This window comes from Cynocephalus volans, chromosome 17, assembly GCF_027409185.1.
Source record: "Cynocephalus volans isolate mCynVol1 chromosome 17, mCynVol1.pri, whole genome shotgun sequence".
Lineage (NCBI taxonomy): Eukaryota > Metazoa > Chordata > Mammalia > Dermoptera > Cynocephalidae > Cynocephalus > Cynocephalus volans.
Window position 1 is genome coordinate 15,919,001 of NC_084476.1, and position 144,179 is coordinate 16,063,179.

At 44.9% G+C, this 144,179-nt stretch overlaps 2 protein-coding genes across 6 annotated transcripts; one reads left to right on the top strand and one right to left on the bottom strand.

Annotated features, from left to right (window-relative positions):
* Positions 1-18,451: 18,451 nt before the first annotated feature.
* STOM (stomatin) lies at positions 18,452-45,931 on the top strand. Of its 2 annotated transcripts, none has more exons than XM_063082078.1 (7): positions 18,452-18,551; positions 30,363-30,469; positions 31,340-31,412; positions 32,517-32,599; positions 36,505-36,708; positions 37,732-37,866; positions 43,890-45,931. In XM_063082078.1, exons 1-7 carry the CDS (start codon positions 18,491-18,493, stop codon positions 44,091-44,093), a joined length of 867 nt encoding a protein of 288 aa, XP_062938148.1. In that variant the 5' UTR covers positions 18,452-18,490; the 3' UTR covers positions 44,094-45,931. The 2 variants fall into 2 exon arrangements, with proteins under 2 accessions (XP_062938148.1, XP_062938149.1); XM_063082079.1 differs by having other exon boundaries at positions 30,366-30,469.
* A 6,787-nt stretch (positions 45,932-52,718) lies between these two features.
* Positions 52,719-109,083, bottom strand: GSN (gelsolin). 4 transcript variants are annotated; one of them, XM_063081827.1, is made up of 18 exons: positions 109,042-109,083; positions 98,121-98,211; positions 78,986-79,190; positions 78,109-78,263; positions 71,267-71,428; positions 69,553-69,702; positions 68,295-68,384; positions 65,989-66,121; positions 64,706-64,794; positions 64,350-64,565; positions 62,409-62,542; positions 60,126-60,216; positions 58,070-58,240; positions 57,234-57,408; positions 56,031-56,155; positions 55,723-55,800; positions 53,744-53,804; positions 52,719-53,110 (listed from the first exon to the last, which is right to left on the bottom strand). In XM_063081827.1, exons 3-18 carry the CDS (start codon positions 79,179-79,181, stop codon positions 52,941-52,943), a joined length of 2,196 nt encoding a protein of 731 aa, XP_062937897.1. In that variant the 5' UTR covers positions 79,182-79,190; positions 98,121-98,211; positions 109,042-109,083; the 3' UTR covers positions 52,719-52,940. The 4 variants fall into 4 exon arrangements, with proteins under 4 accessions (XP_062937897.1, XP_062937895.1, XP_062937894.1 ...); XM_063081825.1 differs by lacking the exons at positions 98,121-98,211; positions 109,042-109,083 and adding an exon at positions 93,801-93,900; XM_063081824.1 differs by lacking the exons at positions 98,121-98,211; positions 109,042-109,083 and adding an exon at positions 80,625-80,803.
* Positions 109,084-144,179: the final 35,096 nt, after the last annotated feature.

The window sequence follows — 144,179 nt, forward strand, 5'->3', positions numbered from 1 at the left end:
TTATTACCCAAAGTCCTTAGTTTACGTTAGGATTCATCTTTGGTGTTGTACATTCTATGGGTTTGGACAAATATATAATGACGTGTATTCACCATTATCACATCATACAGAATAGTTTCACTGCTCTAAAAATTCTCTGTGCTCTGCCTACTTATCCTTCTCTCCCCGCAACCCTTCACAACCACTAATCTTTTTACTGTCTCCATAGTTTTACCTTTTCCAGAATGTCAGAGAGTTGAACTCGTATAGTATTTTAGCCTTTTCAGACTGGCTTTATTTCATTTAATAATATGTATTTAAGGTTCCTCTATGTCCTTTCTAGTTTCATAGCTCATTTCTTTTTAGCACTGAAAAATATTCTACTGAATAGATGCAGTGGTTTATTTTTCCATTCACCCACTGAGGGACGTCTTGGTTGTTTCCAAGTTTTAGCAGTTATGAATAAAGCTGCTATAAAAATTCATGCACAGGTATTTGTATAGACATAACTTTTCAGCTCATTTGGGAAAATACCAAGGAGGATGATTGCTGGATCATACGGTAAGAATATGTATAGTTTTATAAGAAATTGCCAAACTGTCTTCTACAGTGGCCATACCATTTTGCATCCCCACCAGCAATGAGTGAGAGATCCTCTCGCTCCACATTCTCACTCGCATTTGGTGACGTTAGCATTTTGGATTTTGGCCATTGTGATAGGTGTATAGTGGTATGTCATCATTGTTTTAATTTGCAATTCCCTAATAACATATAAAGTTGAAAATCTTCTCATGTGCTTATTTGCCACCCGTATGTCTTCTTTGGTGAAGTATCTGTTCAGATCTTTTGACCATTTTTTTAATCATGTCATTTGTTTTCTTATTGTTGAGTTTTAAGTTCTTTGTATATTTTAGAAAATAGTCCTTTCTCAGATATGTCTTTTACAAACATTTTCTCCCAATCTTTTCATTCTCTTGACAGTGTTTTTCGCAGAGTAAAAGTTTTTAATTTAATGAAATACAACTTATCAGTGATTTTTTAAAATAAATCATGCCTTAGCATTGGATCTAAAAGATTCAACCCAAATTTAAAATCATCTAGATTTTATCTTATGTTATCTTCTAGGAGTTTTATAGTTTATCATTTTACATTTAGGTCTAAGATCCATTTTGAGTTAATTCACATGCAAATAAAGATTCCTTTATTTGCATGTGAATATCCAGCTGTTCAGCCCCGTTTGTTGAAAAACCTACTTTTCTCCATTGTATTGCCTTTGCTCGTTTATCAAAGATCAGTTGGCTATATTTGTGTGGGTCTATCTTTAGGTTCCCTATTCTGTTCCATTGATCTATTTGTCTATTCTTTTGCAAATACCACACTGTTTTTAATTACTGTAGCTTTATAGTAAGTCTTAAAATCGGATAGTGTCAGTTCTCCAACTTTGTTCTTCCTTAAAATTATGTTTACTATACTGGGTCTTTTGCCTCTCCACATAAACTTAAGAATTAGTTTGTCGATATGCTGAAAACTATTTGCTGGGATTTTGATTGGGATTGCATTAAATCTACAGTCAAATTTGGGAAGAACTGACATCTTGACAAGATTGAGTCTTCCTGTTCATGAATATGGGCTATCTTTCCATTTATTTAGTATTTTTTATTTTTTTAACAGAGTTGTGTAATTTTCATCATAAAAGATCTTGTATACTTTTTGTTAGCTTTATGCCAAAGTATTTAATTTTGGGGTTGCTAAGGTTAATGATATTTCATTTTTAATTTCAAATTCCATTTGTTCATTGCTGTATATAAGAAAGCAATTGACTTTTGTATATTAACCTATTCCTGCCACCTTGCTATAACTTTTTATTAGTTCTAGAGGGTTGTTTGGTCAATTCTTCTAGATTTTCTACATAAACAACCATGTCATCTGCAAACAAGACAGTTTTATTTTCTTCTTTCCCAATTTGTACACCTTTTACTTCCTTTTTTTGTCTTATTACATTAGCTAGGACTTCCAATATGATGTTGAAAAGGGGTGGTGAGATATCCTTTCCTTCATCCTGGGAAAGCTTCAATTTCTTATGACTAATTATGATGTTAGCTGTAAGATTTTTGTAGATGTTCTTTATCAAATTGAGTAAGTTCCTTTCTATTCCTTGTTTCCTGAGAGTTTTTATCATGAATGAATGTTAGATTTCGTCAAATGCTTTTTCTACATCTATTGACATGATTATGTGGCTTTTCTTCATTAGCTTATACCTATATGAATTATATGAATTGATTTCCAAATGTTAGCCAGCCTTGCATGCATGGAATAAGCTGCACTTGGTCATGATGTATAACTCTTTTTATACTTTGTTGGATTCAATTTGCTAACCTTTCGTTGAGGATTTTTGCATCTATATGCATGAGAGATATTGGTCTGTTATTTTCTTTTCTAGGGTTGTCTTTGTCTGATTTTGGTATTAATATTTAATGTTGACCTTATAGAATGAGTTAGGAAGTATTCCCTCTGCTTCTGTCTTCTAGAAGAGATTGTAGAGAATTGGTACAATTTCTTTCTTAAATATTTGGTAGAATTTACCAGTGAACCCATCTGGGCCTGGTGCTTTCTGTTTTAGAAGGTTATTACTTATTGACTCAATTTCTTCAACAGATATAGGCCTATTCTGTTGGCCTATTACCACTCTGATAAGTCTAATATGTACATTCCATTCCTCTTAAGATATTTCAGCAGTTTCATAACTGCTTTCTAAGTTTGGCATATGCTTTTTAGTCCATTATCATCTCTTATCACCACTCCTTGCATGTTATTTCTCACATTTCCCCCCAAATATCAAACTCTAATATACTCCTATGTGTTTACAAGTTCTTTTCTGTATTCCTAAAGCATCCTTTTCTAACTCATATTTTTCCTACAAAACTCAACTTTCCCCCAGAAGCCTTTCCTGATGTCTTCTGGCCATTAAGCTGCCCCATTCAATTTGTACAATAAAATGATGAAAATCGTTCTTTGAAATTACAGAGAGAAGGAAGGGGGTTAATGAGAAATTAATGAGAAATTGGTTACTGGACACAAAGAATGATTGTTCATTGTAATGATGAATAATTTATAAATCATGAATATCCTGATTTGACCATCACACATTGTACACAACTATTGATAGTCAACTTTGTACCCCACAAATATATATAATAAATTATCTTTCAATTAAAAATAAATAAATAAAGAGAAAATATTCAGAGATGGGTACAGAAATTAATATATAGAAAAGTTTATCATAGGAAAATACAGAAATATGAGTTCATTAAAATCCTAAAGGTCTAACAAAAGAAGAATAACTAAATAAATATTTCAGCCACATGATGCAATAATGCAATAGTGAAAGACTCATGTTCTCAAAAAATATTAATGACAGGGCAGTATAAATTTTAAGAAATAAAAATTTTTAAATAAAATTACAGAGAAAAAAATCCAGACTTTTTAACAGTTATTTAAAATTTTTGATTTATTCAATATGTACAATGAAATAAACTATAAAATGCTGATCTGGTTGTGAATTACATCCTGTCCTTTATAAATTCAGTATCTAAGATGGACAGACACATTTTGACACAGCATACCAATAATGATACAAACACTGAGCAATAAAGTATTATTTCAATATAAGATAAGGTTAAGTATATAAGGCAAACTTGAGTACTGTAAGAAAATAATCTAAGTGATTCATTTTCAGAAATAATTCAGGCCCAGCCCGACAGTTGTCAGACTGGTCCAGCCCATTCCTGGGGGGTCGCTGAATAGAAAGAGTTCTCTTTGAGGTGGTAATGAGTTAACAGCCCTCTATCATTCTCTTCATTTCCTAATGTTTCTCCTTTCACAGGGTTTCTGTGGGCCTCTTTTGCGGGCTTGTCCTGAGCCCTCAGACAAAGAAATTTCTTACAAGGGGGTGATAAATCAGGGTAATCTTAGACATCATCCAGGAAGATTGTGCATCCTGACCAATGAGGGGGCAAGGGCAGGGACTTGCACACTAGGGAATAAATTGCTTTCTACAGCCCTTTCCCGTGTGCCTGCCCGTCAGACACCTGAACCTTGCAAGGCCGTAATTAAAGTCTTGCTTTGCTGTACCTCTTGTCTCCGTGTCCATCCTTTGGCCTTGGATGGGTAAGGACATTTCTCATAATTTGGGGGCTCATCCGGGATCTCTGCAACTGCAGGACTGGGACACTGATAGAGGGGGAAATGCGTCCCACATGATTTCAGGTGGCCTGCTCTGCTTGGGTGGCCGGCTTCTTGCAGGACTGCAGATATACCCAAGACTGTTATCTGAGGATGGCAGAAGAGACACTGGGGGAAAAGGAAGCAGGCACCATGGCAACCAGACAACCTTGTGCATGAGCCAAGGTAGGAAAATTGGACAATTAAGTACTGCTTTGGTGACTAGGCATTTTCGGAGGTCTAGTGTATGGCTGAGACCTTTCCTAGATATGAAACGAGTGTGGAGTCTCAATCCATGGTTCTGTTTTCCCACAAGGGACATGGCCAGAGAAAGACGAAACAGGTCCTGATACAAGAAACCTCCAGTAAGGGGGGTTGAGTACTTCAGGGAGTCCCGATGTGTACAAGAAACTTGCAGTAAAGAGAGCTTGAGTACTTCACGGAAAACTCAGACTCAGGAAACACTGAGCTGAAATGAAAATGGGAAACAAAAATTCTAGACCTAGGGAAATAAGGAAGGGAGGAATTAAGGAGATTTTTCCCAACATTCCCTCAGATAGTCCCTTTGGGGGATGTTAAAGGACTGGGAGAGGAGTTCCCAGACAAGGAGCAAGAAGAAACAAAATGATTAAGTACTGTTGTTTTGTTTGGACCAAGGAACCAATTCGTAAACCTTCAGTCTTCTGGCCACAACTTGGCTCAGAGGAAGACTGGATCTGCTGGTCCTTTTCCTCTGTGTTAATGATAAATCCTCATCCTCCCAGGAGGAGAAGGATTATGCTCTATGCTGGCTGTCAGGAGAGACTCCCATGTCTCCTCTTAAAATCAAGGGAGAAGACCATAAAAAAGAATCCTGGGATCCTTTGTCCTGTCTTCCTCCTCTTTATTACTCACAAATGGGAGGCTGAATGTTCACACCCCTATGCAGAGTCTGAATCCTCGGCCCCTGCAGAGTCTGAGCCCTCAGCCCCTGTGGATCCACATCTGAGTCGAAGGAGGGAATTAGAACAATGTAAGAAGGATCTTGAGACTTTCCCCCTCACTTTGGGGGCTCCTAGGGAAATCCCTAAAATGTTTCCCCTTAGGGAAGTCCCCATGGGGCAAGGAGAGATTGCATTCATGGATGTCCCCCTCATGGGTACCAAAGTTAGAAATTTTAAAAAGGAAATAAAATCATTATTAGAGGATCCCCCTGGTCTAGTGGAACAACTCAACCAATTCTTAGGGCCCAGCTCTCACACTTGGGTTGAAGTGATGTCTATAATGAGCATCCTCTTTACAGGAGAAGAAAGAGGAATGATTAGGAGAGCAGCTAAGTCCGTCTCAGAGAGAAAACACCCTCCCGGACAGGGAGTCCTGTATGCCGGACCAAAGTTCCCAAAGCTGGATCTCAAATGGGATAATAATGATGCCAGGGATAGGGCCCAAATGCAAGACCTCATCAAAGGAATTAAAGAATCCACCCTGAGGTCACAAAATGTTTCCAAGGCCTTTGATATTCAACAAGAAAAAGAGGAAACTCCCTCTGCCTTTTTGCAGAGGCTCAGAGACCAAATGAGGAAATACTCTGGGTTAGATCTGGAAGACCCAATAGGACAGGGTCTCTTAAAAGTTAATTTTGTAATGAAAAGCTGGCCTGATATTACTAAAAAGTTACAGAAATTAGGTGGTTGGAATGAAAAACCAACTGAGGAAATACTCAGGGAGGCGCAAAAAGGTGTTTGTGAGGAGGAAAGATGAAAAACAAAAACAAAACACAAAAATCATGGTATCCACAGTAGAAAAAGTAGTTAGAAAGACTCTGGAATCAAACCCTCCTCACTGGGGATGAAAGAACCCTAGATTCCAGCCAAGAGATCAAAGGGACCCTCACAGAGAAAAACCTCAAGCAAGCAATGGGTGCTATAAATGTGCAAAACATGGTCATTTTAAAAGAGATTGTCCCAAATGGGAAAAGGAAGAACAGGTGATACCTCTCATGACTTTTGACGAGGATTAGGGGGGTCAGGGGTTCCCTTTGGTAAGGTCCCACCAGGAACTCTTAAACTTAAGGGTGAAACCTAAGGAAGAAGAGGCAACATTTTGACACAGGAAAAACCAAAGATCAATTTCCTAAAAACTGTATATCGGCCATATCCTCTACTTTGTCTTACCTCAGATTAAAAGGGCTTCTTGCTCAGTCCCTGTCTCTTAAATTCACTGACCATCATTTCCATCCCGGTGACCTGGTGAAGGAAGACTAAGGAAGACCCAAGAGAAGGACTAATAGATCTGCAACAAAACCAGCACCGTTTTAGACAAGCCCAAGTACAAAACGACACTGTCTACCTCCTCCCCTCCCCTCCCCCATTCTCTTTTATAAGAAGCCTCACGGTTTTGGAGAAAATAAAACTTTCAGCATTTCCGCATGCGCAGAACTCTCCATTCCCATGAGCTAACTCAATCCCCACCCCAGAATTACATCACCCAGCTCTTGCTGCCAACATACCTATATAAGCTCCCACTACCCTATGTTGGGGTTGTCCCCCATTTTCAGGGCAGCCCCGGGCTCTCCTCCATTTTGAGCAGAGCCCAACAGATTTCTTTCTTTAATAAAGCTTGAATGGTACCTGGCATCTCAGCTCACTTTCTTTCATTATGGTGCCGAAACACGAGTGGAGTTTTGGCCGATGTAGTGGACAATCCCCTCTCTCTTGTGGTGATTGGCCCTCGGCCACCCTTCCTGGACCTGCTGAAACCAGATGCCTCCCTGACTCTCTACTTTTGCCATTTCAGACCAACACATCCAACACTGGCCTCAATTCAGGGTGAGTCAGTGGGTCTGTCCTGCCTACTTCTATGGGTTCCCCTGACTACTCTCTATGACTTTGGTCTCTATAAAGCCCAGGCACCTGGCTGAGGGAACTTTTCTTGTGCCCCCCAGCTATTGGAGGATGCTCCTCTAGCCAGTCGGTGGCTTTTCTCTCGAAAAGAAGGTGGACAGCAGAGAGGACACTCTCTGTTGGCATGCTTCTTCTACCAGGACTGACTGCCCTTTCTCATCCTGTACATGGGATCCCCACAATCCAAACCTCCATGGTCTATGCCCTTGGGCTGTCTCCTGACCAATTTCTTGGCCTCCAGGGAGACATTAAACCTAAACATCTCGTGTTCTACTGTACTCAGCGCTCTACACCTCTAGGCCATCTTCTGGCCAATTTCTCGGCCTCCAGGGAGACATTAAAACTCAAACACCTCATTACAATGGATCCCAGTGGCCACAAGATGGCACTCAATTTAGACACTCACCAAAATGGCAAAAGCTGTAGAGATTCCTTGTTCAAGCCTTCTCCTGTCTCTGAACACATTCTTTTCTCTGTCAAAACTGTCCTTTGTCTCAAATTCTCCTAGCTCATGCTTGACCTCTCCTTCCAGACTTGGATCAATCTTCTGATCCATCAGCCCTCCACATTTCTCTCTATTCCCCACACCTGGCCTCAAGATGCTCATCCTCAGCCCAACTCCTCCCCTTCTTCCCCTTCATCAGGTAACAACCCCACCTCAGCTCCAGCTTTTTATAACCTTTCCATGAAGTGGCTGGGACAGAAGGAATTGTCTGAGTTCATGAACAGGGAGCAGGTCTGGATGGAGGCTCAGGTACATGCTCAAAATAATAGGTGGTCTGTGGGAGCCACTGCTGTTCCTTGAACAAACCCAAATTGGAACTACCATGGGGATTGGGATCTCCAGGATAACATGATCACACACCTACTTCATGATCTCCAAAAGGCTACTCACAAGTCAGTAGATTATGACAAGCTTAGAGAAATCACACAGAGATCCAGTGAAAATCACAGTGAGTTCCTAACCCCCCCTCTCTGAGGCTTTACATGAATACACATGTATAGATCCAAACTCCCCTGCAGGCATGGCCCTCTTACACTCTCATTTCATTACTCAATCAGCCCCTGATATTCAAAAAACTGTAAAAGAGATCAGGCCAAATACCAGCACCTGGCTAATGCCATCCATGGCTCACATACTCCAAAACTGCCTGCCTCTAGGGGCAAGCCATCCAGGAACTGCTTCAAATGCAGTCAACCGGGCCACTCAGCATGGGCCTGTCGTAACCTGTCCTCACTGCAAACGGCCGGGTCACTGGGAGATTGACTCTGCCTTCATCAGAGAGGGAGTGGCCCAGTCCCCAACCTACAGCCTTTGGCTTCACAGCCATCCCTACCCATCCCTACTGGAGCATCTTGGCTTTGCCCAGGAGGAGGAATGATGATGCCCAGGGCCTGAGGCCCTCAGGGAGATCACCTCATAGAAGGTAAGCTGATCTCTTTTATCATGAATACAGGGGCCATTTACTCTACCCTTCCTGAATATGCAGGACCAACAACCCCATCTTCTATCATGATAGTAGGGGTCATAGGATCAGAATACCACCCATGGATCACTCAACCCCTTTCCTGCACCCTACATCACACCCAATTCACACACATATTCTTAATAATGCATCAATGACCAGCCCCCTTGCTGGGACGTGACATCCTTTCCAAATTCAAAGCTACCCTTACCCTAAACACTTTAACTCCAGCTACAATACTCCTGTTACAGGCTGCCCCAGACCTGGCCCCTAAGGCTTCCACCTTCCTCTTCCCCTCGGACAAGAGTAATCCCTAGTATGGGACACTTCTTCTCCCTCCATTGCTATGCACCATTCCCCTATCCTTGTTAAATTGTGGAACCCCTCTTTGTTCCCTGATGTCCCATAGTACCCCATCACTAACAAACACCTAATAGGCTTAAAACCCATCGTACACAAACTCCTTTCTTCTCATCTCTCACAGCTTACCCATTCGCCTTTCAATATACCCATCCTTCTGGTTATAAAGCCTAATGGCTCATACCATTTAGTACAGGACTAATTCTGACACATGCCATTCCTAACAACTTACTTGGGCAGTACTACCTCAGAGGTTTTGGAATAACCCTCACTTTTCTGGCCAGGCCTTAGCTCAAGACTTATCTGAATTTCCCCTAACCTCTAGCACTTTAATACAACATGTGGATGACCTCCTCCTCTGTAGCCCCTCCTATGAGGATTCACAGGCCCACACTGTTGCTCTCCTTAATTTCCTGGCCTCCAGGGGATATTGAGTGTCCCCCAGTAAGTCTCAAATTTCTTCTCCTTCAGTTCAAGAGTCTAAGTTCTGAACCCCCTACTCCTACCACAAAGGGTGAAATCCTTTCTTTCTTGGGGCTTGCAGGGTGTCTTCACCTATGGATTCCTAACTTTGGCTGCTGACAAAGCCACTCTATGGGGTGGCCAAAGGGGGTCCTGCCATTCCCTTAGATCCCACAAAGCCCATTCATTCTCCCTTCCAGTGATTAAAAGCCACTCTCCTCTCAGCCCCAGCTCCATCTTTCCCAAACCTATTTCATCCTTTTATCCTATATGTCACCAAAACCCAAGGACAGGCAGTAGGGATTTTGGGATAAGAGGCAGGAGAAATTTTCTCTCTGGTTGCATACCACTCTAAACAACTAGACACCACCTCTCGAGAATGGGCCCCTGTTTATGGGACTTGGCAGCAGCCACCCTTTTAGCATAAGAAAGCTCTAAACTAACTTTTAAACAGCAAACAGTCAAGACCTTCACAGCCATAAGGCCAAGTCAATTCTCTCTTTCCCACCTACAACTTATTCACCTTACTTTCATTGAAAACTCCCAGTTCTCCTTTAAACCTTGCCCTTCTCTTAAATCCAGCCACTCTCATGCCAAAACACTCACGACCCTTAAAACATAACTGCATGGAGGCTTTAGACCTCTTTCTCAATCCCTTTCCACACATCTCCCTGCATCCCATTACACGGTTCATAGATGGGAGTGCCACCTCCAACCCACACCCCGGGTGGGTTATACTGTAGTAAATCTAACACAAGCTATTGAGGCTGCACAACTCTCAAAGCAGGTTGGGTTTATACACTGCAGAGGACACCAAACCTCCAACAGCCCCATAGCCCAGGGAAACAAACTGGCAGATCTAACCACAAAACAGGCTGCTCAATCACCAGGCCCCCACTCTTCCTCTCCTGCTCAGGTCCTTCTCAGGCCCCTGTGCCCTTATCCCAATACACACCCCAAGAAATACAACACCTCTAACAGTAAGGAGCACAGAGAAAGGACACCTGGTATACTCTCTCCAGTCGCTATGTCCTCCCTACTACACAAGCTGAGCAAATCCTTTTAGATTTCCATAATTCAGTTCATATGGGCTAGGAAGTCCTACTACACCTTCTTCAGCCCTTATATTACTCTCCCCACAAAAGGACGCACTATTTTCTAAACTTAGTAGATACCTTTTCAGTTTGGGTTGAAGCTTTTCCCTGCACTTCAGAGGATGCTACAGCAGTAACACATGCTCTCACCTCAGAAATCATCCCTCATTTTGGCTTACCCACCAGTAACTCACTCGCCTACGGGCTGCCCCCCCACAAGCCTACAGGCCTCAGCCCCTTTGAGCTTATATATGGCAGACCCTTCACTCTCACACCTCTCCCTTCCAGCTCATCGCCTTTAGGCTACTATTTCCCTACTCTTTCACTCATTAGGAATCTTCTTTGGGAACAGACTAACTTAATATTACCTCATCCTTTCCCCACCACCCCCTCAGACTTTAAACTGAGCCCAGGACAGCAAGTGTATATTAAAACCTGAATCCCAAAGCTCCCCTCACCATGCCTTATACAGTACTTCTCACCACCCCCACATCAGTAAAAGTACTAAGAAAGTCCCCTTGGTATCACTTATCCTTGGTAGAACTAGTACCCGAGACTTTGCCCAAAAATCCGTTAACACCAAGCCAGAGGGGTCCCTCTGCTCAACCCCCAGCCCAACACCTCCTCACACTTCATCCATTTTAGGACCCACAAAACTAAAAATCTCCAGGACCTTCACTCTTCCCCCAGTCCCCAAAGAAGGATGATCTTTCCGCTGGTGATTATCCTCTCACTCTTGCAGGCCAGCTCCACATCCTTCACACAAGAGCTACTATTATACTTCTGTTCTAGTACTTGCTACAGGATTGGCAGCAGCTGCCCCAAAAGATTGTAACATTATAGGAAAATTTCTTCTGGCACTTCTTTACCTACTATCAGTAGGATGCTTCTTAGCAATGTCATTGTGACAGTGTGCCCTTTAAATTCTTTGGGCTCCCTAACCCTTTGCATCTTTCCTGTGTTTTTCCTCCTATCTCAATGCTCCCCCTTACATGGAACATGGAGGCTCCAGGTCCGCAGGGACGATGCAGTCCTCAGCAAATCAGACTGGTCCCCGTGCAACTCATCTGTCTCCCACTTTGAGAGAAACTTTATGTGGTGCTGCAGTCTGCAATGTTTCCACAAATGTCTCTTCACTTTCCTCTAATCTCACCTCAGTGGGGACTGTCAGCCTTCTGCAGGGCCTGCCCACACTCTGCCTTACTAACAACACCAAATGCTACCACTCACTTACCCGCTCCTCATCCACACCCTAAAATTGGACTATATTTCCTTTGTAAAACTACGTAATCCTGATGCGAGCCCCCCCCACATGATTTCTTGCATATTCTTTTGGCTCGTCCCTGATATCACCCTCCAGACAGATGGAGAGATGGAGACGGGGCTGAGACTAACTTTGCCCCTCCCTCAGGAAGGGCCCCGGCTCCTGTAGGGCACTAATCGTACCCTTTTAATTGGGAAGGGATCCTTCCTGCAACTGGAACTGGCATAGCAGGCCCTGCTACTGCCTCTCAATTCTATCAAAAACTCTCAGAAGAACTAAGCATAGACTGCATCTCCTCCCTCCAGTGACAGGTTACCTCACTCATGACAATCGACAGTCACTTTACAGAATCGTCGGGCCCTTTACTTCCTTACAGCTGAGAAGGAAGTCACCTGCGTCTTCTTGGGGGAGGAATGCTGTTATTACGTAAATGAGTCCAGGGTGATCCAAAACAACTTAAGCCATTTCACTGAACCCTGGATGCCCTGGCTTATGCCCCTACTAGGACCTCTAACTGTGCTGGAACTCATCCTGCTTTTTGGTCCCTGTCTCTTTTGGTGTTTCTCTAATTTCTTGCAGGAACGTATACAGGCTTTCACCAACCAAAACTTAGCCAAGTTGTTCCTGTGAGGAGGATATCAGCCCCTCAGAATCAGCGACTGTTCCCCAGAGGAATACAGCCTCCCCACACAAAACCAGTACCCTGCCACCTAATTGCTTTACCCACCAACATAAATCTTTTATTTTTTCCATATCTTCGCCCATATCCAGCAGGAAGTAGCTTCAGAAGAATGAGACCTCCACCCTTTTCCCCTTTTTCCTATACTTAAAAGGCAGGACTAATAGATCTGCAAGATAACCAGCGCCACTTTAGACAAGCCCAAGTACAAAATGGCGCTGTCCACCTCCTCCTCTCCCCTCCTCCATTCTCTTTTACAGGAATCTTCGTGGTTTTGGAGAAAATGAAACTTTCCACGTTTCCACATGCGCAGAACTCTCCATTCCCATGACCTAACTCAATCCCCACCCTGGAATTACATCACCCAGCTCCTGGCGCCAACATATATAAGCTCTACCACCCCCACACCTGGGGCTGTCCCCCATTTTCAGGGCAGCCCTAGGCTCTCCTACATTTTGAGTACAGCCCGGCAGATTTCTTTCTTTAATAAAGCTTGAATTGTACCTGGCATCTCGGCTCACTTTCTTTCAAGAACAAACTTCAGCCAAGCTGGGAAGGTCCCTACCAGGTGTTGTTCACTACTGAGACTGCTATGCTAACTGCTGAAAAAGTGTGGACTTACTATACCAGGGTCAAGGGACTAGAGACCTCACAAACAATAACTAAAGATCAGTGGGAAATGCGTGGCTCCCCAATGGAGCCTTTAAGGGTAACTTTAAGAACAGTTCTTTAGATTATGTCGGTCCAAATCTGGTGGATTTTAACATAGTAAGCTTGGGGCAATCTTTCCAGGTGATTCGTAATAGGAGATAATTACTACCTGAGGCAACTAAGTTAATTATCAACATAACAGAGACTTGGATGCCTCAAACCATCCAATTTGATGAATATCAGTTCCTCTCCTGTGGTGACTTAGAAAATCAGAGGCAGACTCTGGAGATTGAAACAGGATATGGGAATATAAATGCCTGGGTAGAATGGGTTAGATTTTCTATGCATGCATTGAACAGGAGCGATTGCTACACATACGCTGCAGGACAGCCACAGGTGCAGGTAATTCTGTTTCCTCTTGGTTGGGGTACAGACCCAATGGGAATGCACTGTATGATGGCTCTATACCAAGACAAGGACTCATGGGGAAAAGGAACTTGCAGAAGCCTGTCATTGCTTTTCCCTGCACTACAAAGGTCAGATCCAAGGGCGATCCCTTCCTTCTCCATAGGGGCAATAAATCACTCCTCTTGCCTCTCCACGTAGAGAGGAAAAATTCAATAAACACATAGGAGATCTATTGACTTGTATCCACGTCCTAAATGTCTCTAGTGAGTCAAGTTACAACTATTCCAACCTCCACATACCCCGAGCAGATGTTTGGTGGTTATCTGAGAATGCACTATGACAAGTTTGTGGGGGTTTTTGTTTCTTTTTATTTATTCTGAATGATTAAGATTTTAAACTTAGGAGTTATGCAGACTTGGGGCAAACAGTATCTCCTCCACTCACAATCTGTGAGATCTTGGGCAGGTGACTAAAACCAGTCTCAACCTCCTCATGGGATAAAAATAAACAGTAATTGGTGGTGATGGTAAATGATGATAATGATATTACTTGAATTATTAACTATAATGTCATTATATAGGCCCCTCTTTCCTTCCACATACAGTATTTGAAATTATATTTTTTTACCATGAATCCTTAGTGCTCTGAGAACAATCTGTTGAATAGAGAACTCTTCTCCAACATAGTCTCCTTTTATTCATTTTTATAACTTTGACAATAGTAGAATATGATGGACACTAGATGGAGCAACATTCCAAGTTGAGTAATCCTTCCTAAACAAGAACTTTGTTTTTAGTATGATTTAAAAGTAAATCATGTCTAGAAAAGTAATCACTCATAATTTACAGGTTACCTGGACACATTTTGCAGGTAAATGTAAACAGCTTTGCATATCTCAGAGATATAGATTGGAGAAAACAAGACAAAGATTTGGATACACTGTAGTCATATGTGATCTTATGGGCTGAATTGTGTCTTTCCCAAAATTCATATGTTGAAGTCCTAACCCCCAGTACCTCCGCATGTGACTGTATTTGGAGATAAGGTCTTTAAAGACGTAATTAAGTTAAAATTAGGTCATTCAGATGCATTCTAACCCAATACAACTAGTGTCCTAAAAAGAAAAAGAAATAGTTGTTTTTTTTTTTTTAAAGATGACTGGTAAGGGGATCTCAACCCTTGGCTTGGTGTTGTCAGCACCAAGCTCAGCCAGTGAGCTAACTGGCCATCCCTATATAGGATCTGAACCCATGGCCTTGGTGTTATCAGCACAGCACTCTCCCAAGTGAGCCACGGGCCGGCCCTAAAAGAAAAGGAAATTTGGACATAGACATGCACAGAGGGAGGACAATGTGAAGACACAGGAAGAAGGCAGCCATCTTCAAGTCAAAGAGGGAGGCCTGGAACAGATCCTTCCCTCATGGCCCTTAGGAGAAAGCAAGGGCCATGAGGGAAGGATGCTGACACCTTGGTCTTGCACTTCTAGATTCTAGAATTGTAAGAAAAATAAACCTCTGTTGTTTAAGCCATCCAGTCTGTTGTAAACTGTAATGGAAACCCTAGCAAACTAATACATGTGGAAAGGAATACTAGAATGTAAGATCCATAGGGACAGGATATTTTTTGTCTCTTTGTTCACTGATGTATCCTAAATGCCTAGAACAATGCCTGGCAGATAGTTGGTTTTCAATAAACATTTGCTAAGTGAACTAATAAATAGAGCAGATTAATAAGATTCTTCCCATAAATAACTAATAAATAACACCAATGTTACAGCAATGCTTTTTATTTTCATAATATCTGAGGACCTGGACTCCCAGTGTCTTACCATGTACTGTGCTGTATGTAGTTGGTCTGCTGCCATAGCCCAAATGTATAAAATTTTCTGGTGAAACTCTTGTGATGATTCGAATCCTGGAATAATTTCCTGATGAAGAGCTAAGAAGACAAAAACCTTGCTGTAATGCAATAAATGTGAATTAATCCATATAGAGTAACAGATCAAATGCGTTAATCCCATCCTGGGGAATATGACATACATTTGTTTGTTACAAAGAGATAATTTACTGTATTGCTGTTCCCTCAAGGCATCTGGTCAGCTGACTTCACTAAGGGCATTGGGGGCTCACCAGTTACTCAGCTGGTTAGAGCGCCACGTTGTAACTCCAAAGCCAAGGGCTCAGATCTCTGTACCTGCCAGCTGCCAAATAAATAAATAAATAAAGGCATTGGGAACACAACCTGTATTAACGATTTAAAGGAAAAAAACTAAATAAGGGTTTTCCTACTTGTATTATTCTTTTCAAAGCGTTTCTTGTGGACACAGAAAAAAGTCTAATTAAATTTCCTCCTGACATTCAATTGTGGATTCATCGTGCATATATGTCTCCATCCTGATCTCCATGTCTTAATGTCATCACTATCACTATTAATCAATGCTTAATTTGGTACCCTGAATATGTTAGGCAAATAAAAGCAAAATAAAACAAATATGGTATATATACTCTGATTTTAACTACATACAAATATCCTTTAAATAATAACTAGAGAAAAAATTCACCAAAATTATAATAGTTTTGTTAGAGGTGATAAGATTGTAAGTAGTTCTCTCTTCATATTATCCATAATTTTATACAATGTCTCCATTTTTAAAGCATACATTTCTTTTTTTAAAAAATTCTAACTTCTAATCACTACTGGGAGAAAAATTAGCATTGAAAATCCCCCAAAGGAAGAAAGCGATGTGTTAACATTTATTTTAAAATTACATCTAGTCAATACGTTTATACAGAATATGTGTGAGAAAGCCAGAATGCACCAGTTTCACGGGCACGTGAAAGTCAGCATATTTAAATCAAAATTTAAAACTCTCATCGATTCTGAAAGTAATTTAAAAATCAAGTCAAAGCTTGTTCTTAGTTTCAGGCCCGGAATTAGCTCTAGAACTGATGCAATCTGAAACCAGAGCCAACAAGTGTTTACCAAAGTCTTTGTCCCAAAGGGACTGGCTTCTTTTCTAATTCTCCAGAAGTGACGTTGTTTGGGATGCCTTGAGATTTTAGCTATGGTAGCAAGTACAAGGACAGACGTTAAATTCATTTTGACATATTTTTCCTTTCCAGCAAAAATGAAACCTAAGTACTTTTTCACAATAGAGCAATTTGTAATGAAGCCCTCTTCTACTGAAGGGTTTAATTAGCTTCTCCTGCGTTTGCTCCTCTTTCCTGGGAACCACAACATAAGCAGGAAGTTCATGCCTCTGGGGCTTATTCATTGCAGAATGGAAAAAATTAAGCTGTGGATATTCTCAAGAATGATTTAGAGAGAAAAGATCATTGATTTATTATACTCCCCTCCTCATCTTCTCCAGAAAGCTAATAATAAATAGAGTGATTGCACAAGCTATACTCCACCCCAGCAATATAAACATTTCTTTGCCCATGTTTGACTGGAAGTCTGCTTGTGAGCTCTGAATTGGCTTTTACCACACACTAGAGCCAGCACCCAGAAGCAAAGATCGATCACCTTAAACCTCTCAGCACCTGCTGATTTTGTGCTCGTTTCCTTATAGCCACAAAGCTCCAGACCTACAAAATCAGAGAGAAAGTCTACCATTTCATATTACCTAAGCATCACAAGGTATTGGCTATTACATAGCCCAATACTGAGCATATTCAAAAAAGATGAAGAAAGCGCTCCTCACGAGGGATGCCTTTGTGGTGACGGAGTAGTTCTGTATCTCCATTGCCGTGGTTATGCGAATCTTACACATACATATCGTGCCACAGTCAGTTTCCTGGTTTTGACACTTACAGTTAAGAGAGATGTTGGGGGAAATTGGGTAGAGGGTAACTCTGTACTGTCTTTGCAACTTCCTGTGAATCTGTACTTATTTCGAAATAAAATGTTTTTTTAAGTGCACTTTCTTGTGTCTATTCACATACTTTGAACATTTTGCATTAGGACAAGTCGTGGAGAACAAAAAACATGGCGTGGTTTTCAAATGTGAGGTTTTCAAACGCAACCCAAGAGAAAACTTGAGGCTGGGACCACCCTCGGCCTGGGATACCTTTCCGACCTATTGCACCTCCTGTCCCCCATCTCCAGGGGTGGCTCCTTCTCATCTTTCAAGTGCCATCTCAAGGCCACCTCCTACAGAGGCCGTCCCCCCCCGTTCCCTCTGCTACCCTCCGAATGCTCCGCTCTATACAGCGCCCTTCCCCATGAGCAATGACTTATTTACGTGTTTGTCGCCTGTCTCCCCGTTATACTTTATATTTATACATACACTTTAACCTCCACGGGGGCAGGCACCGGTTCTGCCCTTTGTCCGTGAGCACACCGCCCGCCAGATGGCAGGTGTTCCGAGTGAAGAATTTTGTTTGAATAAATGCACGTCCCTCGAATGTGTCTACCGCGGCTCGGGGGAGCTCGGTCGGTCCCCTCCCCTCACACCGTCATCGGCCTTCTCAGTTCAGGCTGGCCTGGGCGCCCTCACCTTGCCCACGTCGGGGCTCCGCGGCCCCTTCCCCACAACTCGGACCCCACCCCGTCACGAGGGGACACCACTTGCTGCCCTCTAGGTCGCAGCCCAGAGCGGGCTTCCTGCTCCGGTCCGCTTCCCAGCACGGCGCCTTTCCCTTTCCGCAACTTTGCCTCAGGCCAAGCCTCCTGCCGCCTCCCCAACGCCCGCAGCCTCCGCCCCACGCCCTGGGGCCAGCGCCCCTCCCTTCCGGTGCGGGCCCTAGGGCCGGACTCCGGCTTCGGGGGCCCCTGCCCCTCATGCCAGGCGGAAAGAGCGGCAAGCGGTAGTGAGGCTGCAGCGCCCGAGGGGCCCGCGAAGGGCTGGGTGGGGTGGGCGTGTCCTCCTCCACCCCGGGCGTCGATTGGTCGGGTCTCGGGGAGGGGCGGGGCCGCGGAAGGAGGCGGGGCCGTAGCCTGAGTCTCGCGGCCAGCGGCTCCTCCGGGCATTGTCCGTGGCTCGGTCACCGGCGACGGGAGAGGAAGGCTGCGGGTCGGGCAGCATGGCTGAGAAGCGACACGAAGGAGACACCCAAGCCCGGCGACTCCCCAACTCCTTCAATGGTGAGCACACCCGCCGCCCCTTAGGCCTCCCCCGAGGACTCAGCCCCAGCCTGCGGCGTAAGCTCCGCGCTCTGACAGCCCGGATCCGCTGCTTCGGGCTGTGCGAGCGCTTCTCAGAGCCGCCGTCTCCTCACTTGTAAACGGAACGAGCGGCGTTTCGAAGGCGGGGGTCACGATCCAGGGGTGGTAGGGGGCAAAGGGCACAGCTCGTGCCGGCCCACCGTGGACGCGCCAACGGCAGGGGGCGTTTCCAGTACTCAGAGCCCCGTGTCTGGGGTTTCCGTTATCCCGCGGTCGCCGGGAGCCAGGCCTATGCCAGCGCTTCCTTATCTCGTGTCATCCACGCGGACGAGGACACTCAGAAGTACTGGCAGCCAGCCAGCGGGGGATCCTGGACCCGATCGTCCTCCCCCCTGTCTTTCCCGCCCCATCGCCAGGGAGGCCGTCCAGTTCACCCAACCTTTGCCCACCCCTAGTGAGAGCCTCCCTCCTCCGGAACGGGAAAGAACTCCCGCCCCCCCAGCCCCAGCTTCAGGACCCTGACCCATTTCATAAGCAGCAGCGAGCCCCCAGCTCCCGACACCTAGGAGGCAGACTTGCAGAAGAAAGGGAGGAAGTCTCCCTTTGGCACTCTTCCCACCTCTCTTTCCAGCTCCACTTTCTGCACCCATTCTGCCCCCTCCACCTTACTCTCCTTGTCTTAGGGAATCCTCCTTGCAGGCTTCTGTCCTTCATAAAGAACTCAGTTCCCCTACCCTCACTCCCACCCTACCAGGGCCTTCCCATCTTGAAGGCAAGAATTGTGAGTGGTTCAGTCTTGTTCCCCTGGGAAGGAGCTAGAACCCCTGAGAGGGCTACCACGTTGAGCTTTTATTGGTTAACTCTTTGGGGGGGAGTGGTGGGAGCGAGAGGTCCAATAAAGAGAGTTGATAAACCTCTCAGGGGTATTGGTATCCTCTCCGGAACTGTTAGTGATCCAAAGGTATTATTTCTAACGATGGAATTTCAGACAGGATGATAGAGTGGAAGAAATTTATGGGGCTGGGTGGGCTTTTCCAGCACCCAGCAAAGAACACTGCATTGGAGTCATCTATTCTGATTATTCGTAAAGCCAGTTTTGTCCACCCATCTAATATAAATCTCATGTCCCTTGCCCAGGTATCCCTATCTATAGTTTCTTACCAGGAGCATCAAAAGAATTACAGAAATATTTACCCTGCACTTTTCTAAGCACCTGGGAGAGTTATCTTCCCAAATTGGGAGTATAACACCGAGGAGTTGATGAGAATAATAGCAAAAAACAAAACAAAACAAAAAAACCCCACAAAATTTGAACACTAAATAGGCCAGGCTCTGTTTCAAATATTTTATATACATTATTTTATTGAATCCTCACAACAGATAATGTGGTAGGTACTGTTCTTATTCCGACTTTAGACTCAAAGAAACTGATACTCAAAGAAGTTAAATTGCTCAAAGTCAAACAATATATAAGTAATGGAGCCATATTTTAAATCTCAATTTGACTGATTCTAAAACTTGAACAGGAAAATTATGCAGTACTGCCTCTTCGGTAGTTAGTTGTCTCTTCCTAGATAAGAAGGTGGGTAGATGCTTTCCTCTGTAACTTGACCTCTTGGTGGGAAACTGAAGTGAGAAGTCTGTTTGGAGTTCTTTGGGAATAAATATGATCTTTGAACTTAATGTTCATTTAGTTGTTTCTCATGATCACAGACCAGTTTTTATGTCTAAGTTCTTTTTGGTTCTAAACAAGTATTTTTCAGACAAATCTTTTAAGAATCTGCTGGAAACTAATGCATCCTCTCAGAAAATTATACATTCTGTACAAACAAAATTTTGCTTGGTCTATGTCACCTTTTCTTTCTAATTTTTTTTTTTTAATGTAAACTTTAGAGATTTGACACTGGCAGGAAAGCTATTACTAGAATTTATTACGTAGAATTTATTGAATGCTTGCCATATGCCAAACACAGCCTAAGTGCTTTACAGACATTATCTAATTGCCATTCTGTGAAAGTTCCACAAGGAAAAACATCGTTATTCACCATTTTACAATCAGGAGACTGAGGCTCAGAGTGGTAGAATCACACATAGCTCATAAGATTCAGAGCCATGTTTCAAACCTGGGCTAACTGATTTTCCAAACTATTTTCCCTATTCTAGAGCTATCTCCAAAATGCAAACCAAAATGTAGGACCTTCTCTAACGTCAGTACTTCGCTGAAGGTTAGAGGCAGTAAACAAAGAAAGCCCAAAGGAATCCAGCTTCAGTTAAAACTTCTTGGATAAGGCAGCTCTAGAGGGCTGCTTCTGAGGGAAGCAGTGGAATTATAAAAGCCTACACCCTCTTTTTATGTTTTTACTGAGAATTAGACCTAGGTAAGTAAATATGACCAAACCTAGGGCAAGACTAGTTTTTCTTAAATCCTGTGCAGTCACATAGTAATGAAATAATGCAGATGGATTGCAAAGAAATGTATCTTTATAATTAAGGGTCATGTCAACAGAATAAATCCCTTTGGGAGAATATCTGAAAATAAGCAGAATCATGGGACTGATTTGTTTATTTCAGTTGTTACAGCTGATCAGATTGGGGAGAACTTTGTAACTTCTTCAATTATTAATCTGAGTGAAAGCATCACTGGTCATAAATTAACTCAAACCAAAGACCAAGTCTACAAAAGCTAGCATTTATGCATTTATTTTTATTTTTTTATGATTAAGTAGGTTCTTGGTACCACTTGATGGTGTAAATTTTACACTATAAAAGACAGTCAGGGACTGGCTGGTTCACTCAGTTGTTTAGAGAGCAGTGATGTAACAGCAAGGTCAGGGGTTCAGATCCCCTCACCAGCCAGCTGTCCCCCCCTAAAAATGTCAGAGTCACTGTCACCTAGAGTCACTTAGTCGGCTTTGAAGAAAAAAGATTTAAAAGGTGTTGATAAATGATACAGATGGGATTCAAAATCAGTTTTTTAAGAAGGCATAGAAAAGAATTTTCCTGAAAACTATTGTAACCACAAAAAAGTGAATGCCTAGCATCCTATGCATACCTTTATCATAATGTTTATTACACATTATTATAATTATCAGTTTGACTTATCTGTTACCCCCTACCATGAGAACTTTTGAAAGCAGAGATTGTGTCCTTCCTTGCTGTGATAGCTCAGTATCATGTACATAGTAGGTGTACAGAAATGTTTGTTGAAAGAAGAAGGGAAGCAAGAGGGAGATAAAGATCCCCATGGAGTAAATCACATGGTTAAATGATTGGCTTTGGCCAGCCCCCCAAAAAATGTTTGGCTTCTGTTGGTGAAACAATTTTTCTTCTTACAGTTTATCTTATTAAGTTTGTCATAACCCAAACTGTTGACTTTAGGGTGTGACTATCATGTTCTTTATTTATTACATATTCTTATCACAGGTAGACTATTTGTCTGGGTTTGTATGATCAATAAAGGGATCATAATTGCCAAAATAATATATTGTACCTAATAAGGAATATCCTTTTATTTCTGAAAGCATGGAAAAAGAGAAATTAAAGATCACAGCAGGTAGAAAGAAGGAAGTGTGTCAATTCTCCAATAAGACACCCTTGTTCTTCCTTTTGTTTTTTTAATCTTTGTCTATTCTTCTGGAACTAACAAAGACATTTGAACCCCAGGCTTTTTACCTGACATTTCAATAAATCAGCCTTGAAGGTACAACCAATAAAGGGTCTATCCTAAGGTATCAGACAATGAAAATTATTCCAAACTTGTTGTCCAGTAGAATGAGCACTTATGGTTAGATAGTATCATGGAGTGGAATTTAGAATTAAAAGATCCGGGTTGTGGTCTCAGTACTATTATTTACTACCTGGGTCACCTTGGGCAAATATCTCAACCTCCCGAGAGTCAGTTCCTCATCTATATGTTGGGCATAATCTTATTGCCCTACCTAGCTCCCAGGGTTTTGAGTATCAAATGAGAAAATATGTGTGAATGTAATTTTGAAACTTTAAAATGTAAATTATTAAGGTATTATTTATTGGGGAAAACAAAGAATAAAAAATTAACAGTGACTAGGACCTTTAAGCTAAAATGCCATACTTAGGGTACTATTCAGAAAGCTTGGTTATTTTCCAGTGATTCAAATTTAGGGGGAAAAGTTTTGTGAAAGATGGTCCAAGAAAGTTTAGAACTCTGACTTAATTGCTGCAAATGTGGTCTGTTTCTCCTCCAGAGATAGAGTCCCCAAGCAGATTGTTAGTCTTGATATTTTCTCCAGGGTGTGCAGGTCCCAGAGGTGATTCACATAATGAAAAGTTTATTCCTATAAACTATCTCAATAGTCCTCTAAAATTGTGATAACAATGGCTGCAATTTATTGAACACTTCCTAAGTGTCAAGTACTTTACATATTTTCTCATTTAATCTTCATAACAACTGCGAAATAAGTACTGTTTTTCCCCTCTATTTTACAGATGAAAAAATTTAGTGGTAGAATTGGAATCTGACACCAGAACCTTAACCTCTTAGCCACTGCTTAGCTATTTGGCCTCAGTTGAAGAATTGGGAACCTCATGATCTAGTTTCCTTATTTATGCTTCCATTTCCCATTTTTAAATGAAAGTGATATTATCCTCCAAAGACTTACACTTTTAAGATGTCCAAGTAAAAGAGCTGAAACAAAACAAAGAGTATAGGAGGGTTTTGTTCTATTTTAACATATTTCAGGCCTACTCTAAATGTAATTAACTTATTACCCACTATGACATTGTTTTTCTCTCTGATGTTTCTGAACATAAGTGTTTTTATCTTTCCAGACATGGGCCATGTTCATATCCTTCTATCTTCCTGAATTCTCTAACCTCCCATGATTGGAAAAGGTCTGATTTTTTAAAAAAGAAAGAAAAACATTTGAGGAAAGCAGTATGACAGCTACTTTGCAACAGAGGATGATTCTGAACTGTATTCCTGGATTCTGTCTGCTGACTTATAGTTTCGGTTTGACTTATATAATAGGCAGTCTTTTCTTTCCCCCCAAGCGGCAGAATCATTCAACTCATTCAATAACTACTTATTTAGCAAATATTTTTTGAGTACCTGTTATGCACTATGTGCATTCTATATTAGCTCATTTACTTACCACACTAACCCTCTGAAGAGGCACTCTCATTACAGCCCATTTTTAGATGATAGACAGGCACAGAGGGGTAAGGTACTTTCCCAAGATCACACAGCTAGTAAGTGGCAGAGCCAACTCTGAACCCATTATGCTATTACTGTTTTAATAAGACCAAAATATCATGAAGAGGACAGATATTGAATAAGATAATTACAAGTGTGATAAATGTTGTTTAAAGAGGGTAAAGTGCTATAGCAGCTTAGGAGAGGCAGGGGTCCTCCTAAGGGGTCCAGGCCAGCCCATGGCTAACTCAGGAGAGTGTGGTGCTGATAACACCAAGTCCATGTGTTCGGATTCCATATAGGGATGGCCGGTGCTGACAACACCAAGTCAAGGGTTAAGATCCTCTTACCAGTCATCTTAAAAAAAAAAGACTAAGGGATCCAAATTTAAAATTGTTGATGTTCTCACCTATTTTTTTTCCTCCTGTTTTATGCTGTGAAACATTTGAATGAAAGAAAGCTATAGAAAATCCTCAAAATGCTTGGGAAATAAAGTATTTATGCTTATTTAATTTCCTTATTCTTTTTGAGCTAAGCATAGGATTCCCTTTATTTCAACTTTAATTGAAAATCTTTCTTAAAAGGATTAGTCTACTTCCTTTCCTTAATTTTTCATAATAAACACATTATAAGCTTTGTGATTCAAATCACATAATGCTTCATCAGTATCAATTCTTTTGGTCTAGTATTTATAACTATAGAGGAAAATTTACAGTCTTCAGTCATGGGTCCTAACTTGATACCCTCTAGCCTGTAGCCACTCTAGCCCAGAGAATAGTTTTGTCCCTAGAGGTTTAAGGATAAGGGCATTCAAAGAACTATAAAATATGCCTAATTAAAATCATCATTTGAAAGACGAGCGATAGTGTGTGTTTGTTTGCTTTGAAATCCTCTGCCTGGATCATTTTCAGGTTGTGATCTCCAATTAAATACCGTCATTTTTTCAACATATATTTATTGAAACCCTACCATGTGCTAAATTCTGCCCCTTTCTGACCTCTAGCTCTTTTAATCTTTCTCTCTTTGCAGTATACTATTATTTTTATGATTCTTTCCTCATTACTCCTTTTCTCCCTTTCATTTCTCTTATTTTCCTTCTCTTCTGATGTTTTCTTCACTTTGTCTCTTTTGCCTATAATTTGTCATTTGAAAAACTCAGTTATAGTAAAAATCTGATTAATTGGTGATGTATTTGCCTTCACGTATTTTACCTGCCCTTTTGCCTGTTTTTACCCTTATTTATCACGTCTTATAAAGATCTTATTTCAAAACAAGCAAAGAAAAGAGAAACTGGGAAGCTAGGAAACACACCTCTATTTGAATTCCTAGAAGGAAAATTAAATACATTACTTAATTTATGAAAGTCATGACATAGAACAGGAACATGGGTTGTAACAGGCCATGCACCAAATTTGGCCATGTTTTGTATGGCTCACAAGCTATGAATAGTTTTTACATTTTTAATGGTTTTAGAAAAACAAAAGATTTTATTACACATGAAAATTACGCGAAATTCAGACTTAAGTGTCTATAAATTAAGTTTTATGGGAACACAGTCATGCTGATTCACATATGTATTGTCCATGGCTGCTTGTGCACTACAACAGCACGGTTGGGTAGTTACGACAGACTTCATGGCCTACAAAGCATAAAATGTTTTACTCTCTGGCCCTTTACAGGAAAAGTTTGCCAAATCCTGACAGAATCTCTGATGAGGAATAATAGTGGCCAAAAAGAACATATATCCTGAATATATTTGATTTAAGAAGAAAATTCAAAAATCACCAAGACCTTTCATTTTGACCCCTTAAAAAGTGCTGTTAGAACTGATAGCATGTGTTTCTGAGACTAGACTCCCAGCCATCCTATCTTTCCCCACCCAGACAACAGTGTTCTTGGCAGGTAACAACGTTAAGTGTTCCACCTGCACTCTGAAATGGGAAGGCGAAAATTGTCCTTTAAATGTTGCAACTTAGGTATTTCAATAATTCTTTAGCCCATCCTTTTCTTTTTGTGTGCAATAATACATATGATTCTGAGTCAGATTTTGCCTAAGACATGGTTTTTTTTTTCTGACCGGTAAGGGGATCACAACCCCCGCACAGTGTGGTCAGCACCACGCTCAGCCAGTGAGCTCACAGGCCATCCCTATATAGGATCCGAACCCGTGGCCTCAGCGCTATCAGTGCCGTGCTCTCCCAAATGAGCCACGGGGCCGGTCCACGTAAGACATGTTTCGGGCCTCTCTCAGCAGAAAAAATCCAGTATCTCAACGATGAATGGAATTTATGACTAAACGTGATTTCCAGTAGTGCCAAATTCAATAGATCTTCAAGTAAATCAGCTGATACAGGATCAGGAACAATATACAGTGCTCTGGACATAGCCTGTGTTGTTATCTTGGAAAGAATGTTTTACAGCTTTTCCAGAAGCTGACCCAACAAAAATTATTGCACAACTTGTCTTTTTTTGTATACTGCTTTGGTTTTGTTTTGTTTCTTCCTGGAAGGTCTTTTACTTTATTACTTTGGGACTCCAAAAGGAATATTTTACACCTACTTTACGAATTGTTGTAAACATGAGAAACAGTGTATATAAGGACCTAGCTGTGACTAACATGTGATAGGCATTCAGTTACGGTAGTTATTACTGTTAGTAATAAAAGATAACTCTTTTGCCCAGAAGTGGTAGACGACTTAAGGGTTTATCTATAAGCCAGGTGGATTTTTTTTTTTTTTTTTTTTAGCCAGGTGGAGTTTAAGCCTCGCCTCCCTGAGGAATGTGGTTTTTGTACCTTTTTGAGCTGTAACCAGATGAGGAAGAATTTTGAGGGTTCAGAATTGATATAGTTTCATTTTAAAGGCATTAGAAAAATACAAAAGTGTCATTTTCCCAGTGTATACACTGATTCTTTCTAGCTGAGTATTTGATTTGTGAAAGAACAGGACCAGTTTTAAGAATATCCACTTAATTTCTTGTTCCTCTTGATTTGTCATCCCATGTTCTCATTTGGGGTTTTCAAAAACAATGTGACAATGGGAACTGAGCACAAAAAAATTGGGCTGAACCTTCTGGCTAGTTCTCATGCAGATGTCTTCATAAATGAGCTTCTTGAGGGTCTTTGAATGTCCAAGCTTATCCTGGTTGGGGAGGCATGCAGCAAAGGACAAATTAAGTCATTTAAGAGGCTTTTATGAGGAAGTGCTACCTATTTTCCTATTTTTCATCATGAAGATTTGAATGCTTGAGTAAAATAGAAAAATTATAGAAAACTATCATCTGTATTTACTGAGTGCTATCTCAGCTCTGTAAGACCAGTCTAATAATCATTTTTTACAGGTGAGGAAACTTAAGGTTTAAAGAGCAATACAACTACGAAGTATCTGAACTGAAATTCAAACCTAGACACTCCTCATTCACAGGAAATCTAACAAGGGATATAAATGCACAAGAAATTAAAGTATCAGGCAAAATATAAGTGCCATAAGAGAGGTAAAAAAGTTGCTATCAAGATTCAGAGGAAGGAAAAAACACATCTAGCTGGAAAGCTTGGTAAGAAGTAATTTATTTTAAACCCGTTCTATGCAGGATACTGTGCTCGACATTGGGAATATAAAAACAAATAAGAAACATCCCTGCTTTCAAGGAGTTTGTGGTCTAGTATTTTCAGGACACAGAGCTATGTACTTTGCCTGGAATAACGGAGACATGGGCCAATATTTTAGAAAGCATCAGATGCTGTCACATAGGTATTTGTGGTGATTCTGTTCCCTGTTTGGAATTTGTTTGACTCTGGAAACCTAGACCTGAGCCTGGCACAGAATCGTGAGACTGTCTTTTGCTATAAACAGGCACAGTTGGAGTTAAGAGGGCTTCCTCTGTAAGAATATTGGATTTCATTCCCCAAACCCCTACCCTCCTTTCCCAGTCTGGATGCTGTCTTGAGAAAACGCTCCAAACGTGAAAATATCTTTAATGAGGGTTTGTTTATTCAGAGGTAACAAGTCAAAGAGGAATTGATTTAGAACATGGGCTTTGTAGTAAAATTACCGATATTTGAATCCCAGGTCCTTCGTTGTGTGACCTTGGGAAAGTTATGTTGCTTCAGTTAACCTGATTTGTAAAATGGAGTTAAAAATACTTAGCCTCACAGGGCTGTTGTAAGAGTTAAATGAGATACATGTCAAAAATAATTAACACAGTGATTGGGGTATAGAAAACCATCTAGCAGCCACTGTTAATTACTATCAGTTATGATAATACTTATAGAGCTTTCTCCACACGCAGCACTTGGCCCTGCTTTGAATATTCTCTCAGTGAATATGTCTGTACCCCAAAAATTAGAATTTAGAAAGCTCCCAGATAAACTTAGATCACTTTTACTTAAGTGTGTATAAGAACATTTACCTCACACTGTGACACAGGATGAGAAAATTACAAAGTCAAATATAACCAGGATACTGTATTTCTGGTTTTTCATCCTGTTTAGAGCACTTGACCTGGGTGCCAACATGTGTCTCTCTTCCCATGCTCCCAGCCTGAACCCTCTGCTTATTTCTTGACCTCCTACTTATTCAAAGTCCCTGTCTCACTGACATTTTGCCCTTTCTTCTGAACCATAACACATGCCTGGCATATCTCTTCTTCCCTTGCCAAACTCCCTCCCATCATTAGAAAACAGCTCTTGAAAACAGAGCAGAAGCGTTCTGTGGTTGATAAAATCGGTATATCTCTGTGCCTTCTCAGTCCCTATGTCCTCCGCAAAAAGGAAAAACAAACTAAAAATGAGAGAGACACTGGATACAGAAAATAGGAAACACAACACAGAAGGTGACAGGAATTTCCAGAATGACAGTGAAAGAATGAAAGAATGGTAGCTGTGCAAACTAGGTGAGAGAAATCCAGGCAAGCCTCCAGGAGAGACTTCCTCCAGGTCAGCCTCCCTGACCCTTTTGAGAGGAGATTTAGACAACTGATGAAGTTTGAGGTTGGAATAATGACTACATTGAAAACTCAGCAAGGGGAAAAAACAAGACGTTAACTTCAGAAAAAACAAAAAGTTGTGCAGGAAAGGAAAACTAATGATACTTCACTACATGGCTTACCTTTGAATAGTATCTACATATTGATGATAATATAAAATTTGATATTGATCTGACTGAAATGATGTAATTATGTTGAAAGGATGGGTATATGTCTGTGGGGGGATGGGGGGAGGAGGAAAAGAATGACATCTTCTTCCATAGTGGACAGTCAGTGGATAATGTTCAAAACTGAAAAAGCAAGAAGTGACAAAACAAGCATACTATTTAGAAACGTGGTGGTAAATACCAAACTACTCAGCCAAAAGTCTGATTGCTTTTGAGGAGTTAGAAAATAGAAGAGGTTAAGCTGGGGACCACCCTTTTTGGGTACTGTTCTTATAGAACCGCTTGACTTTTTAAACTTTATGCAAGTGTAATTTTGATTTGAAAAATTAAAACAAAAACAGAAAAAGCACAAATGAATAGCTGCACAGGCTAAAAAATAAGGCAAAAGAACAACAGCTAGAGGGGAGAAAAAATCGGTTACAAATTTTATGTATTTATTTTTTTTAAATATGGTTTGTGTGCAAGGGAAAAGTTTGAAAGAATGTACCAAAATATTTATTATCTCTGGATGAGGAGTAATTTTTCCCTCCTTTTTTATACTCTTCTGAATTTTTTTGCAGTGGGTCATGTGTTACCTTTATAATCAGACAGAAAAGCCATTTCATATTATAGAAAAAGGAAACAATTAGAAATGTGGAAGGAAAACTGCATACAAAGATGTTCATTATAACATTGTTTATAAGAGTGAAAAATCAGAAACAACCTGTCCGATAATGAGGAAATGGATAATAAATGATGGTGCATAAACCCAGTGAAATATTTTATAGGTGTAATTTTTAAAGAGAGACTCTAAATGACTTTCTACTCGTATATCATATGGTTTTCACCTTTAGTGATGCTGTACCCTCAGCTAAAATGCCCTTTTTCTTCCCTCCACTTCTCTTTTCACTGGTATTTTTCTTATCATTGCATCCCTCAAGAAGCTCTCTGACAACAACAGCCATCACCTACCCACCCTACCCTACTCTTGCCTCCATCCCAACTGTGTGTTACCCTCTTCTGAGCAGATCTGTGTCTGTACTCACCACCTCATATTATAATCCTCTGTCTGTCTTCCCCACTAAACTGTAACCTTCCTGAAAGCTGGGATTAGGTCTTATTCATTTTTATCGTTTCAGTACAAAGCACAAGACGTAATAAACAGTAGGTGCTTAATAAATGTTTGCTGAATAAATAACAAGTAATATGGAAAAATATTTGTGTTATCATGTTAAGTAGATCAGGGAAAGTAGTCCCTATACTTCAGGGTTGTGTAAGCATTCTTCAAAATGTTCATGAAAAAATAGAATTAAAAGAAAATACAAATATTTTCATAACTTTTTGAAGTATCCTTATATGGAGATTGGATGGGAAAACTCATGTAAAGCATCTAGCATAATGCCAAGCACATAGGTCTTCAGTAAATAGTAATGATGAAGATGGTGGTAATCCTGCTAGCAATGATATGAGCTGTGTATTTTTTGTTTTCAGCAGATAGCTCCGTTACGGGCCTTGGACCTTGTGGATGGATTTTGGTGGCTGTCTCATTCTTATTCACAGTTATAACTTTCCCGTTTTCAATATGGATGTGCATAAAGGTAAAGGACATTTCATTCACATTCAGAAAGTGGTCAACTGCTACTACATAAACCCACTTTGTGTGCGTGTGTGTGTGCAAGAGACATAGCAAGACCATACTGGCCTGTAATTGTTTTTCCTTCATCTCTCTTCTGGAAAATTTATTCTACTCACCTATTATAATGGAATCTTAAAACTTCTTTTCAGCTATTGTCCAATCAATCCTTTTCTGTGGGTTAAAGTAAGAATCACCATCAAAAATTTTCTGGGGTCAGGGATGTGAGGTGGTCTTCTGAGAATAAGCTCTCCAAAGTTAGTTTGGTGAGTTTTGACTGCTGGCTCTGTGGTTTATTGCGTGATCTTTGCCATGTTTCCTCACCTGTACAATGAGAGAAAATAACAATACCTACCCCATAGGACTGTTGTGGGGATTAAATGAATTAGTTTGTTCAGATGTACTTATCACAATGCCTGGCACATAGTAAGTGCCCGCAAATGCCGGTTATTTTTTCTACAAAGTGATTAATACTCAGATACATGACAATAATTTACATATTCCTAAAAAGATAAAATATGCTTCAAGCATTTTGAGATAAATTTATTGTTATTAAAGGAATCAGAAGAAAAACTATAAGGATGTCAGCTTTTTTTTTCCAAATTAACAATGCATGAATAATTGAATAATAATGTTAACAGCTAAAAAATGGGGCTATGGATTTATTTCTGTATACTGTACTATTCTGTACTTTCCATATTTATACAATGAATATCTATTGCTTTTATAATCAGTAAAAAAAAAAAGTAAATAATTATGTTTCTAGAAGGTAAACATTGGACATGTAAATATTTGTACTCCTCATGTTAAATCATGATTTGTGTTTTTATTCTAGATCATAAAAGAGTATGAAAGAGCTATCATCTTTAGATTGGGTCGCATTTTACAAGGAGGAGCCAAAGGACCAGGTTGGTACTAGGATTCTGGATTGTTTAGAGACTGGAAATTCTTTTTATTGATGTGATTTTTCTTATGAGGACCTCTACTCTGTTGACTTATGAAAGAGTTTATGTAGCAGACAGAAGTTGTATAGCAATAGCAGTGGCCCTAGCCAGTCTTAACTATTTTCACCCTTTCCTTCCTACCCTTCCCTTCCCCTTCCCATTTGAGCTGATAAGATTATCTTACGCCAGGAATAGCCACAGCTATAGAAGTTTGAGCATGGGACTTCCTACAAAAGAAAGTCTTTCAGTCATTCATTTGGCAGACTTCAATCAGGCACCTACTATGTTCCAGGCTCTGGGAATTTAAGGGAGACTAAAACACAGTTCCTGTTCTCAAGGAACCTATTATCTAATGGTGGGATACCAACAAGGGAACAGATAGCTAAAATCCCATGTGATAAATATTATGAAGTAGTAACTACAGAGAGCTGTGAGAAGAGGGGAACCCAGAGAAGAGTGACTGACATGAACTCTTAGTAGGATGAGACAAGTCTTTCTGGAGGTGACATCTTGGCTGAGTCTTGAGGCATGATAAGGGGTTAGCCGGTGGGAGGTGTTCCCACCAGAAAAGTACCAGGTACAAAGCAATGTAGAGGAGAGAGTATTGTGGATTCAGAGAGCTGCAGGTGGCTCAGGCCAGCGATAGCGCAGGATGTGAAGGGAGGGCAAGTGGCTGAAGAGGTGAGCTGAAGTGGGCCACGCAGGACCGTGTATGGGGCAGGGTTTGTATTGCAGGGAACATTGCTCTATTTATAGCTTAGGAAGTCGAAAAACTACAAGAAATAGAAAGTTGGCTTGGGAAGCAATTGCGTTGGTCCAAGTGAAAAAAAAAAAAGAGTGATAGTCACAGTGGAGTAAGGAAATGAACTCCACAGGTCTCAGTGGGGATAGATAGATGTGGGAGGTAAGCAAGAAGAGTCAAGGATAACTTGCCTGGCTTCTGGCTCATTCACTAAGATGAATTGGTGACTTTCAGTTGATTAGGTCGATTCTATTAGAATTGAATGGAGAAGTGTACTGATTGGGGGCTGGTTTCTCTCTACAATCTTCCGCATGTCTTTGTTGCAGGTTTGTTTTTTATTCTACCATGCACTGACAGCTTCATCAAAGTGGACATGAGAACAATTTCATTTGATATTCCTCCTCAGGAGGTAAGGTTTTCTTTGGTATGAATAACTGAGGATTGTGTGTGAAAGCGCTTTACGATGAGAGGCAGCATAGTTAGAGCGTAGGCTTTGGATCCTGACAGCCTTCACCATTTCCAACTCGGTGACCTTGAGCAAGCTTTTTGTTGTTGTTGTTCTTTTTAAATTATAGCACTTTGTTTATTCTTAAATATTTTAGGGAAAAACATTAGATACTGCTTTAATGCAAATCACCAGTTCGAATAACTTGTTACAGATCATAATTATTTGTAACAGACATAGATTCATACTTCAAATTCACAATCTTGTTAGTATTCGTGCATTTAAAAATATAAGTGGTTTTACAGAGAAAAGCTTATTTTATGTCGAGTGTTACAATTTAATCCAGATTGCTTTTGTTCATTTGTTTTTAACTCCATTTTTTTCCCAATTTTATTTATATTTCTTTCTGTGGGGTACAGTGTGTTGTTTCAATACATGCATATACCGCACAATGATTCACTTAGGGTAGACAGCATCGAGCAGCTTCTTTAACTTCTCTATTCCTCAGTTTCCTCATCTGTAAAATAGATGTTGTAAGAGTAGGACATACTATATAGGGTTGTTGTGAGGAGTAAATATATATATTATATATAAAGTGCTTAGAACAGTGCCTGACAATAGTAAGTGCAATGTTAAGTGCTTGCTATTATTATTATTATTACAGAACATAGTGTAACGTTAATGTGAGTATAACGTTAACATCATCATTGTGGTCATCAGCACCATTTTTACTACCATAGTTCTCCTCTATGGGTTTCTAACCGAAAATCCTATTTAGTACAATATTTTCTTCTTAGGGTTCTTGATTTAATTCTAGATAAACTGGTTAGGAGCCAAAGAGTTAGAAGCTGCTCATTTGGCATTTTAATAAAACTTTCTGAAACAACTTCACAAATACTCTCACAGTTCAAGTTCACAGTAGAATCCCTAGAAAGTATATAGTTACAGTGAGACAAAGGAATTCCTCCAGACTATAGTGGCAGAGCCAGGATTAAAATCCAGCTCTTCAGATTCCCTGTCCAGTGCTTTTTCCACATCCATTCTACATTAGCTCAATCGTAGCCCCTGAAGAAATGATGGTCAACCTGGTACCCGGGTCTTAGGAGGCATAATAATCATTGCAGACAGAAAACCTGAAAACATGACAAAGGGGGGAGTGACAGAAGAATGCTGTCAGTGTTTCCTGGCCAAAGGCCAGGAACTCAGCATGATGGGACCTGGCCATGTTGCCTCTCTTATCAAAAATACAGAAACAAGCTTAGGAATTTCCTTGCTGGTACTGATCCAAGTAGGTAGTGTGGTCAGACTTTATGATACACATCAACGTCAGGATGCCAGAAATCATTTTTACCCACATTCCACTCACAGCAAGACCCAAAACATCACTCTATTCTCTGCATGTTTTCCCATCTTTCAGGGAAGACTGACTCTCAGAAGGAGGCCCTTTCAGGGTAGCTGGGAATTCTGGCCTTTTCCTCAATAAACGTTGCTGGCAGGTTTGCTGTAAGCTTCTGCCTTCCAGCTGCTCTATCTCCTCCTGCAAGCTGCTGAATGCAGCATGGATTGGAACTTGGCAAGCAATCCTTTTTCCGATCCCCTGCGAACTTAATGTGAAGGAAGATAAACACTCTGCCTACAATAAACAGTAGACAGAGAAGCTGTAGCTTTAGAAAGCAGCTGTGGAAAAGTCAAAGTGGCAAGAATGTGTTCAGGAATAACATACATTTTCCCATCACATCATGGGAAATTATTAATTTTCACACAAGATAGTAATTCTTTTCATGTTCAAACCCCCACTTCTCTTCCAAGTTAGGAGAATTTTTAGATTACTAAGAAAAGAAGGATTACTGCTTTGATGCCTGGCAGGGCTAAACAGCTATGTAACAACATTATTGTTAGTACTTTCCATCTACACAGCTCCTTACACTTTCAAAAGGGCTTCCTTTACAAACATCTTCTTAATTGATCTTCCCAGAAATTTAGGTAGAATTGGGCAGTGTTATTAGCTCCACCTCACCAATGAGGAATCTCTGGGTGAAATGGTTTAAAAGCCTTGCTCAAGGCCACCAAGGGAGGTTAAAGCCTCCTGACTCTCACTCCTGAGCCCTTCACAGAACACTGTTCCCAGAACCACATTTCAATTCAATTCATCTCTCGCTTTTTGACTACCTGCCAGTGCTAGAGATGCAAAGAAAAACTGCACTTAAACTACCTGCCAGTGCTAGAGATGCAAAGAAAAATCCACTTAAGAAATTCGTAGTTGAATAAAGAGAGATGTAAACAAATAATGTCACTGCAGTGACACACAATGGATGTGTGAGGGGAGAGTGCTGCTCTCTGCCACATGAGTCAGGAAAGTTTCACAGACAACAGGACACTCGAGTCATGGTGGAAATGTGCCAGTCTAATGTTGTGAGGGAGAGACAGGAGAGGGCATCCAAACAGAAGCAGAATGTGTGTAAAGGCCTGAGGACATGGAACACGGTGCATGCAGGGACCCGCGTGCATGCGGCCTGATGTAGAGTGTGTGCCCGAGGAAGTGGGAAGAAGTGAGGCCAGAGAGGTATTGCAGGGCCAGATGTCAAAGGACTTTGTCTTAGAGGTGGTAGGAAGCCACTGAAACATCCTAAACCAGAGATTACTGTAATCAGGACGGAGGTTTTGAAAGATCACTGTTGTGTAAGTATAGAGGATGAAGTGGAAACAAAGTGAAATAGCTTCTTTCTTATTGTCTAAATTATCTTATGGGGGTACTTCAAAAAGTCTGTGGAAAGATTCATATTATCTTTTAATTCCATTTTTCTGCAAGCTTTTTGAAGTACCCTCCTATCACAGTTAACAAAGTCAATGTTTTAATCAATAAAGTTAACACCATTATCTAAGACAAAAGAAAAGAAAAACAAAGATAGCTCTTATCATGTGTCAGCCCTATTCTGAGCATTTAAATGTATTAACTCGTTAATTTTAGCAACAGTCTTGTGAAATAGGTAGTGTTATTAATCTCTACTTTACAAATAAGACAACTGAGTCCCAGAGACGAAATAATTTGCATTACTGTCTTCCTGGAGCCTCTCACTCAGATAACTTTTTAGTTCAAAATAAAATTATGTCATGTTAAGCATTTTTATGTAGCATGCTATAAATATATTTTTACCCTGATGTCTCCCTGTAAAAACATTCCCCATGTACTTTTTGTTCCAGTAATACTTTGCTACTTGTGGCTTATCAATCCCAGGCTCTCTCATGCCTCTGTGCCTTTTGACCCACTACTCTCTCTGACTTGAATATTCTTGCACTCCACCCCCAACCCTTGGAAAACTTTTATTCCTTTCTTTAAGATTTAGTTCACCCATAGCTGCCCATCCGTCAAAGCCCTTTAAGTTTTTTAAAGCCTCCCTTGATTCCCCAACCTCCTTGAAAGTACGAACTAAGTTTCTTCATACCTTATCCCTGGTACCTAGCACAGTGCCTGCCACTGAGTGATGTCTCAATGTTTGTTGAAAGATTGAATGAATTAATGGACTTAATGAATAAATGAATGTACCATCTAATTTTTTTTAATTAACACAAAATAGTACATGTTCATGGTTATAAATCAATTCATTTTATTAAAATTTTAAAGATATAATTGACTTTCTGATGCCTTACTAAAGAAAATCAGCTAGTGTTATAAGATATTCTATAGAATAACATTTTGTACACTTACGTTAAAGATATAGTTTAGGGCTGGTCACTTAGCTCAGTTGATTAGAGCGCTGTAATAACACCTAGGTGAAGGGTTCGGATCTCCTTACTGGCCAGCCGCCAAAAAAAAAAAAAAAAAGATTTAGTTGGTTAACAGATGTAAAATTGCTTCCTTCATCTTGTAGATCCTCACTAAGGATTCAGTGACAATTAGTGTGGACGGTGTGGTCTATTACCGTGTTCAGAATGCAACCTTGGCTGTGGCAAATATCACCAATGCTGACTCAGCAACCCGTCTTCTGGCACAAACTACTCTGAGGAATGTTCTGGGCACCAAGAACCTTTCTCAGATCCTCTCTGACAGAGAAGAAATTGCACACAACATGCAGGTGAGGAACGCAGAAATTGAGAAGACTCAATGGTTGTTTGAGAACCTTTTATTACTCAAGTTGGGGGATCTCTGGCCTTTTTTATCTTTGTACCGAGATATTCCAAGCTTGATGGAAGGGGATGTTTTCACACTAACAGCTCGTAGGTCACTAACACGCAGATGTGTGCATTGTTTTTTATTCCCTCCAGTATGTATTTTTTCCCCAGAATCAGTATTAACCTTTTTGCCTAGTTTCATGGTTCAGAGTCTGTTCTGCAAGATAATGCAGATATTGTTAAAGCTTTATTCTGTATGTGAGTCCCATTAATTCCCTCGTAACTGTTGTACGCTCCAGTGTTGCTAGAGTGGTAGATGTTGAGTTAAGCCTGGCTCGTTCAAAAGAAATAAAGTGCTATAAATCTGAATGCTTATTATTTGTATAGACTTCATTGTGAGTAAAATCTATGATCTTATGTGATACCCATACAACCTTATGAATTAAATAGGGTGGTTTCACTTCTGCCATTCTAAAGGCAGGTAGTGGAAGACAAAGAAGTAACATGGCTTATGCAGAGTCACATTAGTTCAGGGGTTGGCAAACTGTAGCCCACAGGCCAGCCACCTATTTTTGTAAGTAAAGTTTCTTTGGAGTACAGCCACACCCATTCCTTTATATATTATCCATGGACTGCTTTTTTGGTTGTTTTTTTTTTCACTCATCACGATCACAACAACAAGGACCATGGCTGCTTTTGACCTACAACTGCAGGATTAAATAGTTGCTACAGAGACTGCAAATAAACAATTACTGTATGGCCCTTTAGAAAAAGTTTGCCAACCCCTACGTTAGCTTATTAGTAGCAGAATCAGGATCAGCCTCCCAGTGACCCAGTCCCTAGTTCAGCTTCCCTCCACCGCAGGATAACTCTCTCTTTGCAGCTCTCCCCCAGCACCTTACCTGCTCCAAACCCCAAGAACTCAGCCACTGCAGGCTCCAGGGCTGGAGCTGACCATTTTTATCTGCCTTCTCTCTTCCTAACAGTGTACTCTGGATGATGCCACCGATGACTGGGGAATAAAGGTGGAGCGTGTGGAGATTAAGGACGTGAAACTACCTGTGCAGCTCCAGAGGGCTATGGCTGCAGAAGCAGAAGCATCCCGGGAGGCCCGGGCCAAGGTAGTTGGTTTTTCAGTTTGTTTTTCTTACTTTTTCTTACTGAATTTTCTTTTTTAATTATAAAAAAGTAAAACATGCTTACAATTGAAATAATCCTGAATTGTTTACTAACAGGGAAAGCCCTCCCCATCACTTCACATCCTATTTCCCCCAGAGGCCACCACTCTTGACAGTTTAGTGTATTTGGATTTTATTTGACTAGGTTGTTGGATTATTGGCTTGGTTATTTTACAGAAGTAGGGTCATACTGAACATACTGCTTTGCACCTTGCTTTCTTCACTTACAATCTCATGGGCATATCCGTTCATAGAAGGTTACGTCACTTTTTTATGACTGCATGTCCCACACTTTATTCTCCCAGTCCAGTAGGAAGGGCACATTAACAGTTCTTCTGATTTCAGAGCAAATAGGCAACCTCATCAGTTTGTTACCATCCATTCTTTACTTATCTTTGTCTTCTCTTTCATTGTCTTTTTTCCCTCAGTACCTTTTTCCTTCTCACTGTCTCTCTTCCTCTTCCTCTCTTTTTTTTTTTTTTTTTTTATTTATCTTTCTTTGACATCTACTCTTTTCCCTCTTTCTTTCATAATCATACCTACCTATGTCTTGACTCTGCACGGCTTATCTGGGAGCTGCTGAGGAAATGTTTGTTAAGCTAACCTAGCAAAGAGGATCTTTTGAGATCATAAAGTATAAGAATATGGGGATATCTCCTCAAACCCAAGGGTCGGAAGTGGAGTCAAGCCTCACCAGAACGCAGTCAAGTCTGAAGGGAGCTAGTCATTCCCTTTCCTAAGCCACATCTCACTATAGATAGCTCGTGGTGGAGAACATCTGACTTCCAAGTTTGTGTGTCTTCCCAGGTGAACACTAAAGGAGACAGGCCAGCCCTAATTCCACATTCACAGAAGAGATTCTCTTTGGTCCAACTTTGGTCAAAGGGCAAAGTCAGATACTAATACAGTCCTACAGCCCCATGCCTGTGAATGGGTAGAGGAAGAGGAGCAATATTCATAGGAGGGGTTACTGTGGGCTTGACCCATCTCCCAGAACACAAAGGGCAAACCAATTTGTTGTTGTCAGAAAATAGTAGCAGCTGGTGATAATTGGCTAACCGCAGAACTCTGTTCTTCTCTTAGGATGCCCTTTAAGTCACGAATTGGTCACTATAATTTCTTAGCCTGCACCAAATAGGCTCATTTGACATATTGCCTCTAGAATTTTCTATTAACCAGAATTTGTAGGTTAATTTCCTAATATAGTAATTGATATTTGCCATGATATCACAGAACCTGATGATATCACAGAACCCTCATGCACCTTCTTTCCTTTTTTTGGTGGCTGGACAGTATAGGAATTAAATCCTGGACCCTGGTGTTATCAACACCATGCTCCAACCAACTGAGCTAACCAGCCAGCCAAGTACCATCTTTCAAAACTATCAAATTTAGAAGACTAAATTATATTTATAATAATGTAATTAAATATGCCCTAGTGTGGTCTGCTTATTTTGAAAATTAGGAATTGCTTTTACCTAGCTTCTGTTATTAACCAAAAGCCCCATTTTCATACCATATCAAATAATGGAATTTACCATACATAGACTACGTAGAATATCAGAGCCCAAAGGATCCTCAGAGATTATCTTCCAAAGGTGACAAATACCTGTGCCAGATGCTGTCACTCCACCGTCCTATCCCCATGCCAGTAATTAACCACAGCACTGTTTTCCACTGAGCTTAGACATGGCCTCAGAACCCTGCTGCAGCACTCAAGGTACCAATCCTCACCTGCCCTAAAAATGAAACTTGTTTGCCATCCCACTATCCAAGTGAAAAACTGAAGCCCACAAAAGTTAAGTGATTTCCTCAAGGTCACACAATCGATTAGTGGCAGTGGAAATTAGAGTCCCCCTCTGTTCCTCACTGCCACCTCTGGGACTTCCCAGGATGGGCCAAGCCTCTTCCACAGCATTCTGACCAGTTTGGAAAGAGTTTCTGTGTTCCCTTTATAACAGTAAGAAAAGATGAAGGAAACTGCGTAGAATTCTGAATTACCATGCTCCCACTTGAGTGGGGCTGTGGGCTTAGTTCTGGAAGCAGTCTCATGAACCTGGGCAGTGACCATCTGTCTGTAAGGTTGGGTGTCCATATAGAATCACGATGGTTCTATCCCTTCTATAAAATACAGTGACCCTGCAACCAACCCTAGGCTTATATTCAAGTTCTCATGGAAAATAGAGGGGTCACAGTTTCTTCAACAAATAAATTGGAGAGGAAAAGAGAGAGACGGTGAGAGAGCCTATAGATTAACAGACCTTAGGGAAAAATTCCTTAAGTTAATTAGCCATCAGGAAAATGCTAATTAAAATTACAAGGAGATGTTACATTAGACATCCACCAGAATGGCTAGAAAGAAAAGAACCAAGGGTGGGTAAGAGAGGAACTGGATCTTATACTCTGCTGGTGGGAGTGTAAATTGGTACAACCACTTTGGAAAACTGTCTGGCAATATCTACCAAAAATGAACATTTGTATACCATAAGAGCCAGTCGTGTCACTCCTAAGTATGTATCACAGAAACATGCTCATATGTTTACCAAAAGGCACATACTAGAATGCTCACAGCCGCACTTCATAATTGCCGCAAACCGGAAACACCCAAATGTCCACTCCTAGTTGAATGGGTAAAGTGTGGTTAATTCACATGAAGGAATACTATGTAGCAAAGAGAATGAACATGTACGTACAACTAGGATTTGAGTGAAAGAAGCCAGTCACAAAAGAAGGCAACTTCTCCCATGCATTTTAGTGTATGTTAGCCAAACCTTTTTTTAAAGTTTTTAGACCAACTCTTAATGGCTCGAAACATAATATCTTTTGTGTTTGTGTTCTCCCTTATTTCCTTTCTATAACTCTCAGGAAAATGCCTGGCAGGTGCTTTCAGGCTCATATTTCTGGGCCCAGCGATCTATTAATTGAGAGGATGGAGTATAAAAATACAGAGGATCGCCTTTCTCTTTCTTTCCTCTGACCAGGACATATGGTCTACAAAAGGGGACAGGCAGTACCAATCTCACATACATGAAAATGCCAGATTTCAAAATGATGGTCTGTAAATATAAAGTGTTGATTGACATGGGGTTACCGCACATTTCGCAAAAGCCCCACATACCCAAAAGTAGCTTGCCTTGCTCTCTAAGATCTTATCAACAGAGTGTACTTGGCCTATATTTAGGCAAAGCCAATGGTGTCGTGTTCATGTCTTTGGCAGCTTGTGCAGAGCAGCTTTTCTGTGAACAAAATGTGTGCCCAGCCTGGTGGGTCTGGCTTCCCAGCTAAGAGATTGTGTATTGACTGGTGCTGGAAATGAGATATCTTTGCAGTTGGTCCATGTCCATACAGAAAAGTTCCTAACTGGACATCTGAGATGACATGGAAAAAAATCAAAGCCTGATCTTCTCATGCAGGGGTTTACTTAGACCTTTCTCCAGTGCTTGCCTTGGAATACAGTTCCATGCTTCTCTTTGAGCATATCTGGCACTTGCCTCTTCACACAGACTAGGAGGGACATGACGGTTTGCCTTGGTAAGTTAAGGCTTTTACCCTGCAAACTGGGTCCTTTCTCTCAGTAAGTACCGTGTCCTGTATCCCCTGTCTCTGTCAATTTCACTAGTCACACAACCAAAACTTAGAAACCTGGTGCTGAGCCCCTGTTCCCTCCTCCTCCCCATACCTAGTCAGTCTACAGATTCTGTTGATTCTCCCTCCTGCATAGCTCCCCAGTCATTTGTCCTCCATCCCCACCACCAGGAAACGGCACCAACCTCTTGGCAGCAGTTCCACTAACAGCTCTCTTCTCATTTTTCCTCAGACATCCGGCAGGGTGTTTTCTCAAACTAGATCTAATGAGGTTTCTTACCTCCTTAAAATGATTCCACAGCTTCCCATTGCTTTTAAAACGAAGACCAAATACCCTGGCCTTCACTGCCCTTGAGACCCTGGCCCTGTTCATCCCCTACTTTGCCCGTCTTCTTCACACAGTATTCAGCCACTTACAGTTTTACATCAGCTTGTTTATACTTCAGTTACCATATCATGTGTTCTGCCTAAAATGTTCTTCCTCTTTGTGCAAACAGCAAACCTTTCGTCCGTTAATGTTCAACTTTTACGACCTCACCCTATGCGGCTATTGCTTCCTGTCGGTGGTAGCCCTGTGCCTTGTGCATTTATCACACTAGAGTGAAGTGATCTGTCTCCATGTCTGTCTCTCCTGCTTGACCAGGATCGGAAGGAGACTGGGGATTCCACTTTCTACCCCACACTCCTACACGGGGCTTATTAACACCTGGACGGCCTCCAAAGTTTGCTGTATAAGTGAATGAAAGTTCACTGGGGTCAGACCATTGCTTCCAATTCTGATATTCAGAGGGAGTATTATGAACCATTAATATTTAGAGAACTATGTGAGGACAACCTGGTCATACTGCACTTTCAATCTTGAGGATTATGGTATCTTTATATCTTTTTTTGTCCTAGGATTATGAATTAAAAGTAACTGCCTTGATTTAGCTTCTGAATCTTTTGTGTATTAAAGGGTAATGGATCCAAAAGTCAGATCTTTGTCACTTGCCACTTCTATTTAATAGCCTCTGTTTATTCATTCAACACTCAGTGTACCTTCTCTGTCTTCTTTACAATGGTCCTAGGAAGTAAGTGTTACACCATTTTAAGAAAAAGAAACTGAGGTTCATGATGTTAAATAACCTCTCTGAAGACATTCAGCTAATAAGCATTAGATTTGGGATCTGACCTCAAGTCTGTTTAACTCCAGTATCCCTTCTCTCTCCACCACTCCAGTGATCTTCAAAATTTTTTGCCCATGTAACCCATTAAAGAATTTATGTAAACTATATATCCCATTACACATTTTAAATTGGCATATAAAAATTTTTATCTTGAATTTACATATTTGCCAAGCATATCATTCCTGGCATGTTGCAAATATTGACATTTTAAAATAAAACTGTTAACATCATTCCTTTAAATGTATCCAGTGAAATTTAAATAACATAATGATTTAATCATCCATTTAAAAATATGTGAATAAGCTCTTTTTTAACAGGAAGTTTTCATTGTTTCTTTTTCTTCTTGAACTCAAATTTTCATTTCACCTTCATCTCCCCCACAGATTCTTTTCCTAATATATTTTTTCATGAATTATTTTATTACCCTACTGTAACACATTTAGTCTGTAAATTTGAATTAATTTTTTAAATTTCTTGTGACTACAAACAAGACTCTACAAACATTTCAGAATTTCTCCTAAATAAGAAATAAACTTTTACTAGATATGCTTCTCTTAATGAATGAGTAATTAAATCATATGTGTGTGGATGGCTATTACTTATTGCTAAAATGAGACAGAATTCAGCATTAATTTTTGTCCTGTTTTTCATTTTTATAGATATAAGGACTAAGAAACCTTGTTTACATAAATAAGTAGATGGAAATGGAAGTTTTGTTTAAAGTAATGCTATGCAATTCTTAGCACTCCCTTTGAATTTATGTGCTAAAAAAATCATATAGCAGTCTTCCAGGAAAAAATATTTTTAGTGATACATCGGCTTTGTGTTCCTAAGGTTCTCTTTCCTTCCTTTGAAATCACAGAATTGGAAATCCACCTGACTTGCAAAAGGATTTGTATCCAGTCATTAAAGTCATTCATTTTCTCAACCCCACACAGTATTTTGAATTGTCTCTTTGTTTGGGACCCCAGAAAATGGGAGAAAGGCAATAGTAAAAGAGAATGTCTTGACCCAGGCACATACTCAGGCAAATCAGTTTTAAGAAAAAGAACACATAGAAACTGGGTATCTAGAAATTGATTTCCTTAAAACTATTCTGGCATACTGCCTGGAAAGTTTTGTGTACCAGGTAAGGTGGACATACCCCAGGTTGAAGATTGCTGCATGAAATCATGTGATTTTCTCCAGTTTGACCTCTCCTTTTCCCTGTCCTAGGTCATTGCAGCTGAGGGAGAAATGAATGCATCCAGGGCTCTGAAAGAAGCCTCCATTGTCATCACAGAATCCCCTGCGGCCCTTCAGCTCCGGTACCTTCAGACACTGACCACCATTGCTGCAGAGAAAAACTCGACAATTGTCTTCCCTCTGCCCATAGATATGTTGCAAGGCATCATGGGGGCAAAACACAGAGCCACATAGGCCAGTACAGAGATGAGCTCTACATTCCAAGGATCAAGTGGAGACCAAATTAGCCTTTAACTCATAAGGAGAAAGTAGGGTGCGGCACCTTGGGAATATCCCTTCCTTTCCTTTTCCATATTGTTGAGTGTGGTGTTCGTAGAATGTATAGTCATCATAAGAACAGGCATAAGAGCTGTTAGTTTGTAAATAGTGAGACAGAAAGAGAAAGATTGGTGGTTAATATAAGATAATCTCTTACTCTTTAAAATACTTAAAAGTTTGTAGTTTTAGATCATTACATAGTAGGTTAAATCCTTCTTCTTTTGACTTCCACTGAGTCATTCTTAACCCTCTATCAGCAGCCAGGCCAGAGGCAAGAACACAGCCTAGAACTGCCACCTAACACCCCTGGCTGGATAAATGCTTTGCAGGAAGTGATGACCTTATGCCACAGCCAGCTTCTCTGGACCATATGTGCCTTTTCTCCAGGGAGTCTTCATTGAGAAAATTTCCCTAATATCCATTTACTTTCTAAACCCAAACCATGTTTCAGAATAATCCTTACTCAAGAGTAGACATTTTCTTGCCTGTATCTGTCAGAACTAGAGGAAATGTCATCGATGAAAAAGATTATCCTATCCCTTCAAAGACTTTTAAATTCACTATTATAGTGGTCCTTTTAAAATAATATGTGCATTTTTTTTTAACTTCTTTGGGATTCCTTTATGAGTAAGTGATTGCTGTGTGGTCTGTCAAACCAGCTAAATACTTGTCACAAAAGTGCTTTTTTTCTCACTTTTGCCTATTTTCATATATGGGGTTTTAAAAAGTTTTGATTTTTTTAATAAAATTTTCTCTAAGTTCTACAAATAATTGTTATGTACCCATTTGAATAGTTTAAGGACTAAAATACTTTTTAAAAAAATATCTTCAGAAAACCATTATATTTTACTCTCTGCATCCGATTAACTATTGTACACTGTGAAATATCTCAGTTACCAGTCCCATGCATTAAGTAGTATAAGGAATTCACAATGTACTGGGCACATAATGAGCTTGGGCAGACACTGTCAAACATAGGGTATCCATACAGATGTAGACCTTTTTTTTATTTGCCTAGTCATTCTTTTTCTATCATATATGTTGGTGCTGAAAGAAGAGAAGTGGTCGGTCCCTCTGGACCAGAGTTTCTTAATCTGTGATATTAGGAAGCACCTTCCATTTTGCAAACGCCTGTGAATCTGAGCAACCTGGCATTCTTCCTTTTGAGCTGGAAAACTGGCTGGTGACATTTGTAACACTTCCTCTTTGAGGCTTTGGTTTCACCTAAAGAAGTCTAAGAATAACAGCTTCTTCTCCCAGCACCACCGTTCATATCTATCCTTATTTGAATCACGCTGTCAGCTCCAGCCTATGGTTACCCTTTCCTTACTCCCCATTTCCAAGTTTATTTTAGAAAACCTTGAACTACCATGTATCCTGAGTTTATTATAGGCATGTGGAGCATTTCAACTTGGAAATCAGGTTGTGTTTACATTTTGAATTTTAAAATGATGGTTTTATCTGTTTTGTGAGGTGGTTCACCCTTGACCACCGAGGACCAGGAAACCCCACATCCTGGCTGAAAATCTCTTCTCAGCGTACCAGTGCTTTTGGTTCCTGAGTTCCCCTATGTCCTGATACCAAGTAACTTTCACTTTTCTGCCTTCTGAGTTAATAGCCTAATAGGTTGAAATTAAGTTGCTTGGGAGGGAGGAAGCACAGAAGGAGCTCTAGGATGAAAGTGTTAGTCCAAGAGTTTTTTCCAAGCGGCATCCCTTTCCAACAATGTACATAATAAAGTATATACACTTTAATTTTCTTTGGGTGAGAGTCTGTTTCTGCCTGCATTTAGTGTATGTGGATTTCACTTTTCAGAAGTGGCACATCAGATCCTCCAGTCCTGGGCTGGCTGCTCTAGCTTCTTTGTGTGCTCTCTGTGGGCCAGAGGAAGGGGAGAGGCTGCAGTAGGCCATCTGCCATCCAGTGCACCAGCCCATGCATTTTCCCTCAGCGTTTGAGATCCATACACCCCCCAAAGCCTTGGCTGGCTTCATTCTTTGGCCTTCCTCCGAATGGGACAGGAACCCCGATCTTACTGCCATCCAGTTAATCACACAGACATACCTCCTACTTAAAAAGAGAAACAATAAGAAACCAATGGGTTTTACCTGCAACATTCAACCTTCTTTGAAGAACTGCCTTGAATTATCGGCTACCATTTGTGGAGTACCAGTCACTCGGCCCTATGCTTAGAAACCTGTACATACATTCTATCACTTTATCCTCAAAACAGCTTGATGAGATATTTATTTATTGTCATCATTTTATACATAAAGATACCAATGCACAAAGATTAAAATTTAGCTAAAGTCACATGGTTGGTAAGGAGCAGAGCTGGGATTCAAACCCAAATCTGTCTAATGCCAAAGACTCCTAGGGTGTCTTAGTGTAACTTTGTGTGACATTACCTGCCTCCACCGTGCCCGTATACATACCACCACCATCAGATATTTGAGATATAGGTCACAACTTTTCAGGACTGTCAAAGTTCATTTGACTGCATTCATACCCAAGCTGGCTTTAAATTTTAGTTTCAAGCCATCTGATCTAGCGGAAGTTCAGTACAAACGAGGAGAGCTGATTTGTGTTTGTAATCATAATGTAACACACTGGCACGGGCAGGTGCAGACCCGGGTTCCATGGGCTTTTGTTGCCCTTTAAACTATAAAATCTCTTGTGATCCTCACAACACCTGGTCTTCCCATGGTCACTCGCTAGTAAATAGCAAACCCAGTGCCCTTCCTACTCACCAGGTTTGGTTTCCAAACTTTCTTTTAGCACCAAACCCCACTTTTCAAAGGAAACTTTACATTGGTAATACCTAGTGTCCTTTACCAGGGTAAGGTCTGAAGTTCACATTTATAACATTTACTTAATGTGAACTAAATCGATGAGAACAATGAGGACATTTTGAAGTTTATAAAGTTAATTACAATTAGGAGAGTTAAAATTTAAATCAGACTCTACATTAATTACATCAATTAATGTTTCCGTTTTGCTTCTAAGTGTCTATCTTTTATGACCACCTTAAGAATTTGAATCAAATATTTGTAAAATCATGGAAGCACCTCATAGAACTCTACAGATCTCAGTTCAAAAGTTGCTACTCTTATCCATACCTCTCACCATATACTAAAATCAACTCAAAATGGATTAAGGATTTAAATATACACCCTGAGACAATAAAACTTCTTAAAGAAAACATAGGGGAAACACTTCAGGAAATAGGACTGGGCACAGACTTCATGAATACGACCCCAAAAGCACGGGCAACCAAAGGAAAAATAAACAAATGGGATTATATCAAACTAAAAAGCTTCTGCACAGCAAAAGAAACAATTAAAAGAGTTAAAAGACAACCAACAGAGTGGGAGAAAATATTTGCAAAATATACATCTGACAAAGGATTAATATCCAGAATATATAAGGAACTCAAACAACTTTACAAGAAGAAAACAAGCAACCCAATTAAAAAATGGGCAAAAGAGCTAAGTAGGCATTTCTCTAAGGAAGATATCCAAATGGCCAACAGACATATGAAAAAATGCTCAACATCACTCAGCATCCGGGAAATGCAAATCAAAACCACATTGAGATACCATCTAACCCCAGTTAGGATGGCTAAAATCCAAAAGACTATGAACGATAAATGCTGGCGAGGCTGCGGAGAAAAAGGAACTCTCATACATTGTTGGTGGGACTGCAAAATGGTGCAGCCTCTATGGAAAATGGTATGGAGGTTCCTTAAACAATTGCAAATAGATCTACCATACGACCCAGCCATCCCACTGTTGGGAATATACCCAGAGGAATGGAAATCATCAAGTCGAAGGTATACCTGTTCCCCAATGTTCATCGCAGCACTCTTTACAATAGCCAAGAGTTGGAACCAGCCCAAATGCCCATCATCAGATGAGTGGATACGGAAAATGTGGTACATCTACACAATGGAATACTACTCAGCTATAAAAACGAATGAAATACTGCCATTTGCAACAACATGGATGGACCTCGAGAGAATTATATTAAGTGAAACAAGTCAGGCACAGAAAGAGAAATACCACATGTTCTCACTTATTGGTGGGAGCTAAAAATTAATATATAAATTCACACACACACATACACACATACACACACAAACCGGGGGGGGGGGGGGAAGAAGATATAACAACCACAATTATTTGAAGTTGATACAACAAACAAACAGAAAGGACATGGTTGGGGGGGAGGGGGGGAGGGAGAAGGGAGGGAGGTTTTGGTGATGGGGAGCATTAATCAGCTACAATGTATATCGACAAAATAAAATTAAAAAAAAAAAAAAAAAAAAAAAAAAAAAACAAAAGTTGCTACTCTTGAGTGCTTTTCCTGCTTCACCCTCCAACTCATAATGTGACCTTAGGTAAGTCATATCCCCTCTCAGCCTCATTTTCTTTTCCTGTAAAATAAGGAGATTGTATCCACCTGTTTGGGTCTCAGATCGTTTAAGAAGGGGTTGAAAGCTGCAGAGCATTGTCTTTGAAATTGCACATTGGGGCATGCACACACAAATGTGTGTACTTTAGGGGACACACTCATTATTACGCCTATCCAAAGACTTAAGAACCACTGGACAAGATTACCTCTAAGATCCTTTCTAACTTCAAAACTATACAGTTCCCTGAAGAATTTTTTTAATTTGTAGAAACTAAGAAGGCCAAGGGAACCATAAACGGAGTGCCAAGCACTATGCAAGTCTCTTCGTGCATCTTTCATTTCCATTCCTAATCCCATTTGGCTGTGTTGACCAGGCCGTGGGAAAATCCCTGGATTCTTTAGGGTTATTAGTGATGGTCTCCTACTATGTTGTCAGCATAACAGCAGGTCTGCAGCAGATCCAGGCTCAGATCAGGCTAGGATTTGCTTAAAGGAGTCGTATTTGCTAGTAGGATGCAGCCCTTTTCAATCCACCCTATAGCCAGAAGAGTTTGGTGAGAAAGGAAATCGAAGTCACTGTTAAGACTGTTTTTAGAAAGCTTTAGAAACTTACCATAACGTAGGTTAGGAATCTTCCCTAAAAGATTCTGGAAAAAGTTGGCTAGAAATTAAGCCCGCTGAAAATTACTATATGTCACGAGACTATTAAAAAAAAAACAAACCACCACTGTTAATAATTTTTATTTTCAGTATCTGGCCCCAAAAAAGTCTCCAACAAAATGCCTGTATACCCATTATGGGTCCTTGAGACGTGAGGAAAGGTTTTCTGTGGACTTGGGAGCAGTTTCTCCTCCCTTTTCTGGGAAAATTTCTAGAAATATCCTTCCTCTTTTCCTCTAGGCATTGCCATGCATGGGTGTGAGGGCTGCACCACTGACAGGTATTTCACAAGACTGGGTAGGGCAGAGCCAGGAGAACCAACAGGAAACCCAGACCCATTGGGTGTTGTCCCCATGAAGTCCCCCTGACTCTGGACTGTTATTAATGAGAGCACATAAGAGTGCTTAAGGTTTAATTGGTTTAAGTTGGTTCTTCGTTGTTTACAGCCAAAACCATCCAATCTGATCCACAATGCAATAGGTCCTTATTTACGTGCGTATGTACTGGGTTTGGCTATGGACTAGGCTCTTTAAGGTTTTGGTTTTTGTGTTGTTTTGTTTTGTTTTTTTTACCACTTTTGAGCACTTATGGAAATGGGCCAGACATTGTGCTAAGCTTTATCTCCCCTAATCCTCATAAAAGTTCTTTTTTTTTTTTTTTTTAAAGGATGACCGGTAAGGGGATCTCAACCCTTGGCTTGGTGTTGTCAGCACCACGCTCAGCCAGTGAGCGAACCGGCCATCCCTATATAGGATCTGAACCCGTGGCCTTGGTGTTATCACCAAGTGAGCCACAGGCGGCCTCCTCATAAAAGTTCTAAGTGAATAGACACTGTTCTCATTCCCATTAGCAGAAGATCACACTGCTAATAAGTGGTGGAGCTAGAATTTAAACACAGGTCTGACCTAAACCTCAGCTATTAGCCACTAAATTATACCACCTCCAACTAAGTAATAGATAAATGCCATACTACTATTCTGTAGGTGGGGAATTTGAGGCTCAGAGAAAAATTTTTAAGTATAATTACTGTAATGCTTTGCACAATGTAAGTACAAAATAAATATCTGTTGAACTGAATTGCCCAAGATTGGACGAAGGATCCAATCTCTTTCCGTGAGATGCCCCTGTGGTACCTGCCCTGGTATTTCACAATGATTTCTCCACTGCAGATGATGAAGTCTAAAATTGTCAGGAAAAGGAAATGTGTGGTTGAAGTGATACTGTTTCTGATTCGCTATTTTGCCTTTAAGAAAAAAATATGAAGTCAGAGCAACTCACTTGCACAGGCGATTTCCTTTCTCAACTTGGCAGAGCTGTCACTTGAGGCCACAGCCACGCCCTGAATGCCAGTTAAACCAAATGAGGAATTCATGGGCAGGTCAGCCTGCAATGTGTCCTCCGGTAGTAAATTTTCAGGAAGTAAGCTAACTTTGTCTAGACAGGTCTCTACCTGCCTCTAGCAAAGGCCTTTCAGATGGTAAATGCTGCTTTTGTGCCAGGATTTTGTCACGTTAGCTTTGACCACAAAAGCAAGCCTTTGGGGGGAGGCAAGGCAGGCGTTACAGGATTAAGTCTGAACTCCCAGGACATGGCATTCAAGGCCCCTGCCCACCTCTCAGTGTTGAGGCCCAGCACACCCCGCCTTCTGCTCCGGCCACACCAGGCTGTCGTCTGTCCCTGAGCACACCATTCTCCCTTGAAGCTCCTCTGCCTGAGATGACTTGGCTTCCCCCCCAGGCTTCACCCGGAAAATTCCTTCTCCATTACCCTCGTCACCGAGCGGTGAATCAGAATCTCTGGAGATAGGGTCCCTGGGGAATCCATGCTTTAAAAAAGTTCCCTGGACAATTTCAGTGATCCACCAGCTTTAGAAACAAGAGGGTAAACACACACACACACGCACTTCCCACCACACAAACCCTCATGCTGTTTTCTGCTCTTCTCCAGTCATATGCATGGGAGCTTTCACTCCATAACTTGGATGGGGGTGGGATGCGGGAAGGTGGCACAGAACAGAGAGAGGAAAACATGGTGAGAAGAGACCAGAAGGATAGAGAGGTGGGAATGGGGGGGGGGGTCTGTCCTCCAGCAGGTTCCATGCACTGGTTTGGAGCCTGCATGGAGAAAAAAAGGTTTAGAAGCACTTCATGAAAATGTCCAAAAGGGACTTCGTGACACCCAGAGAGTGCAGAGATTCAGGGCCCAGGAGACCAGGAGGTACACAGCGGAGTCCCTCTCCTCACACCAAAGACTGCAACTTTGGGGGTATCCGGGGCAGCTCTTGGGATGGTAGCAGCAGCAGCAGAGATTTCTCCAAACAGCTTTGGGGCAACAGAATGAACTTGTGGGAAACAGAGGTAGAGAAAGGTCCAGGCAGATGTTACAGGAAGTGGCAGCTATGAGAATGCACCTTGCCCACTTTCTACTACAGGAAATGTAACTGAATAAGGGCCCCAGCTGCTGGCTTTGACCTCCATCCCACGTGTGCTCCAAGGCCATCCCGACCGATGACTCAGTGCAGCGGACTCAAGAACACTTTGAATTGGACAGATATTCGTACACCCATATTCACAACAGCATTATACACATAGCCAAAAGGTGGAAACAACCCGGTGTGCATCGATGGATGAATGGATAAACAAGATATGGGTGGCACATATATACGGTGGAATATTATTCATCCACAAAAAAGAATGAAATGCTACAACAGGGGTGAATCTCGAAAATATTATGTTAAGTGAAATAAGTCAGACACAGAAGACAAATACTGTGTGATTCCACTTATATGAGGTATGTAGAATAGGCAAATTCATAGCGACGGAAAGCAGAATCGAGGTTAGCAGGGGCTGAGGGGAGGGGAGGGTGGGGAATTATTAATTAATGGGCACAGCATCAATGCTGGGGATTATGAAAAAGGTTTGGACGCAGAATAGGGGTGATGGCAAAACAACACTGTAAATGTATGGAATGTCACTGAATTGTACACTTACAAATGTTTGATAATGAATACTCTGCTACGTATAGTTTGCTACAACTAAAAAAATAAAAATGGGACCATTCCATGAAATGAAAAAGGAACACTTTGACTTTGGCTCTACGACTACCCAAAAGCTTTGCCAAGGCTTCCTGGACTACCCGGCCATGCGGACACGCCCACTCACCTGCTGTCCGCCTCTTCTTCGTGTAGGGTCTGACTTGTCTCTGGGTCCAATGGCTCCCCCAGCCTTCCCCAGGTGCCTACCTACTCCCTTTCACACAGGTATTTGTACATCTACGCACATCTCATCCCATCTCAGAGGACCAGGACGAACACACAAGGTGGACGTAGCTTACCTACCGGTTCCAGGTACATGTCAGGCACCTCACGTAGGCCTTCCAAGAATTACTAGGGACGCAGGCAGGGTGGAGGCTATCACTGTCCAAAGGGTAGGGGCTAATGAGCGAGGAAACAGAGGAGCCACAAGAGGCTAACACGCTTCAAAAAGCTTTTATTGTATTTAATTTCCAAAGCACAGATATTTGAGACAAGTTTGCAAGGACCCTGAATTTTGCAGGGCTCTTTATGGCTACTGTAAAAAAACAACAACAACAACACACACACACATACACACCGGAGTTGCCCTGCTCACTGTAGGGGATGAACAGTTCTAAAAGGCACTGACCGGTGACACTGGTGGCTCCTGCCCTTCCTCAGGCAGCCAGCTCAGCCATGGCCCTGTCCAAGGGGTCCACAGACCAGTAGTTGTCATCCCAGCCGAGGAACCAGCCCACGAAGGAAGGAGGCTCAAAACCTTGCTTCACCACGGTGATGGGGGTGCGCCTATCCCGATTAGCTGGGTCTGTCTCAATATACCGCTTGGCTGCAGACACACATGTAAGAAAAGGAATTCTTAGTGCCTCCCTCCTCGGGGAGAGGATAGTTCAGGGCAGGGGCTGCTAAAGAAGATGATTTGGGGTCCTTTGTCCCTGCTTCCCCACTGGGCACCATCATCCCTTAAAGGCAATGATGCCCACGTGGGTTCTCTACCAGCCTGCCCAGGACACAGGAGGGACAGGGACTACAGTTTAACTTCCTGCTTAGAAAACTCTCAGTCCCTCTTTGGATATACTATTTTTCCCTTACTGTTCCCTACTGGAAGTTATTAAAGAACTAGCTACGGTTCCCACCTCCCAAACCAGATCTGTCCAGCTCCCAGATATCTGCTTTGCAAAATCTACATCCTGACTAGTTCAACCCTCAGGCATTCTGCAGCTTCAACTTCTGTTCCTTCCTTGAACTTGAGGTGGCTTCTCTTCTATTCCTTCCTTCTTCTGGTATACCTGAGGCTTTCTGAAGGAACTGATCTGTTCTTTCACCACCCCAGGCAGGGCTTAGGAGGGGCTGACTGTGGATGAGGAAGTCCCACCCCACCGATGTTAATTCTCGGACCCATACAGGAAGCTGCTCCCACCACCCCCTCATGTGACAGACCCACAGAGACTTGGGTCCTCACCGGAGGTCAAGGCTTCTGTCTTTTCTTCTTCTTGAGAATCCTTTCCAACCCAGACAAAGACCTGGAGGTGAGATGTAAAATAAAGAGTACATGAGAAGAGGTGACCCAAGTCACTGCTAGAGGAAAAGTGGGAGGTTCCAGGTGCTGGAGCAGACAAAGCCCTCGACTAACTAACAGAGCCCACAGAAGATGGCCGGAAGGATGTGCAACAGAGCTTGCAAAGCGGTGATCTACAACATGTTTTGTTTGTTCACTCAGCACCTCATGTTGGCCAGTGACTTTTTAAAAAACGAATTTAGTTACTAATTACATAGAAATGTAGATTTCAAATAAACGGGGGAGGGGGAGAGGAAGAAGACACAACAATCACAATTCCTTGAATTTGTTAAGACAAGTGAACAGACACGATGTTGATGAGGGGGGAAGGAGGAATTGGTAAAGGGACACAAAAATCACCTATGTTGTATATTGATGAAATAAAATTTTTTTAACAATCTAGATTTCCAACTTCTCCTGAAAAATTGGAGGATCTGGCAGCCTGGGCCTTCCCTCACTTGGATGAGGCTAAGCAGCAGCTGCCCCCATTAGCTGGGCCATCCTAGTCTGCCTCGGGCTCCACCACTCCCTCATGTCTCCCCATCCCAGCCTGCTTCACTCGACATTGCCAACCAGGCACCATCAGACATTGGGTTTGAGATCCCTCTCTAGAGCTTCATGAATTTTCTGTTTAAAGGCATTTATTTGTTCAACAAATGAATGGCCAAACACATTCTCACTCATTTATTCATTCAACAAATATAAATTGAGAGTCTACTGTGTGCCAGTCTCTGTGAGTCTTGGGCAACATGGGTTAAGGCTTGGAATAAAAACCATTCACCGCCACTACCACCATTTTGAGCCTTCTTACATGTTTTGTTGCACATAAAAATCTATTCAGCTTATCTTTACATATTATCTATTTTTATGCATACCTAAAATACTATTTTAAAGAGCACCTATCATTGATAAAGTGGCATTAGATAATAAAATACCAGACTTGATTGCTCTTACTTATTGACAGATGTGTGCCCTACTGAACCAGAAGCCCCTCTAAGGCAGGTATTGTGTCTATTTTGTTCATCAGAGGATTCCCAGCATTTAGCATTTTGCCTGGAAGACAGTGGTGCTGAATGAATGTTGGCTAAGTGAAGGAACACACAGACGAACAGGCAGATTGAGTAGCCAGTGGATCAGTGACAACAGCTGAATGGCTTAAGCTGCAAACATTTGGGTCCTGAACTTTCAAGTAGGGATTGCAAAAAGCAGCCCCATGGGTAGAGGAGAATCTTATTCCTTCACAGCCAGCCATTCTATAACCTGATCACTCTGGGAGAAGCCAACGTGACAGGAAGGGTTATTAACCTGACACACCCCACGAGAATGAGGGCAGGGAATGTCTGCTTTATTCATTGCTCCATTCCCAGCATCTGTAACACAAAGTGTCCTGCACAAAGCAGATGCTCAATTAATATTGGCTGAATGAATGAATGGCATTTTCCCCTGCCAAGTCCTACACAACAGACTTCCTTAGGAGATGAAGCAGAGAGAGCCTAGAGCCCTCTAAAATAAGAGAGGCACAACGAAACTTTCAGGTGACAGTGGTTAGTTTACATCTGTAGATGGGATGCCGCTTAGTTCAGCTTTGTTTACCAACAGATTTAAAGCAGGCGTTCACACTCCCCTAAGCCCTAGGATAGAAGGTCATTTGATTTGCATCTATATGGTGCTTTGCCATCACTCCCATTTTACAGATGAGGAAATGAAGGCTCAGAAAGGGGAAAGGACTTGCAGCAGCTCAAGGACTTTTCTGTCAACACCTGGTACAGCCTCTTTTAGGTCCATTGGCCCCAGAACCAATGGACCAATGGATCCTAGAACCAGAAGCCTAGCTCCTCTACTGCCTCTGCCACAGACAGACTTTACTTCTGTCCTTCACCCACCTGGTCCCAGGTGTCCAGGAGCATGACGTCATCAGTAGCCAGGTCTTCCTGCATGAGCTCACCAGGAACCTCTTCAATCTGAGAAGGAACAAAGAGGTTAATGAAAGAGCTTCAGCAAGAAGTCTTCCCTCCACTGGGGAGGCTTCCCCTATTGACCCCGACGAGGGAGCCGCAGAGCTGGTTCTTGCAGCATGGGCTCCTTCCTCTGCGCTGTGCCATCAGAACTTTCTCCCTGCCCCTGCTGCTGACAGGTTCCTGGGCACCCATTTCCCAGGGGAAAGCAGAGGTGTGGTTCGGCAGGGGCTCACCACAAAACGTCCGATCTTGTTGGAGCAGGCAAAGAGCCGAGGGGGGTGGGCATCCATCTTCTTGTCTTTCAGCCGCGGGGACGTGCGGTAGGCAGCCTTCCCGCCCAGGGCCTCCCAGAAGCCATCTGCAGAGGGAGGCCACACCAGTTGCCGAGGGATGTCACCACCCCCCTAGTGCATCTCATCAGATCCCAGGACAAACCCTGCCCAAGCCCAATCAACTGTTCTCCATCCTTGCCCTCCATTCTAAAATCCCAGGGGATCAAGAGGGAAGGGGCCTGAGGGAAATTGAAGGTGACGAAATGGAGGCCCAGAGAGGGCAGACTTGGCAGTAGACGCATCGCCAGGACTACTCTGGCTTGAGGCTGACAACAGCACTACGGGATGGGGATAATTATCCGTACTCAACAGAGAGAGGTTAAGCAACTCACCCAAGGTCACACAGCTAGTTAAATGATAAAGTCAGGACACAAATTTTGTCTCACTCCAATCCCCATGTTCTTTCCACTGTACCTGCTCTCTTTATACCTGCTCTGTCCATGGGGGGCTATTTAGATTTAAAATCATTAAAATTAAATATGATTAAAAGTTCAATTCCTCATTCTCACCAGTCACATTTCAAGTGTTCAACAGCCACATGCGACTAGTGGCATCAACTTGGACCCAGCAGATACAGAACATGTCCATCCTCATGGAAGGTTCCACTGGACGGAGCCACTATAGACCAAGTTGCCCTTCTCCATTTCTATTAAGCATCAAGCAGGCAGGAATGGGCTCAAGGTAACAGCAGAAAAGACTGAGGGCTGGCATCAGGAAGCTGTTCCTGACCCATGGTCTAGCAACAGAGCAGGCTTGTGGCATTCAGTCCATGGAGACTCTAAAGATTAGGGGAGACTGCTGCCCTCTGATGCTGTCACCCCTGCCCACCATCTTTCAAGGCTTCCTAGCAAGTGATCGCCTCCTCCAGCAGCCTTCCTGGACTGTTCCAGCCCCCACCAAGCTCTTCTTTCTTTAACTCCTGGAGACCTCCCCACCCAACTCACCATAGCCCTCATTTTAATCCAACCACTTCTACTTAACACACATTAGGGGACAGGCACTGGGGAGGGTGAGAGTACAGGTCCCCCCAAGGAGAAAGACGGGAGCAAAACCTAACAGCTTCAGTCCTCAGAGAGCAGCAGGTCCCCCTGCACCGGCTCCTACCTGGCTCGCTGCCTTCTGCCACCTGCACAGGTTGGGCCCGCAGCACCCTGAGCAGCTCCTGTGCCCCCGTCTTCTCCGCCTCGCTGGCTCCTGCACCCATCCACAGGTAGGCAGCTGAGGGAGTTTTCAGGACAAAGGCATCGTTGGAGTTCAGCGCACCAGCCTTAGGGATTACCTGGGAGGGCAGTGTTCAATTCATCAGAAACCAGACAAAAAGCCCTCAGCCCCCTACTCACCACCCAGGAGACCCTGCAGCAGGACTGGCTCTTAGGTGGGGACTTGGAAGAACACTCCCCACCAGAGCTGAGGGCAGACTTTGGACGCTGAGGGCCTTGGTTGACTCCCACAAGTCATTATTGCACTGTGACTAGCTAAGATGATTCTACAATTAATTCTGAGCTGCATAAACAGAAGTTGAGTGCCCAGAACAAAGAAGATGACAGTCCCATTCTCCTCTAAGCTGTTCAGAACCATCCTGGAGAATTATGTCCAGGTCTGTGCCTTCCACCATGGAAGGGATAGCAGCTGACTAGAATGTAATCAGAAACAGCACCCAGATTGCACAGAATGGACCATGTGGTAGGCAGTGAGCTGCCCGTTACTGGGCTTCTTGTAAGCAAGAAGCACTGGAAGTACTTGAAACAGGAGGACATACATCTAAGACTGACTGCTGATCCTGCTGCCAGGACAGGAAGGTACAAAAAGCTCCTTCTTAACCCCTCACCCAACCCCACCCAATCCTGTGCCCAGAGATCTGCCCATCAAGCCTGGGAGGTTTCAGGGAAGCCAATCTCCCTGTGGTCCATCTCTCCTGTGGTCCAGGACCTGGATGTTACCTCAACGGCCCGGGTGGCTCCAGAGCTGCTGGCCCGGACCTGGAAGAGGCGGGTAGTGGCAGCGGCTGTCTGCCCACCCTCGCGGGAGGTGCCACCCTTGTAGATGATCATGGGCTTCCCGCCAAACAGGCTCATGAGGTGGGCAGGCTCCTTGCCTTGGACCACACGGCTCTGGCAGGGAGACAGGAGAGCAAGTCAGGGAAGATAGCAATGGGGGAGAGGGAAGATCAGTCCTTCTGTGTGGCACTGGGACCACCCCTCCAAATGCAGCCCTCATGCTTGGGTCCATGTGTGGCATGACCCTACAGCACACAGGCGCTGGGCAGGGAAACCATGGTTCCAGGAAGGTTGGAGACAACACTGTTGCCTGAGGTCCCCCGGGCACTGCCTCGGCTGCTCTCCCCCTCTCTACACCCATGAGGACTTGCTTTGCTGACCCTGCGTCTGGGCCAAGAACCAGAAGAGCCCATGTTTGCAAATATTTCCTTAAATGGAAGCACAGAGATTGTTCGTGGACATTTTTCCAGAACGGTGATGTCAGCTCCAGGCATGAGAGCCAGTGGAATTGTGACAATAGAGCCTTGCAGATCTGGAGAGACCCCTCCTGTACATCCAGTGAGCCCAGATGCAAGCTGCAGTCAGGAGCTTGGTGCTCCCTTGATTTCGGAGGGAGGCAAGGTCTACACCAAGATATGTCACACATGCTCCCACCCTGTGTGTCCACCTCACTTCAGATCCAAGTTGTGGCCCCCAACTAACTAAACCTAGAAGATAACCTCACATGTGTGTTGGGTATACTGTGATCACTTTCCACCAAGACCCACCACTGCTGGGTTAGATCTCAAATCACCTCCACCCTGATGGTGGGAATTTGGGCACATGCCTCAACCTCTTGGGTTCTTCCTCTGTAGAATGGGACTAAGAATGCTACTCCCAAGGCTGCTGTTGGGATAAAATGAGCAAAGACAGTAATCGTCTCACTCTGCCTGGCACCCAGACTGTCAGAGTCAAAGGTCAGGGCACCAATCCCAGATCCAAATCTAGAACACTGCTCGCTTCAAGGGTAGAATAGAGGAAGCAGAATTCTCCTCAGAATTCTTATCACATCTCCTCCATGACCTGGCTCTGCTGCTTTATGGTGCCCTACACTGTAGCCAGAGCAATGTTTTAAACCAGAAATCCCTTCACCTCAGATTTACCATTCAGCAACTTTCCACTGTTCCTGAGATCACATCTTCACCATGGTCTCTGAGTGGTCTTGCCCCTCTGAGCCCTTCTCTAGCCCATATCATGGTGCCTCCCCCCTCGCTTTACTACCCAGTCCCCCTCCCACCTCAGGGCCTTTGCGTACACTCTTCCCCCTGCCTAGAATGTGCTTCCCTTCACTCTCCGCCTGGCCAACTCTTACACACTCAGGAGGCCCTAGCTGAAGAGTCCCTTCCTGGGGTGTGGGGGTGGGGGGATGAGGGAGGCTTCTCTAATCCAATTAGACCCTACCTGGGATTTATGTCATTATATGTGACACATATGTATAAGGGTGGAGCCTATTATGTGCCAGGCATGGTTCTAAATGCTTTACAAATGTTAACTCTTAATCTTACAGAAATCCAATGAGATAGGTACTGTTATCATCCCCATTTTGAGAACGCAGACACACAGAGAGGCTAAGTGACTTGCCCAAGGTTGCCTAGAGGTAAAGTCAGGGTTCAAACCCAAGCACGCTGGCTCCACATCCATCCCCTTAACTGCTCCGCCACACCGCCTCTCCTGTACTTTCTCCCAAGGTGTCTTGTTATTTTCACTCACTACATACATTACAGTGTATGGTCATACATCCACTGTGTGCATGTTTGTTGAATGTCTATCTCCCTTCTGGACTATAAAGAGCAACAGGGTAGGGGCAGTGTCTGTGTGTCCATGGCTGCAGACACAGTGTTGGGCACATGGAGGCCCTGCATAAAGATTTGTTGCATGGATGGATGGATGCATGCACGGATGCATGGATGGGTGCACAGTCAGGAAGATGAGTGAACAGAGAGGCAGTGGCTGGGCTCACCTGGACAGGAGTACCTCCCAGCTCCTCATCCAGCTGGGCAGTCAGGATGGCAGATGCAGCGACCTCATCCTGGGTAGACTGGGCGCCCTGCCTGGAAGAGGAAGTGAGACTTGGCATCAAGGTTTGCACAGAGCCCTGGGCCTGAGAAACCCACACACCCCCACGTTACAGGTAATAAAAGTGAGACACGGAGGGAGAGAGACTTTCTCAAGAGGAACCAGAGCCAGGAACCCAACCAGCACTCTCAACCCTCATCCTGGCATTTGCTTTCTAACATAGATCTGAGCACAACAAATGGATTTCCTTATCCTAAATGTGCCCTGCAGGGGACTGGCTGGGGCATCCCATGCTGGACAGACAGCCACAAGAGAAGGTGCTCTGAGACTCAATTCTGAGATGCAGAAAAGTGGCCAGTTCATCTCTCTGGATGGAAAGGCAGATCAGGGAGTAGCAAGTGTAAAATGATCCCATTTGTGGCAAAAGACTTCCGTAGATTTGGCCTCACATGGACACGTGCAGTGAAGTCTGCACAGATGTTCACACAAGGTCAGCGGTGATTCCCCAAGAGTGGAGACTAAGGGGATTTGGGCTTTCTACCCCACCTTTTCCTATATTGTCTAATTTCCCATTTCTAACACATGGTATCTGTATAAGCAAACAAAATCTGACAAATCAATGTGGTGGCGCAACTAATTTTTAAAAAAGACTTCTTAGGAATTTTGTACACTGTGCATGTATTATCACCTAGTCAAAAAAAAATTTTTAAGCTTCTTTTAAAAGTTTGATGCTGTCAAATTGAGAGGCATTCTACAAGTCACTTTTGAAGACTAAAACCCTTCAAAAATGTCAAGGTTGTGAAAGAAAAGGAAAGACTGAGGAACCATCACAGGTTGGAGGAGACTAAGGACACATAATGAGTAAATGCCACGTGGGTTCCTGGCTTAGATCCTGCACCAGAAAAAGGACATAGAAGGAAAATTGGTGACATTCAAGTAAAGTCTATAGATTAGTAAATAGCATTGACTGTATCAATGTTGGTTTCCTGGTTTTGATCATTGTACTATGGCTACGGAAGATGCGGACATAGGGGAAGTTACGAGAACGGTATTATTTTGGCAACTTTTCAGAAAGTCTAAAATTATTTCAAAATTAAGTTTTAAAAGAGGAAATCCAACAGACTATAATCAACAAAATGTTTGAGACTGAACAGCAGAAGAAATACAAATGAGAAGTACACTGAGACACCATTTTATAAGCTATAAGGTTGATAAAATCCAAAAGTTTGACAACACAGTCCACTGGTGTGGCTATAGGGAAACAGGGACTCTCACACATAGCTGGTGGAAATGCAAAATGCTAGAAACCCTATCAAGGGGAATCAGGAGCTATCTGTCAAAATAAGTGCATTTACCCTTTGACCCAGTAATCCTACTTCTGGGAACTTACTCTAGACATATTTCTCTAAATGTTCAAAATGACGTTTAAGGTTACTAATCACAGCAATGCTTGTAATAGTAAAAGACTGGAATCAATCCAAGTATGCATCAGCGGGGAATTTGTTAAATAAACTACAGTAGAGTCACCCATACGAATATTATGCAGCTGTAAAAAAAGAAGAAGGAAGCTCTCTGTGTAATGACATTGATTGGTCTCCAGGAAGAATTAAGTCAAAAAAGTACAGTGCAGAACAATACACACTATCTTTTGTGTAAGGAATAGAGAATTATGAACAGAGATCATATTTGCTTATATTTGCATAAAGAATTACTGAAAGGATATACTAGAAACTAATGAAAGTGGTTACCCACGAAGGAGTAGGATTTGGAGAAAGAGATAGAGAAGAACTGGGGTGAGAACCAGATTTCAATAGGTAACTTTTTATTCTGCTTTAATTTTTGAACCATGTGAATGTGTTCTCTGTTTCAAAGGAATTTTAAAAGTAGTTTTTTAATTAAAAACATGCGGGAGGGTAAACACCAGTATGTACAATACTTGGCATCACAGACTTGTGGGAGATGTTCTGTTTGTTTCTCCTTGCTTACCTCATCTCCTACAATGGATGTGTAATATTTTGATAAGTTGTTTGGAGAAATAAGACAAGTGGTGCTGCCCTGTGGAAGAGAGCCTTCCCTGGGGGCGTGTGGCTGTCCCACCTCAGGCCCACACACCCTCAGACTTCCCTCAGTCCTGCTCACTCCCCTCTCCCTGCTGCCATGCTCAGGACCCAGCTGGTCCCTCCCACGCCCTGCCACACACACAGTCCAGATGGCCCCAGGCCCTCACCAGGTGTAGATGATCTGTCCCTGGCGGCCGCCATGACGGTAGTTGTACAGAATGATATAGCTGTCACCTCCGTAGAACTGCCCATACGTGGCTGGGTCCACGGGCACTTTGTCGGCACCTTCAATTCTCCAGATCTGCCAGAGCAAAGCTGGGATCAGATACTGTACAGGACCCCCAACCCCAACTCAGTTCAGCTGAGAAACCGCAATACAGTAGATTATGGTGAGATGGTAGGACAAGCTTTTTATAGGCAACTCTACTGGGGTTTAGACTGAAGTTAAATAATTTGCCCAAACCACAGAGCAACTAAGAGGCAGGGCTGGGACTCGATTCTAGGCTTCCTGCTCTGAATCCTCACGCCATGCCCCTGCCCCACCCTGCATTTCTTCAGAAGAATCATAATGGCAGCTCCCAAGGAACGTAGCACAGTGAGCGTTGAGCGTCAGACCAGATCCCAAATCAGGCTCCACCCCCTTAGATTTTGGGTGACCTGCTTAACCTCTCTGAGCCTCAGTTTCCTCATCTGAAAAATGGTGTAATAACAGTACCTTCCTCGAAGCACTGTGAGGCTCAAATGAAGTTTATTCAAGAAAGTCTAGCACAGAGCCCAGCACAGGGCGATAGCTCTGTAGGTGGCAGCTACTCTTATTATAATTATTGTTATTATATTACTAGTAGTATCATTATCTCTATCACTATTGAATTGCTTGGACTCTATAGGTCACCACCAAAGGCCAGGTCATCTCTGGGTGACCTCAGATCGACCCCTGCTGGCAGGTTTCCTTGCAGAGCTCAGATGACACTGATTTTTCCAAGTGTCCCCGAGGCCCAGGAGTGCCATCTGGTGGTGCTGCAGGGACACCGAGTCCTCTAAGTCCTGGGAAACTGAATCCTAGAATCTCTAGATCTTGAAAATTCTTGAAGATGATGGAGTGGGATTAAACTCCATTTCACAGGTGAGAAAATGAGGTTAAGTGACTCGCTCAAGGTCACACAGCCAGCCGCAGGGTTCTTCCCACAATGCCCCCCTCCAAATATTCTCACTGCATCCTCCCCACCCACTGAAGTAACGAATGAAAAAGAATAAATACCAGCCACAAAAACAATAATAAACGTTAACACTTGCTGTTCCTATCATTAGGAATGACAGCAATGTTTGCCTGAAGCAGAGTCTACCTCACAAACATCTCTGAACCGTACCTGCCACCGCTCCACTGTCACTGTGACCTTCTTAGTCTCAAAGTCAGTGTCTTCTCCCCCCTAAACTATTACAACAACCACTCCATGGGCTCTCTACCTTCATTTTCCTGCCTCTGACCCACTTCCACAGCAAGTTTCTAAAGCATAGAACCGAGCCTGTCACATGCCTGCTTTTAAAAAGATAAAAGAAGGAAAAGGAAAAACCCTCACCAGCACCCTTGGAACCAGCATTCAAGGCCCCTTGCTGAGGGCGCCATCAGCAGTGGCCTCCAGGGACAGCTCCCTCCAAACAGAGTCCTGCCTGGCATCCCTGACACTCTTCAGTGGCAAACTCCTTCTCCCACTCTGAGACCCAACCCTAGGGTCCCTGTCTTCATGCAGACCGCCCAACAACCCCACCCCACTGCCCTTGTTGTGTTCCCACAGTCCCCTGTATTCCTTCACATCTTCCAGTGACCGCACAGGACCGAGCAATCAGCTGTGGCCACGGTCCCTTCCTCTCCCAGACCAAGCACTCCTCAGGGGCGGGAGGGGTCTGAGACACTTGGCACAGGGCCTGGCACACAGTAGGTGTTCAGGGTACACCGGTAGTGAAAAATAAGCGACACAAAAGAATGTCATCTACCAAAACATCTCGAAACCTCACAGAGAAACATCCTCAGGGAAGCAGGAGGCAGTGCCCGGGCCAGAGGTGCCCAAGAGGGACCAGGGAGGGGCCTGGACACCCGCCACACCCTGCACCTGTTTCTGGCCTGAGCCGTCATCATCCATGCTGTGCTGGGCGGCCATGGCGGTGGAGGTGTGCAGGGTGGCGGCATCGAAGGGCACCCGCTCCACGTTGGCGATGTGGCTGGAGAGGTAGGCCAAGCCCGGGCCGTCTGTCTGGTCTGGGTCTCGCCAGTTCTTGAAGAACTGCTTGAACAGCGGGGTCTCGCCGCCCTCAGGAAGGACCGAGACCTGGGAGGGGAAGGGGAAAAGGAAGTGTCTGGGCTGCCCAGCAGGGGTCCTCAGGGGAGCCTCAGATAACCAGTCACCCCAGCTCATCCCGCCAGAACTGGACCCGCCCCTCCCCATGCTACCTGGCCTGCAGGACTCACCTGGGTCTGCTTGGGGTAGTCCATCTTGGAGATGAAGTCGGAGGCCGTTTTGAGGGCAGCCTTCCTCTCCTCGGTGTTGGCCTGCTTGCCTGTCAGCAGCCAGAGGGACGACAGGGTTAGGGGCCTGGGATCCTGCTATATCCTAACTCCCAAGGGCCCAGGGAAAGAAGCAGCCAAACCTCTCTCCCTACTCTTCTTGGACTGTGGGCAGCCAAGTCCAGAGTACCCCAAAACCAGAAGTTCCTAGAACTCCCAGGGGTCCGGCTGGGGGTCCAGGCCCATGATGGCAACCCCAACAACCATTTAGTTCTGTGCTCAGAACTATACATAGATTATTTCACTTAGTTCACACAACAGCCTTATGTGATAAAGATCATTATTATCTTGTTCCCATTTGCATAAAAGGAAACTAGGGTCTTAGTGAGATTAAGTGACTTGACCAAGGCCACCGAGCAAGTGGGAAAGCTGCAATTCAGACTCTGCCCTGTCAACTCCGATGTCCACACACCACACACGCAGGCCGCCCTCCAGTGACAGGCTCCTCCCACTTCACAGTCTGAAGTTTGTCCCAACCCTGACAGCCTTCCTGTGCCAGGCGAGCTACTGGCCAGTTAGTGTCAGCCTTGGTCCCAGACTTCCCATCGCCAAGGCCAAGACCCAGGTCAGCTGATGCAGGACCAAAAAGACCAGATAATGACAGTAATGGCCACAAGTGCGCACGTGCTCTCTGTCCACTCACTGCCACCTTCCCTTCTGTCCTCCCCGGGACTAGCCTTCTGGTATCGGGGAGGATCGTGATGGGTCTTCTCAGAACATCTCAAGGCCTCTCAGAAACATCTGGGCCAACGTTTTCCAAGAGCCTCCCACAAGCTATTCCTCAAAGAGTTCCATGGACTTCTAGCACAGCATTTCCCAAACAGAAAGAGATCAAAAGCCTTCATCAAGAGCCTCAATGTACATTAGCAAGTTAGAAGTCCTGTAATAAACAAACTTGTTTAACATTATTTGATCCACCGTTGCCCACGAACTCATTTGACCACAAAGCTAGACATCTCTTATGTAATTTCTACATGACGCCATTAACCTTTCAGAGAATTTTAGCCCAAAGAGAGAATCTGGGGCCCAGAGAGGGTTAGTAAAGTGCCCACGATCACACAGCAAGTCAGTTGCAAAGCCGGGGCATTAGCCCACAGATCCTAATTTCCACTGCACCAGGATGCCTCCAACACACACTCCGCCCTCGGTCCTGGAGGCTAGTTGGGACCCTTCCCCATCCCCAGTACCTTTCCAGACAAAGATTTTCCCATCCCTGCCATGGTCCAGGATGAAGCAGTCCTCTGACCTCAAGGCCCCCTGAGCGAAGGGGTTCTCATCAGCCACAAGGGAGACAGACATGGTGCCTGCGCCATTGGAGACCTGAGGGGATGAGAGAGAGGGAGCCCAGCGTGTGAGTGTCCGCAGCCATCACCCATGAATGAGACCTCTACCACCTTGGCCTGCCAGAGGACGACCTCAAGCCAACACCCACCACCTCTACCCCACATGACACTGCAGAGTAACACCTGGGCTCTTGCCCTCACACTCTAAGACACATTTAGGCTTTCTTTTTCCTTTTCTGCTTTGTCAAACCTGCACCTGCTGAACTATATTCAGGTGAAACATGTAAACTGCACATGGGAAGGGAAGGCAGGATAAATGCAGGAACGTGGCGTAGCACAGGAGAAGAATTGAATAGTTTGTTGAAAAGATATTCCACCTCATCAATAAAAAAAAGAAAATAAAAATAAAAAGAGCTAAATGCAATCTGTTATCCTGGACAGAAACCTGGAATCAAAAACTGGGGAAATCCAAATAAAGTCTGTGTTTAGTTAATATACTAAACTAGTGTTAATTTCTTAGTTTTAACAAATGCACCTGGTTATGTTAAGATGTTTAGGAGAAGCTGGGTGAACGGTATACAAGAACTCTCTGTACCTATCTTTGCAACTTTTCTATAAACCTAGAAACTATTCAAAAACAAAAAGTTAATCAAACTTTTTAAAAAAGTGTATCATAGTCAACATTCAAAAGATTGACAACACCCGGAGTTGGCAAGGCTCTGGGTAAACAGGCATTTTCAAACCCGTTGAGGGTAATCTGGGAGACCTTCCAGAGTGCAGTGGAGCAACTTATATCAGAATTTCAAATAATAAGTGCTCTATAGGAATAGAGTATCTACTAAGTGCCAGGCACTGTTCTAAGCAATTTGTATAACATATAATGATGGAACTCCTTTAATCCTGACATATGATAGCTCTGTTCCTGTTCCCATTTCATTCATAAGGAAACCAAGGCACAGAGTGGGTAAATAACTTGAACAGCTAGAAAGCACCAGACCTGAGATTCAAATACAGGCAGTCTGGCTCCAGAACCAGTGTTTCCAACCACAGACTGATTCTCCAGCCTGTGACCGTGCCACTTCATGCGCTGAAACTTGCCCCAATGCGCCCTTAGCACAAGGGCATAACGAGGAACTGTTTGCAATCAGAAAAGGTGGAGACATCCTAATGTCCATCAGTCAGGATCTGCTTAAATTCTTACATTCATCAGACAGAATACTATGTCCCTGTTATAAAGGGCCACATAGATCTTCATTATAAAAAGATATTCCTAACCATGTGGAGTGGAAAAAAGAAGGCTACAGAACAGCATGAATAGTCTGGATCCATTTATATCAAATAGAGATGGAAAAGTAATTAGGGACAGAAAGATGTGTCTGGACAAAGATGTGTTCTTTCACCAAAATGGTGAGTGTGTAACCATGAAAACCGGTGAAGAGCCTATTATTTCTTAATTGAATTTTGTTACTTTTGTAATAAAAACATGCTTTTAAAATAATACTGGTTATCTTAAACAAGTGACTTTCATTTTTTTATATTCTTGAGTATTGCTCACTATTTTTTTTTTTGCAACAAACGTATCACTTCATAATCAGAAAAATCAATAATGTGATGTTTCTCTGGAGGTGGTGGAATCTGCACTCCCATTTTGTTATTATTTTACCACAAACAAGGCTGGGGAAAACACGAGTACAAGGGGCTCTTGATGGGCTTTATCTCTACACTCAGCCAAGAAGTCAAAGTTCCTAAGCTCAAGATAAGCCTCAATTCCGTTTCAAAAACCACAAGGAAGAAATTATAAAGTCATTAACCATAACCCACACTCCCACCCCCCTACCCATTTCTGTAGTATTTCCCTAAGTATTTTCCTAAGATACTTTCCAGTCCATTTTCTCTGAGGACTCCCAGAAATCCTGCAGAGTTGACCCTTCTGCTCTTCTTCCCACCTTACAGATGACAAAACTGAGATCCAAGAAGAGATCCCATGTTGGAACAGGACACAGACATGTTTGGAGTTTATCACATTCTCTTATTCTTAGTGCAGGAAGGTAAAGGAAATAGAAGAGCGTCCACTGGAAACATGAGGAAGCCGAGGCCCCCCACAAAAAGGGTGCTTTGCTCGGGGTCCAACAGCAGTGGAGCAGGGAAGAGCAGGTCTCCTGCCTCCTGTCGTGACGCAACGCCCAGGGGACAGTGCATCTGGGGCTCACCTTGTACAGCTTGGCCAGCTTGCGGTTGGCTGCATCCTCCTTGCCTGTGTCCTCAGTACCTGGGGGCAGATCGGGCTTGGGGCCCAGCACCTGCAGGAGATGGAAAGATGGAGAGGAAGGGTGGCCAGGAGGGAGGGGACTGGGCTCCTGAGAAAGCTCCCCAGGCAGGCAGGGACCACATGGGCATCCACGGTGACCCTCCACATGGTGTCCAGCCCCCTCTAGAGACATCCCTCATCGGGTCACATGCCTCCTGTGTAGGGCTCAACCAGATCTGCCTATAAAAAGTCTCTGCATCCCTGACTCCAGGAACTCCGAGAGGACACCCCTGCTCTTCTGCCTTCAGTACAGTTCTTCAGATATGTAATCTACTTTCTAATAGTGACAACTACAGCTACTGAACACCTTGCATGACGTGTCTTTAAAAGATCTGACTTCATCCTCACACCCACATCAGGAGGCAGAGATTATCACTCTCATTTTACAGAAGAGGAAACTGAGATTCAGAGAGATGAAGTCACTTACCCACGCAGCTATTAGGTGGCTAAGTCAGAATTGGACCTCAGTACCTGTGACTTCAGAGCTTATTTTCACTCCTCCATTCTGGCCTTTCCAGTCTTTCCAGGCTCAGCTACTGTCCTTTCCAAGCCCTGGTTGGTGTCGAGGCTCTTTCTCCCCATAATAATCACCCTTCTGCTCTTTACAAAAAATGGAACTGGATGCCCCCAGAGAAGCAGGAGCCAAGTGACATGGAGCAGAGCTCATGGCCTCCGCCTTTTTCCAGTGAACCTTGCCTCTATTGATATGTCCTCAAAGCACAAGGGTTGGCAATTCCATCATGCAGTTTACTAAACGGGCAACAAACTTCCAGCAACAGTCCAAAGAGGAAAGAGGGGATTGGGTCTCAGTTGTCTCTTTCTGACCCCATTCGAGCACCAGGCTGGCCCTCAGGGGACCTGGAGATACTCTCCTCCTCAGCTCCTTCAGAGGACCTGACCCTCCATGCTGGGGGTGTGGCTCACAGACCCAGCATGCACCATGTCCACAGACTCCAGCCCCACCTCTCGGGGGAGACTGGGAGTTGCCAGGGAAGCTAATGTTCCCCACTCCTTAAAGCTACAGGCTTGGTGGAAAAACAAACGGTCTTAAAGAGGGTAGGGCATCTTTTCCTCAAACTCGACTCAAATTGCCTCCTGAATAGAAGAAAGTCATGAGCAGCCTGTCCCCATGCCCACCCCACCCTGCACCCCACGGGTACCTGGAGCATGGCCTCGGGCTCAGCGCCCTCCTCAGACACATGCACTCGGGCCCGGCCACTCCGCTCATTGTCCCGGATGCCCTTTGACACCTGTGTGGCCTTCAGTTTTTCAAATTTGTTGCTGTTGGAACCGCACCACTGGTAGATGTCCTGTAAAACAGAGACCCCAGTAAACCAGTGCCCCGGCCTTCCTACAACAACCTGCCCAGTGACTTGGCAAGGAGGAGACTGCGGGTTGTGTGCAAGCTCCCCTTGTTTTGTGCTTGCCCAGGTGAGGACAGGCAGAGCACGTACATGTGCATTATCCAAATAAATGGGTGTGATCTGTGCACACCAGGGTATGTCTGGGTACAACTACATCTACAATGTGCACAAAAATGTTTGCCTGCTGATAGGAATAGAAACGGGTACAAACACTTTGGAAAACCATTTGGCCACAGCCACTAAAGCTCAGTAACTCCTACACCCTATGACCCAGCAATCTAACTCCCAGGCATATCCCCAGCAGAAAGACATTCATATGTCCACCAAAAGACCTGTGCAAGAATGTTCAGAGTAACACTCCACGTAATAGCCCCAAACCAGAAACCACCCCAACTTCCTGTGAACAAAATAAAGGATAAATAAATTGTGGTATGCTTACACAATTGACTCGCAAATAGCAAAGAGAATGAGCAATCTATAACTAAATGCAACAATATAAATGAATCTCAGATAGGTAATGTCAAACAAAGGAAGTCAGACAGAAAAGAGAAAGGTTCCACGTGTATCAAGCGCAGAAACAGACAGAACTAATCCATGCTGTTGAGAGAGTTCAGGATGAAGGTCTTGGGGTGAAGGCCTTGTGGGTGTGAAGGGACTAGAAGAGGGCAACAGGGGCCTTCTGGGGGGCTGGTGATGTTCTGCTTCTGACCCAGTGTCACGGGGGGTGTGTTCACCTTGTGAAACCTATAGAGCTGCACAACTTAGAATTTACATACTTTTCTGTATGCCTATTATACTTCAACAAAAAGCTTACACTAAATCAGTGTGTGCCTGTGTTTGCATGGACATTCTATCACAGGCTGCACATGAGGTTTGAGGTGAACTGTCTGGCCATGTCCATTTGCAGGATTGTGCTCACGTAGATTTGTGAGGCAAGTGTGTACAAAGCATCACACATCTATCTAAAAGGTACACCTGGTAAGTGCATCCCACACACATTGTCATGTACAATGTGTGTGTGCAACTACATGTATGACACACACATGTGATTCCTTGAACAACACACTCAAATCTACATGTGTGGGCATTCATTATGCTGCACGTGCCCATGCCTGGTGGGCAAGAGCCTGTGGTTTGTGTCCACGTCTGCCATGTACTTGTAAGTATGTGCCTATACGTAAAAAGATAACGAGATGTGCATATGAACAGAAGATGTCAGGGAGTCGTGTGTCAGTTCAAGTCCAGGTCCCCCATGCACATGGTGTGTACACAAGGTCTGTGCACACATGCATGACAGGCTTGGGTCTACAGTGTGGGAGCCTCTGCATACAGGGCATGTCTGTGCATAGGTCTCTGTCTGACACACACAGTGCACAGGGGCCTGCTGGTCTTCCTGGTATGCTCTGTCCATGTCCACACATCTGTAAACGTGGGTATCACCACATCCCCAAAGTCAGGCCTAGCCGGAAGCACCTCAGTGGCTCCTGCGAAAGGGCAGGTCAAGACTCACGTTGCCCAGGTCCAGGATGAAGCAGTCACCGTTGTTGAAGCTCTCCCAGGACACAGGCACCTCAGTGGCGCGAACCACACGCCGCCCTCTGACCTGGAAGAGTCTCTGCACCACCACTTCATTAGGTACCACGTGCTTGAATCCTGATGCCACGCCTCCTTTCTGTCAAGTCAAGGAGACAGCGTTAGTCTAGGGAAGAGGTCCCAAGGAGGCAGATATGGGGAAGAGGTAGGACTGAGGCAAGGGAATTCTGGCATATGGACCAGTGTGGCCTGCAATATGGGATGCTCAGTCAACACGGGATTTTCACACTCACTACCTTGAGACTGGGACATTCTTCTGCCCATTTAAGAGAAGGAAAAGGAGGTTAAGAAAAGGAATAAAGCTTGCCCAAGGCCACACAGCTAAGAAGCGACAGACTCCCTCCCCACTGCATCATGCTGCCACCCCTAGACCCCGGAGCCATTTCCCTGGATCAAAGAATTGCCAATATTCCTTTGTCAAAATCAGCATTTCCCAAGAAATGTTCTATGACTCCTTAGTGCCCCAAGATACTCTGCAAGAAAGGGGTTCCATGATCAAATGAGCACAGGGAATGCTCCACACTCATGCTCCTCTTCCTGATTGTCACTTGTGCACGTGAGCACAACAAAGGCTCGGCCCATCTATGGAGAACAAACTTGTTTGCCTTCTGTTTCACACAGCATTTTCCACCACATCTTGCCTCCAACTTGAGTGCTCTGCAAAACCCATTTTGAAAAGTGCTAATCCAAATCCTTCCCCTCCTGCAAGGCTTTCCGGGAAGTCTTCTTGAACTGCTCCAGCCCAGGCATCCGTCTCCTTCCTCCTCCATTACCACAGAAGTCCCAACCAACTGTGCCTTCAGAGAGGAAGGGATAGTGTTCTGCCACGACAGAGCTGGGTGGCTTTCGGTGACTCTCTTCCCTTCCCTGAGGCTTAGGCCTCTTCTTTCTGAAATGGAGACATAGACCCCTGCTCCACCACCCTCTGCAATCGTCACCAAGTCCCAGGGATGGGACCTTCAGGAGGGCTTCCCTGCAGCTGCTATGACTGCCCTCAGCCCAATAGAAAGCCAAGAAAAGTCGGTCAGGCTTTCTTGAGAGCAGTGCCCAGCCCAGGACTGTCACATCAGAACTGAAAGGGACCTTCCACAGCACCCCATTTTCCCCATGGGAAGCTAAAGCCCAGAGAAGTGGAGTGACTTACTGAAGCATGCTCAGCACGTGTGTGGTAAAGCCAAGGCTTGACTCCTTGCCTCCTGCCTCTAACCTGGTACTGGTCTCCGTGCCCCACGCATCTTGGAGGTAGACACAGAGGGGCTTCCACTGAGGCTAGAAACGCAGCCACCCCACCCAGGTCCCCTCTGCCCAGCCCACTTTGCAGACCTAAGCTAAGTCTGACTGTAGCCACCCAGACTCAAGGAGGCCAAGGAGACAGAGGAAACCAGTTTAAATTGGGCTCCTATGTCTACCCATAGTAAGCAATATGAGGGTACTTCAGAAAGTTTAGGGAAAGGTTCATATTTATCTTTCAATTCTGTTTTTCCATGAAGTTTCTGCAGTACCCTTGTGTATGCATTTGTGAAATGATAATACTCACTGTGCTGGGCATTTTGCCTGTATCATCTAGAGGGAGGTATCATTACCCCATCTCACAGATGAAGAAAGTCCACTTTCCACAAGTGCAGGGACTTGCCTGAGGTCTTACAGCTGCTAGATGGTGGAGCTAGGATTCGAACCCAGGTGCGTCTGATTATGTAAGACCCACGTTCTTCCCCCAATATCAGGTTTTTTCAGAGCAAAGGTCACTAGGGTCGCCCAGGCTGGGAGGCAGGAACAAGCCACTGTTCAGAGCATCTTTCAAGTACAAACGTGTTTTCCTGCTGCTGGTGGTTGGGGCACCCCCTGGTGTCCCTTCTTGGTATTAATATGAGGCCTCTCAAGAGTTGCCTTGGGTTCAGCTGTGTGGCCAACGTGTGCACAGAGCTGGCTGACTTACTGCCCTGGCCCTGCTTCAAGGGTCTTCAAAGGGAGCTGTGGGTTGGCCACTCTGTGTGAATGACCTCAGTGTGGAGCTGGGGTTAGGATCACAGCTTCCACTCTTGACTCTGCTGCCCACAACTGAATCACAAGACAGTAGTAATTCTTCCTATCATCAGGAGTGAGTGGGGGGCTCCTGGATAAGGGACCAGGTCCGAGGGGGGCCCAAGGGCTGGATGGCACAGGTGCCTGGGCTCTGAGAGCAGAGCATAGTTCAAAGGACATGATCATGGCTGGCAGGGAGTGAAATACAGGGAGACAGGAAGGTTCTGAGAGCAATGTAGCCATGCCTGCTAGAGAGCAGGTGAGGAAGGGCAGCTTAGGGAGGAATATGCAGCCCCTGTGCTCACCTCTACTAACTGCAGTGGCCGCCACTTACTGAGCTCTCGCTCGGGCACCTGCTTTATATGCATGCAATGCAGACCTGATCTCAGGCCCATGAGGGAGGGACTCAACACCCCACTTCACGGGCAAGGAAACTGAGGCTCAAAGAGGGTAAACCCTGTGCCCAGGGCCCCAGCTACTTGGTGGCAGTGCTGGGTTTTACGCCCAAGTTCTCCCTTCCAGGGAGCCAGCCTCATCATGTCTGCCCAGGAACTCCTGAGTGTCTATGGGCAGCTGGACGTAAAGAGAAAATGAATCTGAGAAGTTTTCCCAAAAGGTGCTAGAAGGACCCATCAACCGTTTATATTGATTCCTCAGAGACAAAAAATGAGGCAATAGGAGAAAAGAAAGACCATTAACTTTTTTATACACCCCTAAAATACTTAATATGTTCCAGATTGTCTTTTATTTTGGTTGTTAAAAAATAGAAAACTTTTTTTAAAAAAAGGAAAAGGGTTGCTTTATGCCATAAATCTCAGTTATCAGAAATTTTCTGTACATTAATTTATAATATAAAAACATACTTGATTTCTGATTGTGGCCATGAGTTTCCTGATTAATTCACCCCTCTAATCTTACTGATCTAGGGGATTAGACTTGGAAAGATTAGTTAACAAAAAAATAATAAAAGCAAGCTTTTGAAGACATTAGTGGATCTAATGTCTAATGGCAGGGAGCAGAAATTTTTCAGTCTTTTTTTTCCCTATTTTCACTATAATCTTTAGGATTGGTTGTTTCTTTCTACAGTCTAATCACTAGGTGGACATGATTGGTATCAAATTATTTGAATAAAATTCAATAAAATAAATGGTTTGAAAAGCCACTTTCCAAATTAAAAGTGGTAATATTCATAGAGAGAGAAAAAAAGTAATCACTATTAGGTGTATATATCCAGGGTAGAATCATGGGGACCTTTTACTTTCTAAAACCTATATTTCCAAATGTTCGACATTTTATAATAAGCTTCCTATAATAAGGAAGGGGACGGGGGGAGGGGGTAAGCAACAAAGATTTACATGAAAAAAATGGTAAACTGTTTATAAAACAAAGAAAAATGAATTGATGGGGGCTGGTCCCTTCCACCTTCTAACTCAGAGTTCTTTTATCTAAGAAATGGGAAGGAGGACGGGAAAGCTGCAAGTTCTGTGGGTTTCTAGTCGTGTTCCTCAGGTCCAGGAGCTCCTAGGACCCTGCCCAGCCCAGATTCCATTTGAACAAAGGGTTTCAAATAACCCAGCCCCAAGGGGTCTCCAGGGTTCTCTGTTGGAATGGAGGGGGGAAAGAGGAGTGGAAGGAGGAATCAAGGAATCTTGCAGTGCGGTGACTTTTAAGGATTTGAGGGGTCACAGAACAAGAGGGCCAGGACCCAAAACAGCCCTTTCTAGTGGCTGCCTGACCCCTCCCTGCCCCTTCTCACACTCTGAGGACAAAACTGGCTCCGAGGAAGAAGCTTTCACGGGAACAAGTCTTGCATAACAAACTCTGCTCCTCTGGGATCTATAATTGATGAGGGCACCAGGCCAGAACCTTGGGCAGGGCCTGCCAAGTGCGGGGGCAGCTTGAGGACTTGAAGAAGGTGGTAAACAGGACCAGCACTGGACCTCGCATTTCTACCAGGAGCCAGTGCCTTTAGAACTGAAGCCCCAAATCTGGGCCTGGGTTGGGAACCCATCCTCTCTGGAGCACTTCTCAGACTGTGATCTAAGAACATCCCAGAAAATCACCTGGGGTTGGGGGAGGCTTGCTAAATTGCAGATCCAAGTCCCTATCAGAGCAGAGATCAAAGATCTGGGAATCACGAAATGCCCACTCTTTACCAGCTCTGGGCTAGGCCCTTCGCAGCAGGGTTTGAGTCCCAGTTCCATCACTTATGCTAGCTGTGTGAACATGGACAAGTTGCTTAACATCTCTGTGCCTTACTTTCCTCATTTATAAAATGGTGCTAATACTAGAAACTACCTCTAGGGTAAAATGAGTTAAATGAGTAGAGCACATAGAAGAGCCCCTGACACATGGTAAGCAATATATAAGTGTTCAGTGGTAAGCACCTTCTACTAGTCGTGTGAACTAGCAAGTTAGCTCACTCCTCTGAGCCTCAGCTTCCTCATCTGTGACATGGGAATGTTACCACCCACCCGAAAGGCGATAGTGAAAATTAAATGAGATCTGGTTATTACCATCCTTATTTATTCCTAAAAATCCAGGGAGCCTGTGATCTGCTCTGCAACATTCACTGACCTGGTAAAATTGTCCTTCTTGTGGATGTGAGAACTTTCATATTTGCTACAATGTTAGACCATCAGGCTACCCACTAAGGAACAGGTGACAGAGAGATGGCTGAGCTACCACTACTCAGGTATCTTGTCCCTGAAGCCCTCGAAGGGATGCCCACACCCTGAGATTCCACCTGTCACCCCACCTGAACACCATGGATTGACTCTTCCTGAGCCTGCCAGTCTCCCCAACTTCTCAGAGACCCACCTACTTTCTTGGGCATCCCTGTACACAGTCCAGGATCTGACAGAGTTAGGGGAACCTGGGCCTGGGTTTGAATGTGGCTTCCAGTACTTACTGGCTATGTGACCTCTCTGAGCCTCACGTCTCCTCATCCATAAAATGGAGCCCTAATTCGCTGCCTCCCCGGATCGCTGTGAGGCTTACATGAGATAAACACACGTTCCCAGTGCCGTGCCTGCCACACCGCAACAATAAGCAGATGCTCCCATTAGAGGGGCTCGACGAATGTTTGTTGAATGAATGACGAGTGCGGAATATGTGCGATCACACGCCCAGAGGTAGAAGGGGCAGCCTTGTGGGCCGAGCCCGTGGCGCACTCGGGAGAGTGCGGCGCTGGGAGCACGGCGACGCTCCCGCCGCGGGTTCGGATCCTATATAAGAATGGCTGGTGCACTCACTGGCTGAGTGCCGGTCACGAAAAAGACAAGAAAAAAAAAAAAAAAAAAAGAAGGGGCAGCCTTGCAACCTGAATCCAATCTCTCTGACTCCTGGCCAAGTGTTCTCTCCACTTCCTGCTCCAGTAGTTGCAAAAAGACCTGGTCTTTCTCCAGCTCAGGGGCCTGGCTTCCAAACTTCTCGCCGCTCCTTCTTCAAGGTACCAAGGCCCCACAAGGGGCTGTAGGAAGATGGCAGAGCTGGACGGCTCAGCAGGAGGAGCAGAGCAAACTCCTGGGAACCCAGCCACACCCAGTCCCAGGCTGCTGTTCCCAGGACACACCCTGCCCTTTGCTATCTGAGTCTCACCGGCCCTTTCTCATGATTCAATTCCTTGTGCTTCACCCAAGCAGACAGGGTCACTGCTCCCATTTACACTGAGAACTCTTGAGGCCCAGAGAAGAACAGTGAATTCTCTAAGGTCACACAGCACATCAGAGGCACAGACAGGGCTTGAACCCTACCCTAGAACCCTGGTCATGAGAGGCACGTTGGTTTAGTGGAAAGAAAGGTGGGAGTCAGGAGATCTGCATTCTGGTCCTGGCTCTGGCACCAACTCACTGTGTGACCCTGGGCCAGTTCCTTAAAGCTCTCTGTGCCTCAGTTCCCCTTCCCCCTGTAAAATGAGAGATTTGGATTCTGACATTAAAGCCCACCTGGCTATGAAATCTTATGATCCCTTCCCTATCCTAACCAAAGAGAACCCCAGCTGTGCAAAACAATAGCTTTCCCTGAGGCTTTTCAAGGAGCCAAGCTCCATGCAAGGCATTTCTCAACCACTCCTTCACCTAATCCTCTCCCCAGCCTTGTAGGGCAGGCACAACTGGCTCTCATGGAACCGGAGAGGAAAGGGAGGCTTGAGGAGGTCAAGTGGCTTGCTGGAGTCACACAGGGTATTGGGGACAGCTTCTTGGGGCTCCAGCTTGGTTGGCTCAGCCCTACCTGGCTGGGAGCTCGAGGGAAGAGCTCTGCCTTAGCCCAGCCTCTCAAGAATTCAAGTTCAAGGGAGATTCTAGTGAACAGCAAGAAGGATATGACAAAGAGTGCCCTATCAAAGAACTAACACAAGGCCCTCTGTTTGCAGGGCCCTAAGAATTAAGGGGTGCCAAAACAGGATGAGGCCCAAGCCCCCTGGGGCCTGAGAGAAGGGCTGGGTTTCCACCTCTGGCCCACTCCTCACTGCTGGGGCTGAGAAGACAACCCTATAAAGTTATGGGGAATTTTCTTCTCTCCATTTTGAGATAAGAAATCAGAGGCTCACAGAGGGAATGTGACTTGTCCAAGGCTATACAGCAAGGAAGGGCCTAGGATTCAAACCCAGGACTGGTTGACTACAAAGCCTGACCTCTGACCTACCTGTCTATTGTCCCACAAGGCCAAAAGACGGGGGGGGACCAGAGTGAGTCCTGCTGTTGGTGTATCTGTCCCTGGTGGGGCCCAACCCACCTTGTACTTGAGGCCAGACTTGAAGTAGCCGAGGAAGGTGGCCGACTCGAAGCCCTGCACCTCGCGGTGCTGCACTGCGCGGCCGTTCAGGTAGTCGTCCAGCTGCACGGTGAAGATGGCAGCCGCCCCGCTCTCATCCTGGGTGCACTCATTGCCTAGGGGATGGCAGAGCAGCATAAGCCTGGCTTCCCCAAAGTGGTCCCAGTCTCCTGGGGAAGCGGAGTCAGAGCCTCCAGCACTGCCCTGGCATAACTGTAGAAGCTGGGCGAGCCCCTGCCTTCTGTGAGTCTCAGTTAATCCATCTGTTTAATGGCGATGGTGGGGGGCTGCACCCCATTTTTCTCTAAGGGTCCTCCCAGCTCTGACACTCACTTTGACTCCTCCAGAGCATAGACTTGGGACTGGGAGCATCAGCTCAATTCACAGATTAGGAAACTGAGGCTCAGTAAGGGGGCAGGACATATAGGGTCACATGGCAGAGCTGTGGCAGTGACTCCAGGCTCCTGACTCTGAAGGACAAACTTGGGGGTTAGTAGAGCTGGGCTAGGGAAGCTGTGGAGGGGTCCAGGGACCTCAGGTCACCCGCAGGTCTGATTGTCTGTGACGTAGTGTGGCTCTATCATCATGTCCACTCCACAGAGTCACGAAGTGACTTGCCAAAGGGCAGACCATGAGGCAGGGGCAGAACTGGGGTCTGAACTCGGCCGGGCTGGTTCTGGAGTATGAGGGCAAGGAACCACTAGGCAAGGGCCTGGCACATACTTGGTGCTCAATAATCAGTTAGCTTCCTCGGCGCTTCCTGGGGCCCATGCCTCAGAAGTCCATGCACAGCACAGGGCAGGGGGCTGGAGCAGGGCTTGGGCAGGGCTGGCCTCACCCAGCCAGTAGTGGAGATCGTACTGCAGATTCCCGTTCCTCAGCTGCACCGTCTTCAGGATGACATAGGCATCGCCTGTGAAGAAGTCTCCATAAAGGTTGGTGGGCACGGGCACCAGGTCGAACTTCTCCACACGCCAGATCTGCAGGCCAGGCTCCTTCCCTGCTTTGAGGAACTCGGGGTGTTCCACCACCATGCTGCTGGGCTGGGGAGAGACAGGGCAGAGCCTGAGCAGGACACGAGACTTGGCAGAGAGAAACCCCGGGCACGAGGGAGGGTGGTTTCCAGCACCAAGAGCATCTCACTTGAGCCTCCTGTTCTCCCCACCCCTGAGGCGAGTCTACTCTCTTCTAAGCACCCCTGCCTTAATGAGTTAGCAAACAGGGCAAGAGTTTATGCTCCAGATCCTGTGCCTTGGCCAGCGTCTATCTCCTGTTCAGACTCCAGATCTGCTTTCTCTGGTGATGGGGGGACAGAGGGCTCTACCTCCCTTCTTTTCTTAGTGCCAATTGGATGTGATAATTGAGGTGTAGAGAGATGAAATGACTCTGCCAGAGAACTCCACCTTGGAAACTGCACTTGTCCAGGCTCTAAGAGCTCTGGGACTACTGGTAAACCCTCTCAGAGAGCAGTGGTAAATCTAGGGGTCCCTGGGGGTTCAGATGGCTCCCTTTCAGCATTCTCAATGGCTCTTAGAACTAAAAGCCCTCAGAGAACTCATTATCCAGTGACATTCTGCAGAAATTGAGGCACAGAGGGGAGGGGACTGGCCCAAGGTCACACAGCCTGTTTGCATTTGCTCTTTGAAAGTGGGAAGATTTTCCGTGCCCCATCACCACCCGCCGAGAAGGGTCTAGATGTCTGAGCCCAAGTGGCCTCCTGCGCTGTCTGCCTCCTCCCTCCTGCCCCCCATCCCACCCCACCCCCAAATTCCATTTCTTAAAAAAGGCGGAGAGGACACAGCCGGGGTCTGCAGGAGCCTGCTGAAGACGAGGTGATCAAGGATGCGGGAAAGGCTGTCAGACATGCACTGGGACTAGAGACCGGGAGGACGCAGGAAGGTTAGGCTGCAGCTGCAGGGCGTAAATCAGCAGGCACAGGGCACCTCGGGCCGGAGGAGAGATCTGGTGGGAGTAAAAACCAGACGGGAGAAGAAGAACTCGGCCAGAGGAGCCAGGAAACACAGAAGGGAAACAGGAGGGGGAGGGGAAACCAGGCAGGGCAGAGGAGACAGCAGAGGAGGAAACACTGGAGAGGGAGAGAGACAGCAAACGAGGAGGAGGAGCCTGAAATGGAAGAAATCGGAAAAGGGAAGGAGAGAAATAAGGCAGCGGGCAGGAGAGATTAGACGAGTAACGAGAGAAATCAGGCGGCAGAGATGGGTAAGAAATCCCTAAGGGGGTGGGAGAAGGAAATCCGGCCAAGGTCAGGTTAGCCTCTCGGGCAGGGAAACGACAGCCAGGGCCCCCCGAGGCTCCCACCCCAACGCGAGCCCCAGAAGCAGCCAGAGATACTTACAAAGCAACAAAACAGTTTTTCCATTCTAGACCTGAATTACTCCCCTTTTCCTAGCGCTGTATCTGCAAGAACTTACAATAGAGAATTACTCCGGGAGCCCCGGGGCCCCCCGGGCACTCACCCGCTCCTCGGACACCCGCCCCTGGGGCGCCTGAGCCTGGCTTGTCCCCCGCGACGCGGTGGCTGCACGGGCCGGCGGCGACAGCGCGCACAGCGCCAGGACCAGCGCGCCGAGCAGCGCGGGCGCGGAGCGGAGCGGAGCCATGGCCGGAGACGGCGGCAGAGGACCCAGTCGGCGGCCGCGGCCCAGGGTCGCCGACCTTAAGTAGCTGCCTGCCCAGCCTGCCCAGCCCGCCCAAGCTGGGGACCGCCCCGCCGGGAGGGGCCCGGGGGCCCCCGCGGGCCCGGGGGCGGGGGCGGGGGCGGGGATCAGTCCCGGATCTTGGACACGAGACATCTGGGTTCCCACCCGGACCCTCCCGACTGGGCGCGGCCGCCCCTGGACCCCAGCACCGGGGCGGAAACGCAGCACAGGCCCTGACATACAACAGGCGCTAACTTGGTGCACGCTAAATGCGCACACGCGCGAACCGTGGGGAGCCCAGCTGAGCCGAGTGTGACCCACGCAAGGCCCCTCTCCTCTCCGCACTAACATCTCCAGCAAAAAATACCAGCACGAACTGACATTGTTTGAATGCTTTCCACTAACTGACAAATCAGAACATCCTTTTCAGAATGGGTACTCTCGACAGCCCATTTTACAGAGGGGAAAACTGAGCACAGAGGGGAAAACTGAGCGCAGAGTGGTTAAGCAACTTGTATACAACTTGTAAGCGGTACTGTTAGGATTTGAACTCGGGCAGTACCGGGTCTGGGCCGAACCCTCGCATAAGGGCCTGGATGCCACCAGCTCTGGCAGCAGTACAAGTACCACCGCTTCACTGGGCACTGAGCCCAGCAAGACAGAGAGGAGCCGAGCACAACTCTCAGCTCCTGGGACTGCTGGTTCTCCTTTACTTATGAGGGCTTTTCTTTCCTCCTTTTAAAACATTTTTTGTTTTTTAAAAGTTTGATTTTGATCAGACCAGAAAGTCATATGTGTGTACAACCTTGTTCGCTCTCAATCCCATTTACCTCTCCCCAGGGCAACCCTTCTATCTCCTTTAGCTGATAATTCAGTCAGGGTTTACCTTCATATCTCTAAGTAAAAAGCCCTCCTTGCTTCTTGAAGTATTTTTCCATTTTAGGCATTATCTATTGACCCCCCCTGGGGAAGACAGGATTTGAGTCTCCTGTGCACTCCCAGGCTCGCTTCCCATCCCTCCACCCTCCCACTAGAGGCATCCAGTCATTGGGTTAGAAGTGCTATTCAGACTCACCTGGCCATTTTCCCACCTCCCTCCACTCTGCTGGACCCTTGTCTACATCTAAGTTCTCTTTGCATCCCAGATCCCCCCTTCCCCTTGCAGCCTGATAAAAGGACAGAAAGGAGAATTGGGAAGTCAGAGACCTGGGTTTGATTCCCACCTCCACTGTGCTTAAGTTACTTTTTATTTTCGATGTTTCAGTCTCCTCATCTACTCAATGGGTATAGTAGTTGCTGAAAATTAAATCAGTCCATGTGTATGACAATAGCCTGGACTGCAGCTAGGTCTATGGGAACTTCTCTGTCCCCTCCCCACAAGCTGTAGTCACCCATCCCAGCCCCCCCTGGAGCCCAGGCTCTATCTAATCAGGCTGAAGTTTGCCCTCTCCCACATACCACTTCCTCCCACTTAAGGGGGAATGTGGGTCAGAGAAAAGGCGACAGGAACACAGACAGAAGACAGTTCAGACTGGCGGGAGTATAAGAAGGCTTCATGGGGAAAGGGACTTGTGACCTGGGCCTTGAAGAACAGGGAGGCTAGAGATTGAGAAGAAAAAGCATTCCAGGGGAGGGAACAGCAAAGGCAGAGGGCAGGCAGACATAAAGCCACAGCCCATGAATAAATGAATAATGAGGGGTTGTCCATTCACAAACACAGGAGCAAGAGGAGGTTAGGCTAGAGAGGGTGGTGGGTGTCACAGAGGCCTGTGTGCCACACTAAAGTCTGAATTTTATCCCAGTGTCTGTGGGGAGCCCCAGAGGGATGCCTGAGTTCTCAGGGGTCTATGTCCTTGTAAGTCCAGGCCTGGGCCAGCTGAGCCTGCAGTGGGCGAGCCCTGGCCTAAATTCAGAAAGCTCACCTCTCCCCGCAGCCATTGGGAGGATGATAAAAACCCCAGAGCTCTCATATGCTCTTGATGGAAGTGTAAACCGGTTTCACCTCTCTGGATAGCAATTTGACTGTCCAAATTCAAAACACACAATGCCACAACAGTTCCATTTCCTACAGAATTACTTACTGACAAACACAAAAATATACATGCAAGGATGTTCACTGAAGAATTGTCTGAAGAAAACTGGAAGGGGCCCAAATGTCTTTGGCTAAATAAATTATGGAGTGAGCATACAATGGACCACTATGCAGCTGTGAAAAAAGAATGACCTAGATCTCATTGTGCCTGGCACACAGTAGGCACTCAGTAAGCACAGAGAGATGTCCATGTGCAGAGAGCAAATCTCACAACAATAACTATAGAATGGATACACTCCTCCTTTTTTACAAGGGTGTATGTTTTTGCATATACCCCTAAAAAGCAAAGAGGGTAAACACCAACTGTTAAGGCAGTTTGGTCAAAAGGGATGAGGGAGAAGACTCACTCTCAAACATTGCTGTGTCTGCCTGAGGCTGTAGGAGGTTCCCAGATCACTGCAATTGGCACGAAGGAACTTTTTAGGGTGACAGAAATGTTCTAACGCTGGATTATGGTGATGATTATACAAATGATCAAATCTAAAAATCATAGAACTGTACACTTAACAGTGGGTGAATTGTTATGGTATATAAGCTATACCTCGATATACTGGCTAAAAATTCTTTAACAGCATTGCTGTAAGGTTTTAAACTTTACAAACATGTACCCAATATAGTTTTGGTGTTTGATTGGTTTTTAAAATAAAACACTAATCCAGAGACGATACCTTTTAAAATATACTTAACGTGATGCCTGTTCATTCAATAATTTGCAAAATCCAAACAAGTATAGTGAAGAAATTTCCTTGTCCTCCTAGGCCCCAGAGTGAACCTGAGCCAGCAGCTAGCCCAGCTCAGCAGCCCTTTCTGGAGCAGTGTGGCCCCAACCTGCCCAAAGGGTGATTAACTAACAGAGGGTTGTTGTGGCTTGGCCTTGGCCCCAGAGGTCACTGACCACCACCCCAGAGTCACTGGTCACAGGTTAATAATCACAAAGACCCTGCAGCTTTGCCTGCCATACAGCCCTGGAGCCTGGGACCTTGGCACTGGAGAGCTTGTGAGCAGGCCTGGCCCCTGCCTTCTGGGATCCCAGAGCCTGGAAACCCTCACTACAGGGCATCGACATGTGTGGACTATGATGAGGACAACGCTGTCTTACTCTGCTCCTTGACTGGAAGAGGATATACGAATTCAGGGGAATGGGGGAATTTGGATACAAGAGAAAGACCCCTGTGTGGAAAGGAAGAGGCCCCAGTGCTAGGGCTGGCTCTGCCACTGACTTCCTGGGTGACTTTGGGCAAGTCATTATCTCTCTCCAGGCCTCAGCATCTCCATAGGCAAAATACAGGGTAGGCCCCGATGTTCTGACTCTCAGCCTCTTTCCTAGCCCTAGCACTCCAGAATACTGCCTATGCAACCATATCAAGAACCTACAAGTTGCTGAGCGTCCGGGTTCCCATCTGTAAAATGGGGGCATTGGACCAGGTCACCTCTACGGGCCCTTCTCAGTCAGATAGTCCTGGGACCCTGACTTGAGGAAGGAGTCACTGCAGTCACTGATAGCAGCATGCTACCTCACTTCTGGGCCCAGCCAGGGAAACTGAGTCTCAAGGCAGATCAGTCACTTCCTTAAGAGTCACTCAGCTGGAAAGAGGAGTTGCTGAGATTCAAATACAAGTCTGGTGGTCCAGAGCCCACACCCTGTCTGGGGAGATCAAGCAGGAGCTCCTGCACCACCTGGCCCGGGCAGAGTGCAACCGTGGCCTTTCCACGAAAAACGATGCAGTCGCTAAACCAGTCAAGCCCATGCCACGCCCAGCAGCCAGGAGTCCCTGAGGCAGATGTCCCCACCACACCTCCCAGGCCAAGGCAGCAGGTGGCACTGGAAAGTCCTCTAGCCCTCTGCATACCTGATGGAAGTGCCAGGACAAAGGCTTGTCCTCAGAAGATCCTCAGGCTGTGGCCACTGTGTAGAGGACAGACAGTGACCCCTACACTCTGTGCCACATGGCACTCAGGTCTGGCATGGCTTCTCTAACTTGGAGGCAGCCCAGGTTGCCACCAACTTGCTATGTGGGCACATCCTAGTCCCTGCCCTTCTCTACACCTCAGATGCCCTTGACTTCTGGTCTTGGCTGTTCCTGGGTCCTGCCCAGCAGCACATACACAGTAGGCAGCTTCTCAGTATCTGCCACAGGATGGGGCTGTACAGCCCACATCTCTCTGGCAGACCCCTCCGTCCCCTCTAGTCAAGACCCCCACAACCAGCTCTGGTACCTTCTTCCCTGTGACCTTAGGCTAGTCTCTGTATCTCTGTGGGCCTCCCAGAGCAGCTACCAGAAACCAGAGGAGGTGGCCACACCCTTACCCTCCACTCTGGGCCACAGTGTACAAAAGGCTTTGGCTGGGCCTGGAGTACAACACCCTGTTCTTTTCTTTTCACCCCAAACATTGTTGTGCTTGATTTTCCAGGCAGCCAGCCACTCATGAGAAGCCCTCTCTCGGAGCTTATTTGCTTTTTGGCTCACTGCTATTCTCTGGGTCCTCTTGGGACCACCCGCCCCACTGGCCTGGGATTTTGCTAATTGGAACAATGGCCAGTAAACAGAGAAGCCAGTTATGAAACCCAGTGAAACTGGACAGGGCCTGGACAAGTTCTGGGAGCCCTGTGGACTAGAAAGAACACAGGTTTTAGAATCTGGCACGGGCCGACCCCGTGGCTCACTTGGGAGAGTGCAGCGCTGGGAGCGCAGCAGCGCTCCACCGCGGGTTCGGATCCTATATAGGGATGGCCAGAGCGCTCACTGGCTGAGCGCGGTGTGGGCCACGCCAAGCCAAGGGTTGCGATCCCTACCGGTCACAAAAAAGACCAAAAAAAAAAAAAAAAAGAATCTGGCACAATCAGTTCCTGTGATCAAGGCCTCAGTTTCCTCATCTATAAAATGGGAAGAATGGTACCTAACTCACACAGTTGTAAGGCAGCCCAAGACCCAACACGCAACAGCAGCTCCCCCAAAGTTAGCACTCTTGTTCATGAACAGTCTGGTTTCTTTGCATAGAGACCTACGTTCCACATGTGTCCAAGTGAGAGCATTGTGGTCATGCAGGGGAAAGGTTACAGATTTCACAGTGACACGTGAATTCAAGTCTAGTCTGTGTGACCTGGAGCAGGTTACTTTCCCTCCCTGAGCCTCAGGCCACTCATCTGTAATTAGGGACAATGATGTCCAGTTGCGGGACTGTTGGAGGAACCAGAACAAGACTATTGAGGCACGCTGCACAGAGTAGGATGTATTAGCAGCAATGTTCATTAGTCCATCCTCACTTTCATAGACAATGACACGAAGAGCAAGAGGGTGACTTCTCAGAGTCACAAAGCAAATGCCTGGCAGAGCAGATTTAGAAGTCATGTCTCTCAATAACCAGGCCAGAGAAGAGGCCTGAGTCTCAATGATGCAGCAGGGCCAACTGGGCCTCTGCCTTGGCCAAGTCCATCCCAGGTGTGGACAGCTGTTGAGGAGATGGCCAGTGGGGTTTGGCCAAAACCCCCTTCAGGTCAGCTATCCCAGGGACCAAGGCCACTGGCCCTTTCCCAGCTTCCAGAGCCAAACCCACCTACTGCTAAGAGCCAGGACAGGATATTTGGATGGGCCTGGCCCCGCTACTTCCTGACCCCATGCCCTCGAAGCAGACAAATTTGGCCATGGGTATGAGCTCTGGGCCCTTCTTGCTAGGGCCCACCCACTTCAGCTGTCTATCTCCTCTTCCCTGGGAGGCATGGCAGACCAGCTGGGGCTGCAGAGAGCTGCAAACGACTGTGTCCCAGCCCCCCCAGCATCCCGCAACCTACCCTGGGGGACCCCAGGCACAAACACAAATCAGCAGTGGGACAGAGACTACAGACACTGTGACTGTGGAGTCAGCAGAAGACTTTGAAGGGACACAGTCTCTGTTGGCACATCTGCTGGGGAAGGCAGGGTCTATGAAATCCCAGCCAGAGTACAGATGAGCCTGAGAGGCCACCAAAGACAGCTTCCTGCTCCACAGAACAAGGACTTTCCAAGAGGGAGAAAAACAAAGGGAGCAGCCTCTGTGTGTGATTGTGGAAAGAACCCCCACCAGAAAAGTCCGGGTTCAAGTCCCTGACCTACCACTTACTGGCTGTGTGGCTTTGAGCAAGTCGCTTTGGCTCTCTGTGCCTCAATGTCCTCATCTGTAAAATGAGGATTCTAACACCTTCTTCCTAGGGCAGTCATGAGAATTTAATAAGGCAAAATACTTTTGAGGCTTAGCACAGTGCTTGGTAGAGAGCCAGCACGTATAGAGGAAGCTGCTGTTGTTGGATGGGGGACTGGGGTAAGGTTCTCTCTCTCTGAGACTCAGTTTCCTTATGCGTAAAGTAGAGGTAAAAATGCCTTTCTTGAAGGCAAGTTGAGAGGATTAAATGAGACCATAAATGTGAAAGATCCTAGGACCACGCCTTGCATAAAAGAGTTGTTCAGTGGTTACTAGAGGCTGGGAAGGGGATGTGGGGGAAAGATAGGGAGAGGTTGGTTAATGCACACAAAATTACAGCAAGATAGGAAAAATAAGTTCTAGTGGTGAACAGGAGTGCTAGGCATCTACAACTAATGATAATTTATTGTGTTCTCAAATGGCTAGAAGAAAAGAGCTTAAATGTTCTCATCACAAAGAAACGATAATTTTTCACGATAACGAATTTGCTAATTACCCTAATTTGATCATTATGCATTGTATACATGTATTGCAATATAACTCTAACCCATAAATATGTACAATCAATACGTTTCAATTAAAAATTAATTTTAAAAATAGCTGTTGAAAAATGCTAGTTTCCAAAGGCAGGGTCTCGAAGAAATATTTGTATAGCCCTGTTCACAGAAGCATTATTCACAGTAGCTAAAACGTGGGAGCAACCCATGTGTCCATCAACAAATAAATGGATAAACAAAATGGGGTACATCCGTACGATAGAATATTACTCAGCTTTAAAAAAGAAGGGGAATTCTGCAATATGCTACCACACAGATGAAACTTGAGGACATTATGCTAAGTGAAATAAGCCAGTCACAAAAACACAAATACTGTACGATTGCACTTACATGAGGTACTGAGAGTAGTTAAATTCATAGAGATGGAAAGTAGAATGGTGGTTGCCAGGGGCTTGGGGAGGAGGGAATAAGGGGTTGTTGTTTAATGGGTACAGAGTCTCAGTTTTGCAAAATGAAAAGAGTTATGGAGGTGCATGGTGGTGAGGGCTGCACAGCATTTTGAATGCATTTAATACCATGGAACTGTATACTTAAAAATGGTTAAGATGGTAAATTTTATGTTATGTGTATTTTACCACAATTAAAAAAAAAGTGGAAAAGAAAATGCTGGTTTCCTTCTCCTCTTCCTGAGAGATAATGAGCTGCCCAGTGGTCACCCAGCCAGGAGGACTCAGGTGACAGCGAACCAGCCCATCTCTAAGGCCCTGGGACTCAGAGATGCTAAAAGAAATCAGCAAAAGGTAAATGGTGTTTGTGCATCTGGCCAAGGTGCCCTCCTGCATGCCGGGGGATCAAGTTCATCCACCAAGGATGGTGGAGGCTCCCCAGGCCAATCCCCATCCTGATGAGGACAATGACACAGGACATCAAATAATGGAGCTGTGTTTCTCCCACTGTGGGCTCCAAATGAAGCCCTTCTCTGTCCCCAAGCCTTGCACAGCCAACTACAGCCAAGATTTCTTTTGTGCTGGACTCCAGCAGGAAGCATGAGCCCATTGTCTGGATGTCAGTTTGCATCCTGCAGGCGACCTCCCTGAGCAAGACAAACGGGGACAGTTGCAGGGAGGAGGTGAGACAACAGAATCTACGAGTACACGCCAAGTCAAGGTAACAAAAATGAGCAGCAGGGTGAAGGGTGAGCGATCTTCTGACCAAGGGAATACCAGGCAATGAATGTCCAGGGGACTTGGGAAAGTGGCTCTTCCTGGGGCACTTCATCTGTAAAATGGGGTGACAATGCCTACCCTACTGGGGTGTCTGGTAGGATTAAAGGAGCCCCCAGCACCGTGCTTGGCACACAGCAGGTGCTCAGTAACCATAACATCCAAAGACAACCCACCAGAATGTGTCCAGCTCTTACACACATACAGCTCACTGGCCCCTATACCCACCCTTGACCTCTACCTCTGTGTCTTTGCATCCAAAGCAGGGGAGAGCTCGAGGGTTCCAACCAAAGTTCGGAAACCCAGGGTGGTGGCTGCTGCCAGGATGGGAAAGCATCTCAGGAGAGGCCCTCAAGCCAGCCTTGCTACCAACCCCCTCCATGAATCGCTCCTTATGACACCCCTGTCAGCAGGACAGGCTCCTCCTCTCTGAACTTGGACTGTTCTGACCCCACCCAATGAATGAGGTCCAGAACGAAGGCTCTGGATCCCAGCCCTGCCACTTACTAGTTGGGTGACACCGGGCAAGGTTCTCAACCTCTCTGAGCTTTAGTGTCCTGAAGTATACAATGTCAGACTACATCATAGGCCTGCCAGAACTTGATACTAGTTAAAATCAGTTACCAAAAAACTCCAGTGGGGAGATATAGCTCAGAGGATGCAGAGTAGCAGATACGTAGGATGAACGAGTCTAGACATCTAATACACAACACAAGGAACATAGGTAATTAAATTGTACTGTATTTGGGATTCATGTTGAATGAGTAGATTTTAGCTCCTCGTGCCACATACACACAAAAAAGGTAAATACGTGAGATGATGGATATGTTCATTTGCTTGACTGTAGTAACCTTTTTACTATCTATGTGCATCCCATAACATCATGTCGTATACCTTAAATATATATCATAAATTTTATTTAAAAAAGGAAAGACTCCAAATACTACAGCATAATTAGAGATTCTTTGCAATTTATCTCAAATTTTTTAACTACAATAGAATTATCAGAGATCCATAGATATTTTTATTGCTATTAATCCTTTTAATTCTAATAGGTCTTTTAAAAGTACTTTTCCCCCTTTTTAACTAAACAGTATAGTACTGGGATGCTATTCTTCCTTTTCCAGCTCAGAGGAGAGAATCAAAACCGGCTGGAAGATTTAAACAAGATCCAGCACATAAAACACAGTGCCTGACATGAAGTAGGTCTCTGGAATGGGTGGTGCCTTCCCTCCCCAGGTGTGCTTTGGGCCTCACCTCCATGCAGGCACCTGCTCAGTCACCATCATCCTCCAAGTGCCTGTCTCTCTGGGGGCTTCTAGAACCCTCTGGGATACCCTTGAAGGCAGGGTCCAACCAGAGCCATCCCACCAGGACAGAACTAAGGGCTGAGATGAGAGCAGACATGCTCAATACCATCACTCCCCACTTTGTACCCACTTCCCACCCCCTAAACCCCAACCACTGTCCTGGTTCAGTGTCCCCATCTTTTCTCTGGAATCAGTGAACCAGCTTCCACTCTGCTTTAAACTCTCCTCCCGCCCAGCCCATTACCCACAGAGAATGCATCATTCCCTGCTCAAGACCCTTCCACACCCCCAGTGCAGACAGAAAGAAGTCAGGACTCCTAAGCTCAGTGCTCTATGATCTGGTGCCCACATGCCCTTGGGATGTCATCACCCACCGACCCGCCAACAATGTCCTCTGTGCCATCTAACCTTGCCTCTATATGACTTCAATTTCCTCCCTCCAGGAGACCAGGGGTCTAGCCTTGGCTGTGCCTCTCTGTGTGATCTTGGGCAAGCTCTTTGCCTCTCTGAGACTCAGTCTCTTCCTCGGGCTACTGGGGCTCTTGTGCAGATGAGCCAAGATAAGGAAAGGAGTGCCAGGTGCCAGGACAACTCAAGAAATGTTAGCCAGGCAGCCAGCCACGGCCTCCTCTCCCACATCTCCACACCCCCACCACCCGCGTTCCACAGCAGCTGTTAGCAATCTGCTTCTCGGCCTCAACAGCAGTGAGGCTCTCCCTCTCTCTCCTGAGCCCCAGAATGCAGACATGCTCACAGCCAGCAGCGGCAGCCAGGGAGGGGAGCGGAGGGAGAGTAGAGGAAAATTACCCGGCTCGGCCCCAGCCAACGCTGGCGCTCACAGCTGCCCCAGAGAGAGAGGATCTGGGGGCCTGGCAGGCCCTTCCTGAGCTGTGGACTTGGCCCCTTGCCTTGACCCTATATGAGCTGATGGGATGGTGGGGGGTACTCCAGGCCCCACCATACCTCTGGGACACTCCCACTCTTTGGCATCCAAAGAGACAGGGAGGAGGAGGAAAAAAAACAGACAGGCCTTTGTGAGGAGGAGAAAATTGGCTCCTGCTGCTGCTTGCAGTGGCCCCAGGCACTGAATGATGAAGGATCCCAGATGAAAAACATCCCACTGTGGCCTAGGAGCCTGCCCCAGTTGCCATATCTCAAGTCCCACATCCTGGGTACCACCTCCCTGCATCATATATTGTGTACCTTGCCTAGCATCACATATACCACGACTACACCACACACCTGGTCCTGTGTGTCTACCTTGTAGCTGCGTCCCACACCACTCACGCCTTGGATCATGCTTCGTGCACCACATCATGTCTGTTGTATGATATGCTCTGTATTCTATCATCTTTTAAATTCTGTGTCCATTGTATCAGGTCTTATCCCTCGGAAGTATGTGCTATAAACCTTGTCCTGGATCCACGAACTGCGTCCCTTGCTCCATGATTCACATCCAGGGAATGGGGGTGGGGGAAAGTGTAGTACAGTGTTAAGGAGGATAGGAGCTGGGACAGATTCCTCCCAGCCCTGGCAACCATCACCCATGTGACCTTCAAAACTTACTTCCTTTCTCAGTGCCTCAGTTTCTTCAGCTATGAAATGTAAATATTAACACTCACCTAACAGAGTTGTTGTGGAGATTAAAATAGATAATGCATTTAAGGTGCTTAGCCCCATGCCTGGCACAGAGTGAGTGCTTTAAAATGTTTGCTAGGACTGAGACAATTGTGCTGGAGCATCTGCTTATGTCCCGTGTACCGTGTATCCCAGCCCCTATTGTGCATCAGCCACTCTGTGCACATTAGTGAAATTCAAACAAGCACCTACAAGGAGGGTATCATTAGCCCCTCTGTACAGAGGGGAAATCCAAGGTTTGGAGCAGGGCATGAGGTCACAGGGCCAGAAATGGTGAAGCTGGGAATTGAACACAAGTCTGGGCATTTGAAGAAGCAGAAAGCAGACTATTGGTCGGCTACCTGGAGAGTGCAAACAAGCACAAGGGACCTTTTGGGGTGAGAAAAATGTCAAATTGGATTGGGGTGATGGTTGCATAACTCTGTACATTTACTAAAAATCATTCAATTAAAGTGGGTAAATTATATGTACGTAAGTTGACCAATAAATTATGTATACTATATTTCAGTAAAGCTGTTAAAAAAAATAAGGCCCAGGTACTTCCCATGCACCATTCAGCCAAAGCACTGGCAAAAGACGTGAGCTCTAACTGAGGCAGTGGAGATGTTCAGGGACTGAGCAACCACTCTGAGGCCCAGCCTCACATGGTTCCCAAGCAACGCTCGCTGCAGACCGGGTGTGCAGATGTGCGATGTGGGACAGAGTCACCTAGGGAGCCCAGGAAAACAATAGATTCCCAGGCCCCACCCCCAGCTCTAGCATCTGTAGGTCAGCCAGTACTCGGAACCACTCATCGAAGCCCAACATCTTCCTTTCACACTTGGGGAAACTGAGGCTAGACAAGAGAGGGGACTCAGCAGACCTCATTGATCAGACCATGGGAGAGCCAGGGCTGGAACTGGGTCCCCCTTCCTTTTCCCTTCTCTCCGTTCCCTCCTCCTCCTTCCCGCTCCTCCCCCTCCCTCAGCCTCCTGGTGACTCATGGCTCTGAGTCATTCAGTGGCACCACAGAGGAAACTTCTTAGGAAAAACAATCCCAGACAAAGCTTTCCCTGATCTGGGGAACAGAATAGGCCCAGGGGGCTAAGAGAAGGAGAACACAGGGTGGAGCTGGACCTGGCCTCTCCTCTTGGCCACTAACTTGTGTGGGGCCCTAGATAAGGAGCTTCCCCACTCTGAGCCACAGTTTCTCTTCCTGTAAATAACACCTCCTCTTGCCCATAGAAGCTCATTATGGACCAGGCAACATGATAAGTACTTTATAAGCACTATCTTGTTCGATCTTCTCCACAACCCGTGGCTGACATCATCTCATTTTATAGATGGGGAAACTGAGGCTCAGAGAGGAGCAGCCCAAGGTTACACGGTTAGGAAGTGCAGAGCAGCATTTGAATCCAGGGCCACAAGACTCTCAAGTTTGACTCTCACTCCTATAGACCTTGCATTAAGACCTGCTGCACAGAGTGGCGTGCAGATCAGATCTCACCGGACATGTGAGGGGAATGGCCACAGCAGGTGTCAGTCAGAAGGCTTTCTCCTTTCTTTCTTCCTCTGTTGTCAGGCCCAGCCGTGGGACTTCCCGCCCATTGGAGAGAATACACGTGCACACGGTAGTCATGCGAGTGGCTGTGGGAGCACAAAGCAACAAGTACCCACGGCCTGCCAGAGCCACAGAGGAGGAGCACTTGAGCAGAGCCTGTTAGGAGGGCTAGAGGCTTGTCTCAGGGGAGGTGGGAACCGGCAGCCAGGTGAGGGAATGGCAGAAGCAAACCGCACAGGGAAACGTGAACACTGGGAGAGGTGTGGCTGACGTCAAGACAGTGGATTTGGGATGGGGGAGAGACAGAGGGAAGGGGCCTGACTGCTCCTGAGTTCCAGCCCGGCCTGAGGCTGTGGAGGATTTTTAAGCAGGGAGAGAACAGGATCGGAACCGGTTTCATCTCTGCAGAGGGCCTGGCTGGCTGAGCTGGGAGTCAGGAGTGGGACCCCCCCTCAGGTCTCCCCAGCCTCTCCTCTGAGCAGGCTTCAGGGACCACCCCAGATCGCTTGCTACTCACCCAAGGGTCACAATTGCCCCCACAGGCTTCTTCCTCGGCCATCGCTGGGCTGGGCAGAGGGAGCGTGGTCCCTTCCTGATGCAGGCCAACTTAATCATATCAGGCTATAAATAGGACCCTGTGGCTTAGTCTGAAATAGCTGTGCCAGGCTCAGCTCCACAGGCGTCGCAGGCATGCACAGTTCCGGAAATGGTCCTTCTCCTCGACGCAATTAAAAACCAAAATTTCCTCAAGAACTCGTTCACGCTCTGCTTCAAGTTCTCGAGCATGAAGCAGTGGATTTGGAAGAGCCCCTCCTGCCTCCTGCTGTGTACTGGAAGTGTGCCTGGGGCCCCTTTCCTGCTTCTCACCCTCTGAGGACCCTGGGCAAGCCACTACGTCTCTCTGGGCCTCAGTTTCCCCAATGTAAACTAGGGAAGTTGGACGTGATGCCTTCAGGGCCCTTCTAGCCAGGATGCTCTCTGGAGTTGTCTGGGGAGAGCCTTTAACCCCCAAATGCCCATTCCATTGTTACCCCTCCCCCAGTTAACTTGGGAATTTTTTATTATCAGCATTTTAAAAATTGGAATTGCAATAAGCACTGAAAGGCTTGGTGACCTTGGACAAGCCACTGTCCCTGTCCGGGTCCCAGATTCCTCAGCCATAAAATAAGAGTGCTGATGGGATGATGCCCAAGGTCTAGGAATTTTATTTTTATTTAAATTTTTTTTCTTTATTATTTTTGAGAAGAAAGCCAGCAGCCATGATATGCCACCATTGTGCTGAGTGCTGGGGATAGAGACAAGATCCAGTCCAGTCCTCTGTTCCCAGCCCTGTGCGAGACACCAGTGGTAAAGGCATTTCCAAACTCCTCAGCGTCCTACTAGAGAGGCTTCCTTTGGGGCTGCTGGGGACACTTTGTTTCTAGCTCAGATGACAGATTTATGGCTGAAGAGGACTTCCCCAGGGGCAGATTATGACATGGACTGGGCCATCACCAACCAACTGGGAAATCAAGATAATTTAGCCATCACTATGCACCAGGCACATGTTAAGGACTTTACTTCCTTATCATTTAATCCTCAACAACCCTTTCATCACTCCCATTTCACAGATGAGAAAACCGAGGCTGAGGGGGTTAAGGGACTTGTTAAGGGGCACATAGCAAGTCAGGGCCAGAGTGATACTTTAGGATCTGGCCAGTTTGCCTCTGGAGCCCAGGGTTTAACCACACCCCAGTGCTGTAGTGAAACAGCTCTGGGCAGCTGAGGCTGACCGGCCAATGGCGGAATAACCAAACAAGGGCATGGAACAGGATGGGGCACAGAGGATCTTACTGTGTGTGTGTAGTGAGCGGAGTGATAAGCCTCCACCCGTGATACACATTCACACCAACCAGATCCCAGCATTGCCCCCTCCAATCTGCCCACCCCTCTGCCTGCCACCGACTGATTGTTCTGAAATCCCATCAATCAAGTCACTCCTCAGCTCAAGACCTGTCCATGGCTCCCTGGCACCCAGAGGATAAACACCTGGCATTCAAGGCCTCTCCCAACACCACTCTCCTTGTTACCTCCTGCCACGCCCCACCTCAACCCCCATACTCCTGTTTTAGCCACACTCCTCTCTAGTCCCCAGGCACAGTAGGCTCCTGCAGGCAGCCAAGCCTTTGCACACGTGACCCTCTTGCCTGGAAAACCCAGCTCTCCCTGCTCAGTGTAGAGCTGTCTCACGAGGAGGAAAAGCCCTCCCAGGCTCCCTGAGCCCCTCGGCAGTTATCACAATTCATTCTGGACGTCAGCCACCACTGACTCCATCTGGGATTAGGGTGGATCCCCAAGGGCGGGGAAGTTTCTGATTCACCTCCCCTCCCCCTGCAGAAACTCAGTAAGGGTTGGCTGGGTAAATAAAAAAATGCAAAGAGCAGAGAATCTGGGGAAACTACACATTTCCTAGGACTGCCCAACGCCAAGCCTTGGATGGAGACACAGCGTCAGGATACCCCTGTGTGGAAGAACCAAAAATTACACTCTCAGGGCTTATCCAGATGGTCCTTGTGTCTATCTCTTTCACGGGTTCTGCTAATGAAATCTGGGCAAGTCTCTCCCCTGCTTTAAAACTTCCAGAGGTTCCCAGTGGTCTAGTCTGAAATCTAAACTCAACGGTCCAGATGACCTAGTTGCTGCCTGGTCCCCAGGCCCTTCTCCCCCCACACCCCTTCACTGGCCGGCCGGCCTCCCTTCCTTTCTTTTGGCTCCTCAAGGTCTCCCCACGCTCTGTCCTGCCTCTGAGCCTTGCCCATGCTGTTCCCTCCCTCACTCAGCCTCCTCCTGCCCCTTCTTCAGGTCTCACCTTTTTCAGGGAGGGGTCCTCGATCTGCACAGACAAGATCCCACCACTCCCACCCAATCCCACATGCTCCTATAACCCAAATGTTTCCTTCATAACTGAAGAAAGAACTAATCTGGCGGTGTGTATAACGATCTACTGTAAGACCCAAGATCGTAAGGCCCAGGAGGGGTGGGAAAGTCTTATTCTTTGCTGATTTGCCAACACCCAGCTCAGGGCCTCCACATACGTCAAATGAATGAATGCATGAATAAATGAATAAATGAACGAATGAATGAACTCAAGAAAGTGGTCAACAGGATCCTGGTGAACATTTGAGGCAGAAAAACTTCTGACTAAAAAGGTGGTCAGAGAGGTAGGAAATGAATCAGATAGTGCAGCCTCCCTGAAGCAAAAATGAGGAAGTTTCTAGGAGTAGGGATCTGATGAGCCAGAGATGCAGTACATGGAGACTTGAGGAAACACTTCTGGACTTGACAATAGGGAAGGTGCTGGGGCCTCCTTGATTGAACCCAAGTTCAGTGGAGGTGGGCAAGAGGCAGGCACACTGCAGAGGACAGAGGCCTGAAAGGTGCTCAGCTGGGCCTGAGTCAACCTGGCCCTGCAGGCCCTGCAGAAGTGCGGCAAGCAGAAGACAGGGTCCCCGCGTCATTGTTATCAAAAGCGTTGACAGAGTGTAACATTCTTTGTTGACAGATCACTTTGAAACAATTCAGCTTTTGAAGTTATCCGGGATGTCTCAAAAACAGGAGCATTGAGGGGGGCTGGCCGGTTAGCTCAGGTGGTTAAAGCTCAGCTTTGTATCACCAGCGTCACCGGTTCAAAGAAAAAGCAGGAACCTCAGAACCAAGGCACAGCCCTCGATTCCCCTAACTGGGCAGCATCAGGGCTGCCCCTTTGTCAGCAGAACTCTCAGGTAGTGGCTGAAGTGGGACAAGACCCCTCTCTGGGCCCAGCAGGACTTCTTGAAATCCCTGCCTTTGAGGACAAAGCATCCTGAGGACCATGGAAAGGTCCTTTCCTCTAAGCTTTGGAAAGAGCAACAGCTCAGACTGCGGTCAGCTCATGTCACCACCTGGAAGCCAGCTGGCTGCAGCAGAAGAGTAAGACCTATATGCACCCCTCCCCTTCTCCTTTTGGCAATCAAGAATGATGTCATGAGCTAGAGGGGTGTTTTCCAGGCTCTTTGCACAACTGCTCATTAGAAATTCACGTCTGTTCTGGAGGTGGGAAGCTGGGTAATTCCCCCTAGTACTGATCTTCTGTTTCACAGCTCACAAAGCCCTTTGGCATCTACGCACTAGTTTGGCCCTCATGACAAGCTTGTTAGGTGGGTAGTGGGGAGACTGATGCACCTGTCTTACAGGCAGAGAGACTGAGGCTCAAGCTGGGAGGTGAACCAGACTCCTGGCTTCCAGCCCAGGGCTGTGCACTCCTCCCCCTGCCTCCCCGCCTACTTCAGCAGGTCACCTGTGAATCTGATAGTCAGGTGGGCCCCGCCCTGCCCACCCTCCCGGTGGGTATGACTCATCCACCTTGGCCATGACTCACACTTCTCAGGTGCTCCTCCTATGGTCAACAAGCCTGGAGACTTGGCAGCCGCCCCCAGCTTTTCCCATCTCTCCAACGCCTCCGGAGAGAATTCCTGCACCTCCTCTTCATGGGGTGTCTACCCATCTACAGAGCTGCTAACAGAGGCCTTGAGAGGGAAAGCAGCTGTCCTAAAGTCACACAGCAAGCAAGCAGCACAGCCAAGGTCCTCCCCTCTTCCCCACAGGATCACCCTCGCCTGGCCTCACCTCTCAAGGGTAGGTGAGGAGCTGATGAGGAGACAGAAATGCTCTCTGAGCCTTATTAGGGAAACCTCAGGCACTCCCTTTGGATCTGCTGGGGCTACCAGCAGCTGCTTCCACCTCTGGAGTCCCCCCAGACTCCCCTGGGTGGCCACGGCTGGGTTTAGGAGGAGGATGGGTGTCTGTGTTGTTTACCTACCTCACAGGGCTGCACAGGGTGAAGAGAGCTGCTCCGTGGGGAGGCTGGAACCAACGCCGAAGCACTGGACAATGGGAGTTACTGGCACCACCTGTAAAGAAAGGGCCCAGGAATCTCAGCATCAGGGGGCTTAAAGATCTTCTGTTTAAATCTCCATTTGATGTTTCAACTCCTTCCCTCCCCTAGCAGGGGTCACATAATCACTGCTTGCACACCTCCAGCAATGGGACACTCACTTCCTGAACAGGCTGCAAGCTTAAAGGAACTGTCTGTAGGATGTGCTAAAATCTCTCTCTCCTTTTGCCTTGTGCTTACTGGTCCTAGCTCTGCCCTCTGGGGTCACCCAGAACAGGTCTGTCTGCCTGTTTCCTGAAGACTCTTTGGAGACTTGAAGACAGTGATCCTGGGTCCCTCAAGTCTCCTACAAGTTGTGCACCCCCTTTTCTCCAGCTCTTCCTGAGACCAGAGTGTCTGGTTTCTTCATGCCCTTCCCTGGTTGCTCTAGATGAACCCTGTCGCTACTGACAGCACAAATCCCAGAATTAGACACTCAGACAAGCTCTACCTCTAGAGCAGGCAAGCAGGACTCTCACCTCCATCATTCTAGATTTCATGCCTCTATTAATACAGCCTAAAATCCATTAGCATTTAAGGCAGCCCCATTGCATGGCTGAATCCAATTTACAGTCGACCTTAGAGCTGTGGTCCAGGACAATGGAGTTATGCAAACTGGCCCCTCACTTAACCAACAATGAAACTTGAGCAAGCTACATCACCTATTGGAGTCTCAGTTTCCTTCTCTGTTCAAGGCAGATAATATTAGAACCTACCTCACTGTGAGGATTAAATGAGATAAAACATATCAAGGGTTTTGCACAGTGCATGTGTTTACCCTGATTATTACTCTAATTATTAATCATTAAATGCCTAAGTCTTCTTCCTATACATTGTGTCTTTCTCATCCTGCACATATGCAGTCTGCAGACCCAGGCTATTAACATGTCACACTCCCACCTCTGTGACCAAGCATTACACTGTTATTGTTCCATTGCTCTTTTACTGAGCAAGATTACACCATCATTGTCCGGTGATGGGTCTTTCTCTCCCAATGGGCTGTAAGCTCCTTGGAGGCAAGCATTCTGTCTGCGTCATCTCTGGAGCTGTGGCCCAGCACATCACCTGGCAAACAGCAGGACCAGTGGGTGTATGCTAGATAAGCAAATGAAAGACCATCCTATACCGGACCCATCATGGATGGTACAGCTCACTTCAGCCCCCTACCCCCCAACCTTTCAGGGACAACCTGGATCTCCACTCTTCCTCACCTCCCAGAGTTTTAGTCATTTACATTCAGAGGGGGTTACTAAGCACACTGGAAACTTTCTCTGCCCAAACTAGCTTCTCCAAGTCACAGGGAGAGTCCAAGATCCCAAATGCAGGGGGGCCATGCAGGCTCCTTGGATTAAGACACAGACGAGCCCTGTTCTCGAGCTGGCAGTAAATGGCCTAGACATTCCTGATGATTTCTGCATTGTGATTGACATGCATGCATAGAAGCAAATTTGTAGTGACAGTGCCCAAAACCAGAGAGGTCAGAGGTCAGATGCCTATCTGGTCCTCAGGACCTGGTGTTCAATGGCATCTCAGTGGGCCTTTCTCAAAGAGTCCCACAGATACTTCCTGGCTCCAAGGAGTATGTCAAAGCAGAGGTGGGTTTTGCTGTTCCTGCAAATAATCTCCCAGACTCTGTTAAGTCTGTTAGGAAGAGCCTTTTAAATCCAGCCCCCATTCTCTTCTACACACCCCATATCACGCTCTCATCCTCTCTTGGGGTGGTGCAAGCTGCTGCTGCCCAGTGCTCCCCATCTCAGCAGACTGCCCCAACCTCCCTCCACACAATGGGCCAGGCCAGACACCAGGGCATCACCCTCCTCAACGCCCCCTGCTCTATCACTCTCACTCCCAACAAATCACCACATCCAGCCTGTTCAACCCCCCACCACCTCCCAAATGCACCCTGTTCTCCCCACCCACACAGCCAACAACTTGGTCTATTGCACCATCACCTGGGTGACAGCAATAGCTTCCTAACTAGTCCTCTCTCTCCTCTACAATGCAGTCTTCTCAGAGCAAGCCCAGGCCATGTCACTCCTCTGCTCAGACTCTACCATGGCTCTCCATCACCCCCAGATAAAGTCCTAGATCCTTAAGGAAACTTCAACGTCCTTCGTGATCTGCCCCGAGCGGCCCCTTGAGCTTCATCTCTCATCAGTTCCTGCCTCCCACCCACACCCTGCCAGGCTCCTGCCAGATGCAACTGTACTATGTTCCTTGAGCCTTCCATGTAATCTTTGCACACTGTTTCCTCTCAGTCCCCACAGACCCCCAGTTTTCCCTATCACACTGTACTGTAATGGTCTATTTGCAAGTCAGCTTCCACCATTAGACTAGGATCTACCTGCTCCCATGTATCCCAGAGCCTAGGGCTGGGGCCACCACAGCTCAAGATTTGCCAGAGGAAGAAACTAGTGAATCACATGCATGCATTCAAGTGTAACTAATGTGCAACATACACACAGAGCCTGCAAAGAGTACAGATGCTGCCATCTATGGGAGAGAAAAGCATTACACTCTCCCCAAGACTTGGACATCAGGAGCCCCAGAGCTTTCAGATTTGGCTACGTTTAGAATTAGCTCCAGCTAACTCCAAATTGATCTGTTTTCCATTTCAGAGCTTAAGGCTGCACCAGTTTAAAAACAAGGTCTGCAAACCACTGACTCCAGTCGGCTGCCCACAGGCTCCAGATGGAGCCATAAAAAGAGGGGTTTCATTCCAGCACTCCCAATCGCAGCCCAGGGCTCTCACTCGGTGCCTGTTTGTTGAATTCTATCTTAGCACACAGGGGAGTGGTGGCACCTTCCAACAGCGCCATCCACCAGCGGAAAGGCTAGCCTTTGGGTAGAGAGCTCGTGGAAGTGCGCGAGCCACCATGAGCCCCAGCTGTCTAGGTGACTAAAGAGGAGCTTTCTGCCCTGGAGGTGGGGTGTGGGGAGCCTGGTGCAGTCTTTTTTCTCCCAAAAGCCTGTTCCCAACTCATTGGAGGACCTTCAGACTTGGTGGTTCAGTAATGCCATAAGGGTTCAAATGGCCACCCCCAATAATGACAGTTATTTTCTGTGCACCTACTAAGTATTAAGCTCTATAGGCACTGTCTCATCTTCACAATAACTTTACCAGGCAGACATCGTTGTCCCCATTTTGCAAAGCAAGAACACAAGCTCAGAGAGGTGAAGTAATGTGCTCAGGGTCACACAGCCAAGATGTCTTGGTAGTTCCCACCAAGGCAGGCTGCCTCCCCTCCATCTCAGTCTCACTAAATTTCAAGCTATAAGGCTAGGCCTCTCACTAGAGAAAAACACAAAGCTTTGGTTACTCTAGATCAGGGGTCGGCAAACTTTTTCTGCATAGGGACAGACACTATTTTAGGCTTTTCAGGTCACATACACTCTCTGCTGCATATTCCTCCTTGATTTTTTTTTTTAAACGCCCTTTAAAAATATAAAAACCATTCTTAGCTCAGGGGCATATAAAAACCGGCTGGGGCCTCCCCAGGGCTATAGTTTGCATCCATAGATATACAGAGAATAATGTTTAGTATCTTAAGTATAAAAACTTCTGGTGGAAATGTTTATCTAAGCCAAACGCTAGTTCCTTCAGCTGTTCCTCCCCTTTCAGATGGCTTCCCACTGAGTCACTCTCTCCCAAAGAAGGGCCCTAGCTCGCTCCACAATTAGGCAGCAAAGTATTTCCAGGGCTGTTCAGTCCAATCCCACATTGCAACAAGAAGGAGGCAAATACCATGGATAGCAAGAGCCTCAAAGAGAAGACATGAAAACATTTGGGCTCTGGGATGGGCCCTGTTACTGTTACTGCTTCTTTAGCCCTGAACAAGGGACTTACTTCTCAGAGAAAAAAATAAGAAATTGAAAATCTTACAACTGAGTGTGGTTCCTGGACATGGGCATCCCCAGGGGCCTCATAAAAAATGCAGAGTCTCAGGCCCCACCCCAGACCTACAGCATTTTACCAGAATTTGCATTTTAACAAAATCCCCAGGTGATTTGTGTGCATAATAAGTTTGAGACGCTCTTGAACATCTTTTGTGTCCAACTGCAACATTGTTTACAAAACCTTTCCCCTGAGAAGAGAAGGGGTCTAATGACATCTTTCTTTATGTCACACCACTGAGTCTCAGACTTAACACCTGCACAAACGAGCTCAAAAAGCTGTCCCCTCTGGGATGCACAATCGACAGACCAAGACCTGCCACAGAATGTTGAAAACAAACCGTAGACAGGCAGAAAAGTAGACCAGAAAGAGGGCTAGCCAGTTAGGTCAGTTGGTTAGAGCAAGGTGTCATAACACCAAGGTCAAGGGTGTGGATGTGTAAACTGCCAGCTGTCAAAAAAAAAAAAAAAAGTAGACCCGAATGTAATTAAAGGAAGGACAGGAAAAGATAACATTCCACATTTCGTGGAGGGGGTGAGAAAACAGGTCAGAGAGCGGCGGGGGGGAAATGACTTTCTCAAGACCACATGGCCAAGACAAACCAAGGGTATGACCGTGGCCAAGTTCCTTAATCTTCCCAGGCCTTAGGCTTAACAATAACTGAAATAATTTTGGTTTAGATGATTACTTTCGATGTCTCACAACTGGCAGAACAGCAGAGGCTTGCTGTGTGCTTTGGGAAATTCACTTGCCCTCTCTGGGCATGAGTCTCCCTGGCCATGAAGTGAGGGGTGAAGCCAGATGATTCCCAAGGTCCAGCTGTGAATGTCAGAGTCTGGAAACTATGTTTTGTGATGAGAAGGCAGTCAGGAGAGGTGCCCTCTGTCGAGGGTCACCACAGTCAGGAGGCCGAGGGTGGGTAGGGTTGCCAGATAAAATACAGGATGCCCAGTTAAATTTGCATTGCACAGATTGGCTGGGTAGCTCAGTTGGTTAGAGCACAGTGTTGTGACATAAAGGTCAAGGGTTCGGATCCCCGTACCAGCCAGCAGTCCTCCCACCCACCCCCGAAACTGCATTTCAGATAGACAATAAAATTTATTGGTATAAGTATGTCTCAGATATTTCAGGGGGCATACTAATGCTAAACAATTACTCATTATTTATCTGAAATTCAAATTTAACTGATGTCCTGTTTTTTTTCTATTTTCTAAATACGGCAACCCTAAAGGCAGAGCCTAAGATTCCCCATTTCTAAAAAGCTCCCAGATGCAGCCCTAGCGCATTTAAAATACAATTTAAGTCTGTGAAAACTGAATTGTATGCAAACATGAATTTTATGGTCTTAAGACCATCCAGAAGGTAGGCAGGAAGCTCTCGCACCTTCAGAAACATGCTTTCCAAGAGAAACAGAGATACCATGGGGGGAGGGTAGGAGTGAGAGGGACAGGGTCCCAGGCTAGCCCACAAGAGAAGCCTGTTTTATCTCCTGAATAACCCAGTTCAACTGGACTACCACTTCCTGAATCAAAGCTCGGGAAGCCAAGAACACATGGCCAGTCCCTCTCTGAGTCCGTAAAATGTGACAGACCTGTCTCTGCCTGCCTACTTCCCTGGGCAGTTTTGAGTTACATGAATCATTCAAGAATTTTGTTAAAGTGCAGATTTTGATAAAATGCAGTAGGTCTTGGGTGGGGCTTGAGACCCTGTATTCCTAATGAGTTCCCAGGTGATGCCCATGTTGCTAGCCCAGTCAGATTTATGTTACAATGTTCAGAAAAAACAAAAAGTCAGAATAAAAAGTTATAAATGCATCATGACTACAATTATGTGGGGGTAAAAAACATGCACTGAAAATATCAGGAAGGAAATATACCCAAATGTTAGCAGTGATTATCTCTGGTCAGTTATGAACAGTTCTTATTTTTTTATACTTTTTTTCTTTTCTAAATTTTCTATCAGTAGCATTTATTATAATAAAGAGGGAGGGAGGCCCCTAGAGGAAGGGAGAACAAAGCACATATGCCACCCGTACCACTAAGCCACTCCCAAAAACTGAACTAGTATTTACCAATGACCCACTGAGAGCCCAGCCCAGCCATAGCCTCTCTCGCAGGGGAATTAAAGGCCAAGCCCCACCCTGAAGGCTCACATACACAGAGTATACTCGTATATCTTTTGCTTGGCAAATAAACCTGATCCAGATGATATATTCTTGTTGAGGTTGGAAAGTAACAAGACTGTTTGCTTAACCAACTCAGCAGAATAAATGAATCCACCCCCACTGGAGTGGCCCCTTCACTGGCATTCCCTGTGAGGCTCCGTGGCTCAAACCCTTTCTGAACCCCTCTTGGGAAGAGTAGGTTTCAGGGATACTTTATAACCCAGGAAAAAAACAATTCTTGTCCATTAATCCAAGTATTGAATGTAGAGGTGTGGAGGTTCCCCGTAAAGCAGAATAAGCAAGTCACCAGGGAGGCGTAGAAGGGCCTGGGAGGGAACCTGACTGGCTGTGTGGCCCCAGGGGACCCCTAGGCAAGGGAGCTCATGTCTCCAGGCCTCAGTTTCCTCACCTGTAAAATGGGTCACAAAATGACAACCTCGGGGCTCCTGTAAGTCTCAAAGAAGGCAAAGTAAGTCATTTCATTTCTCCAGGCTAAGCCTTAGTTTCCTTGTCTATAAAACAGAGTCAATATCTCCTCCCTTGTAGGACTGTTAAAAGATTAAACGAGACAGTGAAAGCAGAAGGTGAACACACAGTAAGCATGCTACACACGGTGGCCCTGATCGTTCTTGCTTGTAGAACAGGGAACAAGACACGTAAACGAATCCTAGCCTTCAACTTCATCATCTGCAAAATGGGGCACTCGATTCAGTGTGAAAACATCAAATTCAAGATCAGTAGCTGAATCTCCAGCTGCACTGCTGTGGGCTCACTTTGTGTCACAGACATGCAGGTCCCATGTTCATGTGCTGAGCACAAAGCCCTCTGACTCGGAGGCCATCAGAGCTGGGAACGACTGACCTTACGCTGTCTACTCCCTGGTGCAGAGTGGACACTGGGGCCCAAGAAAGCCACGCATTGGCCCAAGTCATCCAGCACTTTGCCAGTGGCAAAGCCAGGACCCAAGCCCAGGCCTTCAGCTGCCAAGCCTTGCCCACCACACCTACTACTTTTCTCTGCCCTACCCTTAAATTGCTGATGTAGTCCCAGGCAGAGCAGGGACAGCAGGCATATGGCAGGGTGGGGGGAGTAGGGGTGGAGAAGCTGGCGAGCAGCAGGAACTGGGCCTGCCTGTGGTCTCCAACTCCACAAACCACATCAGGCTGAAATATGACACACGCTCACTGGGTTGAAAGCGAGGAGATATTTTTACTTAACATCCCCCAGCTGCCTAAACAGTGGTCTCTTTTTCCCTTCCCCCCAAAATGCGTAACTCCAGGGACCTGCTTTTCTCTGCTTCTGCTGACATTTTCTCAGGGAATAACCAGGGGCAGGGGAGTCCATACTTTACCTGGCTTCCCCAGATAGATTTCCAGAGCATGGGCTCAAATGGTGAGAAGGGGGTAACAGGCCTGACTGGCATCCCCGCTCACCAAATGACCTTGCTGGGCAAGTCCTGCATCCTTGATTCCCTGAGATGGAGAGGAGCTGACCTACACTCCAGGGTCCTGTTGATGGCATGGAACAGTATGAGTTTACAAACAGCCCTAGGAGGCCCCTCTAGGCCTCTCTGCTGCAAGGCTGAGCTCCTCGGGCTGTGCACACTGACTCCTGTCCCTCATAATGGCTATAGTAAAACTTTCTCACCAGTTCCATCATATTAGAGGCTTCTGGAGAATGTTTCATGCAGTAATTAAGAGATATGGCTCTGTAGTCAGAGCTCTGGAATCCTGGAACCATCACCTAAAAGCCACACAACCCAAAGCACATTATTTAGCCTCTCTAAGGCCTCAGTTTCTCCATCTATATAAGGGGACAATAGTACCTACCTCAGAGGAATGGTTGTGAGGAATCAACAAAGTAATTAATGTTCCACTGCTTGATATATTAAAAGGTAGCTTTTTATCACTATCATGCAGACCAACATCCTTCCATTTTACAGACGAGGAAATGGAGGTTCAGAGAGTTGGAACTTGCCAATGGTCACCTAGAAGAACTAAGACTGTGACTCCACTCCCAAGTCAGGGCTTCTAATTTCTCCCACACCTGTGGTCTCTAATAAGCAAATACAGACTCAGAGACTGTAGACATAGGCTGTAAAAGTTTTCTTGAAGAAAACCAGAGACTAATGCCTCAGCAAAGTAATACAGACTAAGCAGAAATCATCTCCATGACCTGGCAACGTATCATGAGCAACCCAAGCTACCCACATGGAGTAGGGAGAAGTGACCTCCTGACACTGGAAGGCTAAGAAGCATGGAGGCATCCAATCAACAGCTCCTGCTTAGACAGTCTGGCAGAAGCACACACACCACTGTTAACAGTGGCTACCTCTGGAGAAACAGGAGGACTTGGAGGGATGGCGACGCCTCTTCTCTCTGAATCTTTAACAAGATTTTTTATTTGTTTTAAAAACAAATAAAAAAGAAACTATTTTCTTATAAAAAAGAAAAAAATAACACCACCAAAAACCAGTAGCCTTATCCAGTAGCTATAAGCCTATTGTTCGCTTTTAGATGAAATTTATAGCAGGTTCTAAGACCTACAGCTGGGCTTCCAGAATCTGCCACTCTGAATCATCCCAGTGGCCACTGCTCTGATTCAGATCTGCACTGTTTTTCACCTGAACCATGCAACAGCCTCTGGGTGTCCCTGCCTCCAGATCAGCCCCTTCCAATGAATTCCCTCCATCGGCCACCAGATTAATGAGAGTTTTTAATCACTGCTCTGATCAAAAACCTTTCTCAGCTCCTCTCTGCTCTCAGGCTAAAGTCCAAACCCTTACTTTACCATCTAGTTCCACCTTCATTTATAGTCTCAACTCCCACCAATCCACCTTCCCCCATCCTCCATTCTAGCCACCTGAATTGCTCAGAAAGCCTCAGTGCCTTTGCACAAGCTGTTTCTGCTCTTAGAATGTCTTTTCGTCCAGTTCCTTTTTCTCCTGATAAACTATTACTCATTTCTGAGGCCTGGCTCACCCAGACAGAATTAGTCACCCTTCCTACAGGCCAAAGTAACTCTCAATATGGCATGGTTGTGTCAGCCACTAGATGGGAAGCCTCTTGAAGACAGAGTGCTTTGCCCTCCACAGGGGCTCTTGAGCCACTCACAGAGCAAGGCACAGAACAGGGGCCCGGAAGTGGGCTGAATCAAGGGAGGCGGGAAGGAAAAAAATTCCATCAGAGGCAAACTCTGCAGTCCCCCCTCCAGGGAGCAGCCTGCTTTCCCAGACTCATGTTAGTCCATAATAAAAAGACTATGGAAAATTCTGAAGTAAAGTTCCCTTCCCTGATTCACACAGAAACCTTCTTTGCTGCTGTGTAACTCACCCGAGTGCCAACCCAAGCTGTTTGCAATTTCCTTGGCATTTATAAATAGCAAGGCCCCAGAAAGGAAAATGAAGTTTCAAAGGAGCTGGATGCGACTTTGCCTCCTCCCACCCTCCCTCCTCTGTTCTAAGCCTCTTCCCCTTAACATCTCCAAGAAACACCAATCAGCACCCTCAAGTATACATGTGTGGAAGGAGTGGGAGCGCTCAGTTCCTCTAGCAAATGACACCCAAGAAAGAGTCTAAAGTAAAAAAAGTCCCACCAGCTAGAAGGAGTCCGCTAAGGGCAGATTGGAACCAGGTCCCAGCCCTGTCCCTGCCTCAGGTGTGACTATGAGCCAGTCATAAACTCTGGGCCCTGGAGTTTTCTCAACTGTGGAACGGGGACTGGGTGAGACTCAGCAAACTATGGTCACTATAAAGTGCAGGGCGGTGAGAGATCCTGGTCCTCTGGTCAGAAATACGCTCCTGGGAGAACAGGATATACAGGATTAAGTCTTTGAAAGTCCCCGGAGGCCAAACAAAAGCGGGAGACACCTTCCCATAGGCCGGGCCTTCTACAAAGCCCGTTTTACCCCCAGGACTGCAGGGAATGAGTTCTGGGTGTCTGGAAGATCCCCTCTCTGCTCTGCGGAGGGTGTGAGGACAGGATAAAAGGGTGGATGTCTGGGCAGATGAGGAGCTGCAAAGGAAGCAATGACTCCTGCCACCCCCACCCCCCAGATTTCCAAGGACTGGGGCTTCCCCCAGGGCACCGCCCAGAGCAGCCAGCCTGCAGGGGACCAGGGGGGAAGTTGCTGTCATCAGGTTCTGGGGGGTGGACCTGAGAAGAGACGGCGGCCCAGAAAGAAAGGGGGTTCCAATCACTATCTCCAGCTCTGAAAGAAGTTTCCGTGTGAGTCAGGGAAGGGCACACTCAGTGCGGGGCCGGGAGGAGACAGCACCTACGGGTAGCAGACGCAAGCAGGGCACAAGGAAGCACTTTCCCACAGTCCTGGGCCCCGAAAGAGGAAGGAGCTCTTCGTCGCCCGGGGGGAGCAGGCAAAGGTATCACCCAGGAGTCGGGGATCCGCTGAGCAGACTCCCGAGCAGATCCACGGCCACCTGCAAGCCCCGGTGGGATGCGAGGGTGACCCCGGCCCAGTTCCCCCCGCCGCGGGGGCGGGGTCAAGGTTAGCTCAGCCGCCTGCAGCTCAGCGGGGCCTGCGGGTGGAAGCCCCCGCCCCGTCCTCTCCCGCCCCTCCCCCACCTCCCCGGACCCACTCTCCCTGGTGCCCTGGAAGACGGCAAAGTGAGCGACGAAGACCTTCTCCAGCGATGTCCCCGCGGCCGGGTCGAGCTCCAGGGGAGGGAGAAGAAGGACTCAGACCAGCCCGGGGTCCCCCATGCCGAGGCCGGGGCCGCCCCCCGCCCCTACCTGCTGCTGCGGCGGCGCTGGCGACGGCGGCTGCTGGGTCCAGCTGTGCCCCGCTGGCTCCGGACGGCTGGGCGGGGGCGCGGCGGGGCGGGCGGGGCGCGGGCGGGAGCCGCCCTCGGGGCGGGGCGCGGGGAGGGGCGGCGGCCGGGAGGACGGTGACTCGGGCTCCAGTGCACTGTGTGTCCCTTTACAAAGCCCCTCGCTCCATCCCGGCAGGAAGACATCAACCTCCCGCTGTACGCAGGAGGAAACTGAGGCCCGCAGCACGGAGGGGGACGTCTGAAGGGGCCAGGGGTGGGGGGAAGAGGTCGTGGGGAGCATCTGGGCCCGGCTGGGGCCAAAGAGCTGAAGCGGGGTGGGCAGCGTGCAGGGGTGTCTCAGCTGGAACCAGCGGAGACACATTCCGGCCCAGGGTGGGGATAGCCTTCAGGAGCCAAAGCCCTCGGCGGCTGAAATGGGCTACCCACAAAGCAGGGGAGATGTGCAAGCAGCAGCCACCTGCACTGAAGGGAATAAAGGAGAAAGAATGTTCCCAGCTTCCTTCAGAGCAGAGGAACAGGACATGCCAAGGTGCACCCCTGTCCTTAAGTTAGAGCATGACGCAGGAGCTTTAGTCAAAAGGCCTAGGTCGGAACCCCTGACACTTACTAGTCCTGTAACTTTGGGCTAGTGAGTTAACAGATCTGAGTCTCAATTTCCTCCTTTGTAAAATGGGCGTGATTGATTGCCTCTCCGTGGGGCCGTTGGGAAGGCTCAGTGAGAGGAAGACTCAGCACAATGGCAGGTGCTGTCAGTTCTCCATTAATGGATGTTCTTGGTGTGATGGCAGATATGTTAGGTGATTGAGAAGATCCACATTGGTCAGAAAAATGAGTGCAAGGTCACTTTTAAAACAAATGTAATATTTTACTTATCTCGACAGCATCTCACAGGCATTTGAGAAATAGCCATTTATTATGGAATAGGGCATAGGACAGCCTTCCAACAGTCTTGGTGTCCACGTGGGTTCCCAGGCCCCTTGCAGTTGCTCAGTGACTCCAATTTGGGAAGATACACACACTCGGCAGGAGACTGGACCAGATGACAGAGATGTCCATTCCCAGACTAGTTGCTGGCAGCAGCCCCATGTTCAGCCAGGGTAAAGTTCCCTCTAACACAAGGTAAAAAGTACCAGTCAGTAATTGCCAGGTGCTGGGGATCAGAGCAGGAAAAGTTGGTGTTGTTTAAACAGCAGAGAAATCAAGAACACAGCACTCACTTCCTAGTTTTTTCTGGTTTTTCCATTGAGTAGCAGCCAGGGAAGCCACAGGGCCTGGGGAATCCCAGCCTGGCTCTTCCTCCTACCTTCCTCTCTTTGTACAACAGCAGTGATCACAGGAACCTTTTTTTTTTTTTTTGTATGCTGGCTGGTACAGGGATCTGAACCCTTGACCAGAACCATTTCTTGAATGCCTCATGCCATGTCCTGGGCTTCCCGGGTGTTAGCAACTTTCACTCTCACCCTGCCTCCCAAGGTGGGCATTCCCACATGCATTTTTCAGGTGAGGAGGCCAAGCCACAAAAGGGTTAAGTGGCTCCCCAGAGGTCACACAAGTGATACCACATAGTCTGGCCCTCTGTGCCTGAGAAGTTGGCCCCCGTTCCTTTGCTCAATGTCCTATGTCACACTCTGCCATCCTTCCTGGCTTGGGAAACTCTGCCCAGTTCCACTTTCTGTGAGAACTGAAGCAGGATACCCAGCCCCTCGGGGAGGCTTACCTTCTTTCTGTCACTCTCTGCTTTTTCCAGAGGCTGCCTGTGGCCCACTGTGGGGCTGGTGGGGAGAAAGGCAGAAACCTAGGCTATTTGGCTCTGAGCTCTTTGATGACAAGCCCTGTCATACACAAGCCCTGGAATTATCCACCATATCATTTCCCACCCCAGCAACTTCTCTCAGACAAAGGGAGGTGGACCTCTGAACCTGTGTCTCCATGGAATTGGAGAATATCATATTGGGATAGAGGAAACACTGGAGAACTCCTGGAAACACTGGTCCAACCCCTCATTTTAGAGATGGAGAAACTGAGGCCAAGCGAGGAGGGGGGCTTGCACACATAACACTGGGATTGTTCCATTCAGTGGCTAGAGAAACACATAGGCACAGGCTAGCACCAGAAATCATCAAAAATAATAATGAGAACAATGGTGATAATACTAATACTTGTATCAGAAGGCCAAGCAAGTTCCTAGTGCTTTGATTTCTGCATCAACACGTGTGTTTCACACCTGGTCAGGATATATCTCAGCCTGCCCTTTCAGGATCAAGTCTGCCCTGCATGGATACCTAGGAGTCCCCTCTGCCTTGGTGTCCTGTCTTCATTTCTTTCTAGACTCCTTTTTGTACTTCTCTCACCATTGCATCTAGGCATAACCAAGGTCGGTTTGTTCTGGATCCCCATCTCAGAGTGAATGGCGTGCTTATATGTATCTCCTGTGATGGAAGATCTTTGATATGCGTATTCTTTTGCCAGAAGACCACCTCCACCTCAGAGTGAGAATGGGGAAAAATGAAGACCACACACCAGCCATACGGGAGACAATTTGGGGGTACCTGCCCCCTCCTCTGAGTAGACGTCTTCCCATCCACAAGTGTGGCCCTCACTTGGAACCCATGTTTGTTCTGTAACCCATGTTTGTTCTGTAACCCTGCCCCTGCAACACAAATTGACAGCATTAGGAGTGACCACCAGAACCAAGCTAGACTCTCAGAATTTGGCACTGGAGCTTGGATCATGACAATTGTGGTTAATTAACAGGGCCTGTGAGGACTGGTAATCTGTGAAGGCCAAGGCTGCCCTTTTGAGTTGACCACCTTCTAGTATGTTCACAGAGAAAGCCAGCGAGGCCCTTCTTAAATAACTAGATGATTGTGGAGAAACTCACAGAGGAGCAGTCTGAGCTGGCCAGGGAAGACTTTTGAATCACGGGGGTTCTTTTCATTGCAGAACTCTCCTGGAGCTAGCTTTAGAAAAATAAGTTATTAGGACAAGTATTTATCGAGCATCGAATGTCTTATACTAGGTTCCTAGGAACAGAGCACAATTTTGTGCAAGAAATTACTTGAAAGAGTGCTCTCAGGAGATCCTGGAACATCCTATGCAGCACCAGGTCAAGGATGCAGCAGATCCCCAGACTCAGACCTCAAGCAGGGCCTGGGCACTAAAAGGAACCCAGAAAGTTCTCTCACCCCATATTCCATTTCTGCTCATCTGCTTCATATCACAAAAGCATTTCTGCTTTTCATAAAATGGCTTTTACCAAGAGAGGGCTGGAATCTTAGTCTGTGGTCCACATCCTAACTTGGTTCAGATGCTTACCCTTGATCCAGTTAACTCTAGCCAGAGTGGCAGCATCACACTACACAAACCTGGCTGTTCTCCTTGTAACCTGTGGATGGAGGGGGCAAAGTTCCCAGGGAAAACAGGAGAGGAAGCCTGGTAGAGAAAAACCACTTTACTAGGTAGAAGGACTCAGTTGGCCTTTGATGCTGTAATTGAATATTTGAAACTGGGTAATTTATGAAGAAAAGAAATTTGTTTCTTACAGTTCTGAAGGTTGGGAAGTCCAAGAGCATGGTGGGGCCATCTGGTAAGGACCTTCTTGCTGTGTCATGACATGGCAGGAGGCATCACATGAATAAACAGAGAAAGTTGGTCAGCTCAGTTCTCTCTTCTCCTTATAAAGTCAACAGTCCCAAAGTGACATCATGAAGATGGTGGAATAAATGACCCCCAGCCTTGTTTCCTGCCATAACCGATCAATTTAAAACTATTGAAAAGCAAAAATTGTCATCCTGGGATTGCTGGAGCTCAGGGAAAGAGGAGGAGAGATTTGCAAACTTCATGAAGGTGTAAGAGGCTATTGTGAGAAGGAGGAGGGACCACTCTGACAATTCCAAGCCACAACCACTTCCAGACCAGCATGGGAGCAGCTGCAGCACACAGAGCAGCCACCAGGAAACAGCAAAGCCACATTGACCCTCATTACAGGAAGCTACTTAGAGTTTGCAGGGGAAAAGCCTGCAGATGCTTCAGAGTGCATCATACCATCTCCCAGGCCAGCAAAGCCACCGGCAAGTTTCACCAGGACCTGCATAAGAGCAAGAGGCCACAGCCTTCTGGAGGATGAAACTACTCAGAGATCTGTGAGACTTCGTGAGTGACTCATGATGGCCTGCCCCGCAGGAAACATTTGGAGTGGGGAGGAAAGCCAGACCCACCGGGGGAACAATGGGGGGCAGTGTCGGCAGCTGATCTGCCTTCTGATTTGCCCGAGAGCCACTCAGTGGAGACTAGTCAGGGTGAAAGAACTTCAGGGGGCACAGTTTTCTGGAAAGACGCAGTCCCAGGGTGGAATTACCACACAGCCTGGTTGTGTCTGTGGTGACTGCACAAGACCTGAAAATGACTAAAAAGGCCAACAATTAAAATCTGATACACAGGGGTGGTTGGTTAGCTCAGTTGGTTAGAACATAGTGTTATAACACCAAGGTCAAGGGATCAGATCCCCATACTGGCCAGCCACCAAAAAAAAATAAATAAATCCAATGCACACAAAAAGGCTTCCCAGTTTGAGAATCAACAGCAAAGCACAAATTTAGCTCAAGTGCAGGGTTCAAGGTCTTGTCCCCACAGGAATTTCCCCCACTTTGGGAATTAACAACAGGACAGCATGTTAGTTCCAGTGTAGAGTTTAAGTGGTGGTGGTGGTAGCTAATAATTCACCACAGAAGGGAAAGGAAAAAAAAAAAAAAAAACAGACACAAAGCTCTGATATTAAGTAGTAAAGGTCTAACACTACCAAAGAACACCTATATAACATGGAAAAGGTAACACTCTCCTTAAATGCCCAAACATCAATGTAAAGAAACAAAGCTCTAGAGAGAACAGAGAAATATGACACCACCAAAAGGAACAAAACACAAGCCATGGACCCAGAAGAACAGTGGATTTAAAAAATATCTGACAGAGAATTCAGAATAATCCTCTTTTGTTGTTGTTTTATGGCAGCTGACCAGTACAGAGATCCAACCCCATGACCCTGCTGTTATAAGGCTGCATTCAAACCAACCGAGCTAACCAGTCATCCCCAGAATGACCTTCTTAAGGATGCTCAGGGAGTCACAAGAAAATACAGATAGAAAATTAAATGATATCTGGAAAACAATTCAAGAGCAGAATGAGAAACTTGACAAAGGAATAGAATCAATTTTTAAAAATTAGAAATTCTAGAAACAAAGAACACACCATCTGAACTGAAAAACTTGATAGAATGATCCAACAGCCAACCTGACCAAACAAAGAAAAGGATCAATGAGCTCCATAACAGAACAAATGAAATTATCCAATCAGAAGAGCAAAAAGAAAAAAGAATAAGAAAAAAATAAAACAGAAGTATAGCAACTATGGGACTCCCTCAAGCCAAACAAACTCTACATAACTGGCACACCCAAAGGAAACAAAAAAGGAAGCAACTAGAAAGCATATTCAAGGACATAATGACTGAAAATTTCCCAAGTATGGAGAAAGATGACAGCATCCAGGTACAGGAAGCTCAAAGGTCACCAATCCAATTCAATCCAAAGAGGAACACCCCAAGGCGCATCATAATCTAAGTATTTAAAACCAGAGACAAAGAAAGAATACTGAAAGCAGCAAGAGAAAAGAAACACGTAGCATTCAATGAAGCCCAATACATCTCTCAGAGGATTTCTCTGTAAAAACCTCACAGGCCAAAAGAGAATGGGATGATATATTCAAAGGGCTGAAGGAAAAAGACTGTCAGCCCAGAATTCTGTATTCAGCAAAGCTAACTTTCAAATATGAAGGAGAGAGTCTTTCTCAGACAAACAAAAGCTAAGGGAATTCATCAATACTGCCTTACAAGAAATGCTAAAGGGAGTTCTTCAGTCTGAAAGAAAACAATGCTGAAGAGTAGCTAGAAAACATTTGAAGGTATATAACTCACTAGTAAAGTAAGTACACAGACAACCTCATAATACTCAAATGTTGTAAGAATGGTGAATAAACAAGATATATCCTTAGTATTAAGACTAAATGACACACCTAAAAAGACAATAACAAATACAACAGTATAAAAGATAGGCAATATTAAAAGCTGTAACTCAAAACAACAAAACAACATAAAGTGGGGGGCGGGGGGAATTATGCCAAAGCATAGAGTTGGCTTTGTTTTTTTTTTTTTCTTTTTTCTTAAATATCAAAGTTAAGTTGTTATTAGTTTAAAATAATCTTTTATAACCATAACATGTTCTTTGTAAGCCTCATGGTAATCATAACACAAAATTTTTTTACATACTAAAAATAAATATCAGTAAATCAAAATACACTGCTAGAAAAAAACCACTCAACTAGGAAGGAAGACAGTAAGATAGGAAAAAAGTATCTACAAAACAACCAGAAAAAAAGCAACAAAATGGCAATAACAAGTCCTTATATACCAATAATAACTATAAATGAAAATGGATTAAATGTTCCAGTTAAAACACACAGAGTGATTCAATGGATTATAAGACAAGAACCAACAACATGCTGCCTACAAGAAACTCACTTCACCAGTAAAGACACACATCAACTGAAAGTGAAGGAATGGAAAAAGATATTTCAAGCAAATGGAATCCAAAGAAGAGCAGGAGTAGCTATGCTTATGTCAGATAAAATAAACTTCAAGCCAAGGAAAGTAAAAAAAAGATAAGGAAGGTCATTATATAATAATAAAGAGATCAATTCAACAAGAGGATATAGCAATTCTAAATATATATGTACTCGACATTGGAGCACCCAGATATTTAAAGCAATTACTATTAGACCTAAATGGAGAGATAGACTCCAACATAATAGTAGTTGGGGACTTTAACACCCCACTTGAGCAAAGGGCAGATCATCCAGGCAGAAAATTAACCAAGAAACATAAGAATTAATCTCTAGTTTAGGCTGATTGGATTTAATAGACATTTATAGAACATTTCATCCAACAGCTGCAGAATTCACATTCTTCTCAGCAACACATGGAATATTCTCTAGACTAGACCATATGTTAGGTCAAAACACAAGTCTGAACAAATTTTTAAAAATTTAAATCATATTAACTACCTTGTCTGACCACAGCAGAATAAAACTATAAAGGAACAACCAAAGAGACACTAGAAACCACACAAATATGAGGAAATTAAACAGCATGCTCCTAAACAATGAATGGGTTAAAAAAAAAAAAACTCTAAAACGAAATTTAAAAATTTCTGGAGACAAATGAAAGTGAAAACACAAAATACCAGAACCTATGGAATACAGCAAAAGCAGTTCAAAGACGGACGTTTGTAACAATAAATGCCTACATCAAAAAACAAGATTTCAAATAAACAACCCAACAAACCTCAAGGAGCTAGAAAAACAAGAATAAACCAAACCCCAAGTGAGTAGAAGGAGAGAAATAAAAAAGACCAGAGCAGAAAAAAAATGAATTAGAGACTAAAAAGAAATAAAAAATACAAAAGATTGATGAAACAAAGAGTTCATTTTTTGAAAAGATAAACAAAATCTATAATCTTTAGCTAAACTAACAAAGAGAAAAAGAAGACTCAAATAAATAAAATTAGAAATAAAAAAAGGGACATTTCAACTGATACCACAGAAATACAAATGATTATAATTATAGATTATTATACTCCAAACAACTATAGATGAACTAACTGGAAAACCTAGAAGAAATGGTTAATTTCCTGGGCACTTACAACTTACCAAGGTCGAATCACAAAGATCTAGAAAATCTAAACAGGCTAATGATGAGTAATGAGATTGAAGCAGTAATAAAAGTTCTCTCAAAAAGGAAAACCCAGGACCAGATGGCTTCACTGCCAAATTCTACCACACATTTAAAGAACTAATAAGAATTCTTAAACTCTTTCAAAAAACTGAAGGGAGGGAATACTTCCAAACTCATTCTATGAGGCCAGCGTTACCCTCATACTAAAACCAGAAAAAGACACAACAAAAAAAGAAAACTACAGCCTATATCCCTAATAAACACAGATGCAAAAACCCTCAACAAAATACTAGCAAACCAAATTCAACAACACATTAAAAAGATCATACACCATGATTAAGTGGGATTCATCCCAGCGATGTAAGGATGGTTTAACATAAACAAATTTATAAACATCACATTGATAAAATGAAGGAAAAAATATGTAATCATTTCAATCGACACAGAAAAGGCATTTGATAAAATCCAACACCATTTCATGATAAAAACACTCAGCAAATTAGGTATAGAAGGAATGTACCTCAACATAATAAAGGCCATATATAATAAACCCACAACTACTATCATATCGAATGGACAAAAATTGGATGCTTTTATTCTAAAATCTGGAACAAAACAAGGATGCCCTCTTTCCCCACTCTTACTCAACAAGAGTACTGGAAGTTCTAGCCAGAATGATAAGGCAAAAGAAAGCAATAAAGAGCATCCAAACTGGAAAGGAGGAAATCAAATTATCCCTATTTTCAGATTATATGATCCTATACATACATAGAACACCCTAAAGACTCCACGAAAAAATTACTAGGACTAATAAATGAATTCAGTGTAGTGGCAGGAGACACAATCAACACACAAAAATCAATAGCCTTCGTTTATGCCAATAGTGAAATAGCTGAAGAAGAAATCAAGAAATAATCCCATTCACCATAGTTACTAAAAAATAAAATACCCAGGAGTAAATTTAGCCAAGGAGGTGAAAGACCTCTGCAGTGAAAACTATTAGACACTGGTGAAAAAAAGTTGAGAGGACACAAAAACATGGAAAGACATCCCATGAACATTAACATCATCGAAATGTCCATATTACCCAAAGCAATCTATAGGTTTGATGCAGTCCCTATCAAAATGCCAGCAAATTCTTCACAGAAATTAAAATACTATCTTAAAATTTGTATGAACTACAAAAGACCCTGTATAGCTAAAGCAATCTTGAACAAAAAGAACAAAGTTGGAGGCATCACACTTTCTGACTTCAAAATATACTATAAAGCTGTAGTAACCAAACAGCATGGTACCAGCATAAAAACAGGCACACAGAGCAACGGAACAGAATAGAGAGCCCAGAAATAAACCCACGCACTTACAGCCAGCTGATTTTTGACAAAGAGGTCAAGAATATGCAATGGGGGAAGGACAGCCTCTTCAATAAATGGTGCTAGGAAAACTGTATATCCACATGCAGAAGACTGAAACTAGACCCCTATCTCTCACCACATTCAAAAATTAACTCAAAATGGATTGAAGATGAAATTACTCAAAGAAAACATAAGGGAAATACTACATGAAATGAGAGCGGGGAGCACTTTTTGCACAAGACTATGAAGGCACAGGAAACACAAAAATATACAAATGAGTCTACATCAAACTAAAAAGCTTCTGCACAGCAAGGGATACTATCAAGAAAGTGAAGACAACCTACAGATTGGGAGAAAGTGTTTGCAAACTACTCATCAGACAAGGGAATATAGAAGGAACTCAAACAACTCAACAGCAAAAAAACAAATAACCCAATTAAAAAATGGGGAAAGGACTTAACAGATATTTCTCAAAAGTCATACAAATGGCCAACGAGCACATGAAAAAATGCTCAACATTACTAATCATCAGGGGAATGCAAATTAAAACCACAATGAGATATCATCTCACTCCAGTTAGAATGGCTATTGCTGATGAGACCAAAAATAAAAAGTGGTGAGGATGTGTAGAAAAAGGAACTCTCCTACATTGTTGGTGGAATGTACATTGGTACAACCAATTGTGGAAAGCAGTATGGAGGTTTCTGAGAGAACTAAAAACAGGCCCAGCTATGCCACTACTGGGTATATACCCAAAAGAAATGAAATTAATATATTCAAAAGACACCTGCACTCCCATGTTCATTGCAACACTATTCACGATAGCCAAGAGGTGAATCAACCTAAATGCCCATCAATAGATGAATGAATTAAAAACCTGCGATATTTAGGCACAATGGAATACTATTCTGCTATAAAAAGACATGGTAGCCTATCATTTGCAGCAACATGATGAAACTGAAAACCATCGTGGAAAGTGAAGTAAGTCAGGCACAGAAAGAGAGATACCACATCATATCACTCATATGTGGAATCTAAACAAAGAAGAAAGAAAAAAGTTGTTCTCATAAAAGTAGAGAGTAGAATAATGGTTACCAGAGGCCAGGAAGGGAAGGGGCTGCGGGGAGGAGGAGTGGTGGACTAACGGGTATAAAACTATGCTTATCTACCCTAAGGAATCATTGTGCAGTATATGCATACATTGAAACAACACATTGTACCCCACAAATATATACAAGTAAATGTTAAAATAGTAAAAAAAAAAAAAAAAAAAAAATCCACCAGTCCCATCATGGGGACCCCACCCTGATGTCCTTATCTAATCCTAATTACCTCTCAAAGTCTCCACCTACCATCAACATGTGAATTCAGGGATTACATTTCTAACATATGAAATTTGGAGGACACATTCAAACCATAGCAGCCTTAAAAGGACGGAAAGAATACAAATGGAAGTAAGGAAGGGGACAGTATCTTCTCCTAAGGGCACAGAATAAGCAAAGGTGTAGAGACTGGAGGCAGACAGGACTGGAAGGAGGGAAGGACCCCGGCCTGGGTCCTCTTCAGTCGTGTGCTACAGCCAGCCAGATTAACTCCCTAGGGCCTATTGTTAAATTTCCATGAATGTTTACAGCCAGCTGTTAAACACAACCATCAATAGCAATTAATTTATATAAACTTATAATTAAATAAATTACAAATAAAGGTAATAAATTATTATAATTTATTACTTCCTAATTATATTACTATACTTCACTATTACCTATGCTCTTAATGTTGTTTTACCTATTTATCTATATGGTGGAAATACAATATATCTGTGTGCTATTGCACATCTCTTCCTAATTCCACATTCAGTGACATCATCCTGGTAGCCTGAAATCAGCCATTTAAACCACAGACATTGGCAAATGCTGTAAATTAGGGCTTCCCTTCCCCCTGCCCCCAAGAGCCTGTTTAACATCTACCAGCATACCACCACCCAATACCCTGGGTTTCCTTCGTTCAACTCTCTGCATTCAGATTGTCTGTTTATGTGTATGAAGATACTTCAAAAAGTTCATGGAGGGCTGGCCAGTTAGCTCAGTTGGTTAGAGCACTGCCTTATAATCCCAAGGTCAAGGATTCAGACACCCATACCAGCCAGCCACCAAAAATAAAACAAATAAAAGATAACACAAACCTTTTCATGATCTTTTTGACATGTGCTCACGTAGAATGCTCATGTATTCTACTGGCAGCTCAGTAGAAGGAGAAAGTGAGTTTGCTTGGTTTTCCTACATAACCCCAGAGTCAAATAGTGTCTGACAAGAGCAGATACTTAGCAAATTTTTACTGAATTAATTAATTAAGTGAATGAGATGAGTTTTTTCAGATAGAGCGATTTGGAACATATCAGGAAGACTCAAGAGAGGGTTGCACTTTGATTTCCAAATGTTTTCTGAATGCCCTGGGCAGGAATATGTTTGTCCTATTATTTTAATGAGAACTTAAAACTATGAGTTTCATACAACCAATGTCAGTTCAGTCCTAAGACCCACAGTTTATGGATTGCAAGCAGGCATGATTCTATAATTATGCCCCATAAATGCCAGTAAGATGCAGAACAGTGTGAGAGTCAGTGAAGATTACCAATTCTACTACGCAGCAGAGCAGTTCCCAGCCAGCCTCCCAGGTTAGATTTCCCAGGAAAGAGCAAAAGTGCCCAGAAGTCCTTCCTCTTTCTGCCAGGCCTGTCACTGCTGCCCACAGCTGCACACAGCTGGCCCTGTGACAGTGGCATTCTTTCTAATAATAACTAAGAATTAACTATAACTACCATTTTTTGCTTACTATGTGCTCACCACTTTATTACTTCAGTTAAGCCTTATGACTACTCTCTAAGTTAGGTATTATTATCTTTAATTTTACAGACAAGTAAACAGGCTCGGAAAAGATAAATAACCTGGCTAAGCTTCCACAGCTGGGTGCGTGGTAGAACTGGGATTTGTATTGAAGTCTGTCTCCAAAGCTCAGACTCTTTTTGCAGCCAAAGTGAAAGTAAGCCAAGGGAAAGGTGAGGTCTTTTCCATGCCTCCTATTCGGGATCAGGAATTATTTCATTTCATGCTGACAATGTTAGGGCCTGATGTTAGTCCCCTCCCTTTACATTTCATATAACACTTGACAGTGACTCATTGTTTCTTTGTATGGAAAGTATGTGGAGTTGTTTAAGAAACGTAGAACTATTTTAACAGAGGTTGTAAACTCCTATGCTTTAGAAATCAACAGCAATTCATAAAACCCCAGAGACACACACACACACCAAAAAATCTTTGAGGTGATGCTATTTTTGCACTTGGAGGCCTTGGAGGACACACAAGTCACTCAATCTCTCTGTGCCTCAGTTTGTTCATCTGATAATAGTGTCCACTCAAACAATTGTGGGGAAATTCAATGGAATTATCCAAGTCAAGGCCTGGGGCATAACAAGGGCTCTGTCAACAGTAGCTGGTATCATTGCAGCAACTCCCAAGGTAAGGGCTGGAGGTGTTTAAGGTGAGTAAGCGTGTGCCAGCATGTGTGGAATTTAGGGCAGAGGGGCTGAGTTAGGGAAGATGGGCCAGACAGCAAGACACACTGGGCTTGCTTGAAACAGAACAGCAGTATTCATGGATGCCTGCTCTGGACATGATCCACTTCAAACCTGACAACACATTTCTCGGATTGGAACCACTCTCACTCCCAGTTCACAAGTGGAGAAACTGAGGCTCAGTGAGGTGAAGTCAACTTTTTTATGTATCACAGCTGGGGAATGACAGAGCCGAGACTAGAACCCAGATTTTGCTCCAAAGCCACTGCCTTCCGTGTAGGGCTGGCAACATGCCAGGCAGTGGGAAGCTGTTGAAGGCTCTCACACAGGAGACTGACACTGTTGGAGCCTGATCAAGAAGACGTTTCCCGCGGAGGGGCACAGGGGCCCGCTGGCCTCACAGCCTGCGCCTGCCAGGGATTTAGCAGGAAGAGCTGGCTTTTGTTCTAGATGAATCAACCCAGCTGTTTCTAAAAGCCCAGCCCCACTCTTCTGGGCTTAGCGGACCAGAAGGCATTCAGCTGTCCGCGCAGGTCACCAGTGGGGTAGGAGGGGGCGGTACTTTGTACACTGTGCTGCACCATTGACAGAGAGCTATGTATCACAACACAGAACAATGGGCTCTTCAAAGGCTGGGCCATGTCTTGGAGCTGAAACACAATCAGGCCAGCAATGCATTACCTTCTTCGGAATTTGGAGAAACTAAAAAAAGAAAAGAAAAAAAAAAAAAGAATAACAGCTGATTGGATTAAAGTTTTCAGCAAATGGGCTGGCCTGTGGCTCACTCGGGAGAGTGTGGTGCTGATAACACCAAGGCCATGGGTTCGGATCCTATATAAGGATGGCCGGTTCACTCACTTTGGAGACTGTGGTGCTGACAACACCAAGTCAAGGGTTAAGATCCCCTTACTGGTCATCTTTAAAAAAAAAAAAAAATGTTTTCAGCAGAAGTTGATTTCCCGTCTCCACTTCCTCCTCCTCCTTCTACTCTCTTTCGTGCTTCTCTTTTTCTGTTTCCTGTCATTTTTGTCTTCCTCCCACCGTCTTCAGCAGTAGCAGCACTTTGCTGGATTCCAAATAGCCTTGCCCGCGGAATGAGGACACCCGAGTCCCACTCCCTGTGCTGCTTCTACCTTGCTGATGACCCTGGGCAAGTTGCTCACTCCTCTGAGCCTCCATTGTCTCATCTGCAAACTGGGACAATAGAAGTGAGAACCCCCAGGGGAGATTACACCTGGTTTATAAAACCAGGGTTTTTTCCAGCCCTCAATTGTGCTGTACTAGCCCCAGCTCAGTCTTCCTACCCCAAGGAGAGCTAGAGTATTTGTCTCATAAGATCCAGTAAACTTTCCTTCAAAGCATTAGCCCTTAGGATTGTCTTATTTTACATCCGTAACTTACAAGAATGTCTCTAAAAATTCAGGCTGGCTGGTTAGTTCAGTTGGGTCGAGAATAGCCTTATAAAATCAAGGTCATGGGTTTGGATCCCCAAACCAGCCAGCTGCCAAAAAAAAAAAAAAAGAAAGAAAGAAAAAGAAAAATATTATTAAATGACAGTTTAAAAAATAATAAAGTAGAAAAATAAAAACACACAGTGCAAATGCAATCACTTCATCTTGCTTTTTTAGAAATTAAAACCACCAACTTGAGAAACCCAGTACCTGATGGGCAAGAAGCACAATGGTCCCCTGATGGAGCTTTCCTCTCCTCCTGAATGGTCCCCAAACTCGGAGGCCGAAGCAGCCCCGCAGGGAGGGGATCAGCTCACCACCCACACCAAGCAGGCAGTCTGGAGTTTTGTTTTCTCCCCGGCTCCCAGTCTTGCTGCTTTGACTTTGACCTCAGAAAGATGACCTGCAAATCCAGGTCCAGCTCCCTGTCTGCTTAGTCCTGACCTGTGCTCAGTTTCTCACACAGCCATTCTTGTAAGGTCCCAGCTGGCTAGAAACCCCATATCAAAATTTGTTTGTATATCTGCCCTTTAGGGACTCTGACTGCCCACTTCCTTGTCTCCAGATGTCCTACGTGTCCCTGCTTTGGGATGAGGGAGCAGCCTTTAGGCAGTTAAAGGTAAAGTACCCAACAGGACTTTTAGCCCATTTTCCCCTAGAGCTAAAAAAGAACAGTTAAATCTTCAGCAGGTAAATTGTGATATCTCCTTTAAAGTACAGATTCTTCTCAACTTACAATGGGGCTACATCCCTATAAACCCATCGTAAGTAGAAAATATCATAAGCTTAAATGTATTTAATACCTTGATGAACCCATTGTAAAGTTGAAAAATGGTTAAGTCAAGCCATTGTAAGTCAGGGATTATACAACTCAGTCGAAGCAGTCGGGCTTTATGAGACCCATGAAAGGCTCTGAGAACCTCCAGTGCCAAGGTCCATGGGTTGGTAAACTCTACATTTTTCACCATCCAGGCAAACTCCAAGCTACTTGAGCCTGGCACTGGTGGCCACACATGATCTGGCCTTGCTTTCTCTCTCCAGCCTCATCTTGTCCCCTTCCCACCTGAACCCAGTACCTTGTGCCACCGAATCACCTGTGGTCTCCTGACAGGTCATGCTTTCTGTCACCATGACACCTCCAAGCCATTGTACCTCAGCTCTCTCTCTTAGGATTGCCCATCTTGACATTTTCCTCCTATTTAACTCTTCCCTATCTGTTTAGACTCATTTTGGGGGGCCCTCCTCAAAGAGCCTTCCGTGACTCCTCCAGGACATGTCATGTTAACTATCCACGGACCCACCCACATGCCTCCATCACAGCACTTCCTGGACCATTTTGCTAAAATAGGCTCCCCTGTCCTGTTATTCTTTGTCCCAGAACTCTGCTTGATTCTCCTATAAGGGATGGTTATTTGTGACACTTTAGTCACTGGTTTGTTTACTGTCTCCCCAACTAGACTGCGAGCTCCCCGAGGGCAGGGCCGGATATCTCACTCTACACTGCCTGTGAAAGTGCCCAGGACAGAGCAAGGCCTCAACACACACACTGACTGAATTGAATTGAAATGGTACTTACACCACGTTATAATTTTCTGTTTATATTTCTAGTTCTACCAATGAATTCTTCATGGGCAGGGACCAAGTCTGGTTGGGTATTATGCTCCCAGTGCCCAGCACAGAAATTGATACACAATAGGAGACTAGTAAATGTTGAAGAGTGGATGGATGGATGGGTGGATGGATGGATGGATGGATGGATGGATGGATGGATGGAAGGGATCAATAAAGAGAACTAGGCAGGATGAACAAATGATCAAATAAAAGAATTCAAAATAACCTTTCTGAAACAACCAATTGATATCTGTTATTTCACTATTTGAAATAGGCTCTTCTCTTGATTCTGCTCACTTGTCCTGCTGGAAAAAACAAAGTTATAATGTAGTTGGTCAAGGCTAACCTTTAAAAACAATCACCACAGAAATCCAATGACTGGAGCAGACTTTTAATGAATAGGCAAGACATTGCTATCAATTTACATTAATTAGTAATGCTAAGATACCTTCTCAAAACGTCTTCTTCCTTAATCATCTAGATTTGTATCAGATATCACCCCCTAGTTTTTCCAAGTTTCATATTTTAAAAAACACTGTAACTACTTAAATGGCTTCAATATAGTTTTTACCTTTAAGTAAAGTAGCCATATTTTCCCAAGTTTTGTAAAATCAGAGCCTAGCACGTGATACAGGACTGAAAATAACCAGAAACTTTAAATACAGGACTGCTCTAGAATATTCTGGATGGGCAGTCAGCGCACCCACAGAAATTTCTGTTTTTGCATAGCTGTGGTCATCACATTTAAACAATTATACACACAGCTTTTTTCTCCTCATTACATTATTTAGCAAATGTTTTGCCATGTTGCGATATATTCTTTACATTTCCTCTGAGCAAGTCATTTAACCTCCTGAGCTTTGGTTTTCTCACCTGCCATCACTTCATCTTCTGAGAGTTCAATGAGCTGATCGAAGGGGACTGGGTGCAGGCTCTGGGGTCACACACCTTTTTGGAATCTCGGCTCTGCAAATTCCCTGGAATGTTATCTGTGGCAAGTTACTTGTCATCTTTGATCCTCAGTTTTCTCATCTGCAAACTGGAATTATAGTGCTTTCTGCAGAGAGTCAGTACATAAGGATTAAATAGGTTTTAAAAAGTGCATGCGTAACATTTAACCCAGTGCCTGACACATAGTGGCTCTTAAATGGTAGCTGCTATTATTATTGTTGTTGTTGTTGTTACTATAATTATACTTTCATTTTCCATAGAGTTCATATATCATAATTACTTAACCTTTACCAAATGATTTCCTGTTCCTTATTTTCATAAGTAATTCTGCAAGTTACATTCTCTGGCGTACAACTTTTTCTTCTCAAAAATTATCTCTTCAGATTAAACTCTCAAGAAGAGCTGCACATCCACATAGGCTCCCTCCTCTGCTTAGTGAGCTCCTGACTTTTTGTTTGTTTGTTTGTTTTCTTTTTCTTTTTAAATTTTTATTGAATCAAAATTGATTATACATATTTTGGGGGTTCAACATTGATATATGTTGATCAAATCAATATTACTAGCATATATATTGTTACAAATCATACCTATTCTTTATGCCCCTTGTCCAATCTCTCACCATCCCCCTTTTCCTCCCCCCCTCCCTCCTCTGATAACCCTAGATTTCTTCTCTCCTTCTGAAAGAATAATGGTTACTCTGTTAATTTGTTGCCTAAATGATTTGTCCAATGCGGAGAGGTATGATCAGGTCCCCCAATATTATCATACAGCAAATGCTTCTTCTGTCACTCTGAAATGGGCTTTGTGGAGAGAGACATCCTCTTCTTTTCTTTATCTCTGCTGGTGACTCTCCTTGTGTCAATGCACTCCAGTGGTTGGTGGACCATCTGCATGGTGGTTGTGGCATCTAGCCACTTTCACAGTAGCCATGGTTATGGTGGTGGCTGTGGGGAGCCATCCACATGGAGGTGATGTTTTTGGCATGCTCCTTGGTGCTGGTGGTGTGCCTGGTTGTGGGGAGTGTCTGGTCACCATCTCCATGCTTCAGGTCCCTGGGTGGGCCCTGAGGTGCTAATGCGATGTGCCTGGTTCTGGGAGGGGTTCCAGTCCCCAGCTCCATACCTCGGGTCCCCAGGTGGACCCTGAGGTGCTGGTGGGGTGTGCCTCATTGTGGGAGGGAGGTTCGGTCCCCTTCCCTGTGCTTCAGGTCTCTGGGAGGGTCCTGAGGTGCTGGCACAGTGTGCCTGGATGTGGGAGGGGGGTCCAGTACACTTCTCCATGCCTTGGATCCCCAGGCAGGCCCCAAGGCTCTTGTGGTATGCCTGGATGTGGGAGGGGGGTCTAGTCCACTTCTCCATGCCTCAGATACCCTGGCAGGCCCCAAAGCACTGGTGGTGTGCCTGGCCAAAACTAATTTTTTGTCCTTTTCTTACTTCTTAAATGGGGGAACTTCCTGTGGGAACCAGTACTTGAGCTGTATGGTTGAGATAAATTGCTGCTGTTTCCCTGGGAAAGGCTTTTTGTGCACTCAGGGTTTAATGGCTGACCTTATAGATACTTCTGGCTCTCCAGAGACCCAATGCACCTGGGTTGTATAGAAACTCTGATCTGAGCCTGAGTTTTTTCATCAAACTGCACCCCACACAATTCTGCATTCCCAACCAGTCTCCTCTGAGTGGTCCTGCGCTGACTGGGGGCCAGATCAGCTGTCCTTGCTATGTCCCAGTGTTCTTCCAGTGGGCCTGTCTCCCCCGCTGTCCATGCTCCAAACACTTTCCATGGGACGGGCCCTGCACTGGTCCCTTGTGATGACTCACCAGCCTCCGAATGGCTCCCCTTTTACAGCTGCTCTGGCTCCTTGCTCTTGCATGGGTCCACAGGAACCCAATTAGTGGTTTTGCTGTCCTGGGGGCCACCAAGGCTCTCTTCTCCCCTGCTGCCTCCAAGTAACTCCATCTAAAGGGCACAGTGGCGGCTTCTGCTGGCTCCTGCTCGATGTGCTCAGCAGCTCCAGCCTTAAAGTGGCCACGGCCCGAAATGCTCAGAGCAGTTTTTTCTTTCTCTAATCGTGTTTTTTCCCACCTTCATGAACTCCGTAGGTCTCTCCTCCTCTTCCTCTGACCTCCAGCAGCCCCATCTTGGCTGATGTTACGTGTTTACAGTTGTAAATTGGTTGATTTGTGGGAGAGAGTGACGCTGAGGACCATCTATTCCACCACCTTGACCAAAACAGTGAGCTCCTGATTCTTTAGACCCAGTTCAGAATCCTCTCCTCCAGAAAGCATCTTTGATCTTCAAAGAGGTTGAATCTTGCTCTGCCCCACTTTACCTACAACAAACCATCTCCCATAGGAATCTCCAGGTCTTCTCCCTCCAATTAATTCCCACATGGCCCCAAAAGGATTTTTCTATAAATACATGTAGAGCACTATGTAGGAAAACAGAATTTCATAATGGCTAGCAAGAGTGTAAATTGGCACAAGCCCCAAAAGAGGGCTTTGGAACACCTTTCACTCTCTTTGGTCCAGCAATTCCATCTCCAGGAATTTTTTCTACAGATGAACTCAAACATGTGCAAAATGGCTTATCTACAAGATCATTCAAGCATTGCTTGTAGTAGCAAAAAACTGGAAATCACCGAAATGTCCACCAAGAGGGGATTATTTAAATAAAGAATGATATATGCATTCACTAAAATACCATCCCACTGTAAGCAAAGAATGGGGAAAACTTTTATGTAGTAAAATTGGGGCATTCCCAAACTATATCTATAGTTTTAACTGAAAAACAAGGTACAAAGCAATGTGTATGGAATACCAACATCTGTGTCAAAAATAAAAAAGAGGGGAAAGAATAGATATAGGTATTTGCTTGTATGTGGATAAAATACTTTGGAAGGATACATAAGAAACCAGTAACAATGGTCACCTCTGGGGAGAGTACTGGGGGGTTAGCAGATGGCGGCAGAAAGGAGATTTTTGTTTGTATATCCTTTTGTTGCTTTTGAGTTTTAAGCTACGTGTACGTATTACATATTCAAAATAACACTAGAAACAAAACACATGTTGTAGATACACAAAAATATTGTTATGTCTACTCATTGCTGCAAGGGAAGGCAGAAGAATTCATCTTTGGGAGAAAATTCCTCTTGTGTTGGGGAGAAAAACCTTATAAAGTCCTTTTGGTTGTGCAAAGCCAAGGCCAAGAGCCCAGACTGGATGGGAAATGTTAAAGGTCATCCATCATAATGTGGAGGATGAGCTTTCAGGTGAAGAGGTAGTTCTGATTTTAAACAATTCTTTACCTCCTCTGGGGCAAATGACAGGAATTTGGGACACTAGGAACTGAAGAGAGAGAAAAGAAAGAGAAAAAACTCAGATCTAAATAAGAATGGAACTCAGGGCTGAGATGGCTCCCCATAAGTGGGGTAAAGCTGAAAGTTTTCAGAGCAACTGATCTTGTTTCTTGGGGGAACCAGGTCTTGCTATTGTGCGTGTAGTAGGTTGTGAAGGCTAACACCGTTTCCATGCATACCCAAGCTTACCTGTCTGTAGGAGCCTCCCTGTCCTTGCCTACCTACCACGATTGTTTGCCCTAATGTAACATTCGGTTCAAATGCTCAGCCCACTTCCCCTTAAGGAAAAAGAAATTGTCTTCCTGGGTGGTGGAGGCTTGTTTTTATGGTTAACGATCCAGACTACATTTAATAGGTTATCAAGTCTTCCGTTAAAGAACTAGAGAACAGAGGAACTAGAAGAGAGAAAAAAGGAAGTGCTATTGAGAAAGCCAAAAAAGGAGAAAGAAGGATTTTCTCAAAATGGTAAGGAGGTCAAAGGGTAGGGGGAGGAGAAGAGAGAGAAGGGAGGGTTACCCCAAGTGCTCTGCTAGCCTGGGAGCTGATCTGGGGCAGTTTACTAAAAAGGAGGAGGGTCCAAAGCTCAACTGAGACAGGTGAATAGAACTAGCAAAGAAGGACTTCAAGGGACATTTAAAACCAAGAAACAGGAGAGACCTGAGTCATTGTCAGAGTTTGCTCAGCCATGACCAGACACAGAACCTCCTGTTGCCTGCAAAACTCATCTACGCACAATGTTCCTCTGTGGACAGTTGGTAAATATGTCACTCCACTATCATTGATAACTTACCAGATGCCTGTCCAGCTGGAGAGATGCCCATCCATACCATACATCTTCAATATGAACCTGTCCCATTATGGTAGATACTTACACAATGCCCCAGGACAAAACCTATAAGCCCAATGCAAGGGGATGGGGCCCTGGACCCAATGGAATGGTGGCAAGAAAACTCTGGGCATCAGCGCTTGGTGGGAAGGGGAACAAGAAAAGTGGGAGATGAACTAAACAAGCTCAAACCCTCCTGAGATGGAATAGTGGTTCATGACACCACTGTTACAAGTGGATAGGAAAAATATGGATGGCAGTTGTCTGACAAATTTGACAGTGTTACTCTCCTGCTTACAACCTCTCAAGGGTTATGCAATGGACTGAGTTTGTGTGTACCTCCAAAACTCACATGTTGAGACCCTAATCTCAATGTGATGGTATTAGAAGGGGGATCCTTTGGGAGGTAATAAGTCACGAGGTGAGAGTCCTTTTAATAAGAGGCCAGAAAGCTAGCTTGCTCTCTTTCCATCATGTGAGACACAATGAGAAGTCTGTAGTCTGCAGCCTGGAAAAGGGCCCTCACCAGAACCCAAACATGATGGCACCCTGATCTCAGACTTCCAGCCTTCAGAACTATAATAAATAAATTTCTGATGTCTCTAAACCACCCAGTCTATGATACGTTGTTACAGTAGCTCAAACTAAGACAGGCTACTCCCTACCTCTAGTGTAAATTCCAGAATTCTTAGTCTGGTGTATCAGTCAGGATAGGCTAGGTTATGCTACAGTAACAAATTAACCCCAAGTCCTAATGGGTTAATACAACAAAAGTTTACATCTTGCTTATAGTATGTATCCAATGCATGTGCTCCACATAATCACTCATGGACCCAGACTGATTAAGGGGCCACCATCCTGGAGCTGCACCACATGGAACATGTGGCCTTCCTGGTCACTATGGCAAGGCAGGAAAGCTAAGGGAGGACTCACACTCTCTGTTTTATGCTTTAGCCCTGAACTGATATGTGTGATGCCTGCTAACAGCCCATTGGTAAAAACTAGTCATGTGGCTTCCTACCACTGCAAGATGACTGGGAAATTTGGGTGGTAGATGGATATTTGGTGAACAATAAATATCTGTCCTGCATGGCATTCAAGACACTTTGTAAGGTGTCCCCAGAAGCCCCTCCAGCTTAGTTTCCTACCACCATTCCCCTTCCCAAACCCATAATCCACTTCTGCCGACAGGGTTCTTCTCCCAGCTCCCCAAGAATGTCTTTGAACTATGACTGTCCCGTACCGCAGCTCATGCTGGTTTCTGAACATAAAATGCCCTTTTTCTACCCTCTCCATCTGCTGAAATTCTACTTCTCTTTTTAAGGCCAGCTCAAATGCTACCTTCTCCATTCCTGATCCCTAAGGGAAATTAATTAACCCTTTCTGGTTTGACCACATCTCTTTTTATATAATCCCACTAGCACTTATGTTCCATGAGACTGACTTCCTGGCATCTTTCACAGTGTCTGGCACATAATGGGCACTAATATTTGTTAAATAAATGCTTCTACTTTAGAATTTTTCCAATGACACTCAAGTTGTTGGTATGTCTTTCTCCACATGCAGCCACCCACCCCCAGTAGGTTGTTAACTCCACATGAAACAGACTATGCATGATACAGACTAGGTCTTATTCATCTCCATTTGCCCATTACATACCAGCACTGGGACATTTACCAGTAAATGTTTGGGGGACAATTAATTTGTATTACATTTAATTTTGAATAATGATTGAAAAAAACGATTGCAAATGTTTTAGAAATGAACATCGACTGTATGTATATTATACTTCAATTTAAAAGTTTACTTTAACACACAAAAATCAGTAGCATTTCTATTCTCCAATAGTGAACATGCAGAAAGAGAAATCAAGAAAGCCTGCCCATTTACAATAGCCACCAAAAAAATAAAATACTTAGGAATTGAGTTAACCAAGGATGTGAAAAGTCTCTATAATGAGAACTACAAACCACTGCTAAGAGAAATTAGAGAGGATACAAGAAGATGGAAAGATATCCCATGCTCTTGGATTGGAAGAATCAACATAGTGAAAATGTCCATACTACCCAAAGTGATATACAAATTTAATGTAATCCTCATCAAAATTCCAATGACATTTTTCTCAGAAATGGAAAAAACTATCCAGACATTTATATGGAATAATAAAAGACCATGCATAGCCAAAGCAGCGCTGAGCAAAAAAATAAAGCTGGAGGCATAAAACTAACTGACTTTAAACTATACTACAAAGCTATAATAACCAAAACAGTATGGTACTGGCATAAAAACAGACACACTGATCAATGGAATAGCATAGAGAATACAGAAATCAACCCACACACCTACAGCTATCTGATCTTTGACAAAGGCACCAAGCCTATACACTGGGGAAGAGACTGCCTCTTTAGCAAATGGTGCTGGGAGAACTGGATATCCATATGCAGGAGAATGAAACTAGACCCACACCTTTCACCATACACTAAAGTCAACTCAAAATGGTTTAAAGAATTAAATATAAACCCTGAAACAATAAAACTTCTTAAAGAAACCATAGGAGAGACACTTCAGGAAATAGGACTGGACACAGACTTCATGAATACAACCCCAAAAGCACAGGCAACCAAAAGAAAAATAAATAAATGGGATTATATCAAACTAAAGAGCTTCTGCACAGCAAAAGAAACAATTAACAGAGTTAAAAGACAATCAACAGTGCAAAATATACATCTGGCAAAGGATTAATATCCAGAATGTACAAGGAACTCAAACAACTTTACAAGAAAAAACAAGCAACCCAATTAAAAAATGGGCAAAAGAGCTAAGTAGGCATTTCTCTAAGGAAGATATACAAATGGCCAACAGACATATGAAAAAATGCTCAACATCACTCAGCATCCCGGAAATGCAAATCAAAACTACACTGAGATACCATCTAACCTCAGTTAGGATGGCTAAAATCCAAAAGACTCTGAACGATAAATGCTGGCGACGTTGCGGAGAAAAAGGAACTCTCATACATTGTTGGTGGGACTGCAAAATGGTGCAGCCTCTATGGAAAATGGTATGGAGGTTCCTCAAACTATTGCAGATAGATCTGCCATATGACCCAGCTATCCCACTGCTGGGAATATACCCAGGGGAATGGAAATCATCAAGTCGAAGGTATACCTGTTTCCCAATGTTCATCGCAGCACTCTTTACAATAGCCAAGAGTAGGAACCAGCCCAAATGTCCATCATCGGATGAGTGGATACGGAAAATGTGGTACATCTACACAATCGAATACTACTCAGCTATAAAAACGAATGAAATACTGCCATTTGCAACAACATGGATGGACCTTGAGAGAATCATATTAAGTGAAACAAGTCAGGCACAGAAAGAGAAATACCACATGTTCTCACTTATTGTTGGGAGCTAAAAATAAATATATAAATTCACACACACACATACACACAAAAACCGGGGGGGGGGGGGGGGAAGAAGACATAAGAACTATAATTCCTTGAAGTTGATATGACAAGCAAACAGAAAGGACATTGTTGGGAGGGAGAGGGGAGAAGGAGGAGGGAGGGAGGTTTCAGTAATGGGCCACAATAGTCAACCACATTGTATATCGACCAAATAAAATTAAGAAAAATAAATAAATAAATAAATAAATAAAGATAAAAAAAATAAAAGTTTACTTTAAAAAACAAACAGGAGCAGGGCATGGAGAAGTAGACTAGATCCTCCTCCCACAACAAGGCTCACTGCACCAGTGCCTTGCCCGCCCCCCCCGGGGACTCAGGGTATGGAGCCAGGGATTGGACTCCCCTCCCACAACCAGGCACACCAGCAGCACCAAGGAGCAGGCCCAAATCATCTCATTCATGTGGGTGGCCCACCACAGCCACCACGATATCTGTAGCTGCTGTGAAAGTGACTAGATGCCACAACCATCATGCAGATGGCCCACCAGCCACTGGAGTGCATTGACAAAAGGAGAGTCACCAGCAGAGATAAAGAAAAGAGGAGGATGTCTCTCCCCACAGAGCCCATTTCAGAGTGACAGAAGAGGCATCTGCTCTATGATTGTATTAGGGGACCTGATCGTGCCTCTCAGCATTGGACAGATCATTTGGGCAGCAAATCAACAGAGTAACCATTATTCTTTCAGAGGGAGAGAAGAAATCTAGGGTAATTAGAGGGGGGGAGGGAAAAGGAGATGGGAAGGGATTGGACAGGGGGCATAAAGAATAATTACAATTTGTAACAATATATATGCTAGTAATGTTGATTTGATCAACATATCTCAATGCTGAACCCCAAAAATATGTATAATCAATTTTGATTCAATAAAAAATTTAAAAAATAATAAATATAAAAAAATAAAAATAAAAAACAAACAGGAGTGATTTGTAGAGCAAATTGCACAAAGGTACTTTTAGAAGACACAGTCATTGGTGTGTGATTTTGTAATGGCATCTGTAGACAAATGTACGAAAGTTCTTTTGGGTACAGTAACATTGGCCAGAGCCACCTTCAGCAACAGGGAACCCAAAGGCAGAATCACATCCTGGCCTCAGGATAAGGTAGAACCAGGGGCCCAAGTGCTGTGGGGCGCACACACAGCCCTCCAGACTTCTCTCATCTCTGTTTCTCTCTGAGCATATACTTCATTTTCTCACTCACTACAAACCAGCTTTTTTTACTTCTCAGGAACTAGACACTAGAACCATGGCCAACAGTGACCTTGTTTCAACAGTCCCCTTTCAGAAGAGCAGAAGTCATGTTCTCTGTCCCAATTTCAAGATCCCAGAGAAGGACTCTGATTGACTCAGCTTGCTCAGGTGCTCACATGGCCCACTCACTGGTGACCAGAGTGGAAAGGCCTCAGGAAAACACATGGCTTTTACTCACCGTGACCTTGTCTGCAGAGGAACCAGATGCCAGAAAACAGGGGTGGAGAAGGAAAAGCAATTGCTGTCCATTAAAATCAGGCAGAGAGAAAACCTTTCTCGGGAAAGTAGCTCAGAGAGAGAGAGCGTGTATGTAAATATGAATATACCTTCTGGAAAAAAGAGACAATCAGGACACACTATTGGGGAAGGAATTGAGTGGCAGGAGGCACTTCTATTGCATGTCCCTTTCATCCTCCTGCGTGTACCTCCACTGCCAGGCCCTACCAGCTCCGTCTCCTGAATCCTTTGTGCAACAGGTCCCTCCTCACCATCTCCTTTGCCTCTAATCTTACTTTACCGTCTTTGGTCTGGACTGTTGCCACAGCCTCCTGATTGGTCCAGTGCCTCCAGTCTCATCTCTTCCTAAGCATCCACCACACCATGGCCTCCAAATGACCTTTCTTTCAAACATAATCCTGCCATTTCTCTGCTTAAAACTCTTCAGTAGCCCCCATCACCTTCCAAACTCCCCAGCACAGCCTCCGAGGCCTTCCTTGATCTAGCACCAGCCTCATCTGCTCTCGTTTTTTTCCCCAGATGCCTGGACTTCTGCCCATCCCCACCCCACCAACAATCCATGCTGTCGTGTCTTCTAAAGCATTTGCTGTCTCTGTTCCCTCAGCCTAGGATGCCTTTCCCATCTGCATTACCTCTGCCTGGTGATGCTACCTACTCTTCAAGGTCCAGTTACGTGTCCTCCCTTCCTCTGTGATGCCTCCACCTTGTGTCTGTTTTTAGCTCTGGATACGTTTCCCCTGCTGTGTTCTTTGAGGAGTAACCATATCTCATGTATTTTTGAATCCCCACTTCCAAGCCTACGGCCTGGCCCCCAGTAGGAACAGACAAATGCCTGTGGGAGGAAGGAAAGAGGAGTGAGGGGTGGGAAGGAGGGAGGGAGAGAAAAAAGAAGGAAGGAAGGCAGGAGAAGGGAAGGGAAGGGAAGGAAAAGGAGGGAGGGAGGGAGGAAGGAAGGAAGGAAAGACGGATGGATGAAAGCCATGGGCTTGAAGTTCCAACACTTGCTTTCTCCTCTGTTTGTCACTAACCTGGATACATGAAGGCACTTCCCTAAGCCGTCAGTCTCCTCCTTTAAAAAGGAACATCTGTCCTATCTAATTCACAGGCTTACTGGGAATCAAATAAAGAAGAGAATGTGAGAGCACCTTATGCATTTCTATGCAAATATTATCATTATTAATTGGCCACTGTGTAGCCTGTACTCTAACTAGCAGAAGACCACGAGACCTAGTGGAGTGCCCTTGTCTGTCCGACTTCCTCACAGTGGCTGGGGCACTTGGGGGTGGTGGTGATGTTGCTTTAGCTGTGTTTTATCAGAGACTCATCACCAGAATCTTATGAGTCAGGTGGGGCTAATATTGGGGTTCATTAGGATCACAGGGTGACAGTTGAGTAAATCTAAGGACATTATTCTCTTTTGGACACTTTTTGTACCTATTTTAAATCTTGGGTGCCCTTTTCCTCCTGAATCAAATGATTACAAGATACCCACCACTATTGGTTATTACTAATGATTTGAACACAAATCAAAAATTTTCTACCCACTTCTCTCTGAAGCTTCTGGATCCCTTTAATTGAAAAGTATTTGAGGGCTGGCCGGCTAGCTCAGTTGGTTAGAGTGCAACCTTGTAACCCCAAGGGCACAGGTTCGGATCCCGGTACCAGCTAGCCACAGGAAAAAAAAAAAAAAAAGTACTTGAGCCTGACATTGCAATAGCAGATGATGAAAAACTATTTCTGTTTGTAAATACTTATCTGTCTGAATCAGGATTTTTCTCAATAGTATGTAACCAAAAGAGAAGGCAGGAAAGAATTTCAAGCTGCACAGATGAAAGGCTACAGTTGTCTCGTGAGCTGTCTGGCAGGCCAAGTGGGGCCTGTTTAGGATTGATGGTGTGGTAAGAAATGGAACAATGTGGGACAAATGTGGGACAACAGTGTGGCAAGTGTTCCCTGATGCAGGAGTAGGTGGGCCCTTGGGTGCTGACCCAGCCTTTCCTGAAGCATCAAGGCCTGAGCTCCTCTTTCCTGGCTGGCTCCTGAGTCCCCGTGGGTGACACTGACCACTGAACTTGAGCAAGTCTTTGTGATGATCCAGGAGGCAGCCCTGGATCCGGGAGTCGGGTCTCCTCCCTTTCTCCTGTATCCTCACCCCCTGCATTTCATCTGCACTGTTTGTCTGCTTTCCCTAGTCAACCGAACTTAACCTGTCCAAGCCACCATTCTCACCAGTCTTTGCACCCTCGAAACTTCACCATCTGGCCTGACTCAACCAGACCTGGAAGTGAGCCCTCCCCTTGGATAGGACGATCCAAGCTCTTGGACCACTCAATCTCTTCTTCCTGATTTTTTAGAACTGGTTCTGGGAGGAAAAAAATCTGCCTTTCTCTGAATGGCTGAACTGGGGTGTGTAAAACGCAGAAACTGTGGGTACACGTGTTTTGTGTGATGTGGACTAGAAATGAAGACAACTAGTCTGCAAAGAGAGAGAGCGGTGAGACAGCCATAATGATGTTGAAGACTGGAAAAAGAATACAGAGAGATTTTACATTTTGAACTATGTTCCTCATGAGTCTCACTGACATGTCTGTCCTAGAATTCCACAAGGTTGCCCTAAATCCCCATAATAAATCCCCTAATTTTGCCTAAACTAAGCTAAGGATTCTATTAATTTCAACCAAAAAATTCTCATGAAGACACTTTGAGAAATCCCAGTTTCAGTATTTTTAATCCATTGGAATTGCCTTGTTTTCTCATTAACTAGCTTTATAATTAGTTTAATAAATTCAAATTGATCTCTGAGGGGCCCACGCCAGGCTTTCTCCTGTCCAGCACCGTCTGGCTCTGCCCTTCCTCTGTCCCCCTTTTTCCAGAGGAGGCACAGCCCCACCGAGCTCTGATTGTGAGTCACCAAGGTTAAATGAAGCCCTGTGAACACTCAGGCTGTCTTCCAGAAAAATACCCCACGTGCAAGTACTGACTGACTCAAGTCCTGTTAAGGGAAACTTTTCTGCTTTCTCTGTTTTAGTCTTTCTCTGACATATTACCCTGGAATGTCAGAGCTACAAAGGCCCTTGGAGTAATAACAATGATGATGGTAATTACAACAGCTAATTATTTATAATGATTATTTATGAGAATTTACTACATTCCAAGCACTTTGTATTTATTAACACGTTTAACTTTAAGCGCTCTCGATGAGGCGGATATTATTATCACGCCTGTCTGATAGATTTTGAAATCCAGGAGAAGGATGAGTTGTCCATGGTAAATTCAAACCAAGATCTGTAAAGACTCCAAAGACCTTGAAGTCTGAAATGTTTTATTCTACAGATGGGAAATGACAGCGTAGGGGACTGGGGAGTAGGGAGGAGGCATAAGAATTTTGCTCCACTCCATGACCAGCAAGTGGCCGAGTGAATGACGGCTCCCTCCAGTACAGAAAGCTGCTCACGTGAGCTTTTCTCTCTCCTTCACAGGAATCAAATATTTACAAATCACTGTGTAACTGAGTTTCATAAGAGAAAAAACATTTGTCATTTTGCAGAATCAGAGCCATGGACACTTTTTGCATTGTGATTTTTCCCATTCATCCAGCATCATTGGGGAGTAAAAACAAGAATCGTAACTATAGAATGAAAAGTGCTTTACAGTTTATGAAACACTGTCACATACTTTCTCTCACACGATCCTTGCTCCATCCCTGTGAAGCAGGAAGATGTGATTATCCCACTTCACAGATGAGGAAACTGAGGTCCAAGGAGGTCATATTATCTGCTCAAGGTGGCACAGATCATTAATGACAGAGCCAGAATCAAAACCTGAGGAGGAAGCTTGGTGGCTATGAGGATCTTGACATCCAAGGGCAGGGACTCTTCCTATGAATTTTAGACTCATGTTTTCAAGTTTAAAAACCTAATTAAGATTTTGATGGGCTGAGATTTGTTTTTGTTAGTTTGTTAGCTGAGACTTTTCATTGAATTAATCAATTTACTTAGGTAGAAATGGCATCTTTATTATTTCAAGTCTTCCCACCTTCATCTTTTATACCTCCAGGGAGAATCTGATGTTTTTTCTTAATACTGTTTGCATTTCTGGCTGAATTTATTTCCTTACAAATCGCCTTTCTAGCTAAGTTGAATAACACCTTTGGTTCTGTTATGTTTTGCTTCTAATTGATTTGTATTGCATTATTTTTATTTCCACTTAGTAAGCTGATACTTGGTTGAATTTTCTTGTTGTTTCAGAAGTTTTTCAGATGATTCTCTTCAGGATAGAATTATACCACCTGCAAATATTTTAAAAAGCAAACCAAAACCTGCTCTCCTGATTCCATCATGTAGTGGATTAAATTATGTCCCCCCCAAAACTCACTGAAGCTTGAATTGTCTTCCAAGTTTTACATATTAGAAACTTGGCCCCCATTGTGACTGTTAAGAGGGTGGGAAAATCCTATTACGGTAATCAAAGGGTGGAGCCTTGAAGAGGTGATTGGACTATAGCTGTGAGGTAGTGAACAGACTAAAAATGGTGGTCAGGGGCGTGGTTCTGAGGGCTTTAAAAGAAGACAGAGGGGAGTCTATTTCTCCCTCTTGTTCTCTCTCTCTCTCTCTGCTCCACCATTTTCACAATGTGATACCCTGCCACCACTGAAGTCACCATCAAAGAAAGCCTTCACCAGATGTTTTCCCTGGACTTTGGACTTCCTGGCCTCTGAAACTGTAAGCAATAAATACTGTTTTCTTTATAAAGAAATGTATTTTGGTAAAAGCAACAGAAACAGACTAATGCACAACATGAGTGTTCTTTTTACCACATGACACTGCATTTTCCCACAACTCTGCATTTTCCAGATGACTAAATAGTTCCTTTACGTGCCAAAATATTTAGAAATATAGCTGCCTGCTGATAATTTCCAGCTGGAAATTTTTCTCAAATGACTTACAATGTATAACAAATACCCGTGGTTTCACCTGCACAAAACATCCCTCCCCCATCTTTTGGTAGCAGCTTTTCACTTTCTTTGGGGGAACTGCCCTTCCCTCAACCCATGAGGTCCTAGCAAAACTGTCCATCACTTGATCCTACTCACCTGCACCCAAACAGGCCCTGATTCCATCACAGGCCAACCCAACTGACTTTTCCAAGAGTTTGTATCTTGACAGAAGGAACGCTTGGCCAGGACATTGGAACAGAGTCATCTAGAAGGCAGACCCTAAGGAAATGTCCAGAAATTTTTGCCCAGGGCTGCCCTGATTTCTGTCTCACTTAAGCCTGATTGTTTAAGTTCCCCTCTGATTCCAGGATCTACCCAATATTCTTCCAGTACGTTCTCCTTCTGTGCTTAGGTTTGCTTCTGTTACAAAGATACAGATATCAGCACCCAAGAGTTAGTTGCAAACAACAGACTCTTTTACGGGTTGAATTGTGCCCCTTCAGCACAAAGATATGTTGAAGTCCTAATTCCTAGTCCCTCTGAATGTGACCTTATTTGGAAATGGGGTCTCTGCAGAGGTAATCAAGTTAAAATGAGGTCCTCAAATTGGGTCCTAATCCAATGTGACTGGTATCATTAAAAGGGGGAATTCGGACACTGAGACAGACACATACAGAGGGAAAACTATGTGAATATACACAGGGAGAACACCATGTCAAGACAGAGAATTGTAGCGAGGCATCTACACACAGAGAAATGCCGGAGGCTTCCAAAAGCTAGGAGAGAGGCATAGAGAACAGCTCCTGACCCACCGTCTTTGGAGACAGCCTGGTCCTGCCCACACCTTGATTTCAGACTTCTGGCATCCAGAATGAGAGACAATACATTTCTATGTTTTAAGCCACCCTGTTTGTGTTACTTTGTGATGGCAGACCCTCAAGAAATAAGAGCTATCTGGAATGATGTGTGGCAGCAACCACTAGCTGTTCACCAAAACCCTTCTCCCCTCTTTTGCCTGTGGGTCGAAGTGTAGCCAGGCCCACGCTGCACTGCTGACCATCTCTGCTAGCCTCCCTTGCGGTCAGGGTGGTCAAGTGTCTGGATTTTCACGAGTGGAATGACGCAGGAGTGACGTGTGCCATTTCCACGCCTGCATTCTAAGATAACAAGCAAACCTCCTCCACTCTCTTCTCCTGTCTCACCAGCTAGAACTCGGATGTGAGGGCAACCCAGCTCCATCTGTGCAGAAGAAAAACTGCCCTCAGAGAAGTCTGAGTGACAAAGGAGCAAAACCGCCTTGCTGCCCCGGACCACTCCCCTCAGGGGGAAATAGGCTACTCTGGCTGCTTTATTGCAGGGACTTAGCTTTTCTTCTAACTGGCCCCTGGTTCTTGAGCTGAGACAAGGAGCAAGGTACTGAAAATCCTAATCATCTTCTAGAAAGGGAACGAGCAGCCCATGGAACACAGTGGTTAAGTGAATGAATAATCTCTTTTGGTTACTTGAGACTAGGCAGGCTGAAGCCAAAACTCTCAGCAACCTAAAAAGGAGATAGATGAGAAAGGTTTAAACCAGTCAGGTGGCTGTTTCCAAAAGCATCAGTGTCTTAAGTTGGAAGAATGACAAGCACAAGTCTTGAGCTGTTTGCCACAGAGCACAGACGGAAACTCAGGATTTTTCTGTGGCCAGGTGCATTAGTCAGAGTTCTCCAGAGAAAAGAACCAATAAGATATGTATATAAATATATGAGAGGGGATTTATTGGGGGATTGGCTCACGCAATTATAAAGTCTGAGGAGTCCCACGACAGGCCATCAACAAACTGGATGCCACTAGTGTGGCTCAGTCCAAGTCCAAAAGCCTCAGAGTCAGGGAAGCCAATGGTGTGATTCTCAGTCTGAGGCCAAAGGCCTGAGAGCCAGGGTGCTGCTGGTGTGAGCTCTGGAACCCAAGGGCTGAAGAGTCTTGAGTTTGGATGTCTCTGCACAGGAGAAAAGAGTGTATCCTATCTCCAGTGGAAATAGAGCAAGATAAGCCTCTTTCTCTGTTTTTGTTCTCTCTGGGCCTCCAGCAGATTGCGTGGTGCCTGCCCATAGTGAGTGCGGGCCTTTCCCACTCTGTCCACTCAGACCCATATGCTAATCTCTTCTGGAAACACCCTCATAGACACACCCCAAAATAATTCTTTACCAGGTTTCTAGGTATACCTTAATCTAATCAAGTTGGCAGCTAAAATTAACCATCACAAGCCCACCCCTTATCATCTTGGTGTCCATGCTTATCTCCTTAAACCATGCTTAATCTTCAAATGGGACAATAACAACATAATAGTTCCACCTATAATGCACCTATCCTGCATACCTGCATTAGTCCATTTCTGTTGCTTATAACAAAATACTTTGAACTGAGTAATTTGTAAGAAAATAAAATTTATTGCTTACGGTTTTGGAGGCTGGAAAGCCCAAAGGCCAGGGAACACATCTGGTGAGGGTCTTGTTTGGTGGTGGTTTTACAAGGCAGAACATGGTGGAGCAGAGAGAGAGAGACTATCACGTCATCTCCTTTTAAAGCCCTCCGAACCACACCCCTGACCACTATTATTAGTTCATTTACTACAGCATGCTCCTACAATCTAAACACCTCTTCAAGACCCCAGCTTTCAATTACCATAATAGGATTTCCCACCCTTGACAGTTACAGTGGAGATTAAGTTTTGGGGGGACATTCAACTCAAGACAGTACCATTCCCGGAAGAGGAGGTAAAGTCTTTAGGGTGATGTTTGCTCTTCCCCTGAAATCCCCTGACTTAAATACAAATACTATCACGTAAAGTTAACAATATATAAATACCAGTATAAAGTTGTTAAGTCTTACATTACATGACAAGGACAGGAGGAACAAAAACAAAAATAATTGCTTAATATATGTACTATATATATATACACACGGGTGCATTTTTAACAAAATAGGAAGGACAACAGGTAAAAATTTTTGATTGAGGCCATGGGTTTAAGATTGCCAAAGCCAAACTCTGATTTGGCAGCTGCTGATTTTTTTTTTTTTTTTTTTTTTTTGCTGCTACCTGTGCAAGGACTTGAACCCTTGACCTTGGTGTTATAAACATCCTTTGTTTGTTTGTTTGTTTGTTTGTTTTGGCAGCTGGCCAGTAAGGGGATCCAAACCCTTGACCTTGGTGTTATAACTCTGTGCTGTTGCACTGTGCTATAACCAACTGAGCTACCTGTCCAGCCGGTGCTGATTTTCAGTGTCAGACAATGACATAACTCCACCAGGTTTCTTTTGTGAAAGGATAGCATTATCCGGAGTTTGCAAAGAGGTTGGAGAACTCCTACCCACTGATTATCTTCAGTCTGCAGTCTTTCCTATGCACTCCCTGTCCTTGAGAAGGAAGCTAACACTTCCCCTTATGCCCCATCCCTCCCTGCTGCTCAGCTAGTAACTAACTTCATCTGGAGCAGGAAAATTGTTCTCACAGAAATGTCCTATATTTATTTTTTATTTGGATTTTCTTTCTCTGCCCTTTATGCCTCTTCCGGCACCACAGCCCATGGGCTTATGGAAAGCTCTTTACTCCGTCATGGTATGTCACACAATGTTGCCTCTTATGACGGAATTCACTTCACAGCAAAAGTGGCAATGGCCTAATGCCCGTAGGATTCACTGTTCACCTAATGGGCCCTTCCCGTTGTTACCAGACTCAGGTCCGGCTGCCCACCCCCTTGAAAAGGAAAGAAAAAAACTCAGAAGTCAAACAGTTGGTGTTAGAAAATCAGATGCATGCAGCTGACGGAGATGGTGGGCTGTCCTGTCTCAAAGATTTACATTTACTGAGGGGTTTTTAAAGGAAGGGCTGAGGGAATGGAGTGTGGGAGGTGAAAAGCAGGAGAGCAGGAGACGTGACCTATGAGTGGTCCGTGTCTGTGGGTCACGTACAAGGTCTCGCCAAGGCCTCATCTGGTTTCTGTTCTCATCTCTGCTGTTATCTCAGGACCCTGCAAAATTCTGATTTGCGCCCGTGTACTTGGCTGGTGCCCAAGGTCAGCTTCAGTCATTTGGCCTTGATCATGTCTCAAAACTCTACAAGTCTCAAAGAAAGAACTGTTAGCTTTGCAAAGTACTAATTAGCTTCTCAGCCTTGATTTTCTACTTAGCGAGCGAGATAAGAAAGTCAAGGGATGGGAAGAAAGAGTGGGGAGGAAAAAAACTGTCCTTACTACAATCCTCTCCCCGACCCCTCCATAGCCCAGGCAGTTTTAGGTCCCAACATGGCTTCAGTCCTG

What these genes read in the sequence shown, in the direction of transcription:
- STOM (XM_063082078.1), top strand. Translation starts at nt 18,491, where the DNA reads ATGGCTGAGAAGCGACACGAAGGAGACACCCAAGCCCGGCGACTCCCC. An exon ending in TTGATATTCCTCCTCAGGAG is followed by an intron (nt 32,600 to 36,504) that starts GTAAGGTTTTCT and finishes TTCATCTTGTAG; the next exon opens with ATCCTCACTAAGGATTCAGT. An exon ending in CCCGGGAGGCCCGGGCCAAG is followed by an intron (nt 37,867 to 43,889) that starts GTAGTTGGTTTT and finishes TCCCTGTCCTAG; the next exon opens with GTCATTGCAGCTGAGGGAGA.
- GSN (XM_063081824.1), bottom strand. Translation starts at nt 80,768, where the DNA reads ATGGCTCCGCTCCGCTCCGCGCCCGCGCTGCTCGGCGCGCTGGTCCTG. An exon ending in AGCCCGAGGCCATGCTCCAG is followed by an intron (nt 68,385 to 69,552) that starts GTACCCGTGGGG and finishes CATCTCCTGCAG; the next exon opens with GTGCTGGGCCCCAAGCCCGA. An exon ending in GAGCCACCCGGGCCGTTGAG is followed by an intron (nt 57,409 to 58,069) that starts GTAACATCCAGG and finishes CTGCCCTCCCAG; the next exon opens with GTAATCCCTAAGGCTGGTGC.